We start from the raw sequence: 144,179 nt of genomic DNA on the forward strand, positions 1-144,179 counted from the left end.
CATTGTAAAAAAAAAATTCAGGACACTTTTTGGCAGCGGGCGGAGTCGTGGTATAATTAGGGGGCGGGGCATGCGTTTACAGGTGTGGCATAGGAAAAGGTAAAAATGTGGCGTGCGCAGCGGGGCGGAAAATGGGCGTGGTTTACGTAAAATGGTGGGCGTGGCTTACATGGGCGTGGCTCAAAGAGGTGTGGTTAGAGTCTGAGATGAATGCGGGATGGAGAGGGAAAGGAGGGGGATGGAGAGAGGGAAGGGGGGGGGGAGAGGGAAAGGAGGGACAGCAGCCCCCCGATCCTACACCACAATAGCAATATGTGTTTTCCAGAGTTTGACAATCAGCAGATAAATATACATTGTAATATGAAATGAAATCATTCCACTCACCATAATGCCGAATCAGTGGTAGCCCTGAGCGCGTCACTAGTCACGTTGCCTGCCACCAGATGCCATCAGGTGTCCCAAGCGGAGAATGTCCTTACATCAGGTGCCCCATCAGAGGTACCTTCCTCACATCTGTGTCCATCAGCGGAGCCCCTCCTTACATCTGGTGCCCCTCTGACATCCACAGATCGCCCCCCCACATCCTGCACAGACCTGCCCCCACATACTCCACAGACCGGCCCCCACATCTCCAGACTGGCCCCCGACATACCACTGACCCCCGACATCCACAGACTGGCCCCCAACATCCACAAACTGGCCCCCCACATCCACAGACTGGCCCCCCACATCCACAGACTGGCCCCCGACATACGACTGGCCCCCACGTCCACAGACTGGCCCCCACGTCCACAGACTGGCCCCCGACATACCACTGGCCCCCACATTCACAGACTGGCCCCCACGTCCACAGACTGGCCCCCCACATTCACAGACTGGCCCCCGACATACCACTGGCCCCCACATCCACAGACTGGCCCCCCACATTCACATACCATGACTGTCACTGGCCCCTGACATACCACTGGCCCCCACATTCACAGACTGGCCCCCGACATCCACATACCATGACTATTTTTCACTGGCCCCCAACATCCGACTGGCCCCCGCCCCGACATCCACATTGTAGACTGGCCCCCGACATGCCGTCGTTGCCGCGCGCAGATGACCGTGGCGCCGCCCATCGCCCTTTACACTTACTGACACAAACACACACTAGCAGCGGGGGTGGGCGGTGCCACAGGTGTAGACCAACTTCTGGTCTTCTTAAAAATGGCGGCCGGCGGAGACATTTTCTCCGCCGGCCGCCGACCTCTAGCGGCCGGCGGCAAAAAAACGGGAAATTCAATTTCCCGGGACAAACCGAATTTCGCGGGACATTTCCTGGGACAAAATTAATTCGGGACAAATGTCCTAATCGCGGGAATGTCCCACGAAATTCGGGACAGTTGGCAACTATGCCCTTAGCTTTGCTGGCTCCTGGACTGATACCTGTGTTTGACCCTCGGCCTGCCTCTGGATTAACCTCTGTCTGCTGCCCTTAGGTTTGCTGGCTCCCGGACTGATACCTGTGTTTGACCCTCGGCCTGCCTCTGGATTATCCTCTGTCTTCTACACTTAGCATTGCTGGCTCCCGGACTGATACCTGTGTTTGACCCTCGGCCTGCCTCTGTATTATCCTCTGCACTCAGCCTTGCTGGCTCCTGGACTGATTACTTGTGTTTGACCCTCGGCCTGTTTCTGCACTTTTCTTACCTGTTTTACAGACTTGCTCGCTACTTACCTTCTGGTCTGGTCAATCCTGCACGAGCCCTCTTCCAGACCTTCACGCACGTCAGGTATCTCGCTGGAGGCTTGTGCTTCTTGGTGCAATCCACTCCCTGTATCACCTCCCAGGGGTGGTGTGCGCTAAGTTTCGCAACAGCCACCGCTCTCTGCATCTTGGCCTCGGTGATTACCTCTTTGCTGATGAACAACTTTTAGTAAAAGGTTAAAAGTACACAGTGTTGAAATAAGTAACAGCAAAAATAGCCGGCCGGCTAAAACATGGACGCCTGTCCACTGAAACACTGGTACGCGGTGACGTCAGCATGTCATCTCCTCCCGACGTACGTTTCGTCAAACCACTGACATCGTTCCCCATAACACCCAATTTGCTGTTATCGCTCTCACTCTCTCATACTGGTCACTGGAAGTTCAACATGGCACCTCATGGCAAAGAACTCTCTGAGGATCTGAAAAAAATAATTGTTGCTCTACATAAAGATGGCCTAGGCTATGAGAAGATTGCCAAGACCCTGAAACTGAGCTGCAGCACGATGGCCAAGACCATACAGCGGTATAACAGGACAGGTTCCCCTCAGAACAGGCCTCGCCATGGTCCACCAAAGAAGTTGAGGTCACGTGCTCAGCGTCATATCCAGAGGTTGTCTTTGGGAAATAGACGTATGAGTGCTGCCAGCATTGCTGCAGAGGTTGTAGGGGTGGGGAGGAGTCAGCCTATCAGGGCTCAGACCATACGCCACACACTGCATCAAATTGGTCTGCATGGCTGTCATCCCAGAAGGAAGCCTCTTCTAAAGATGATGCACAAGAAAGACCACAAACAGTTTGCTGAAGACAAGCAGACTAAGGAGATGGATTACTGGAACCATGTCCTGTGGTCTGATGAGACCAAGATAAACGTATTTGGTGTCAGATGGTGTCAGGCGTGTGTGGGGGCAACCAGGTGAGGAGGACAAAGACAAGTGTGTCTTGTCTACAGTCAGGCATGGTGGTGGGGGTGTCATGGTCTGGGGCTGCATGAGTGCTGCCGGCACTGGGGGGCTACAGATCATTGAGGGGACCATGAATGCCAACATGTACTGTGACATACTGAAGCAGAGCATGATCCCCTCCCTTCAGAGACTGGACCGCAGGGCAGTATTCCAACATGATAACCACCCCAAACACACCTCCAACACCACCACTGCCTTACTAAAGAAGCTGAGGGTAAAGGTGATGGACTGGCCAAGCATGTCTCCAGACCTAAACCCTATTGATCATCTGTGGGACATCCTCAAATGGAAGGTGGAGGAGGGGAAGGTCTCCAACATCCACCAGCTCTGTGATGTCATCATGGGGGAGGGGAAGAGGACTCCGGTGGTGACCTGTGAAGCTCTGGTGACCTCCATGCCCAAGAGGGTGAAGGCAGTGCTGGAAAATAATGGCGGCCACACAAAATATTGACACTTTGGGCCCAATTTGGACATTTTCACTTAGGGGCGTACTGACTTTTGTTGCCAGCGGTTTAGACATTAATGGCTGTGTGTTGAGTTATTTTGAGGGGACAGGAAATTTACACTGTTATACAAGCTGTACACTCACTACTTTACATTGTAGACAAGTGTCATTTCTTCAGTGTTGTCACATGAAAAGAGAGAAGAAAAGATGTAATATATTCATATATATGAGTGTCATGCCTCTTTAAGAAATGAAGCCAGCAGTGACCCATTCCCTAAAACCAGAGCCCCCCCCCCCCCCCCTGCTTATCACATGACCCCCCCCCCCCACATTATGTCCAGATATGGTCTTCATTTTATTCTTGTAGGAAGGGAAGGTTCCCATTACAGTATACAGATGATCTTCTTGTCTTGGACACCAGGGGGAGTCACTGAGCTGTGTCTGGTTTTAATCAATGCATTAGACTTTGTATATGTCTCAGTGTGGGGTATACAGCATTCTCCACATATCATCTGTATACAAAGAGCACTGAGAACACGTGGCCGTTCCCTCTCTTTGGTTTTTAGTACATTGTTTGTGTGGATAAATGTTACTTTGTTTACTTATTATTATTACCTCCTAAAGTCAAAGATTTAAATCAAACCTCCTAAAGATATAAAAGTCACAAATGAAACCAGCTTCGGGGTTCATGAATACATCATTATATGTATTTTTATTTTATTTTCTACAAGCAGCGGAAGTACCTGCGTTTGGATCATTAGCCTTCTGAAGTCCCGGTACAGCAGAGCCCAGACTGGAAGAAGCAGTCGCGCTGACAGAAGGAGAGAGCGGAGTGGTTCGTCAGTCAGCTGCTTCTTGTTTTCACTGTCCACACATAGGCTGCGGGCGTGACAAGACCTGTATCCACTTCAATACCGGGCACTTTCACCCCCTTCCTGCCCAGGCCGATTTTCAGCTTTCGCACTTTGAATGACAATTGGGCGGTCATACAACGCTGTACACATAGGACATTTTATCTTTTTTTTTTCTCACACAAATAGAGCTTTCTTTTGGTGCTATTTAATCACTACTGGGGTTTTTTTTTTTTTTGCTAAACAAAAAAAGACCGAACGTTTTAACAAAAAAAAAAAAAAAAGTTTTTCGTTGTGTCTGTTATCAAATTTTGTAAATAAATAAATTTGTCTCCTTCACTGATGTGTGCTGATCGGGTGGCACTGATGAGGAGGCACTAATATGCAGCAGTGATGGGCACTGATAGGCGGCACTGGTACGCAGCAGTGATGGGCACTGATTGGCGGCACTGGTAGGCAGCAGTGATGGGCACTGATTGGCGGCACCAATGGGCACTTATAGGCAGCAGTGATGGGCACTGATAGGCGGAACTGATAGGCAACACTGATGGGCACTGATAGGCAGAAGTAATGGGCACTGTTAGGTGGCACGGGTGGGCACTTATAGGCAGCAGTGATGGGCAGTAATAGGCGGCACTGATAGGCAGCAGTAATGGGCACTGATAGGTGACAAAGATGGGCACTGATAGGTGGCACTGATAGGCGGCTACCATGGGGACTGATAGGCGACACTGGGCACTGATAGGCAGCAGTAATTGGCACTGATAGGCAGGACAGATGGGCACTGATAGACAGCACCGATGGGCACTTATAGGCAGCAGTGATGGGCACTGATAGGTGGCATTGATAGGCGGCACTGATAGGCAGCAGTAATGGGCACTGTTAGGCACTGATAGGTGGCACGGATGGGCACTTATAGGCAGCATTGATGGGCACCAATAGGCGGCACCGATAGGCAACACTGATGGGCACTGATAGGCAGCAGAAATGGGCACTGATAGGTGGCAAAGATGGGCACTGATAGGTGGCACTAATAGGCGGCTACAATGGGGACTGATAGGCGACACTGATGGGCACTGATAGGCAGCAGTAATTGGCACTGATAGGCAGGACAGATGGGCACTGATAGACAGCACCGATGGGCACTTATAGGCAGCAGTGATGGGCACTGATAGGTGGCATTGATAGGCGGCACTGATGGGCACTGATAGGTGGCAAAGATGGGCACTGATAGGCAGCAGTAATGGGCACTGATAGGTGGCACCGATGGGCACTTATAGGCAGCAGTGATGGGCACTGATAGGCTGCACTAATGGGCACTGATAGGTGGCAAAGATGGGCACTGATAGGCGACACTGACTGATGGGCACTGATAGGCAACGGTAATGGGCACTGATAGGCAGCACTGATAGGCGGCAGTGATGGGCACTGGTAGGGCGCTACTGATGGGCAGCAGCGATGGGCACTGATAGGCGGCAGTGATGGGCATTGGCAGGCATCACTGATGGGGCTGTACTGATAATCACTGCCCAGGACAATTTTCAGCTTTCAGCGCTGTTGCACTTTGAATGACAATTGCGCAGTCATGTGATACTGTATCTATATGAAATTTTTATCATTTGTTTGAGACAAATAGAGTTTTCTTTTTCTGGTATTTAAAGCGGGATTCCACCCTAAAGTGGAACCTCCGCTGATCGGATCCCTCCCCCCCTCCGGTGTCACAATTGGCACCTCTCAGGGGGGAGGGGGGTGGAGATACCTGTCAAAGACAGGTATTTTCACCCACTTCCGGGCATATACTCCCGTGGGAGTCTACGCCACTTCCTGCCCTGCCGCGCTGTCTACTGGGACACACACGGGTCCCAGGGACAGCGCGGAGACTTCCTATTGCGCGGAGCGACTCGCGCATGCGCAGTAGGGAACCGGGAAGTGAAGCCGATTCGCTTCACTTCCTGATTCCCTCACCTAGAATGGTGGCGGCAGCAGCCGAGAGCCGAGCGATCGATCGGCCTCGGCTGCCGGCATCGCTGGAACCCGGGACAGGTGAGTGTCCATTTATTAAAAGTCAGCAGCTGTAGTATTTATAGCTGCTGGCTTTTAATATTTTTTTTTTGGTGGAATCCCTCTTTAATCACCAGTTGGAAGTTTTGCTAAACAAACAAAAAGACTGAAAATTTTGAAAAAAAATAGTTTTTTTTTAGTGTCTATTATAAAATTTTGTAAATAGGCAATTTTTCTCCTTCACTGATGGGCACCGATAGGCGGCACTAGTGGGAACTAATAGGTGGCACTAGTGGGCACTGATTATCAGTGTGGATCTCCCCTGTGATCGGCTCTCCGCTCCTCATGCGCTGTCAGAGTGAGAAGAGGAAAGCTGATAACCGTCATTTCCTATCTTCACTGTGATTGGACACAGCTGATCACATGGTAAAGAGTCGAAGTTTTAGGCTCTTTGCCGAGATTGGAGATGCAGCGTACCTGAGGGACACCACCGATCGTCGCACTGCTCACCCCCTGGGGGGGGGGGGGGGGCGTGCACGAGCGGCTTGAGAGAGTCTTCAGAGAGACCTCATATGACGTCCAATCAGAACAATTAAACCTTTGCCCGGCCGTCATTCTGCTGTTGGCCAGGCGGGAAGTGGTTAAAGGGTAAATCCACTTTCGTGGGGAAAAAAAAGAGCAAAAAATATATAGCGTTTTCAACTGTGACACAAGTGGCTTTTGGCGTTGGCACCTCCTGGCCCTTTGAGGGGTTTCAGATGCCGGGAGACGGGGTGGGGTTCCTGATTGGCTGTCACAGCAGTCACATGACTGGAAACTAGCTCCCGATCGCAAGTGGAGATCGGGAGCTTTCTGATAGGCGTCCAGCTTCTGGGCACAGCTCTGTTTTATCTTTGGGTACACATAGATGGCTTTAAAGCCCTCCCGCCGAGAGGCCGCATACCACAGTTGTGCTCATAAGTTTACATACCCCGGGCAGAATTTATGATTTCTTGGCCGTTATTTCGAGAATATGAATGATAAGACAACAAAAACTTCTCTCTCACTCATGGTCAGTGTTTGGCTGAAGCCATTTATTATCAATCAACTGCGTTTACTCTTTTTATATCATAATCACAACAGAAACTACCCAAATGACTCTGATCAAAAGTTTACATACCCCGGTGATTTTTGGCCTGATAACATGCATACAAGTTGACACAAAGGGGTTTGAATGACTATTAAAGTTAACCATCCTCACCTGCGATCTGTTTGCTTGTAATTAGTGTGTGTGTATAAAAGGTCAATCAGTTTCTGGACTCCTGACAGACCCTTGCATCTTTCATCCCGTGCTGCACTGAGGTTTCTGGATTCTGAGTCATGGAGGAAAGCAAAAGAACCGTCAAAGGATCTGCGGGAAAAGGTAGTTGAACTGCATAAAAAAGGAAATGGACATAAAAAAATATATGCATGCTCGGGTCCCACCTGAGCTGTCACACCGGGAAGCTGTCACTGCAGACCACCAATCACAAGGGTCCCTGCAGCCAGACATTTACAAGGGGTGTGTTACTAGCAGAAATCAGGTTAAAAAAAAGGGGGGGGGGGGGGGGGAAACTTAAAAGAAATAAAAAGAGAAAGAAAACGAAAGCAGCCATCACATCTAAGGACTGGTACGCTGCAATATATTACATTTTCATTCTTGTGTTTTGAATGCCCTTTAAATGTCACATCAATTAACATGATTGTCTTGATCTGAACACTAGGTGGCGATATCGCCCAATTATATTCTGTTGCCCGGAGCGGCGGATAGCGTTTCTTTCAGGAACAATACTCTGAAAGTATGAGTTTTGCTGCAGAAAATGTTAATAGGATGCACTGAATGTCTCCGGTTACATAAGGGAAGTCACTAGGCTCCCATTTAATATGAAGGCCATTTAATAAGACAGATTATTAAAGATGAGTAGATGTTTGCACTACGCCGATAAATCATAATAATGATAAATGGCGCTCACACGGAGGACGTTCTAATGCATAGAAATATCCAGGAGATAATTGGATGATACAACCGCTAAAAAAGGAAGTCTGGGCAGCAAGTGAAAGCAAACAATTAGCTACTAATCATATTCAGAAAACACACTGTACGCAGTCCCCTGCAGAAGAGGGGCGCACGCTTCTATACTGGATCATAATTCGCCATAAATGGAGACAATCGGGAGGCAGAATTCAAGGCACTGTTGTGAGCAAACTCTGCCCAAGGTAATAGGTCAGACCAGTTGTTATGATGGTCAGAAATATAGCAATGTAAGAATTGCTCCAAGGACTGATTGGCTCGTTCTGCGGCCCCCAATAGACTGCGGGTGATACGCAGAAGAGAACGCAAGCTGGATTCCCAACTGTGCACAAAAGGCTCGCCAGAACAGGGAGACAAACTGACTACCCCCGTCCGAGACAATCACCTTGGGTAGCCCATGTAAGCGAAAGATCTCCCGAGCAAAAATGGAAGCCGGTTCCTTTAGAGGTGGGCAACTTCTTAAGTGGAATCCAATGACACATCTTTGAGAACCGGTCAACCACCATAAGGATAACAGTGTTGCCTTGGGAGTTGGGCAACTCCACAATGAAATCCATTGACAGGTGAGTCCAGGGCCTCTCTCCATTGGGTGTGGGTTGTAGGTGGCCCACTGGAAGGTGTTGTGGAGTCTTACTCTGAGCACACACGGGAAAGGCAGCTACGAAGGCAGTAACATCAGCCCGTAGACTAGGCCACCGGAATTGTTGGGAAATGGCCCAAATGAGTTGATTCTTCCCAGGATGGCCAGCAGCCTTGGGAGAATGGTAAGTCTGGAGCACGGCAGTATGGAGACTCTCTGGGACAAAGCAGCGGTCACAAGGTTTCTCAGGAGGAGCATGGACCTGAGCAGCAAGAATTTTGTCACCCAAAGAAGAAGTAAGACTGGTGCGAACCATAGCCAAGATACGATCAGGAGGAATCACAGGAACCGACTCCGACTTGGAAGTGGAGGAAAATTGTCGTGACAAGGCATCAGCCCTTACATTCTTAGTACCGGGTAAGAATGAGACAATGTAATTAAAGCTCGACAAGAAAAGAGCCCATCGCGCCCTTCTGGGAGAGAGTCGCTTAGCCTCAGACAAGAATGTAAGATTCTTGTGGTCAGTAAGAATAAGAACAGGCACAGTGGTACCTTCAAGGAGATGTCACCATTCTTTCAGGTCTAAAATGATCACCAACAGCTCTCTGTCACCAATCTCATAATTCTACTCAGCAGGTAACAATTTCTTGGAAAAGTAGTCACACGGATGCATAGCGCTCTCAGAGCTAGGACGTTGAGGCAGAAGGGCGCTAACTCCAGTCTCAAAAGGATCAACTTCTAGGATAAAAGGCAACGTAGGATCAGGATGTGCCAACACAGGAGCAGTAACAAAGGCAGCCTTGAGAGTCTCAAAGGCTTTAATGGACTCCGGAGACCAACTCTGTGGGTTACCATCCTTTCTGGTCATATCAGTCAGGGGCTAGACCAGAGACGAGAAGTTATGAATAAACTTCCGATAGTAGTTGGCAAAGCCCAGGAAACGCTGCAGAGGACGTAAACCCACGGGTCGAGGCCACTGTAAAGCCCCATACACACTATCAGATTTTCTGCTGATTTTTGTCTTCAGATTTACCAAAACCATGTAGTGCAAGGGCCTGCCTGATTGCATACAAAGTGAAACTCCTAACGTTTGACCTCATATTATATGGTTTTGGTAAATCTGAAGACAAAAACCAGCAGAAAATCTGATGTGTATGTGGCTTTAGACTGCCGAAAGTTTCTCTGGGTCCATCGAAAAACCAGCAGTGGAAATGACATAGCCCAGGAATGTAACCTGTTCACGATGAAACTCGCACTTCTCCAGTTTACAATAGAGATTTGTTCTCTCATAGTTTCTGAAGCACACGACAGACATCTGTGTGGTGGCTCTCCAGGGACTTGGAAAATATGAGGATATCATTGAGATAAACCACCACACATAACGGCAACAAATCTCAGAGGACATCGTTAATAAATTCCTGGAAAACTGACGGGCGTTACAAAGGCCAAAAGGCATTACCAAGAACTCATAATGGCCTGTTTTGGCATTAAATGCAGTTTTCCACTTGTTGCCCTCCTTAATGCGCACGAGATTGTATGCCCCTCTCAAGTCAAGCTTCGTGAAAACCGTTGCTCCCTTGAGGCAGTCAAATAACTCTGTAATCAATGGAATCGGGTAGGCATTCTTAATCGTGACAGGATTGAGAGCCCTATAATCTATACAAGGTCTCAGTTCACCGCTCTTCTTTTTCCCAAAGAAGAAACCAGCACCAGCAGGAGACGAGGACTTGCGGGTGAAACCTCGAGAAAGTGCGTCAGCAACATACTTCTCCATGGCCTTATCCTCCAAAACCAACAATGGGTAAACCCGGCCACGAGGAGGTATGGCACCAGGTTCAAGGTCAATTGTGCAATCATAAGACCGGTGTGGAGGCAAACTACCGGCTTGACCTTTTATCAAAGACATCGATAAAATCGCGGTACTCCTCCGGCAGGGAGGGGAGTGAAGAGGTGCACAGGACCTTGGATACCTTCAGGAAGCATGTCTCACTGCATTGTGGTGACCAGGAGAGAACCTCAGCACGGAGCCAATCAAAAGAGGGGTTGTGCCTCTGTAAATAAGGATAACCAATAACCAGCGGAAACCTGGGTGAGGAAATAACTTGGAATTGGATTATCTCATGTTGAAGAGCCCCTACGGCCATGGACAATGGAACCGTCTCATGAGTCACATGGGCAGGCTGTAAAGGTCTCCCGTCAAGAGCCTCAATGGCAAGTGGAGTGTCATGCAGCTGCAGCGGAATCGAGTGCTCAATGAACAGGCCTGCAGCCCCAGAATCGATTAGAGCCTGTATCTCGATGGACGACTCAACCCAAGAAAGGGTGACCAAAACCAGAGCAGCAGCAGAGACGGCCTGCGACTCAGTTTGTACCGGAGCAGCCACCGTGGGGGATTTCAGGTGAGCCCTGCGACCTGATCCATGCGGTGATCTTGCTCATCCAATCTGGAAAGAATATTACCAACAAGTGGATTGACTGCATCTTCTGAATTCATGGCCTTCGCCTACTGTCAGAAACCATGAATCAGACTGAGATAGAAGTACAATTAAATCACACTTGTTTATTAATAAAAATAAAAAGGTAAATAGAAAAAGCGTAGTCAAGGCATAGCCAGAGTCCAGTAACCGGATAGAGTAGTCAGCCAGGCCAGAGTTCAATAACCAGATCGGGTAATCAGCCAGGCCAGAAGTCAGCGATCCAAGTAGAGCAACAGCAAGCAGGATAAGGAGCCAGAAGGGATGTCAGCAAGCCAGTCTTTAAACAGAACCGCAGGAGATGGTTTCTTGTGATGTGACCAAGGTGAAGGCAGAGGTGAAGTGAGCGGGGTGGCTGTAAGTAGGCAGGTCAGATCAGGAACAGCTGGTAACTGTGGAGAGAGAGGAGAGCTGGCAATTAGCCGACAGCTGAGCAGCCAGCCCAGAGAAGGAAGGGCTAAGCCAGCCCTGACAACCTGCTGGTGATCCTGAAACATACCTGCTGGCAACCTAGAACATACCTGCTGGTGATGCTGGAGCACACCTGCTGGTGATTCTGGAATACACCTGCTGGTGATCCTAGAGCACCTCTGCTGATGATGCTGGAGCACACTTGCTGGCAATTTAGAACATACCTGCTGGTGATCCTGAAATATACCTGCCGGAAACCTATAACATACCTGCTGGTGATGCTGGAACCCACCTGCTGGTGATCCTAGAACACCTCTGCTGGAGAACTCCTGCTGGCAATCTAGAACATACCTGCAGATGATCCTCGAACATACCTGCTGGTGATCCTGGAACACCCCTGTTAGTGATGCTGGCACATCTGCTGGCAATCAAAAACATACCTGCTGGTGATCCCAAAACACACCTGCTGGTGATTCTGGACCATACCTGCTGACAATCTAGAACATGCCTACAGGTGATCGTGGAACATACCTGTTGGTGATTCTGCAACATACCTGCTAGCGATTCTGGAACACCCCTGCTGATGATGCTGGAGCACACCTGCTCGCAATCTAAAACATACCTGCAGGTGATCCTGGAACATACCTGTTGATGATCCTGGGACACACCTGCTGGGGGTGTGTGCCCTGAAACATGTGCCATTTACATTTGATCTTTAAGGCAGGGCTGAATCTGAATAGTGGCTGTAAGACACATCCTAATATTTGTGTCTTTTTTCTTTGTGATAGATACAGCATGGAGGATGTTTTTTTAAAAACATTGAAACAATTGTCCAGTGACAGGATCGCTAAAAACAACAGAGGAAATACTCTCCCGTTTCCATGGCTGGATAAGTGAGGCATCACCTGCTGATGGAAACACTGCAAAATATAAATCAGCTGCGAGGCACTAATGCCCGAGGCACTGATGCTTGACTTATCAAGTTAGCAAGGGGGCAAAACGTGGAAACAGGCAGTTTAAATAGCCAGGAGGGGCTGGCTGTGGGCTTGACTGATGAGCAGGAAATGAGCAACAGGTGAGCCACTGTGGAATGATGAGTACTGGCAATTAACCGATAGCTGAGCAACCTGAGCACAGAGAAGGAATGGCTGATAGCCCAGCCCTGACACCAGCAGGAGTGTTCCAGGATCCTTAGCAGGTGTCCTCTAGCATCACCACCATCTGTGTTCCATAAGAACCAGCAGGTGTGTTCCAGGATCCTCAGTAGGTGCCTTCCAGCATCACCAACAATTGTGTTCAAGAATAACCAGCAGGTGTGTTCCAGCATCAGCAGCAGTGGTGCTCCAGAATCCCCAGGTGTGTTGCAGAATCCCCAGCAGGTGTGTTCTTGTTCAACAGTTGTGCTCCAGATCAACAAGCAGGCGTGTTCCAGCGTCACCAGCAGGCGTGTTCCAGCGTCACCAGCCGGCATGTTCCAGCGTCACCAGCAGGCGTGTTCCAGCGTCACCAGCAGGCGTGTTCCAGCGTCACCAGCAGGCGTGTTCCAGCGTCACCAGCAGGCGTGTTCCAGCGTCACCAGCAGGCGTGTTCCAGCGTCACCAGCAGGCGTGATCCAGCGTCACCAGCCGGCGTGTTCCAGCGGCACCAGCCGGCATGTTCCAGCGGCACCAGCCGACATGTTCCAGCGTCACCAGCCGGCATGTTCCAGCGTCACCAGCCGGCATGTTCCAGCATCACCAGACGGCATGTTCCAGCATCACCAGCAGATGTGTTCCAGCATCACCAACTGGTAAACTTCAGGATCACTATCTTAGGGCCATGACTAGCAATCTTGTTCATTGAAACCATTGTCCAGTTACAGGATTGGTAAAAACAGAGGAAATACTCTCCTGTTTCCATGTACTGGCTGGATAAGTGAGGCGTCGCCTGTTGATGGAAACACTACAAAATATAAGTCACCTGCGAGGCACTAATGCCCGAGGCACTGGTGCCTCACTTATCAGGTTAGCAAGGGGGTAAAACGTGGAAACAGGTAAGTAATTATCTACCTCATTTAGTCGTAGTGTATTGTGGCCGTTACAGACAAAGCGAAACCTAGCTGGAAAAATTGAATACTGTGTAGGTAGGCTCTGCAAGGCTTGACTGTCAAATGTGACTGGGGTGTACCCCTAAAAAATAACCTCTGACCCTTGGGGTTTAGGTCCCAAGAATAACAATGCCTAATAGACAATTGTTAACGTTATCAGCAAAGCTTTTACATATAGTCCCATCCTATATTTAGGGGTTTGGTCCCTTTAAGCAAGCTTCTATCAGTAAACACTCATAGTGAAGGAAGGTGATTGTTCCTGAGTATTAGGCAATGCAGCAGCAGGTGACACAGGAGGAGGGTGGGGGGGGGATCTCCGGTACCTGGTGTTGTCACAGCTGTGGGTCACTGGCTGTGTTTGCTTACATGGCCCTGCCTACTGCATTCCTGGTGACAGAATAGGGGAGGCATTCAGGAAAAGGGAGGAACTGGTCAGCATACAGAACAGCGTACAACATACTGATGCACGCTGGGACCCCCAGTGCCATTGACTGCCCCCTGAAGACCCTCAATGTAAGGTAGGTGCCGCAGTTTTTAATACAAGGGGAGTGTATAGAAGACAGGCCAGGGTACCATGGAGCAAGAAAACACAAGCATATTACACACAGAAGGCTTTGCTTGTTTCTGGGGACCTGCAAGTCTCAGCATTTGACATCACTTTTTGGAACTTATGCTAACACTTTGGCCCCCCAATGTCAACCCCTTTTAGATGGGGCCCCTCGTGTACAGAATATAAATATAAATGTGCTCTTTATCTGTTAATAGGAAACCAGAACTGACAGTAATGGGCAGATGACCACCAATGACTATCTTCTGAAAATCCCAGCTGCCTGGCTGTCTCTGGTAGACCTGGAACAAGCATGCGGCCAGTAAAGGCTGAACTTCCAGGACCAAGTTCTTTAGCACCAGAGGCTAAAATTCATCCCCCAATCATCCATGGTCTGTGCACTACTAGCAGTATAGGTTGTAGGTCTTGTCTTGTTTGCCCCCTCCCTAGGTGGCTGCCTCTTCTGGATACCCCATGGTAAATGATCAATCTAGTTGTTACTATGGGTGACATAACATCTGTTGTTCAGCTAGGCAGTCTAGGAATGGCCATAAGGGGGCGCACCTGCAAATCCTACTGTCTGTAAAATACGGCACAGCAAATGTGGCTTTCCAGCTTTGGCAGAGCTGTCTTTATTATTGATTGCACACCGGGCAAACGTTTTCTTGGGCCCCCTCTTCCATGCAGTTTCGCTCTCCAGATGCTCTGATTCATACAATAAATAGCAGCTAGACTCAAAATCAGTTTACTGAATCAGATCAGGCTAGCGATTGAGATTGGTTGCCAGAGGTTACAGTGTATCATTACCACTCACTGACTGGTTGCTAGAGGTTAGCGCACACATGTTGGCTCACTGTCTATTTTCTAGAGGTTACAGCACATGACTTCAGCTTGTTGATTGGTTGCTAGAGATTACCCTACATCAATTCTGCTCAATTATTGATTGTTATGCCGCGCGCACACAATCGGAATCTCGGCCAGCAAAAGACCGATGAGAGCTTTTCATCGGAAAATGCGACCGTGTGTATGCTCCATCGGAATTTAGCTGGCCGAGTTCCCGCCAGCAAAAATTTGATAGCATGTCCTCAATTTTCCCGATGGAAAAACTTTCTATCGGAAATTCCGTTCGTGTGTATGCGATTCTGACGCGCAAAAACCTGCGCATGCTCAGATTCAACTAAGAGACGGAAGCTATTGGCTACTGGGTATTGAACTTCTTCCTTTTTATAGTTCCGTCGTACGTGTTGTACGTCACTGTGTTCTTGGTGATCGGAATTTGGTGTGACCGTGTGCAGGCAAGACAGCTTGAGCGGAATTCCGTAGGAGTTCCGATGGGAAAACCATCAGAGCTTTTTCCGACGAGAATTACGATCGTGTGTGCGCAGCAATACAGGTTACTGGGCATCTATATCGATCACTAATTGGTTGCTAGAGGTTAATGCACATTATTCTTGCTCACTGATTGGTTCCTAGAGGTTACTGCATATCCTTACCGCACAATGACTGTTCACAAAAAATTCAGGGTGCTGTGGCACCATGTTTTTTTAAGGGTTCCCCCTACAATTTGCTTTCCTTTCCAGAACAGGCTGATGTTTGGCTTAAGACAGTTTCAGAGGAATTCCGTCGGGAAAACCATCAGAGCTTTTTCTGATGAGAATTACGATCATGTGTACGCGGCAATACAGGTTACTGGGCATCTATATAACTCACTAATTGGTTGCTAGAGGTTACTGCACATTATTACTGCTTACTGATTGGTTTCTAGAGGTTACTGCATATCCTTACCGCACAATGACTGTTCACAAAAAATTCAGGGTGCCGCGGCCCCATGTTTTTTTTAAGGGTTCCCCCTACAATTTGCTTAACTTTCCAGAACAGGCTGATGTTTGGCTTAAGACAGTTTCAGAGGAATTCCGTCGGGAAAACCATCAGAGCTTTTTCCGACGAGAATTACGATCATGTGTGCGCAGCAATACAGGTTACTGGGCATCCATATCACTCACTAATTGGTTGCTAGAGGTTACTGCACATTATTCTTGCTCACTGATTGGTTCCTAGAGGTTACTGCATATCCTTGCCGCACAATAACTGTTCATAAAAAATTCAGGGTGCTGCGGCACCATGTTTTTTTTAAGGGTTCCCCCTCCAATTTGCTTTCCTTTCCAGAACAGGCTGATGTTTGGCTTAATGACTATAGCTGTGGGCAGGACTCTCAAGCATGCTCCTTTACTAACAGGCTGATGTTTGGCTTAAGACAGTTTCAGCAGAATTCCGTGGGAATTCTGACGGGAAAACCATCAGAGCTTTTTCCGACGAGAATTACAATTATGTGTACGCGGCAATACAGGTTACTGGGCATCTATATCACTCACTAATTGGTTGCTAGAGCTTACTGCACATTATTCTTGCTCACTGATTGGTTCCTAGAGGTTACTGCATATCCTTGCCGCACAATAACTGTTCACAAAAAATTCAGGGTGCTGTGGCACCATGTTTTTTTTTTAAGGGTTCCCCCTACAATTTGCTTACCTTTCCAGAACAGGCTGATGTTTGGCTTAAGACAGTTTCAGTGGAATTCCGTATGAATTCCGTTGGGAAAACCATCAGAGATTTTTCTGGTGAGAATTACGATCATGTGTACGCGGCAATACAGGTTACTGGGCATCTATATAACTCACTAATTGGTTGTTAGAGGTTACTGCACATTATTACTGCTCACTGATTGGTTCCTAGAGGTTACTGCATATCCTTGCCGCACAATGACTGTTCACAAAACATTCAGGGTGCTGCGGCACCATGTTTTTTTTAAGGGTTCCCCCTCCAATTTGCTTACCTTTCCAGAACAGGCTGATGTTTGGCTTAATGACTATAGCTGTGGGCAGCATTCAGCAGAAGTGATGGTAGATATGACCTCAGGGGGACATGTTATACATATGAATGTCGCCTCAGTGCCGTGGTCCACGACTATTTACATATTAATGCAGGTTAGTTACATGTAAAGACAAGGTCTGTAGATGAGTCATCTGTACATGGTAAAAGGGCAGAGTTGGGCAAAGCAGGGCAGAGCTGAGCAGCAGCAACAGAACTTTACACTGAGATCTTGGGACACAATGCGGGACTAAAACTGCAAGGGAGGAGGGAATTTAAACTAGGATAGTTGGCAAGTATGAGGCAGCTGCTTTGGAACCCACAACAATGATGGGACCCAGGGCAGCTGCCCCTTTTGCCCTGCCTTAAAAACAGTCCTGAGCATTGGAATAATAATAGAGAATCTATTAGCATAACATCAATTGCCAAACCAGTCCATCAAGTCCGGGACAGGATATCCTTAAAGGACCCCTTTTATTGCCCCCCCCCCCCCCCCGGGTCAGCCCTCTGTCATGTGTAAGTCTACTATTTGAGCACATGACCTATCATGAAGGGCAATATTGTTTATATGGTTGTTGTGTGGTTCGTTTTACTTTTTTGTGAAGAAGTATTGGTTGTGCGTTGTGTGATTTACACAGAACGCACACAATGGCACACCAGTCACTCCGAATACCTGAGATATCTCCCCCGAGCCATACAAGGTTTTTCAAAGCCTCCAGCACCAGCATTTGCCTTCTGAGTGACAAGTGGAATGTAAAAATGACAGAGAAGATATGCGGCTTTATTCAAAAGAATGTGCGGTGAACCCAAGCAACCAATCAGAAACCATCTTAAAACTGGCAGGACTTTAAAAGTATGAATTCTGATTGGTTGCATTTAAAAAACAAAACAAAAAAAAAAACATAAGCACTAAATAAAGGGGAAAAAATAAATCTTTCAAACACTATATCATCAAAAGTATTGAGACGCCTGCCTTTACACACACATGAACTCTAATGGCATCCCAGTCTTATGCCCCGTACGACAACTTTGTGCGACCGTGTGTACAGGGCATAAGTCCGTAAGGTTCAATATGGAGTTGGCCCACTGTTTGCAGCTATAACAGCTTCACCTCTTCTGGGAAGGCGTCCACAAGGTTTAGGAGGGTGTCTATGGGAATGTTTGACCATTTTTCCCGAAGAGCATTTGTGAGGTCAGGCACTGATGTGGGACGAGAAGGCCTGGCTCGCAGTCTCCGCTCTAATTTATCCCAAAGGTTATCTATTGGGTTGAGGTCAGGACTCTGTGCAGGCCAGTAATGTTCCTCCACCCCAAACTTGCTCATCTATGTCTTTATGGACCTTTCTTTGTGCACTGGTGCGCAGTCATGTTGGAACAGGAAGGGGCCGTCCCCAAACTCTTCCCAAAAAGTTGGGAGCATGAAATTGTCCAAATTGTCTTGGTATGCTGATGCCTTAAGAGTTCCCTTCACTGGAACTAAGGGGCCAAGCCCAACCCCTGAAAAACAACCCCCCACACCAGAATCCCCCCTCCACCAAATGATTTGAACCAGTGCACAAAGCAAGGTCCATAAAGACCTGGATAGTGCGAGTTTGGGGTGGAGGAACTTGACTGGCCTGCACAGAGTCCTGATCTCAACCTGATAGAAGGCTGTCCACAAGTTTTGGGAGTGTGTCTATGGGAAAGTTTGACCATTCTTCCAGAAGCAGATTTGTGAGGTCAGGCGCTGATGTTGGATGAGAAGGCCTGGCTCGCATACACCGCTCTAATTCATTCCAAAGGTGTTCTATCGGCTTGAGGTCAGGACTCGGTGCAGGCCAGTCAAGTTCCTCCACCCCAAACTCGCTCATCAATGGCTTTATGGACCTTGCTTTGTGCACTGGTGCAGAGTCATGTTGGTGGAGGGGGGGGGGGGGGGATTATGGTGTGGGGTTGTTTTTCAGGGGTTGGACTTGGCTCCTTAGTTCCATCAGCAAACCAAGAAATTTTGGATAATTTCATGTTCCCAACTTTGTGGGAACAGTTTGGGGACGTCCCCTTCCTCCTCCAACATGACCGCCCACCAGAGACAACACTTCGCAAACCGAGTCAGAATCTTTTCTAAAAAAAACAGTTGCTCGCCTTTCAAAACGTTTGTTAACCGCATTACTCGTTAACCAAGGTTCCACTGTATTATTAGGCTGACAGGAGTAGTGTCAGCCCAGTGCTAGGAGAGGAGGAGAGAGCCGGTAGGAGGTGCGGGCTGTGCTCTCTCAGCCCTCCTGGAAAATAACGCTAGGTCTTATTTTCAGGGTAGGTCTTATTTTCGGGCAAACACGGTACAATCACATTTTAGCTCAGGAAGGAAAAAGAAGCGGGTGCGTCCCCTGAAACGCGTCAGGTTGCAGACACGGTGACGCACGAGTCAGGTCACTGGATCATTATACGATATGACACATTTTAATTCCTTTCTTCTTTGGTATGGATTTCTCTTCCTTGTATACATCTTGTGGTAATGCACTAGGCGCTCGCACCCTCCTGTCTGGTTCTTTACAAAAATAAAAAATGGCCGCCCTCCGGCTAACACCTTCTGTTTTTGGCACCTTGCGGTCTCCGGTTAATAATAGATATTATATGGAATATTATTGGAAGGGAAGCTGCAGGTTGCGTGTTTTGTAGGGGGGGGGGACGTGTCTTGGCGTGTGTACCTGCACATGTTCCTGGAATGTGTCTTCCTCACTGACATTCCTCCCAGTGTGTCTGGACATGCCTTATACCTGCTCCCCCCCCCCCTCCCGTGTGATTGGTGCTCTGGTGACGTCGGCGGGGTGTGGCTTCCTCTCCGGATCTCTGACGGTTTAATGATTAAGAGCCTGACAATGGAATGTGATTGAACCAACAGGAGCTGCAGCTGCACCCACTACCTGGACAGCAACGGGCACCACGGAGCCATGGCGCACCGGACGGGCTGATGTCACTGGAGGGGACTGCTGGCGATGGTTCTCCGCGCCGCCTGACCGCATACACAAGGATCCCCGGGGGGCCGGGCGTGTCACAGGTAAGAGAATCGGGTGGGGCGCTCCGTTAGTCAGCATTTACCTGGACACTAAATGCCTATATTCTCCAACAAAAGAGACCTAAGCAGAGCAGAGTATTTCCGGAGAGGAGAGTTATAGAGGAAGGAGCAGAGTCCCCCAGCAGTGCAGAGTATTTCAGGAGAGGAGAGTTATAGAGGAAGGAGCAGAGTCCTCCAGCAGAGCAGAGTATTTCAGGAGAGGAGAGTTATAGAGGAAGGAGCAGAGTCCTCCAGCAGAGCAGAGTATTTCAGGAGAGGAGAGTTATAGAGGAAGGAGCAGAGTCCTCCAGCAGAGCAGAGTATTTCAGGAGAGGAGGGTTATAGAGGAAGGAGCAGAGTCCTCCAGCAGAGCAGAGTATTTCAGGAGAGGAGGGTTATAGAGGAAGGAGCAGAGTCCTCCAGCAGAGCAGAGTATTTCAGGAGAGGAGAGTTATAGAGGAAGGAGCAGAGTCCTCCAGCAGTGCAGAGTATTTCAGGAGAGGAGAGTTATAGAGGAAGGAGCAGAGTCCTCCAGCAGGGCAGAGTATTTCAGGAGAGGAGAGTTATAGAGGAAGGAGCAGAGTCCTCCAGCAGTGCAGAGTATTTCAGGAGAGGAGAGTTATAGAGGAAGGAGCAGAGTCCTCCAGCAGGGCAGAGTATTTCAGGAGAGGAGAGTTATAGAGGAAGGAGCAGAGTCCCCCAGCAGTGCAGAGTATTTCAGGAGAGGAGAGTTATAGAGGAAGGAGCAGAGTCCTCCAGCAGTGCAGAGTATTTCAGGAGAGTAGAGTTATAGAGGAAGGAGCAGAGTCCTCCAGCAGTGCAGAGTATTTCAGGAGAGGAGAGTTATAGAGGAAGGAGCAGAGTCCTCCAGCAGTGCAGAGTATTTCAGGAGAGGAGAGTTATAGAGGAAGGAGCAGAGTCCTCCAACTTTCTTCTAACCCTCCAAAAGTGCAGGGCCTTTGTACAATGTTTGTTGGTTGGGGTAACTGTCAGTATCTTCTCCGGGGGTAACAGGGGATGTTCTGACAGCTCTAGAAGCTCTAAATGTACCACACAGTCCATATACACATGTCGTATAGACGGAGTGCGCACAGTCCATATATACACATGTCGTATAGACGGAGTGCACACAGTCCATATATACACGTCGTATAGACGGAGTGCGCACAGTCCATATATACACGTCGTATAGACGGAGTGCGCACAGTCCATATATACACATGTCGTATAGACGGAGTGCACACAGTCCATATATACACGTCGTATAGACGGAGTGCGCACAGTCCATATATACACATGTCGTATAGACGGAGTGCGCACAGTCCATATATACACACGTCATATAGACGGAGTGCGCACAGTCCATATATACATGTCGTATAGACGGAGTGCGCACAGTCCATATATACACATGTCGTATAGACGGAGTGCGCACAGTCCATATATACACACGTCATATAGACGGAGTGCACACAGTCCATATATACACGTCGTATAGACGGAGTGCGCACAGTCCATATATACACGTCGTATAGACGGAGTGCGCACAGTCCATATATACACATGTCGTATAGACGGAGTGCACACAGTCCATATATACACGTCGTATAGACGGAGTGCGCACAGTCCATATATACACATGTCGTATAGACGGAGTGCGCACAGTCCATATATACACACGTCATATAGACGGAGTGCGCACAGTCCATATATACATGTCGTATAGACGGAGTGCACACAGTCCATATATACACATGTCGTATAGACGGAGTGCGCACAGTCCATATATACACGTCATATAGACGGAGTGCGCACAGTCCATATATACACGTCGTATAGACGGAGTGCGCACAGTCCATATATACACGTCGTATAGACGGAGTGCGCACAGTCCATATATACACGTCATATAGACGGAGTGCGCACAGTCCATATATACACATGTCGTATAGACGGAGTGCGCACAGTCCATATATACACATGTCGTATAGACGGAGTGCGCACAGTCCATATATACACGTCGTATAGACGGAGTGCGCACAGTCCATATATACACATGTCGTATAGACGGAGTGCGCACAGTCCATATATACACGTCGTATAGACGGAGTGCGCATAGTCCATATATACACATGTCGTATAGACGGAGTGCGCATAGTCCATATATACACGTCATATAGACGGAGTGCGCACAGTCCATATATACACATGTCGTATAGACGGAGTGCGCACAGTCCATATATACACATGTCGTATAGACGGAGTGCGCACAGTCCATATATACACGTCGTATAGACGGAGTGCGCACAGTCCATATATACACACGTCGTATAGACGGAGTGCGCATAGTCCATATATACACGTCGTATAGACGGAGTGCGCACAGTCCATATATACACGTCATATAGATGGAGTGCGCACAGTCCATATATACACGTCGTATAGACGGAGTGCGCACAGTCCATATATACACGTCATATAGACGGAGTGCGCACAGTCCATATATACACGTCGTATAGACGGAGTGCGCACAGTCCATATATACACGTCATATAGACGGAGTGCGCACAGTCCATATATACACGTCGTATAGACGGAGTGCGCACAGTCCATATATACACATGTCGTATAGACGGAGTGCGCACAGTCCATATATACACGTCGTATAGACGGAGTGCGCATAGTCCATATATACACATGTCGTATAGACGGAGTGCGCATAGTCCATATATACACGTCATATAGACGGAGTGCGCACAGTCCATATATACACATGTCGTATAGACGGAGTGCGCACAGTCCATATATACACATGTCGTATAGACGGAGTGCGCACAGTCCATATATACACGTCGTATAGACGGAGTGCGCACAGTCCATATATACACATGTCGTATAGACGGAGTGCGCATAGTCCATATATACACGTCATATAGATGGAGTGCGCACAGTCCATATATACACGTCGTATAGACGGAGTGCGCACAGTCCATATATACACGTCATATAGACGGAGTGCGCACAGTCCATATATACACGTCATATAGACGGAGTGCGCACAGTCCATATATACACGTCATATAGACGGAGTGCGCACAGTCCATATATACACGTCGTATAGACGGAGTGCGCACAGTCCATATATACACGTCATATAGACGGAGTGCGCACAGTCCATATATACACTTCGTATAGACGGAGTGCGCACAGTCCATATATACACATGTCGTATAGACGGAGTGCGCACAGTCCATATATACACATGTCGTATAGACGGAGTGCGCACAGTCCATATATACACATGTCGTATAGACGGAGTGCGCACAGTCCATATATACACGTCGTATAGACGGAGTGCGCACAGTCCATATATACACATGTCGTATAGACGGAGTGCGCATAGTCCATATATACACGTCATATAGATGGAGTGCGCACAGTCCATATATACACGTCGTATAGACGGAGTGCGCACAGTCCATATATACACGTCATATAGACGGAGTGCGCACAGTCCATATATACACGTCATATAGACGGAGTGCGCACAGTCCATATATACACGTCATATAGACGGAGTGCGCACAGTCCATATATACACGTCGTATAGACGGAGTGCGCACAGTCCATATATACACGTCATATAGACGGAGTGCGCACAGTCCATATATACACTTCGTATAGACGGAGTGCGCACAGTCCATATATACACATGTCGTATAGACGGAGTGCGCACAGTCCATATATACACATGTCGTATAGACGGAGTGCGCACAGTCCATATATACACGTCGTATAGACGGAGTGCGCACAGTCCATATATACACATGTCGTATAGACGGAGTGCGCACAGTCCATATATACACGTCATATAGACGGAGTGCGCACAGTCCATATATACACGTCGTATAGACGGAGTGCGCACAGTCCATATATACACATGTCGTATAGACGGAGCGCGCACAGTCCATATATACACGTCGTATAGACGGAGTGCGCACAGTCCATATATACACATGTCGTATAGACGGAGTGCGCACAGTCCATATATACACATGTCGTATAGACGGAGTGCGCACAGTCCATATATACACGTCGTATAGACGGAGTGCGCACAGTCCATATATACACGTCGTATAGACGGAGTGCGCACAGTCCATATATACACGTCGTATAGACGGAGTGCGCACAGTCCATATATACACGCCGTATAGACGGAGTGCGCACAGTCCATATATACACATGTCGTATAGACGGAGTGCGCACAGTCCATATATACACGCCGTATAGACGGAGTGCGCATAGTCCATATATACACGTCGTATAGACGGAGTGCGCACAGTCCATATATACACGTCGTATAGACGGAGTGCGCACAGTCCATATATACACATGTCGTATAGACGGAGTGCACACAGTCCATATATACACATGTCATATAGACGGAGTGCGCACAGTCCATATATACACATGTCGTATAGACGGAGTGCGCACAGTCCATATATACACGTCATATAGACGGAGTGCACACAGTCCATATATACACATGTCATATAGACGGAGTGCGCACAGTCCATATATACACATGTCGTATAGACGGAGTGCGCACAGTCCATATATACACGTCGTATAGACGGAGTGCGCACAGTCCATATATACACATGTCGTATAGACGGAGTGCGCACAGTCCATATATACACGTCATATAGACGGAGTGCGCACAGTCCATATATACACGTCATATAGACGGAGTGCACACTCCAGCTTAGATTATAACGCAGTGGAAAAAGTAATAATGCTTTGCTTTCCAGGCTACAGTGTAATTGAAGAGAAAGGCGGTTCTACAAAGTATTGACTCCGGGGGGCGCCATACAAATGCCCCTCACACACACACTTTTCTCATATTTATTTGTATCATTTAATAATTTTCCTTCCACTTCACAATTATGTGACACTTTGTGTTGGTCCATCACATAAAATCCCAATAAAATACATTTACGTTTTTGGTTGTCACATGACAAAATGTGGGGAAATTCAAGGGGTATGAATACTTTTTCAAGGCACTGTATATAAAACCATTCACAGTACATCAGTTTACAGGCCAGTGATTTGGAAAAAGAACAGAAAAGTGACTTTTCAGAGCTGCTCGCAAAAGTAGCAAAGTAGATGGAACTCATTGAACTGTTACAGAGGCAGAGCCTATTGGCAATTATGTATCGTTTTCCCAGGAAATGGTAATTAAATGCATTTTTATACTATGTTACCTTTTATTAATTAGACTTTATAGGACTGTTCTGGCTGGCGGAGTTAAAGGGAAAGCAGGAAGTAGGAGCGACTGACATAAAATAATAATATCGCAATTCGCGGACGTTGGAGGAACCGACTTGCGGTTCAGGGATTGGTCATTGTGCTTCAGGGGGTGGAGCTGGGACTCCCCAGGGAGCTGGGGTCTCAAAGCGGTGGTGCTCCAGCTGTTGTGAAACTACAAGTCCCATCATGCCTCTGCCTGTAGGAGTCATGCATGTAACGGTCAGCCTTGCAATGCCTCATGGGACTTGTAGTTTCACAACAGCTGGAGGGCCACCAGTTTGAGACCCCGTGCCTAAGAGTATGGGGGTCACACTAATTGGGGAAAAGCATCCATAAGCCATAGAAAGGAAAGATGTTCTACATAAAATGTGGGCCTTGTAACTGCTTTTTTTGTGATTGGGGTCTCCCTTTTAAAGTAAAGAAGGTCATCTTTCAGGCACAGATATGCCGTCTCCGACAGAAGTCCTAAAGAAGGAGCTGGAGGAAGAACTCAAGCTAAGCAGTGAGGATTTGAGAAGTCATGCCTGGTACCATGGGCCACTCTCCCGCCAGGTGAGTACAGCTTACAACTGCCTTCCTCAACCTTTCCAACATAGAGGAACCCTTGAAATAACTTTCCGGTCTCAAAGAACTCCTTCTAATAATGACTACACTCATCGGCCACTTTATTAGGTCCACCTTGTTAGTACCGGGTTGGACCCCCTTTATTAGGTCCACCTTTGCTAGTAGTGGGTTGGACCCCCTTTATTAGGTCCACCTTGCTAGTAGCGGGTTGGACACCCTTTATTAGGTCCACCTTGCTAGTAGCGGGTTGGACACCCTTTATTAGGTCCACCTTGCTAGTAGCGGGTTGGACACCCTTTATTAGGTCCACCTTGCTAGTAGCGGGTTGGACACCCTTTATTAGGTCCACCTTGCTAGTAGCGGGTTGGACCCCCTTTATTAGGTCCACCTTGCTAGTAGCGGGTTGGACACCCTTTATTAGGTCCACCTTGCTAGTACCGGGTTGTGCTCCCTTTATTAGGTCCACCTTGCTAGTACCGGGTTGTGCTCCCTTTATTAGGTCCACCTTGCTAGTAGCGGGTTGGGCTCCCTTTATTAGGTCCACCTTGCTAGTAGCGGGTTGGGCTCCCTTTATTAGGTCCACCTTGCTAGTAGCGGGTTGGGCCCCCTTTATTAGGTCCACCTTGCTAGTAGCGGGTTGGGCTCCCTTTATTAGGTCCACCTTGCTAGTAGCGGGTTGGGCTCCCTTTATTAGGTCCACCTTGCTAGTAGCGGGTTGGACCCCCTTTATTAGGTCCACCTTGCTAGTAGCGGGTTGGACCCCCTTTATTAGGTCCTCCTTGCTAGTAGCGGGTTGGACCCCCTTTATTAGGTCCACCTTGCTAGTACCGGGTTGTGCTCCCTTTATTAGGTCCACCTTGCTAGTACCGGGTTGTGCTCCCTTTATTAGGTCCACCTTGCTAGTAGCGGGTTGGGCTCCCTTTATTAGGTCCACCTTGCTAGTAGCGGGTTGGACCCCCTTTATTAGGTCCACCTTGCTAGTACCGGGTTGTGCTCCCTTTATTAGGTCCACCTTGCTAGTACCGGGTTGTGCTCCCTTTATTAGGTCCACCTTGCTAGTAGCGGGTTGGGCCCCCTTTATTAGGTCCACCTTGCTAGTAGCGGGTTGGGCTCCCTTTATTGGGTCCACCTTGCTAGTAGCGGGTTGGGCTCCCTTTATTAGGTCCACCTTGCTAGTAGCGGGTTGGACCCCCTTTATTAGGTCCACCTTGCTAGTAGCGGGTTGGACCCCCTTTATTAGGTCCTCCTTGCTAGTACCGGGTTGTGCTCCCTTTATTAGGTCCACCTTGCTAGTAGCGGGTTGGACCCCCTTTATTAGGTCCTCCTTGCTAGTACCGGGTTGTGCTCCCTTTATTAGGTCCTCCTTGCTAGTACAGGGTTGGACCCCCTTTATTAGGTCAACCTTGCTAGTACCGGGTTGGATCCCCTTTTATTAGGTCCACCTTGCTAGTACCGGGTTGGACCCCCATTTGCCTTCAGAACTGCCTTCATTCTTGGTGGCATAGATTCCACAAGGTGTTGGAGACGTTCCTCAGAGATTTTGGTCCATAGTGACCTGATAGCATCACAACCGTTGCTGCAGATTTGTCGGCTGCACATTCATGTCCACCACATCCCAAAGTTGTTCTATTTGATGAGATGTGGTGAGTGTGAAGGCCATTGGAGGACAGGGACCTCATTGTCCAGTGGTGAGATGATTGGAGCTTTGTGACATGGTGCATTATCCTGCTGGGAGGAGCCATCAGAAGATGGGGGACACTGTGGTCATAAAGGGATGGACATGGTCAGCGACAATACTCCGTGGTGTTTATACAATGCTCAATTGGTACTAAGGGGCCCAAAGTGTGCCAAAAAAATATGCCCCACACCATTGCACCCCCCGCCACGAGCCTGAACCGGTGACACAAGGCAGGATGGATCCATGCGCCAAATTCTGACCCCCACCATCTGAATGTCGCAGCTGAAATCCAGACTCATCAGACCAGGCAACGTTTTTCCAATCTTCGATTGTCAAATTTTGGTGATCCTGTGTGCAAATTGTAGCTTCATTTTACTGTTCTTAGCTGGCACCCGGTGTGGTCTTCTGCTGCTGTAGCCCATTTGCTCCAAGGTTGGATGTGTTGTGCATTCAGAGATGGTATTCTGCATACCTTGAGTGTAACGAGTGGTTATTTAAGTTAATGTTGCCTTTCTATACTCTGGAACCAGTCTGCCCATTCGCCTCTGACATCAACAAGGCATTTTCCTCCACACAACTGTCACTCACTGGATATTTTCTCTTTTTCGGACCATTCTCTGTAAACCCGAGATATAGTTTTGAGTGAAAATCCCAGAAATGCTCAGACCAGCCCATCTGCCACCAACAACCATGCCACGTTCACAGTCAATTAAAGAGGGATTCCACCTACAAAAAAAAATATTAAAAGCCAGCAGCTATAAATACTGCAGCTGCTGACTTTTAATAAATGGACACTCACCTGTCCCGGGGTCCAGTGATGCCGGCAGCCGAGGCCGATCGATCGCTCGGCTCTCGGCTGCTGCCGCCGCCATTCTAGGTGAGGGAATCAGGAAGTGAAGCGTTGCGGCTTCACTTCCCGGTTCCCTACTGCGCATGCGCGAGTCGCGCAGTGCACTAGGAATGGTCCGCGCTGTCTCTGGGACCCGTGTGTGTCCCAGCAGACAGCGCGGCGGGACAGGAAACGGCATAGACTCCCACGGGAGTCTATGCCCGGAAGTGAGTGCAAATACCTGTCTTAGACAGGTATCTGCACCCCCCCTCCCCCCTGAAAGGTGCCAACTGTGACACCGGAGGGGGGAGGGAGGGTTTCCGATGAGCGGAATTCCACTTTAGGGTGGAACCCCGCTTTAAATCCCTTTGGTTCCCCATTCTGATGCTCGGTATGAACTTCAGTAAGTCGTCTTCACCACGTCTAGATGCCTAAATGCATTGAGTTGCTGCCGTGTGATTGGCTGATTAGCAATTTGTGTTACCAAGCAATTGAACAGGTGTACCTAATAATAAAGTGGCCGGTGAGTGTATATCTACAACTCATGATACATCAGTGCGATGGTCGGAGGGAAGAATTACTCCCTTACAGATAGCTAAAAAGTTCATTGATGCCAGTAGGAACTTATTTAAGGGGCAGAAATTGCTCATTGCTGGAACAACCCCCGAGCAGCCTCTGGAGGAACCCAGGTGGAGAGACCCTGGTCTAAGGACTCTCCCTGATGGCCGTGGCATAAGATCTCTCCTCTGTGGGGGCTTACATTGGATTATTATTATTATTATACAGGATTTATGTAGCGCCAACAATTTACGCAGCGCTTTACAATATAAAAAGGAGACAATACAGTTACAATACAATAAAATACAAGAGGATTAAGAGGGCCCTGCTCAGAAGAGCTTACAATCTAATAGGGTGGGGCAGGTGGTACAAAAGGTTATAACTGTGGGGAATGAGCTGATGGAAGTGGTAGGAGATCAGTTGGAGACGTGATCGGCTTCCCTGAAGAGGTGAGTTTTCAGGGATAGCCAGAGTAAGGGATAGCCAGTACAATAGACAGTACAATTACAATACAATTTAATACAGGAGGAATCAGTGAGCCCTGCTCGTTTGAGCTTACAATCTAAGAGGGAGGGTAAAGGGATACAAAAGGTAATAATTGTGGGGGATGGGCTGATGGAGAAAATAAATGCGCAGTTGTTAGGTGGGGGCCAGATAGGCTTCTCTGAAGAGACGAGTTTTCAGGGATCGTCTGAAAGTGAAACAGAGTAGGAGATAGTAGGAGTAGGAGATAGTCGGACAGTTTGGAGTATGGAGTTCCAGAGGATGGGAGAGGCTCTGGAGAAGTCCTGGAGGCGAGCGCAGGATGAGGTGACAAGGGACCTAGAGAGCAGGAGGTCCTGGGAGGAATGAAGAAAACTATTTGGTTGGTATTTTGAGACCAGGTTAGGGATGTAGCTGGGGGCCAAGTTGTGGATGGCCCCCCCAGTTGTTGTGGATGGCCCCCTCAGTTGTTGTGGATGGCCCCCTCAGTTGTTGTGGATGGCCCCCTCAGTTGTTGTGGATGCCTCCCCATTTGTTGTGCATGGCCCCCAGTTGTTGTGCATGGCTCCCAGTTGTTGTGGATGGCTCCCAGTTGTTGTGGATGGCCTCCCAGTTGTTGTGGATGGCCTCCCAGTTGTTGTGGCTGGCCCCCAGTTGTTGTGGATAGCCCCCCCGATGTTGTGGATGGCCCCCGATGTTGTGGCTGGCCCCCCCAATGTTGTGGCTGGACCCCAGTTGTTGTGGATGGCCTCCCAGTTGTTGTGGCTGGCCCCCCGGATGTTGTGGCTGGCCCCCAGATGTTGTGGCTGGCCCCCAGTTGTTGTGGCTGGCCCCCAGTTGTTGTGGATGGCCTCCCAGTTGTTGTGGCTGGCCCCCAGTTGTTGTGGATGGCCCCCCAGATGTTGTGGCTGGCCCCCCGTTGTTGTGGATGGCCTCCCAGTTGTTGTGGATGGCCACCCAGTTGTTGTGGATGGCCCCCCCGATGTTGTGGATGGCCCCCAGTTGTAGTGGCTGGCCCCCAGTTGTAGTGGCTGGCCCCCAGTTGTTGTGGCTGGCCCCCAGTTGTTGTTAGTATCTTGAATTTAAATTGTTGGGTGAGGGGAAGCCAGTGGAGGGATTGGTAGGGAGGAGTAGCAGACACTGAACGGTTGGTAAAGTGGACAAGCCTGGCAGCAGCATTCATGATAGACTGGGGAGGGGGGGGGGGGGATAGGATGTAAAGTTAATCCAATAAGAAGGGAGTTCCAGTAGTCGAGGTGAGAGATGACCAGGGAGTGCACTATGAGCTTTGTGGTGTCATTGGAAAGGAAGGGGCGTATCTTAGAGATGGTGATGGAGGCAGCAAGCTCTGCACAGTGGTTGGACATGGGGGCCAAAAGGAGAGTTTAGAGTTCAGGATTACACCTTGGCATGGGTGGGGGTGGGTTGATAGCTGAGCCGTTGATTTTGACAGAAATCAGGGGAAGGGGTACATGGGGGAGGAAATAATATGGGCTCCATTATGGATAGATTGAGTTTTAGGAAGTGGTATGACTTCCAGTCAGATATGTCGGTCAGTAATTAGAGATGAGGAGACTGATGGAATGACGGCTCATCATACTATAAATATGCGATAGAGCTTGGGTTTGTTTTTGTCTACTGATGGAATGAGGTGAGGAGTAGAGAGATAGATTTGGATGTCATCGGTATTGAAAGCCATGGGAGGCAAGCAACTGACCCAGGGAGGAGGTGTAGATTGAGAATAGACAACTGGGGGCCATCCACAACTTGGCCCCCATCTATATCACTAACCTAGTCTCAAAATCCATCCAAATCGTTTTTGTTTCCTCCCAAGTTCTCCCCAAGAGGAGAGGCGGAAGGACAGTTGTAAGTGACGGTGTGGTGGGATAGTTAGGATAAAGAGTGCAATCACGGAGACCAAAGGCGTGGAGTTATTTGAGGAGGAAGAGGATGCGATCAACTGTGTCAAAGGCAACGGAGAGGTCCAGGAGTAGGAGTACAGAATAGTTATAGTAAACAACTTTCTTAACCTTTTTATTATGGAGGAACCCTTGAAATTAACATTCTGATCTCAGAGAACCCTTGGCAATAGTCACTGTATCTACAGCTCACAGTTCATTATTGTGGTGGTCACAGAGAAGAAGGCTTCCTATCGTAGTGGTCATTGGGAAGAATTCCCCTCTTTACAGATAACTAAACCATTGGTGTCAGGGGCAACATATCTGAGAGGCAGGAATTTCTCATTACTCAAGGAACCCCTGTCAACCTCTGCAAGGACCCCAGGCTACCATGGAACCCTGTTTGAGAAAGGATCTACCTGTGTAGAGGAAAATCCAACTTGTGGACGGTATCGAAGGTCAGGGCCGTTTTTAAGGCAGGGCAAAAGGGGCAGCTGCCCTGGGCCCTGTCACTGTTTTTGGGGCCAAAAGTGGCTTCCTCATACTTGCCAACTATCCTGGTTTAAATTCCCTCCTCCCTTAAGGTTTTAGTCCTGTGCTGTGTCCCGATATCTCAATGTGAAGTGCTGCAATTAATGCTGCCCAGCTCTGCCTTATTGTTGTGTACAGATGACTCACCTGCAGACCCTGCATTTACATGTAAATTACCGGCATTCATATGTAAATAGGGGATATCATGCCCCCCTGAGGTCATATCCACATTTATCTCTAGAAACCAATCAACAAGCAGAAATCCTGTGCTGTAACCTCTAGCAACTAATCAGTGAGCTGTAATGTGTGCTGTAACCTCTAGCAACCAGTCAGTGAGCGGTAATGATACACTGTAACCTGTGGCAACCAATCGCAATAGCTGCCTCTGATTCGGTAAACAGATTTTGAGTCTAGCTGCTAGCTGGGGCCCGAAGAAAAGTTTTGCCCAGGGTCCAATCAATATTAAAGACGGCCCTGTCGAAGGTGCCACACCCTATTAGTTACAGTCACCAAAACACGTAAAGTGTTTCTAAAGGAAATTTATTTAAAAAAAAATAACAAACATGTTATACAAACCTGCTCTGTGTAATGGTTTTGCGTAGAGCAGCCCCGACCCTCTTCTTTTTGGGTCCCCCACCACCACTTTTAAAGGCATTTTCCCAAGGACCACTAATTGACTAATCTAAGCTGGGTTCCCTGAAACCTGAAAATTATTGCAAGGGTTCCTTTGCGGTAAAAAGGTTGAGAGAGGCTGTATTATGCATTGTTGTATGCATCTAATGTCTTGATGTTTTATATACTTTCACAGGAGGCAGAGAAGCTCTTACAAAAAGATGGCAATTTTCTCATTCGTGACTCGCTCTCCTCTCCTGGAGACTATGTCTTAAGCTGTGTAAGCTCCAAGCAGGTCCTGCACTTCAAGATCATTGCTGTCAACTTGCGTCCCCGACGAGGGGTCTCGCGCACTCTCTACCAGCTGGAACAGGACCGGTTTGACAACATTCCCGCCCTTGTTCGGTCCTACGTCGGCGATAAGCGGACGGTGTCTGAATCCTCAGGGGCCGTCATAGAGAATCCCGTCAATAGGACAGTGCCTCTGAGTGTGGTGGGGGAGAGCCATGAATCCCAGAAGGCAAACAAGGAAAACAGACGGAGTCTTTATGCGACAGATAACAGCTTGCTCAGGTACAAACCCATCAAAATTCCCTTTAATTTATAAGTTCAAAATGCGACTCTTCCATACCCACTGCAATGTTCAATGTTCAGTGGGGCTCACCAGGTCCTTCGGCTAGGAAAGGTTCTCACTCAATGCACCAGTCCTCACGCTACAACACAACTGTCAAAAAACTTTTCCAACACAATGCCTCACAGCCTACATTTGGTGTCTGAATCCTCGTGGGCGGGCAAACTTTTCCAACGCAATGCCTCACCTCCTACATTTGGTGTCTGAATCCTTGTGGGCAGGCAAACTTTTCCAACACAATGCCTCACATCCTACATTTGGTGTCTGAATCCTCGTGAGCGGGCAAACTTTTCCAACGCAATGCCTCACATCCTACATTTGGTGTCTGAATCCTCGTGGGCGGGCAAACTTTTCCAACACAAGGCCTCACATCCTACATTTGCTGTCTGAATCCTCGTGGGCGGGCAAACTTATGCAATGCCTCACCTCCTACATTTGGTGTCTGAATCCTTGTGGGCGGGCAAACTTTTCCAACACAATGCCTCACATCCTACATTTGGTGTCTGAATCCTCGTGGGCGGGCATACTTTTCCCACACAATGCCTCACCTCCTACATTTGGTGTCTGAATCCTCGTGGGCGGGCAAAATTTTCCAACACAATGCCTCACATCCTACATTTGGTGTGTGAATCCTCGTGGGCGGGCACCCTGTCAATAGGACTGTCCCTATAATTCTGGTGCAAGAAAGGCTTTGCTTCCACAAGCCAAAAAAGAAAAAAGAAAAATGGCTTCATGTGGCAGATAACAGCTTGCTTAGATACAAAAACATGAATATGCCCTCCAAACCATGTTCAACAGCAAAGTTTCTTACTCAATGCACCAGTCCTCACCCAACGCTCTAAATGTTCCCATACCACCAGTCCTCACCCAACGCTCTAAATGTTCCCATACCACCAGTCCTCACCCAACGCTCTAAATGTTCCCATACCACAACGCACCTTTTGCATACCTCCCTACTTTAAGTGTCAGAATCTTCATGGGCGGGCATAGTGCATTTCATCAACAGGACACTCCCCCTAATGCTGCGTACACACGATCGGACTATCTGGCGGACAATCCGACGGACTTTGCAGCTGAGGTCCGCCGGACTTTCAAGCAAACAGACTTGGCCACACACGATCACTCCAAAAGTCCGGCAGATTCGAACGTGATGACGTAGAATAAGGAAGTTCATAGCCAGTAGCCAATAGGTGCCCTAGCGTTGGTTTTAGTCCGCCGGACTAGCACACAAGACAAACAGATTGTCCTCTAAAAGCCGAGTCCAGACGAAAATTTTGAAGCAAGTCTTATTTCTAAGTTCGCCGGATTTTTGGGAAGAAAAAGTCCACTGGAGCCCACACACGATCGAATTGTCCAGCGGACTCTGGTCCGCCAGACTAAGTCCGGCGGATAGTCTGATCGTGTGTACGCGGCATTAGTCTTGACTTTACAAGGAAAAAGGGAAAACAGACTTCACGTGGCATATATGAACTTTCCCAGCTAAAAACTCATCAAGACATTTAATTTTCAAGATGAAACTCAAGACTCCTTCAGTATATGGGTTCTGATGTCCCTCAAAGAACCTCTTGTAATGTTCTTTATTAGAGGTCGACCGACATATCGGCCGGCCGATATTTGCCGTTTTTTAAATAATCGGCATCGGCCGATTGTGTTAATAAAAAGCCGATTCTACAGCGGGACTTTGAAATGACTTCTGTAAGAAGTCAGTGTGAATTGTCTGAGTTGTCATAGCAACACTTTCCTCCTCTCTGGGCAGACTGCCAGGAAAAGAACTAAATGATACAATGTTTACACTTCTGAATGAATGAAATCATCTCTGTGTGTAGAAGTTCTCAGTTTAACCATTTAAAGACTAAATCTTTTCTGACACTTGTTGCTTACAAGTAAAAATCCTGTATTTTCTGCCAGAAAATCACTTAGACCCCCCAAAAATTATATATATATTTTTAGCAGAGATCCTAGGGAATAAAATAGCGGTTGTTGCAATATTTTATGTCACACGCCATTTGCACAGAGGTGTTTCAAATGCATTTTTTTGGGAAAAAAATACACCATTTAAAAAATAAAAATAAAATAAAAACAGTAAAGTTAGCCCTTTTTTTTTTTTTGTCCAAAAGTTTTGACTACCTGTTTTTATTTAATATATAGTTTTTTTTTTATCTAGATCATACATACAAGTAAACTGATTGGAGGTTTGTTTTGTTTAATAAATGTTTAAAGCGGGACTCCGCGTTTTTTTTTTTTTTTTTAAAAGCCAGCAGCTACAAATACTGCAGCTGCTGACTTTTAAAATAATAACACTTACCTGTCCAGCGCGCCCGCGATGTCGGCACCCGAAGCCGATCTCTAGATCGTCACTCGAGTGCTGCCGCCGCCGCCATCTTGGGTATGGGAATCAGGAAATGGAGCCTTTTGGCTTAATTTCCCGGTTCCCTACTGCGCATGCGCGAGCCTCGCTGCGCAATGAGGACGGTCCCCGCTGCCTCTGGGATCTGTGTGTTTCCCAGCAGGCAGCGGGGCACTTGCGGAAGGGGGCGGGCACTTGCGGAAAGGGGCGTAATGTACGCCCCTTTCCGCAGAGAGCTAGCCCGGAAGCACCCCCCTCCCCCCTGAAAGGTGCCAATTGTGGCACCGGAGGGGGGGAGGGTTCCGATGAGCGGAAGGTCCATTTTAGGGTGGACCTCCGCTTTAAGTGTAAGAAATTTTCTGTATCACTTATGAAGGCTGCTTTCACACTGGAGCGGGCAGACGTTGATGGTAAAACGCAAGTTTTAGCGGCTCTTTACCATCATTTTAGCGGTGCTATTTGGCTGCTAGTGGGGCACATATAACCCAGCTAGCGGCCAAGGAAGAGGTTAAATGCGCCCATGAAGCATTGCTGCCAAATCGCATTGCATGCGCTTCGGCAGTGGTGCCCATTCATATCAATGGGCAGGAGTGGTGGAGGAGCGGTATACACCACTCCAAACGTGCTGCTTGCAGGACTTTTTTTTAAAGATCCTGCCAGCGCATCGCCTCAGTGTGAAAGCACTTTATCTTTCACACAGACTGCAGGGGAGACATTTTGCAGGCACTTTACAGGCGCTATTTTTAGCCCAAAAGCGCCTGAAAAATGCCCCAGTGGGAAAGGTGTGTTAGATCAAGGGGGATTAAAAATAAATAAATAAAATAAAATCGGCCTAACATATCGGCCCAAAAAAATCGGCATCATATATCGGCTATCGGCCGCCATGATTTCTAAATATCGGCATCGGCATCGGCCAGAGAAAAACCCATATCGGTCGACCTCTATTCTTTATCCATGTACTCTTTTTTTTTTTCCTACTCAAGACATCCATTACAACTCATCCCACCTTCTGCACACTTTTCATACACCAATCAATACCAAACCCTACCTCAGTGATGGCGAACCTTGGCACCCCAGATGTTTTGGAACTACATTTCCCATGATGCTCAACCACATTGAAGAGTGCATGAGCATCATGGGAAATGTAGTTCCAAAACATCTGGGGTGCCAAGGTTCGCCATCACTGCCCTACCTGATCATCCAAACCTTTGGCATATTTCAGCCAAGCCATGTCCCCACACAACCTGTCCATTTTTTGGGTCCAAAATACAGGGTTGTCCCTCAAAACCTTGGTGGCATAAGGGGTTAATTAAAGTTTTCTTTGACAATAATACATCCCTGTCATGTTGCCTTCATCATATTTCACCTTTTGCAATAGATCACATTGACAACATGTCAAGAACTGACAATGACTTACCACTGGTGCACTTCTTTAGCAACATCTCTCACCCAGAATGCACTTTGCTTTAATTTTTCTTCCACAATTCATCTTGCTGGCCATTTCCTCCCATTCATTGCACGTAGCTGAAAAATTATTCTTAATTAAATGGAGTTTTTTTTTGTTTTTTTTTGTTTTTTGCGATTATATCTACCAGGACCAAAGACAGGTTTGGGAGCCAACCTGGCAATCTGGACATCTTGAAGGAGATACCGTTACAGAGCGCTCAGTCTGACAGCAACCTCTTCTCAGGTAAATTAAAAAACATGTGGATAGTCAAAACTCCTGAGAATCCCTTTTTAATTTTAGCCATTATAGCATCACTCCTCTCTTTGAATCAGTTGGGGTGTAAACAATATGATTGCTTCTCTTCCCCATAACCTCTCTTCTGGTAAGAGGTTGCAACATGCAAGGATGGCAATTGTTGCTTTCCAATCATCTGGCAATCCATGGTGGTGCTGCCAACCCTCTCAAGGGGGTGGACTATCGGAGGTCCAGAAGGATGGTCAGACATGTAGTTGTCCTAAAAAGGTTTAAGCCCTTGTACACACGGTTGGAGAATCCGTCGGAATGTGTCCGATCGGACCGTTTTGTCGGATAATCCGACTGTGTGTGGTCTCCATCGGACTGTTTCCGTCGGAATATCCGACGGACCAAGTTTTCCAACTTGTCCGTAAAATTTTCCGACAAAATGCTCCAATCGGACATACTCCGATCATGTGTAGCCTACTCCGACGGACAAAGAGCCACGCATGCTCAGATCAAATTCCTAGACCAAAGCTATTGCCTACTAGCCTGAACGTAGTCCCATCGTAACTAAATAACGTCATCACGTTATGTACAATCGGATTTTCCGACAACTTTGTCCAACCGTGTGTATGCAACAGTTTCGGACAAAATCCGTCTGACAAAATCCAACGGATTTGGTTGTCAGAATGTCCGACCGTGTGTACAAGGGCTTATATCTATCTTGGGGATTTGTAAAAAGTCCTGCCAAATTTCAAATAAAAAAAATACAAAACCGTTATGCCGCGTACGCACGACCGGTTTTCCCGTCGGAATAAACGCTGAAGGCTTTCCCGACGGAGTTCCGACGGAATTCCGCTGAAACTGTCTTGCATACACACGATCACACCAAAGTCCGATCGTCAAGAACGCGGTGACTTACAGCATGTATGACGGGACTAAAAAAAGGAAGTTCACTAACCAGTAGCTTCCATCTAGTACTTGCTTCAGAGCATGCATAGTTTTTGGTCCGTCGGAACAGCATACAGACGATAGGAATTGGTTCCGTCGGAAATATTTAGAACTTGTTCTATTTCTAGGTCCGTCAGAATTTTCGAAAAAAAAAAAAAGTCCGATGGGGCATACACACGATTGGAATATACGATGAAAAGCTTCTGTCTGACTTTTTCTGTCGGACATTTCGCTTGGGTGTATGCGGCATTAGAGGAGCTGTGACGGACTATATAAGAAAATATTGGTGTGGCTTTGCAAATAGTCAGTCTTCTACAGTATAGTAGAATAGCACAGGATTTTGGATGCTCTGGAAAGTTGTTACTGAACTAAACCTCTACATTTATGGAATCTAAATATATAGATGTTTAGTTCCTTCCACCACTGTCTTCATGTAATTTTCTAATACCAGTCTAATGCCGCGTACACACGTAGCCGTCTATCCGACGGACTTAGTCTGGCGGACTTCCCACCAGACTGTCCGTCGGACTTTCCGAACGGGCTACTTGCCCACACACGGCACTTTTTCAGCGGACTAATACGGCGTACTATCCACCCTACTTTAGAAATGAACGGACTCGCCCACGCACGCGGAGGAAAGTCCGCTCATTTCGAGCGCGTCTCCAGGTAGGCGGGGCCCGCAAAGGAGACGTCGCTGGCCCCGCCGCCTGGTATGGACTTAAAGGGGAACCCCAACGCCGAAAAAAATCGCCGAAAAAACCCTTGTCCGAGCACGCTACCCGGCCGGCCAGGAAAGGGGGGGAACGAGCGAGCGCCCCCCCCTCCTGAGCCGTACCAGGCCGTGTGCCCTCAACATGGGGGGTGCCTTGGGGAAGGGGGGGCCGCGCGGCCCCCCCACCCCAAAGCACCTTATCCCCATGTTGATGAGGACAAGGGCCTCTTCCCGACAACCGTGGCCGTTGGTTGTCGGGGTCCGCGGGCGAGGGGCTTATCGGAATCCGGGAGCCCCCTTTAATAAGGACTGTGACAACGGCCAGGATTGTCGGGAAGAGGCCCTTGTCCCCCCCTTTCCTGGCCGGCCGGGTAGCGTGCTCGGACAAGGGTCTGATGTGGACCTGGGGGGAACCCCACGCCAATTTTTTTCGGCGTTGGGGTTCCCCTTTAGGTCCATACCAGGTGGCGGGGCCAGCGACGTCTCCTTCGTGGGCCCCACCTACCTGGAGACCCGCTCGAAATGAGCGGACTTTTCTCCGGGCGGGAAAAGTCTGTTCATTTCAAAAGTACGGCGGACTGGCACACACACGGCCGGATTGTGCGCCGAAATGCGAGTTCGGCGGGAAGATTGGAGTGCAAAACTACTTTCTAAGTCCGCCGTACTTTTGGGTCAAAAAAGTATGCCGGAGGCTACACACGGGGGGATTGTCCGGCGGACTTCAGTTTGCCGGACTTTTCCACCCGCTTGTTTGATCGTGTGTACGCGGCATTACACTGCTAAATAATGTTCACATTATTTTTCTTCCAGCTGTTACAGCAGAAACATCGGTGTCTCCAGAGGACACATCCGCCATCCCATTATCGCCTATTTTCCGAACGGGCAGCGACCCAGTCCTCAGAGCCAAGCTTCAATCAATCCAGCCTCTGGACTGTGGTGGCAACAATGCCTTGAGGGGTTCAGACAGCCAGCTACACTCCAAGGCTCCACCCAAGCCCATACGAGCTCCTTCACTGCTGCTTCCAGACCCTCCTGATGGGATGAGCACCTATTGGGAGTTGGTCCCTCGTGTCCCAGAGGCACCTCGAAGACTTGTGGACACCATGAAAGTCGAGGAACGGTGGAAGAACCGTGCCCGAGCTACAGAGACCACCTTTGGTTTCTTGGACAAGTCCCCAGATGTGATTCAGTCAAAGGGTCATTTTGAACTAGACAACCCTAGAAACTCGAAACCAGTCTACTCCGAAGTTGCCAAAACAAAACTGGTTCATAAAGAGGTGGATAAATCTAGGACAGTATTTTCTGAAAGCAACAAATCCAAACAGGTCCATTCGCCGGAGGAAAGGCCTAAAACAGAACAATCTAGAACTGAACATCTCAGCCAACCACACCATAAGCCAAGACTTTCCAAGATGGAACATGTAACATTGGAGACTGCTGAAGATGAGGACGATTTCATCAGGCCGCAGATTCAGACCATAACATCTTACAATCCAAAAACCTTTCCATCTATTTTGCTGTCACCGGAAAACAAGCCTCTGGAGCCAAACGCTCTGCGAAAGCTGAAAGAGATTGTTAGTCAACGAGACTGCAAGGAGAGTGCCCTCCATATTCTCCGGGAAAACTGCCAAGTAAGTAAAATCTATGTCCTCTTCCGAGAGCTGTCCATGCACCACATGATGGTTTCCAACGTATAAAACAAACTTGATCATCACTGGTGGGTTTACTTGAAACTGTGTGAGAATGAGCAAAAATGATTGTTGAGTAAAGATTGTAGCATTGGGTATGGGATTTGTTCTAGATGCTGTGAAATTTCTGATTGCAATCAATGCAGAAATATAGAAAAAATAGAGCTATAGCGCCAAAAAAAAAAATGAATACCAGTGAAAAATAAGACTAAAGTAATATTCCACCTATTCTAATGTGAATGCAATTCTAAAAACTGCGATCCTCTGTGATCTTTTAGTATTATTTTTAGAGGTCCTACCACTTTAAAGTTCAAATCGGGGGCAAAACAAATATTTACTAAAATTTTATAGGCAAATGTATTCTTACTTGAATCTTAGATCCCTTATGCCGCGTGCACACACGATCAGACTTTCCGGCGGACCAGAGTGCGTCAGACAATTCCATCGTGTGTGGGCTCCAGCGGACCTAGGCCACGTACACACGAGCGGACTGTATGGCCTACTTAGTCCGTCATACAATCCGACGGACAGTCCGTCATACTTTCGAATAAACGGACTTGACCACACACGGATGCACAAACAGTCCGTCGAAAGCTTGCGCGATGACGTGTACAGCACGTACGACGGGACTAGAAATAGGAAGTCCAATACACAGCAATGCAACCTTTCGCCGTGTAAATCCTTTCTGAGCATGCGCCATACTTAGCCCGTCGAACTAGCCTACTCACGAGCGGATTGTCCGCTGAAACCAAAGTATGACGGACAGTATTACGGAAATTCCGAAATACTTAGTACGCCAGACTGCACGCTGAAAAAGTCAGCTGAAGCCCACACACGAGCGGACTGTCCGCTGAAATGTGTTTCGACGGACTAAGTAGGCCATACAGTCCGCCCGTGTGTACGCGGCTTTATTCTTCCCAAAAGTCCGGCAGACCTAGAAATAAGACTGGCTTCAAATTTGTCCGCCGGACTCGGCTTTTAGCAGACAATCCGTTCGTCTGTGTGCTAGTCTGATGAACTAAAACTGATGCTAGGGCAGCTATTGGCTACTGGCTATGAACTTCCTTATTCTACGTCATCACGTTAGAATCAGTCAGACTTTTGGAGTGATCGTGTGTGTGGCCAAGTCCGTTGGTTTGAAAGTCTGGCGGACCTCCGCTGCAAAGTCCGCCAGACCAAGTCCGTCGAAAAGTTTGGTTGTGTGTATGCGGCATAAGTGTATTTATACCTGATCTGTGCACTAATTCAGCAGGACACAACTCCTGCACTTTAACTCTGTGCAGGAGCTTCCTGTAATACCGGCAATAAAGACCGGTCACTGCTGCTCCGTCTCCCTGTGCAAGGTGACCGGTCTTTTCTCGGCTTTCCTTTCCTTTTGGTCCTTTGTTGCATTGGTGTTGTTTTCTGGGGCTTGGGCCAGGGCCTGGGGTGTCAACTCGGCGTGTCGGGTACCTGCAAATAACTAAGCCAGGGGGGACCACATTTTTTCAAAACACGATTGCTTGTCCCGTAAGACACTCCCAATCTTTTCATTCAGCATGATCCAGTTGAGTATGCGTTTCATCCAGGCGAGATCTATGACTGGACTTTTCCATGCTGATGCGATATCGGTTTTGGCCACTAAAAACAAAAAAGTAGATTAATGTCTGTGTAAGTCCTGCAACATTCTCAACCAGCTTATTTAACAGGGCTATGTTAAAGGGGTTGTAAAGGTTTGTTTTGTTTTTTTCTAAATAGGTTCCTTTAAGCTAGTGCATTGTTGGTTCACTCATCTTTTCGATTTCCCTTCTAAATGTTTTTTTTTCTTTGTTTTCTTTGTCTGAATTTCTCACTTCCTGCTCCTCCTCAGTAAGCTGTTCTGGCTGACTAACCACCGCTCGGATGATGGTGTGAAGTTTACTGAGGAGAAACAGGAAGTGAGATATTCAGACAAAGAAAATAAACATTTAGAAGGGAAATCGAAGGAAAAGGTTAACTAGCTTAAATGAACCTATTTAGAAAATAAAAAACAAACCTTTACAACCCCTTTAATATTTACCATAGTTCCCAATACCAACCTTCTACTTCACTGATAGACCTGCTTAGGGCATGAGCCCCTAAGGCAGGACTCGACAAACCTCAGACGCCAGGTCGCCATTGCAACCAGAAGTTTCAACCCAGTGCATGGGCTGCCGTCCGAATTCTGTATACACTCCGCGTGCGTGCCCCCCCCCCCCCCGCTATGTATCCTGGTCTCCACTTTCCCGTCTGCGGGCCGGAACCAGCATAGCGGGTGCCACTGGCTAGAGAAGCGGGGGGAGGAGAGCGGAACAAACGTCATTTTGACAGTTTAGAGTTTGCCCACCCATCAAGGCTGGGAAAGAATGTAATGCAGTGCAATGTGCTTTACATTACATTTTAATTTACATTGACCCTGGATGTCTCATTAAAGTGAACCTGTCACCCAAAAAAAAAACATCACGTTGCTTTTTGTCCTCTGTGATGAAAAAACTATATATATTTTTTTTTAATTTAAAAAAAATTAAGTTACACCCAAGCACAAAAAAATCCGCTCCTCCAAAAAAATAAAAATTCCGCCCCCCTATATATATATATACACGCATGTGCAAACGCCTACGCCTGAAACCGTTGACTGCGATACACATTTTGCCCATTCTTCTTTGAAGAATATCTCAAGCTCTGTCAGATTGGATGGAGAGTGTCTGTGAGCAGCAATTTTCAAGTCTCGCCACCGATTCTCAATTGGATTTAGGTCTGGACTGTGACTGGGCCATTCTAAGCCCTTGTACACACGGTCGGAGATTCCGACGGAATATGTCCTATCGGACCGTTTTGTCGGATAATCCGACTGTGTGTGGTATGCATCGGACTGATTCTGTCGGAATATCCGTCCGACCCAATTTTCCAACATGTTGGAAATATTTCCCGACCAACTGGTTCGATTGGACATACTCCGATCATGTGCAGAGAATTCCGATCGGACAAAGTGCCACGCATGCTCAGATCAAATTTCTACACCAAAGCTATTGGCTACTAGCCTGAACGTAGTCCCGTCGTAACGAAATAACGTCACCACGTTCTGAACGATCGGATTTTCCGACAACTTGGTCCGACCGTGTGTATGCAACAGTTTCGGACAAAATCCGACGGACAAAATCCAACGGATTTGGTTGGCAGAATGTCCGACCGTGTGTACAAGGGCTAATACATGAATATGCTTTGATGTAAACCATTCCATTGTAGCTCTGGCTGGATGTTTCGGGTCGTTGTCCTGCTGGAAGGTGAACCTCCGCCCCGGTCTCAAGTCTTTTGCCGACTCTAACAGGTTTTCTCGTAGATTGTCCTGTAATTGTCTCCATCCATCTTCCCAGTAACTTTGACCAGCTTCCCTGTGCCTGCTGAAGAAAACCATCCCCACCACATGATGCTGCCACCACCATGTCTCACGGTGGGGATGGTGTGTTCAGGGTGATGTGCAGTGTTAGTTTTCCCCCCACACAAAACGTTTTGCTTTTAAGCCAAAAAGTTGAATTTTGGTCTCCTCTGACCAGATCACCTTCTTCCACATGTTTGCTGCCCCCTCCCCCACATGGCTTCTCACAAACTACAAACAGGACTTCTTATGACTTTCTTTCCCCAATGTCTTTCTTCTTGTCACTCTTCCATAAAGGGCAGATTTGTGGAGAGACGACTAATACACATGATCAGAATTTCAGCCAGCAAAAGACCGATGAGAGCTTTTTATTGGAAAATGCGACCGTGTGTATGCTCCATCGGAATTTACCTTGGCGAATTCCGGCCAGCAAAAATTTGAGAGAGTGTTCTCAATTTTTCAGACGGAAAAATTCCGATTGTGTGTATGCAATTCCGATGCGCAAAAACTCACGCATGCTCAGATTCAACTACAAGATGGAAGCTATTGGCTACTGGGTATTGAACTTCCTTTTTCTAGTCCCATTGTACGTGTTGTACGTCACCGCGTTCTTGACGGTCCGAATTTGGTGTGATCGTGTGTAGGCAAGACAGCTTGAGCGAAATCCCGTCGGAATAACCATCAGAGCTTTTTCGGACCAAAATTTCGATTGTGTTGTTCGCGGCATTATAGTTGTCCTGAGGAGAGATTCTCCCCCCTGAGCTGTGGATCTCTGCAGCTCCTCCAGAGTCACCATGAACCTCTTGGCTCTTCTCTGATGAATGTTCTCCTTGCCCGGCCGGTCAGTTTAGGCGGACGGCCATGTCTTGGTAGGTTTGCAGTTGTGCCCATACTCTTTCCATTTTCCGTTGATGGATTGAAACAGAGCTCCGTGAGATGTTCAAAGCTTGGAAATTGTATTTATAACCTAACCGTGCTTTATACTTCTCCACAACTTTATCTCTGACCTGTCGGGTGTGTTCCTTGGCCTTCATGGTGCTGTTTGTTCACTAATGTTCTCTAACAAACCTCTGAGGGCTCCACAGAACAGCTGTATTTATACTGAGATTAAATGGCACACAGGTGGACTCTATTTACTAAGTAGGTGACTTTTGAAGACAATTGGTTCCACTAGATTTTAGTTAGGGGTAATCAGAGTAAAGGGGGCTGAATACAAATGTCCCCCCCCCCCCCCCACACACACACACACACACACAATTTTCACATATTTATTTGTAAAAAAAATGTGAAAACCATTTATCATTTTCCTTCCACTTCACAATTATGTGCCACTTTGTGTTGGTCTATCACGGTGATGGAGAACCTCGGCACCCCAGATGTTTTGGAACTACATTTCCCATGATGCTCAGGCACTCTACATTGTAGTTCAGCATCATGGGAAATGTAGTTCCAAAATATCTGGGGTGCCCAGGTTCGCCATCACTGGGATAGACCAACACATAAAATCCCCCCAAAAAATTTACGTTTTTGGTTCAAAATGTGGAAAATGTCGAGGGGTATGAATACTTTTTCAAGGCACTGTAACCCTTTCAGTACTTTGGGTGGTGGGATTCCCTCTAATTCCCAGAGTTCATCTTTAATGTTTTAAGGCCATTTTTTTTTTATCACAAAAAGTAAATAAAAACCTAAAATTAGACGAAGAGGTCATTGCACAGAAGTAGGAATCTGAAGCACGCACACTAAAAACACGACAATACTCCAATATGTGAAATGAGAGGCCTCGCCAATGGAAACGTTGTGTCCTCCTCTAACGAACATCTGTTAGTAAAAATTGTATTTTCCACTTTCGCAGCAAATTCGGATCTGGGGGACGAGCAAGGAGCAGCAGAGGAGTATGGGGGTCAAGTCGGGCCTCGAACTGCTGACGTTACCCTACGGACAGCAGCTGAGACGAGATCTGCTGGAGAGGTCAGTGATAATTCCATGGGGGACAAATGAGTCACATCTTCTCCTCCCTCCAATGGAATGAGGAATGAAGGGAACGGACGGGGCAGTAGAAAAGAGTCATGGAGGCCCGTTAATAACGAGTGGCCGATTTTTTTTTTTTTTGATTTTGTTTTTGTGGCCACAATGCCTTTTTTGCTGCTCATGTTGCAGAGGAGGCCCATTCTGACGTCCTAAACTAGAGATACAAAAATCACATGAATTCTAATTCTTCTGCAAGGTAGAGTTATATGTGTCTGTGCCTACACCACCCTATTAAGCCAAATTCCAGCCAGAGGACTAAATACATCATTGAAACGCATAAAGGGAAATACGCGCATAAAGGGAAATGGCGTGGGGGTTCCCCCAAAGTCCACAACAGACCCTTGTCCGAGCACGCTACCCGGCCGGCCAGGAAAGGGGGGCGAGCGAGCGCCCCCCCTCCTGAGCCGTACCAGGCCACGTGCCCTCAACATGGGGGGTGCCTTGGGGAAGGGGGGGCCGCGCGGCCCCCCCACCCCAAAGCACCTTGTCCCCATGTTGATGAGGACAAGGGCCTCTTCCCGACAACCCTGGCCGTTGGTTGTCGGGGTCTGCGGGCGGGGGGCTTATCGGAATCCGGGAGCCCCCTTTAAGAAGGGGGCCCCCGGATACCGGCCCCCCACCCTATGTGAATGAGTATGGGGTACAATGTACCCCTACCCATTCACCTGTGAAATAAAGTACAAAAAAAAACACAACACAGAGAAAAAATATTTTATTGCACAGCTCCGGGGGTCTTCCGTCTTCGGGGGTCTTCTCGCCGGACTCCTCCGCTATCTTCGTGTAGCTCTTTTACTAGCGGAGGAGTCCGGCTTTCTTCCTCCCCGCCGCCGGCCTCTTCTCCCGACTTCGGGGGTCTTGTCCCCCTCTTCGGTTCTTCTGCCGGGCCACCGCGCCTTCTTGTAGCTCTTTTACAGGCGGTGGCCCGGTCTTCTGTCGCCGCTGCCTTCCGTTCTTCTGTCGCCGCCTTCGGTTCTTCTGCCGGGCCACCGCGCCTTCTTGTAGCTCTTTTACAGGCGGTGGCCCGGTCTTCTGTCGCCGCCGTCACCGCCGCCGCCTTCCGTTCTTCTGTCGCCGCCTTCCGTTCTTGTTCTTCTTCTTGTTCTTCTTCTTCTTCTCCAGGAGATGTTGACGCGTCGCTCTCTCTGGCCGGAATGCCAGAGCCGCGCTGTGCGGTCACTTATATAGTGACAATGGGGCGGTGTCACATGGTATATGTCACATGGGTTGGTCACATGGTGACCCCGCCCCCTTACGATGTCATAGTCCCCATGTGACATCAACCCATGTGACCAACCCATGTGACATATACCATGTGACACCGCCCCATTGTCACTATATAAGTGACCGCACAGCGCGGCTCTGGCATTCCGGCCGGAGAGAGCGACGTGTCAACATCTCCTGGGGAAGAAGAAGAAGAACAAGAAGAAGAACAAGAAGAAGAACAAGAACGGAAGGCGGCGACAGCGACAGCGGCGACAGAAGACCGGGCCACCGCCTGTAAAAGAGCTACAAGAAGGCGCGGTGGCCCGGCAGAAGAACCGAAGGCGGCGACAGAAGAACGGAAGGCAGCGGCGACAGAAGACCGGGCCACCGCCTGTAAAAGAGCTACAAGAAGGCGCGGTGGCCCGGCAGAAGAACCGAAGAGGGGGACAAGACCCCCGAAGTCGGGAGAAGAGGCCGGCGGCGGGGAGGAAGAAAGCCGGACTCCTCCGCTAGTAAAAGAGCTACACGAAGATAGCGGAGGAGTCCGGCGAGAAGACCCCCGAAGACGGAAGACCCCCGGAGCTGTGCAATAAAATATTTTTTCTCTGTGTTGTGTTTTTTTTTGTACTTTATTTTACAGGTGAATGGGTAGGGGTACATTGTACCCCATACTCATTCACATAGGGTGGGGGGCCGGTATCCGGGGGCCCCCTTCTTAAAGGGGGCTCCCGGATTCCGATAAGCCCCCCGCCCGCAGACCCCGACAACCAACGGCCAGGGTTGTCGGGAAGAGGCCCTTGTCCTCATCAACATGGGGACAAGGTGCTTTGGGGTGGGGGGCCGCGCGGCCCCCCCTTCCCCAAGGCACCCCCCATGTTGAGGGCACGAGGCCTGGTACGGCTCAGGAGGGGGGGCGCGCTCGCTCGCCCCCCTTTCCTGGCCGGCCGGGTAGCGTGCTCGGACAAGGGTCTGTTGTGGACTTTGGGGGAACCCCCACGCCGATTTTTTTCGGCGTTGGGGTTCCCCTTTAAGCCAATTCCAGGCGGCGGAGCCCGCAACGTCTCCCTCGCGGGCCCCGCCTACCTGTACACGCGCTCGAAATGGGCGGATTTGCCTCCGCCTTACGTGGGCGAGTCCATTCATTTCAAAAGTTGAGCGAACTGTTTGGCAAACAGTTCGCTGAAACAGTCCGCTCGTGTGTGGGCAAGTCCGCTCATGCAAATTTTGAGCGGACTGTTTGCCGAAACTGTTTGACAAACAAAGTTGGGCAAACAGTCCGCCCGTGTGTACGCGGCCTAAAGGGAAATACACACATAAAGGGAAATACGCGCATAAAGGGAAATACGCGCATAAAGGGCGCATAAAGGGAAATGCGCGCATGAAGGGAAATACGCGCATAAAGGGAAATACACGCATAAAGGGAAATACGCGCATAAAGGGAAATACGCGCATAAAGGGAAATACACGCATAAAGGGAAATACACACATAAAGGGAAATACGCGCATAAAGGGAAATACGCGCATAAAGGGCGCATAAAGGGAAATGCGCGCATAAAGGGAAATACGCGCATAAAGGGAAATACACGCATAAAGGGAAATACACACATAAAGGGAAATACGCGCATAAAGGGAAATACACGCATAAAGGGCGCATAAAGGGAAATGCGCGCATAAAGGGAAATGCACGCATAAAGGGAAATACGCGCATAAAGGGAAATACACGCATAAAGGGATTGTAGTTGCGTTGAGCCAGTCTTGGGATTCAGACACCCCTGCCAGATAGCATAGACAGGCCCTTAACACACCCCTAGCCTGTGACTGCTTAAATCGGAGGTCCGCCATTTTTTTTTTCAAAGTCAGCAGCTACAATACTTCAGCTGCTGTAAAATATGGACACTTACCTGCCCGTGAAGTCGGCACCCAAAGCCGACCTGTCCCTCAGCTGTCGGGTGCCGCCGCCGCCATCCTCGGTAAGGCAATCAGGAAGTGAAGCCTTGCAACTTCTCTTCCTGGTTCCCTCGCGCCGCCGCTATCCCACTGGTCCCTGCTGTTTTTTGGGACCCGTGTGTCTCCCAGAATACAGCGGGGGGAGGGGGTAAGTGGCGTAGATTCCCGCGGGTATCTACGCCCAGAAGTGGGAGGAACATACTTGTATTAGACAGGTATCTACTCCCCCCTGAAAGGTGCTAAATGTGACACCGGGGGGACCGGAAAAGCGTAAGTTAAATTTTTTGGGTGGAAATCCGCTTTAACTGCTTGCCGACCAGCGCATGGCAATGTACGTCGGCACAATGGCACGGCTGGGCAAATGGGCGTATCTGTACGTCCCCTTTAAGTCCCCTTTAAGATGCAGCTCAGTGGGCACGCACGTGCCCGGCGTGTACTCCGTGAGCGTGCCAGCAGACTCGATGTCCGCCGGGGGCCCGCAATCGTGACACGGAGCGGCAGATCGGGGAGGTGTCTATGTAAACAAGGCATTTTCCTGTTCTGCCTAGCAACATGACAGATCTACTGTTCCCTGTCAACGGGAGCAGTGGTCTCTGTCATGTTGTAGTGATCCCATCCCCCCCACAGTTAGAATCACTCCCTAGGACACACTTAACCCCTTTATCGCCCCCCTAGTGTTTAACCCCTTCCCTGCCAGTGCCATTTACACAGGAATCACTGCATTTGTATAGCAGTGATTGCTGTATAAATGTGAATGGTCGCAAAATAGTGTCAAAAGTGCTTGATGTGTCCGCCGCAATGTCGCAGTCACAATAAAAATCGCAGATCGCCGCCATTGCTAATAAAAAACAAAAAATTATAATAAAAATGCCATAAAACTATCCCCTATTTTGTAGACGCTATAAGACCCCTTTCACACTGGGGCTTTTTTCAAGCGTTTTAGCGTTAAAAAAAAGCGCCTGTAAAACGCTTGAAAGAAGCTTCATCTGCAATCCCAATGTGAAAGCCCAAGTGCTTCAAGAGCCCTTTCACACTGCCAGCGCTCGAAGTGGCCAAATTAAGGGTTAAAAGCGCCCACAAAGCCAAAATCGCTTTGCAAGCGTTTCCCATTGATTTCAATTGGAAGGGGCGCTTTAGGAGCGGTGTATTCACGGCTCCTAAAGCGCTGCAAAGAAGCTGCTTGCAGGTCTTCTTTTTTTTTTTTTTGATGCCCCGCCAGCGCAGCGCCTCAGTGTGAAAGCACTCGGGCTTTCACATTGGGATTGCAGATGAGGCTTCTTTCAGGCGCTTTTTTTTTTTTTAATGCTAAAGCGCCTGAAAAACGCCCCAGTGTGAAAGGGGTCTAACTTTTGCGCAAACCAAATTCATACTTATTGCGATTTTTTTATTTATTTATTTTTACCAAAAATATGTAGAAGAATACGTATCAGCCTAAACTGAGGAAAAAAAAAAAATGTTTTTTTAATATATTTTTTGGGGATATTTATTATAGCAAAAAAGTAAAAAATATTGCTTTTTTCTCAAAATTGCCGCTCTTTGTTTGCTTATAGCGCAAAAAATAAAAAACCGCAGTGGCGATCGAATACCACCAAAAGAAAGCTCTATTTGTAGGGGGGAAAAAAACGACATCAATTTTATTTGGGCACAGCGTCGCACGACCGCGCAATTGTCAGTTAAAGTGGTGTTGCACAGAAAAAAAAATCATTAAAATTCCTAAAAAAAAAATAAAAAAAAATAAAAAAATGTGGATTTTTTTTTAACTCACCTCTAAATGGCTGTTGCTAGGGGGCCCCTCGTAGTCTGCCTCCTTCAGTGCCTGGGCTGGTGACATCACTTCCCCTCGGCGCCGGAAGAGCTCAGCTCCGCCCCCTCCCCCCTGTCAGTCATCTGGGACGCGTGACAGGTCCCAGGTGATTGCACGGCCAATCACGGCATGCGCAGTGGGTGCCCGGCTGCCCACAGTTGCAATGACGGTGCCGCCGAGCGGAGGGGGGGGGGGGGGGGGCGGGGGATGAGACGAGCGGGGCTTCGATCCCCCGCATCGCCGGACCCCTGGGACAGGTAAGTGTCCGATTATTAAAAATCAGCAGCCGCAGTATTTGTAGCTGCTGACTTTTAATTTTTAAAGTAAGGCAAAGAATGGCCTGGTCATGAAGGGGGGGGGGGGGTAAACCTTCCGGAGCTGAAGTGGTTAAAGTATAACCTAACTTTCACTTCCTGCTGTGGCTACGGGAACAGGAAGTGAAGGGAAATCTCCCAAAAAGAACAAAGAGGGCAAAAGAAGAAAAGCTGACGTGACGTGGGATGGGGTGGTGGGGGGGGTGGGAAGGGGGGCACTCGATCCCAAAAAAAAAGTTTTGCTTTTAGTTGTACTTTTATAGAGGGCGGTGCGGGAAATGTGCGTCTTTGGCTCTGCCGCTTCCACAGCTGTTATGAAAGGTTTCCCGAGCGATAGGAAAAGCCTTTCTTGGCAGTGAAGGGTTGCAGATCACAGGACTATTGTGAACCGGCTTTTTTCTGTAACCGGAGTAACTAAACACAACAAAGAGCGCTAAATCCGGGGCCGGCGTGGAATGCCATCGCCTTGGAATTTCCTACCGCATTGTACAAACAGGGATCTGCCCCCAAGCCCCCCCCCCCCACCATCAGCCTTAAAGTGTACGGAAACCCCTGAAAGGTGGCCAACCGTACACAGAGCAAATTGGGATCCTGCTGGCTACAGTCCGGCCCTCCTACAGTCCAGCGCCCAGCCCGGCCCTCCTACAGTCCAGCGCCCAGCCCGGCCCTCCTACAGTCCAGCGCCCAGTCCGGCCCTCCTACAGTCCAGCGCCCAGTCCGGCCCTCCTACAGTCCAGCGCCCAGTCCGGCCCTCCTACAGTCCAGCGCCCAGTCCGGCCCTCCTACAGTCCAGCGCCCAGCCCGACCCTCCTACAGTCCAGCGCCCAGCCCGGCCCTCCTACAGTCCAGCGCCCAGCCCGGCCCTCCTACAGTCCAGCGCCCAGTCCGGCCCTCCTACAGTCCAGCGCCCAGTCCGGCCCTCCTACAGTCCAGCGCCCAGTCCGGCCCTCCTACAGTCCAGCGCCCAGTCCGGCCCTCCTACAGTCCAGCGCCCAGCCCGACCCTCCTACAGTCCAGCGCCCAGCCCGGCCCTCCTACAGTCCAGCGCCCAGTCCGGCCCTCCTACAGTCCAGCGCCCAGTCCGGCCCTCCTACAGTCCAGCGCCCAGTCCGGCCCTCCTACAGTCCAGCGCCCAGTCCGGCCCTCCTACAGTCCAGCGCCCAATCCGGCCCTCCTGCAGTCCAGCGCCCAGTCTGGCCCTCCTGCAGTCCAGCGCCCAGTCCGGCCCTCCTACAGTCCAGCGCCCAGTCCGGCCCTCCTACAGTCCAACGCCCAGTCCGGCCCTCCTACAGTCCAGCGCCCAGTCCGGCCCTCCTACAGTCCAGCGCCCAGTCCGGCCCTCCTACAGTCCAGCGCCCAGTCCGGCCCTCCTACAGTCCAGCGCCCAGTCCGGCCCTCCTACAGTCCAGCGCCCAGCCCGGCCCTCCTACAGTCCAGCGCCCAGCCCGGCCCTCCTACAGTCCAGCGCCCAGCCCGGCCCTCCTACAGTCCAGCGCCCAGCCCGGCCCTCCTACAGTCCAGCGCCCAGTCCGGCCCTCCTACAGTCCAGCGCCCAGCCCGGCCCTCCTACAGTCCAGCGCCCAGCCCAGCCCTCCTACAGTCCAGCGCCCAGCCCGGCCCTCCTACAGTCCAGCGCCCAGTCTGGCCCTCCTATAGTCCAGAGCCCAGTCTGGCCCTCCTACAGTCCAGCGCCCAGTCTGGCCCTCCTATAGTCCAGAGCCCAGTCTGGCCCTCCTACAGTCCAGAGCCCAGTCTGGCCCTCCTACAGTCCAGCTCCCAGCCCGGCCCTCCTACAGTCCAGCGCCCAGCCCGGCCCTCCTACAGTCCAGCTCCCAGCCCGGCCCTCCTACAGTCCAGCTCCCAGCCCGGCCCTCCTACAGTCCAGCGCCCAGCCCGGCCCTCCTACAGTCCGGCCCTCCTACAGTCCAGCGCCCAGTCCGGCCCTCCTACAGTCCAGTGGATCGACCATCGATAGGAACGTCGTACGATGCAACAACAATGGAGCTTCACCAAAACTGCACAGTGCAAAATCTGGCGCAGCTGTGCATGGCAGCCAATCAGCATTCAGGTATTTATTTATTTTTTTGGCAAAGCTTAACTGAACAATCCGAAGTTAGAAGCCGATTGGCTACCATCACGCACGGCTGCACCAGGTTCTTCAGTTTGAGCAAATCAACCCCAATCAAAAGTATCGTTCCCACATTTTGAAAACATTGACCAAAAGTACGATCTATATATAATGTAAAGGATCTATTCAAATTCATTCTATTTCCTATCATTTTATTGGTCCGATTACAATCAGTTCACCAACGCACCTATACCCTATATTACCAAAAGTATTGGGACACCTGCCTTTACACACACATGAACTTTAATGGCCTCCCAGTCTTAGTCCGTAGGGTTCAATATTGAGTTGGCTCCGCCCCTTGCAGCTATAACAGCTTCACCTCTTCTGGGAAGGCCGTCCACAAGGTTTAGGAGGGTGTCTATGGGGATGTTTGACCGTTCTTGCAGAAGAGCATTTGTGAGGTCGGGCACTGATGTTGGACGAGAAGGCCTGGCTCGCAGTCTCTACTCTAATTCATCCCAAAGGTGTTCTATCAGGTTGAAGTCTGGACTCTGTGCAGGCCAGTCAAGTTCCTCCACCCCAAACTCGCTCATCCATGTCTTTATGGACCTTGCTTTGTGGACTGGTCCACATCATTTGGTGGAGGGGGGGATTATGGTGGGGGGTTGTTTTTCAGGGGTTTGGCTTGGCCCCTTAGTTCCAGTGAAGGGAAATCTTAAGGCATCAGCATACCAAGACATTTTGGACAATTTCATGCTCCCAACTTTGTGGGAACAGTTTGGGGACGGCCCCTTTCTGTTCCAACATGACTGCGCACCAGTGCACAAAGCAAGGTCCATAAAGACATGGATGAGCGAGTTTGGGGTGGAGGAACTTGACTGGCCAGCACAGAGTCCTGACCTCAACCTGATAGAACACCTTTGGGATGAATTTGAGCCGAGACTGCAAGCCAGGCCTTCTCATCCAACATCAGTACCTGACCTCACAAATGTGCTTCTGGAAGAATGGTCAAACATTCCCATAGACACACTCCTAAACCGTGTGGACAGTCAGGACTCTGTACAGGCTAATCAACTTCCTCCACCCCAAACTCGCTCATCCATGTCTTTATGGTCCTTGCTTTGTACACTGGTGCGCAGTCATGTTGAACTTTAGGAGGGTCAGACTGGGCATTGGAGTTTAGGGGGGCCGGACTGGGCATTGGACTGTAGGAGGGCCAGACTGGGCATTGGATTGTAGGAGGGCCAGACTGGGCATTGGACTGTAGGAGGGCCAGACTGGGCATTCGAATGTCGGAGGGCCAGACTGGGCATTCGAATGTCGGAGGGTCGGACTGGGCATTCGAATGTCGGAGGGTCGGACTGGGCATTCGAATGTCGGAGGGTCGGACTGGGCATTCGAATGTCGGAGGGCCGGACTGGGCATTCGAATGCCGGAGGGTCGGACTGGGCATTGGACTGTAGGAGGGCTGGACTGAGCATTGGACTCTAGGGGGGCCAGACTGGGCATTGGACTTGAAGAGGGCCGGACTGGGCACTGGACTTTAGGAGGGCCGGACTGGGCACTGGACTTTAGGAGGGCCGGACTGGGCACTGGACTTTAGGAGGGCCGGACTGGGCACTGGACAATAGGAGGGCCGGACTGTAGCCAGCAGGAGTAGAAAATGACCCAATCTTAGTAGGAGTAACAATGTCTCAGGCTTGGTTGTCAGCGGGAGGAAAACATTTATACAGCACCTGTGGTCAGCAGGAGAAGGCAAATGGTCAAAATCAAGAGTGCCGGGTATGTAGAATGTGAATGTTTATTCTGCCTTCTCCCCCGCCCCTAGGCACCACCTGTTGTCTCTGGGGATAGCTGTGGATATCCTGGGCTGCACCGGAGCGGTGACCGAGAGAGCGCACACCCTGCACCGTATTATCCATCTAGCCATGGAGTTGAAGGACTTTGCTGGAGATCTTTTTGGCTTTTCTGCTGTTATGAAGGCCCTGACAATGCCCCAGGTAAGGACCAGGCTCACATGTTGGGAACCCCATTTGTGTTTAAGGGAGAGGGGATGCTGGGAACATAATTTTAGGGGGAAAAGGATGCTGGGAACATCATTTTAAGGGGACAGGGGACCTTGGGAACCCAATTTTTAAGGGCGAAGGAATGCTGGGGACACACTTTTAGGGGTAGAGGCATGCTGGGAACATAATTTTATAGACACGGGGGCGCTAGGAAAAATATTTTAAGAGGAAGGTGATGCTAGGAACACAGAGGGTTTAAGGGAGAGGGTATGCTGGGACAGGGCCGTAAATAAAGGGGTACCACCAGTCCTGTACGGGGCCCGGGCCGGCAGGGGTGCCCAGGCAGCAGAGTGAATCAGATGTGGGCAGGGAGGGTGATCGGTGCAGCAGGGGGGCACTTACTGGAACCAATCCCCTGTATGGCTCTCTGCCGCAGCTGAAAGCGTGCTTCTCCTCCTCTACCTCATGTTGGCTTTCAGCTGCTGCAGAGAGAGCCATACAGGAGATCGGCTCTAGTGATTGCCACCCACACTGGTCACTTTTCCTTGTGCACCATACATTTCTCCCTGCTGCCTAGGCCCCCCCTGTGTGCTCCCCCTACCTCCGCAGTGCTGCTGCCTTCCCTCCTCTTATTCCCATCAGCACCTGCAAGCACACAACAGGATCCTTCAGGATTGAGAGTGGGGGAAGGGTTAGGTAAATATGTCATTTACCAGCCCCTTCCTTTCCTAAATTAACATAATGAATGAGCTGTACCGATCACTCACTGTGTTCATTCATAACTGAAGAATCGTCTGTATGGGGCCGCCGTGTCATGTTGTCTGTATGGGGCCCTGTGTCAGGTGGTCTGTATGGGGCCCTGTGTCAGGTGGTCTGTATGGGGTCCCGTGTCAAGTTGTCTGTATGGGGCCCCGTGTCATGTTGTCTGTATGGGGCCCCGTGCCAGGTTGTCTGTATGGGGCCCTGTGTCAGGTTGTTTGTATGGAGCCCCATGTAAGGATGTCTGTATGGGGCCCCGTGTCAGGTTGTCTGTATGGGGCCCCGTGTCAGGTTGTCTGTATGAAGCCTCGAGTCATGTTGTCTGTATGGGGCCCCCGAGTCATGTTGTCTGTATGGGGCCCCGAGTCATGTTGTCTGTATGAAGCTCCGAGTCATGTTGTCTGTAAAGGGCCCCAAGTCATGTTGTCTGTATAGGGCCCCGTGTCAGGTCGTCTGTATGGGGCACCGTGTCAGGTCGTCTGTATGGGGCACCGTGTCAGGTCGTCTGTATGGGGCACCGTGTCAGGTGGTCTGTATGGGGCACCGTGTCAGGTGGTCTGTATGGGGCCCCGTGTCAGGTTGTCTGTATGGGGCCCCGTGTCAGGTTGTCTGTATGGGGCACTGTGTCAGGTCGTCTGTATGGGGCACTGTGTCAGGTCGTCTGTATGAGGCCCCATGTCAGGTCGTCTGTATGGGGCCCGTGTCATGTTGTCTGTATGGGGCACCGTGTCAGGTCGTCTGTATGGGGCCCTGTGTCAGGTCATCTGTATGGGGCCCCGTGTCAGGTCGTCTGTATGGGGCCCCGTGTCAGGTCGTCTGTATGGGGCCCCGTGTCAGGTCGTCTGTATGGGGCCCCGTGTCAGGTCGTCTGTATGGGGCCCCGTGTCAGGTCGTCTGTATGGGGCCCCGTGTCAGGTCGTCTGTATGGGGCCCCGTGTCAGGTCGTCTGTATGGGGCCCCGTGTCAGGTCATCTGTATGGGGCCCCGTGTCAGGTCGTCTGTATGGGGCCCTGTGTCATGTTGTCTGTATGGGGCCCCCGTGGTTTCTAACAACATCCCTGTGCTGGAACACCCATTTAGGGGGTGAGGGGATGTTGGAAACACAATTTGTAAGAGACAGGGTGTACTGGGAACACAGTTTTATGACAGGAGAATATTAAAATAGGATATAATCTATTCACAGAGTTTCCAATTCATCCATACATGCCAAGTAGGGATGAGCTTTGAGTTCGAGTCAAACATTGCCTATTCAGTGAACAATTTGGGCTGTTCGCGGCAAATTCGAAAAGCCAGAACACCCTATACAAGTCTATGGGAGAAATCTAAAGTGCTAATTTTAAAGACTAATATGCAAGTTACTGTCCTAAAGTGTTTGGGGACCCGGGTCCTGCCCCAGGGGACATGGATCAATGCAAAAAAAAGTTTTAAAAACTGAAGTTTTTTCAGGAGCAGTGATTTTAATAATGATTAAAGTGAAACAATGAAAGTGAAATATTCCTTTAAATGTCATAACTGGGGGGTGTCTATAGTATGCCTGTGAAGGGGCGCATGTTTCCCGTGCTTAGAACTGTCCCTGCACAAAGTGTCATTTCGCAAGGAAAAAAAGTCTTTTAAAATCACTTTCCATTGTCGGCTCCCCGTAATACAGAGAACACTCAATGAATGTTCTTTGTATTTGCCGACAATTCATTCATTGATAAAAAATTTTTTTAAAAAAATTCAAAAAAGAGTGGGGGTACTCCTAAATTCAATTACCAGGCCCTTTAGGTCTGGTATGGATATTAAGGAGAACCCCGCATCAAATTTAAAAGAAAATTGACGTGGGGGTCCCCCTAAAAATCCATACCAAAAATTTGACACGGGGTTCCCCTTAATATCCATACCAGACCTGAAGGGCCTGGTAATTGAATTTAGGGGAACCCCCACGCTTTTTTTTTTTTTAATCAATGAATGAATTGTCGGCAAATACAGAGAACACTCATTGAGTGTTCTCTGTATTACGGGAGCCGACAATGCAAAGTGATTTTAAAAGACTTTTTTTCCTTGGGAAATGACACTTTGTGCAGGGACAGTTCTAAGCACCAGAAACATGCGCCCCTTCACAGGCATACTATAGACACCCCCCAGGTACGACATTTAAAGGAATATTACACTTTTATTGTTTCACTTTAATCATTATTAAAATCACTGCTCCTGAAAAAACTTCCGTTTTTAAAACTTTTTTTTGCATTGATCCATGTCCCCTGGGGCAGGACCCGGGTCCCCAAACACTTTTTAGGACAATAACTTGCATATTAGCCTTTAAAATTAGCACTTTAGATTTTGAACGTTCGAGTCCCATAGACTTCAATGGGGTTCTAAAGCTCACAGGAAGTTTAGGTCTGTTCGCAGGTTCTGGTGCGAACCGAACAGGGGGGTGTTCGGCTCATCCTTAATTCCAAGTTTCTGGGGTAGTAAAAAGGAACAATATTTTTGGCCGGGCATTTAGCTGTTTAAGGCAAGAATGGGCTTCTTGTGCTTATCTACCAATCAGAAGCAATCTCTGAGACAGCTACATTTTTTTTTTATTCCAGGTTGCCCGCCTGGAACAAACATGGCAATCGCTCCGGCAAACGCACACCGACAGCGCCATCGCCTTCCACAAACAGCTGAAACCGGCTTTACGGGAAATGGAGGAATGTAAGTTATTCTTCTCCTGCCACGTAAACTTTAGAATTGTCCTCATGCCCTCGGTGACCTTCACCACCAATGCCACCCACCTTCCTCATCAATCCCAGAGCACGATCAATACTTTATTTATTACCTGTGTTGCTTTTGTGTGAAAAGTACACGGAATGCAAACATTCCATAGACAGCTGTACATAACTCAGCAGCTATATATCAACTTTCTCTATGAGAGCCACTTAGGAAATAAATACCAACAAAGATCACGTGGAAGTTTATTTCCCTACTTTAAAAGGACAGATTTGTCATAGAGGAAGAGTTATGGTGCCCATGGGCAACTGAATGTTCATTATCAACCAGGATTCCATGGGGGTTCTCCAAAGATTGCCAAGGGTTTCTTGAGCTCTGGAGGATTGGCTTTCCATCTGATGGTTCTTCATCATTCAAGGGGTATCACTCATGTGATACCTGGATCTTTCAGCCGGTTCGGCGATACCCACAAGGTTGGATTCACTTAGGTACTTCAGCCTTACCAGGCTCTCACTAAGAAGCCAACCCGTATGTGGCCTTCTTCTGAAGAGTCCTCCCCTGGATAGCTATAAAGTTGCTGGTCCTTTCCACAACCGGAGACGGCACCGGACCACCTCTGAATCCTTTCCTTAGTTTCCTTGCCTTGGGCTAGCCAACCCCCGAGACATAAAGTCGGGTGGATCCGCACCCCAGGCCATAGCCTTCCTAGGGGGGGGGGCTGGTCAGGAGGAACAGGACCATGGAAGTCAGTACATACTTCTGGACCGGAACCTCGAACCACGTGACATCCACATCTTATGTACCCTCTCCCAGAAAGCACAGCAAGAGTGACCCTCCCACTGGGCTGGCTCCGAGAGAAAGTAACCTTAAAGCACCCAACCAGACTGTTTCCATGCCTGCCAGAAGAGACAGCGCCCCCCCATGGCCAGGCTGAACACCCTATAGTCCAGTCAGACTGATGCTGAGGTCAAAATTTGGAATAATTATACCCAAACCAAACTGCAGTTCAGGGGTAACATTAACTTTAACCACTTCAATACCGGGGGGCACTTAAACACCTTCCTGCCCAGACCAATTTTGAGCTTTCAGCGCTGTCGCACTTTGAATGACAATTGCGCGGTCATGCTACACTGTACCCAAATGAAATTTTTATCATTTTTTCCCCACAAATAGAGCTTTCTTTTGGTGGTATTTGATCACCTCTACGGTTTTTATTTTTTGCGCTACAAATAAAAAAATACCGGAAATTTTGAAAAAAAAAAAATGTTTTTTTTTTGTTTCAGTTTCAAAACTTTGTAAATAAGTACATTTTCTCCTTCACTGATGGGCACTGATGGGGCTACACTGATGGGCACTGATAAGGCGGCACTGATGGGCACCAATGTGGCACCAATGAAGTGGCACGGATGGGCGGCACGGATGGGCGACACGGACGGACACTGATAGGTGGCACAAATTGGCACTGATAGCTGGCATGGATGGGCGGCACGGATGGGCGGCACAGATGGGCATGGATAGGCGGCACAGATGGGCATGGATAGGCGGCACAGATGGGCATGGATGGGCACTGATAGGCGGCACAGGTGGGCACTGATAGGCGGCACAGGTGGGCACTGATAGGTGGCACAGGTGGGCACTCATAGGCGGCACAGGTGGGCACTCATAGGCGGCATTGGTGTTATACTATAGTAATGGATGCCAATCAGTGCCAAACAATAATGCATGCCAATCAGTGATGCCCATTGTGGGCACTGATTGGCATCCATTATGGGCACTGATTGGCACCCATTGTGCTGACTGGCGTCCCTGGTGGTCTAGGGAGGATTACCTTTTCCCTGGTGGTCTGGTGGCGTCCCTGGTGGTCCAGTGTGGGCATCCTCGGGGGGGCTGTGCTGATAATCGATCAGCACAGACCCCCCCTGTCAGAAGAGCAGCCGATCGGCTCTCCTCTACTCGTGTCTGACAGACGCAAGGGAGGGAAAGCCGATCACCGGCTCTTCCCATTTACACTGTGATCAGCCGTGATTGGACACGGCTGATCACGTGGTAAAGAGTCTCCGTCTGAGACTCTTTACCGAGATCGTAGTTGCCGGGTGTCAGACTGACACCCGCAACAACGATCACCGCGATGCGCGCCCCCGGGGGCGCGCAGCGGCTCATAATCCTGATCACGTCATGTGACGTCCGGTCAGGATTATGAAACCACTTTGCCGCCGTCAATTGCCTATAGGGCGGGCGGCAAGTGGTTAAAAACATATAGCGCCTGCTCTTCAGGAGCCGGCGCTACATATATACACACCGGAGTATATATATAATATATATAAATGGCAGCAGAGAATACAATCCACCTTTGTACTGCCACAAGCATGATGGGGTGCCAAGTAACAGACGATCCTCTCATCATCAAGTGAAAGAATCCTCTGTTTTCGGTCGCTCTTTCATACTTCCTCAAGTTGCTTATGAGCATACGGCGGGCAGGAAAGGGTTAACATTTGCGCAATATTTGTCAGCTACCATTCCTGTACCTGCCGTAACGTTTTCTTGCATGGTCGGTCTAAAATGAAAGGCATGTCTGTATAATTCTCAACCCACAGCTGGAAGCCCTTCTCCATCCAATCTGGTAGAAGAAGGCCTAAGCCCCGGTCCACACTGAGCTGCGGGAATGAAGCCGTCTCACTCCCGCGCGTCCGTCCCGATTTCGGGCGCCATTTCAGAGACATCTGTGCGGATTTCGCAGCCCGAAATCGCAAAAAGGAACACAGCAATGATTTTTTTAAATCCGTGCGTCACTGCGAATGCAGCTGCGCACCGATTAGGACAGTGCGATTGCTGGTGCAACGTCATATTCGGCGACCCATCGCATTTTGCTACGGAAGTGACGTTCCGTCGCCGCCATCTTGCTACACCCCACACTTGTAAGGATGCACTGAGAAGGGGGAAAGCGGACATGTTGTTACACCCACCGGAGTTCCGCGTTTTACACGTATTTATAACAGTAAAGTATATAGTGAAATGATTTGTAACTCTGTGTGACTACTTAAGATGTTGCATTTTTAAAAGCAGAGGCATCCCCGCTCATCTCACAGGTTTACGAATCCCACAGAAGTTCGCTGCTTTTCAAATTCAACAGCTAAGCAGTCAGACGGAGTTCTAAGTCCTGTATTATAAATAAGTGTAAAATGCAAAACAGCGGTGGGTGTAACAACATGTCCGCTTTCCCCCTTCTCAGTGTATCCTTACCGTGGACGAGTGTGGGGTGTAGCAAGATGGCGGCAACTAAAAGTCACTTCCGTAGCAAACTGCGATGGATCGCCGAATATGTCGTTACACCGGCAATTTGACATGTCAAATCGTACCAGTGTGGACCAGGGCTCAATGTACACTATATTACCAAAGTATTGGGACACCCGCCCTTACACACACATGAAGTTTAATGACATCCCAGTCTTAGTCCGGAGGGTGCAATATTGAGTTGGCTCCGTCTTTGCAGCTATAACAGCTTCACCTCTTCTGGGAAGGCCGTCCACAAGGTTTAGGAGTGTGTTTATGGGGATGTTTGACCGTTCTAGAATTTGTGAGGTCAGACACCATGGATGAGCGAGTTTGGGGTGGAGGAACTTGACTGGCCTGCACAAAGTCCTGACTTCAATCCGATAGAATACCTTAGAAATAAATTAGAGCGGAGAATACAAGCCAGGCCTTCTCGTCCAACATCAGTGTCTGACCTCACAAATGCTCTTCTGGAAGAATGGTCAAACATTCCCATAGACACCCTCCTAAACCTTGTGGACGGCCTTCCCCAGAAGAGGTGAAGCTGTTATAGCTGCAAAGGGCGGGGGTTTAAACATCTCCATACTCTGTAAACAGAAAATGTTTTTTTTTCCGATGCCATTTCAGGTTTTCAATAGAAGACAATTTTCTTGTGTCCCCCTTACCAGGCCTGTCATTGCCATCATTAACCAATATAGTGGTGCCATACATCCTGCCCATTCTCAAGGCCTTGGAAGGAGAAGATGACTGGGGTGGCCCAGTGGAGGAGAGCTGCGGGCGGCTCCTGCGGGTACTGCAAGCAGCGCGGACATACGTCGCTAATGAGAAGATTTACCGAAACAATGCAGAGAACAAACTAGCAGGTGAGAATATGACCGGCTGATTGGTAGATGACAAAGAGAAGAACAGCGTTCCAGAAATGGTGACGTCACAGGGACACTCTATAGCAAATGTGTCAAACACAAGACCCACGGGCCCAACCCCGTCCGCCAGGCCATTTCATGTGACCCTCGCACCTCTCTGGCCACACCCCCCGCATCTCCGAGGTGTGGGGGCACTGGTGTATGCAGTAATGTATGTGGCCAGAGGTGCGGGGGTGCTGGTGTATGCAGTAATGTATGTGGCCAGAGGTGCGGGGGCGCTGGTGTATGCAGTAATGTATGTGGCCAGAGGTGCGGGGGTATTGGTGCATGCAGTACTGTATGTGGCCAGAGGTGTGGGGGCTCTGGTGCATGCAGTACTGTATGTGGCCAGAGGTGCGGGGGCGCTGGTGTATGCAGTACTGTATGTGGCCAGAGGTGCGGGGGCTCTGGTGCATGCAGCACTGTATGTGGCCAGAGGTGCGGGGGTGCTGGTGTATGCAGTAATGTATGTGGCCAGAGGTGCGGGGGCGCTGGTGTATGCAGTAATGTATGTGGTCAGAGGTGCGGAGGCACTGGTGCATGCAGTACTGTATGTGGCCAGAGGTGTGGGGGCTCTGGTGCATGCAGTACTGTATGTGGCCAGAGGTGCGGGGGTGCTGGTGTATGCAGTACTGTATGTGGCCAGAGGTGCGGGGCGCTGGTGTATGCAGTACTGTATGTGGCCAGAGGTGCGGGGGCACTGGTGTATGCAGTAATGTATGTGGCCAGAGGTGCGGAGCGCTGGTGTATGCAGTAATGTATGTGGTCAGAGGTGCGGGGGCACTGGTGTATGCAGTAATGTATGTGGCCAGAGGTGCGGAGCGCTGGTGTATGCAGTACTGTATGTGGCCAGAGGTGCGGGGGCTCTGGTGTATGCAGTACTGTATGTGGCCAGAGGTGCGGGGGCGCTGGTGTATGCAGTAATGTATGTGGCCAGAGGTGCGGGGCTCTGGTGCATGCAGTACTGTATGTGGCCAGAGGTGCGGGGGCTCTGGTGCATGCAGTACTGTATGTGGCCAGAGGTGCGGGGGCGCTGGTGTGTGCAGTACTGTATGTGGCCAGAGGTGCGGGGGCTCTGGTGCATGCAGTACTGTATGTGGCCAGAGGTGCGGGGGCGCTGGTGTATGTAGTACTGTATGTGCCAGAGGTGCGGGGGCACTGGTGCATGCAGTACTGTATGTGGCCAGAGGTGCGGGGGCTCTGGTGCATGCAGTAGTGTATGTGGCCAGAGGTGCGGGGGTGCTGGTGTATGCAGTAATGTATGTGGCCAGAGGTGCGGGGGCGCTGGTGTATGCAGTAATGTATGTGGCCAGAGGTGCGGGGGTACTGGTGCATGCAGTACTGTATGTGGCCAGAGGTGTGGGGGCTCTGGTGCATGCAGTACTGTATGTGGCCAGTGGTGCGGGGGCGCTGGTGTATGCAGTACTGTATGTGGCCAGAGGTGCGGGGGCTCTGGTGCATGCAGTACTGTATGTGGCCAGAGGTGCGGGGGCTCTGGTGCATGCAGTAGTGTATGTGGCCAGAGGTGCGGGGGCTCTGGTGCATGCAGTAGTGTATGTGGCCAGAGGTGCGGGGGGCTCTGGTGCATGCAGTAGTGTATGTGGCCAGAGGTGCGGGGGCTCTGGTGCATGCAGTACTGTATGTGGCCAGAGGTGGGGGGGTGCTGGTGTATGCAGTACTGTATGTGGCCAGAGGTGCGGGGGCTCTGGTGCATGCAGTACTGTATGTGGCCAGAGGTGCAGGGGCACTGGTGTATGCAGTAATGTATGTGGCCAGAGGTGCGGGGGCTCTGGTGTATGGGGGCTCTGGTGCATGCAGTACTGTATGTGGCCAGAGGTGCGGGGGCTCTGGTGTATGCAGTACTGTATGTGGCCAGAGGTGCGGGGCGTGCTGGTGTATGCAGTACTGTATGTGGCCAGAGGTGTGGGGGCGCTAGTTTGGGCATTGAGGCCCCAAATCTGTATCTGGGTTCTTCAGGTCACAGAGTCTGCATGTTTCGGGGAGAGTCCGAAGTAAGACTACTTCAAAGATCCCCCAAACACCTCCCAAAAAATAGAGCCCCCTCAAAAGCCAGGGCCCATAATCAGTAGGCAAAAGGCTAGCCGGCAGTCCCCTGTCCCGGTGTGAGACATCAGGGGTTTGTTTAGACCCCTGATATATCACCAAAAGCCCCCCAAACGGGGCTCCTTGTAAAAAAAAATATATATATTGTAAAAAAAAGCCCCTGTCCTGGGTGGGCCGGCCACAACCCCTTTAACCACCTCAATACCGGGGCACTTAAACACCTTCCTGCCCAGACCAATTTTGAGCTTTCAGCGCTGTCGTCCTTTGAATGACAATTGCGCGGTCATGCTACACTGTACCCAAATGAAATTTTTATCATTTTTTCCCACAAACAGAGCTTTCTTTTGGTGGTATTTGATCACCTCTACGGTGTTTATTTTTTGCGCTACAAATAAAAAAATACCGAAAATTTTGAAAAAAAAAATGTTTTTTTTTGTTTCAGTTTTAAAACTTTGTAAATAAGTACGTTTTCTCCTTCACTGATGGGCACTGATGGGCACTGATGAGCTGGCACCAATGAAGTGACACTGATGAGGTGGCATTGATATGTGGCACTGATAGGCGGCACTGACGGGCAGTGATAGGTGGCACTTATGGGTGACACGAATGGACACTGATAGGTGGCACAAAATGGCACTGATAGCTGGCACGGATTGGCATGGATAGGCGGCATGAATGGGCATGGATAGACGGCACAGGTGGCCATGGATGGACACTGATAGTTGGCACGTATGGACACTGATAGGTGGCACGGATGGGCACTGATAGGTGGCACGGATGGGCACTGAAAGGCGACATTGTATGGTTTTGTGGTGATGGATGCCAATCAGTGCCAAACAATAATGCATGCCAATCAATGATGCCCATTGTGGGCACTGATTAGCATTCATTGTGGGCACTGATTGGCATCTATCGTGGACACTGACTGGCATCCCAGGTGGTCTAGGGTGGTCAGCACAGACCCCCCGTCAGAGGAGCAGCCGATCGGCTCTCCTCTACTAGCGTCTGACAGACGCGAGTGAGGAAAAGCTGATCACCGGCTCTTCCTATTTACACTGTGATCAGCCGTGATTGGACACGGCTGATCACATAGTAAAGAGTCTCCGCCAGAGACTCTTTACCGAGATCGTAGTTGCGGGGGGTCAGACTGACACCCCACAACAACGATCGCCGCGATGCCCGGGGGGGTGCGCAGCGGCTCAAAATCCTGAGGACGGTCTATGACGTCCAGTCAGGATTTTGAAACCACTTTGCCGCCGTCATTTGACAATTGGCGGGCGGCAAGGGGTTAAATATACGTGAGAAGAAGGACAGCAAACTACTTTAGTTAAACGGATGAAGGTTAAGAGATGGGTTGGGAAGAAAACATTGGAAGAATGGAAGGTAATAGACGGAGGTGATCACAGAGTAAAATTCCGCTAAGTAGGTTCCTGTGAGAGAAGGCGATTTGTATTCATGCCGTTTATCGGTCTTTATTCTACAGGATTCGTTCCTCAGCCCGAACTACGAGAAGCCTTCCAGACGGAGTTCTCCCTCAGGATTTTCTGGGGGAGTAAAGGAGCCGCGGTTGAACAGAGCGAAAGACACAAGAAGTTTGACCAGATCTTGAGCGTTTTATCCCAGAAACTGGAGCCAGAGACTCAAAGAAGTAGGTTGGCGAGTTCTGTGTATGGAGCCGCCTACTAGATCGATATCTGATAGTCAAAGTAGGTCGACTATAATCAAGACAAACTCAACAATAAGATTCTGAGCCATTTATCTAAATCCATTACAATTCTCTAGGAGGCGCATATTTCACCTCTACCGGATACAAGACGCTCAGCTACTCTGTATATCTACTCGACCGAAATGTATTCACCTTTTAAACCCACACCTTTTTTTTTCTGTTGTTTATAGCTTGGCACTTTTATATCTATGTATACCAGCCGTTCTCAACCTTTTCAACCCAGAGGAACCCTTGAAATAGTTCTCCGGTCTCGGGGAACCCCTGCTACAAATTAGAAGTCTACAACTCATGATACATATTAGTGTGATGGTCAGTGGGAAGAATGGTCCTCACACTTGTGGTCAGTGGGAGGAATGGTCCTCACACTTGTGGTCATTGGGAAGAATGATCCTTACACTTGTGGTCATTGGGAAGAATGGTCCTCACACTTGTGGTCAGTGGGAGGAATGGTCCTCACACTTGTGGTCAGTGGGAAGAACGGTCCTTACACTTGTGGTCAGTGGGAAGAACGGTCCTTACACTTGTGGTCATTGGGAAGAATGATCCTTACACTTGTGGTCATTGGGAAGAATGGTCCTCACACTTGTGGTCATTGGGAAGAATGATCCTTACACTTGTGGTCAGTGGGAAGAATGGTCCTTACACTTGTGGTCATTGGGAAGAATGGTCCTTACACTTGTGGTCATTGGGAAGAATGGTCCTTACACTTGTGGTCATTGGGAAGAATGGTCCTCACACTTGTGGTCAGTGGGAAGAATGGTCCTTACACTTGTGGTCATTGGGAAGAATGGTCCTTAGACTTGTGGTCAGTGGGAAGAATGGTCCTTACACTTGTGGTCATTGGGAAGAATGGTCCTTAGACTTGTGGTCATTGGGAAGAATGGTCCTTACACTTGTGGTCATTGGGAGGAATGGTCCTTACACTTGTGGTCAGTGGGAAGAATGGTCCTTAGACTTGTGGTCAGTGGGAAGAATGGTCCTCACATTTTTGGTCATTGGGAAGAATGGTCCTTACATTTTTGGTCATTGGGAAGAATGGTCCTTACATTTTTGGTCATTGGGAAGAATGGTCCTCACATTTTTGGTCATTGGGAAGAATGGTCCTTACATTTTTGGTCATTGGGAAGAATGGTCCTTACACTTGTGGTCATTGGGAGGAATGGTCCTTACACTTGTGGTCATTAGGAAGAATGGTCCTTACACTTGTGGTCATTGGGAAGAATGGTCCTCACACTTGTGGTCAGTGGGAAGAATGGTCCTTACACTTGTGGTCATTGGGAAGAATGGTCCTTAGACTTGTGGTCATTAGGAAGAATGGTCCTTAGACTTGTGGTCAGTGGGAAGAATGGTCCTTACACTTGTGGTCAGTGTGAAGAATGGTCCTTACACTTGTGGTCATTGGGAAGAATGGTCCTTACACTTGTGGTCAGTGGGAAGAATGGTCCTTACACTTGTGGTCATTGGGAGGAATGGTCCTTACACTTGTGATCAGTGAGAAGAATGGTCCTTACACTTGTGGTCATTGGGAAGAATGGTCCTTACACTTGTGGTCATTGGGAAGAATGGTCCTTACACTTGTGGTCATTGGGAGGAATGGTCCTTACACTTGTGGTCATTGGGAAGAATGGTCCTTACACTTGTGGTCAGTGGGAAGAATGGTTCTTACACTTGTGGTCAGTGGGAAGAATGGTCCTCACACTTGTGGTCAGTGGGAGGAATGGTCCTCACACTTGTGGTCATTGGGAAGAATGATCCTTACACTTGTGGTCATTGGGAAGAATGGTCCTCACACTTGTGGTCAGTGGGAGGAATGGTCCTCACACTTGTGGTCAGTGGGAAGAACGGTCCTTACACTTGTGGTCAGTGGGAAGAACGGTCCTTACACTTGTGGTCATTGGGAAGAATGATCCTTACACTTGTGGTCATTGGGAAGAATGGTCCTCACACTTGTGGTCATTGGGAAGAATGATCCTTACACTTGTGGTCAGTGGGAAGAATGGTCCTTACACTTGTGGTCATTGGGAAGAATGGTCCTTACACTTGTGGTCATTGGGAAGAATGGTCCTTACACTTGTGGTCATTGGGAAGAATGGTCCTCACACTTGTGGTCAGTGGGAAGAATGGTCCTTACACTTGTGGTCATTGGGAAGAATGGTCCTTAGACTTGTGGTCAGTGGGAAGAATGGTCCTTACACTTGTGGTCATTGGGAAGAATGGTCCTTAGACTTGTGGTCATTGGGAAGAATGGTCCTTACACTTGTGGTCATTGGGAGGAATGGTCCTTACACTTGTGGTCAGTGGGAAGAATGGTCCTTAGACTTGTGGTCAGTGGGAAGAATGGTCCTCACATTTTTGGTCATTGGGAAGAATGGTCCTTACATTTTTGGTCATTGGGAAGAATGGTCCTTACATTTTTGGTCATTGGGAAGAATGGTCCTCACATTTTTGGTCATTGGGAAGAATGGTCCTTACATTTTTGGTCATTGGGAAGAATGGTCCTTACACTTGTGGTCATTGGGAGGAATGGTCCTTACACTTGTGGTCATTAGGAAGAATGGTCCTTACACTTGTGGTCATTGGGAAGAATGGTCCTCACACTTGTGGTCAGTGGGAAGAATGGTCCTTACACTTGTGGTCATTGGGAAGAATGGTCCTTAGACTTGTGGTCATTAGGAAGAATGGTCCTTAGACTTGTGGTCAGTGGGAAGAATGGTCCTTACACTTGTGGTCAGTGTGAAGAATGGTCCTTACACTTGTGGTCATTGGGAAGAATGGTCCTTACACTTGTGGTCAGTGGGAAGAATGGTCCTTACACTTGTGGTCATTGGGAGGAATGGTCCTTACACTTGTGATCAGTGAGAAGAATGGTCCTTACACTTGTGGTCATTGGGAAGAATGGTCCTTACACTTGTGGTCATTGGGAAGAATGGTCCTTACACTTGTGGTCATTGGGAGGAATGGTCCTTACACTTGTGGTCATTGGGAAGAATGGTCCTTACACTTGTGGTCAGTGGGAAGAATGGTTCTTACACTTGTGGTCATTGGGAAGAATGGTCCTTACACTTGTGGTCAGTGGGAAGAATGGTCCTTACACTTGTGGTCATTGGGAAGAATGGTCCTTACACTTGTAGTCATTGGGAAGAATGGTCCTTACACTTGTGGTCAGTGGGAAGAATGGTCCTTACACTTGTGGTCAGTGGGAAGAATGGTCCTTACACTTGTGGTCATTTGGAAGAATTACCTCCTTACAGATTGCTAAAAAGATCAATGGTGTCAGTGGGAACTTATTGCCCAATGCTGAAGGAACCCCTAGCAACCTTTGGAGGAACCCTGGTTGAGAATCGCTGTATTAGACTATAAGTCCACCTATTGTATTTAACCAGCTAGACCCACCACAGAATGTTCTTCAAATGTACATCATCGAGCTATTTCAAGGTGGCCACCTATTGTGTACCGGTAGTAGTTCATTTAATAGTAGGACTACCACAAAATGCTCTAAAATGGACATCTTACCCTTTACCATGTGTCCGTTGCCTAGTCGGCTAGACCAGGGGTCTCCAAACTTTCTAAACAAAGGGCCGGTTTGCTGCCCTTCAGACTTTAGCGGGGGGCCGAACTGTGGCCAGTGGGAGTAGAAAATGTCCTGACATCAGTGGGAATAAACAATGCTCCGTTACTGGTGTCAGTGGGAGGAATTTTACCCCATATTTGGTGTCATAAGGAGAAATTGCATCCCGTTGTACAATTGGGAGGAATGTGCCCTGGGTACAATTGGGAGGACCATCATTGGTGTCCTTGAAAGGAATTGTGCCCCATCATTGGTGTCATAGGGAGGAATTGTGCCCCATCGTTGGTGTCCTTGGGAGGAATTGTGCCCCATCGTTGGTGTCCTTGGGAGGAATTGTGCCCCAACGTTGGTGTCCTTGGGAGGAATTGTGCCCCATCGTTGGTGTCCTTGGGAGGAATAGTGCCCCATCGTTGGTGTCCTTGGGAGGAATAGTGCCCCATCGTTGGTGTCCTTGGGAGGAATTGTGCCCCAACGTTGGTGTGCTTGGGAGGAATTGTGCCCCATCGTTGGTGTCCTTGGGAGGAATAGTGCCCCATCGTTGGTGTCCTTGGGAGGAATTGTGCCCCAACGTTGGTGTCCTTGGGAGGAATTGTGCCCCAGCGTTGGTGTCCTCGGGAGGAATTGTGCCCCAACGTTGGTGTCCTTGGGAGGAATTGTGCCCCAGCGTTGGTGTCCTTGGAAGGAATTGTGCCCCAGCGTTGGTGTCCTTGGGAGGAATTGTGCCCCAGCATTGGTGTCCCTGGGAGGAATTGTGCCCCATCATTGGTGTCATTGGGAAGAATTGTTCACCTTTATTTTTGTAGGGGGGGGGGAAATTGTGCCCCATTGTTGGAATCTGTGGACAAAAAAAGTGCCCCAAGGGTCAAATAAAGGCAATTAAAGAGCCGCAGTTTGGAGTCCACTGGGCTAGACCATCCAACAATGTCTGGCCACCTTGCATCACCTGTGACAGCCAATCACATCAGTCCCATGACCTGAATGACCGTCTCGCCTCCCAGCTTTTAAAGGGCCAGGAGGCGGGAGGCTCAAAAGGGATTAACCCAATGCGCCTCTGACACACATGCATTGCAGAGCACCACAATGCACGGTAAAGCAAGTTATTATTATTATACAGGATTTATATAGCGCTGATAGTTTGCGCAGTGCTTTACAACAGTAAGTTGAGCTGTGCTCCATTGGAAAAGAAACTGCCTGTTAAATTTTCAAGTGAGATCTGATGTGCGCTGGCAGCCCCATTCATTTCAACAGGCTGCCTTTAACGCAACAAACGTCCACATTGCATCCATTAACCCGCTTCAGCCCCGGAAGATTTTACCCCCTTCCTAACCAGAGCACTTTTTTTTTTTGTGATCCGGCGCTGCGTCGCTTTAACTGACTGCATTTACTATATCCCGTCTCCCACAGTACACAGAAATTATTTTAGTAAATATTAACTGCTAAATACCTTTTCTCATCAGTATATAGCAGTCTTGTGACTTCTATCAATGTCTGGTCAAAGCTTGTAGGAGGAGTTTTCATTCTCTTCTGATTGTCCTATGAGGCTGTGTGACTCCTGACCCTCTGTCTAAACAGTGCTGGTTGGCCCTGTGTCGATCACATGCACTCTCGCAGCAATACACATCAAACTGAGCATGTGATTGCCCCTCCCCCTGGAACTGTCACTTTTGCATTTGATTCAATCTTTGGCTGCAATGTGGATATATATACGAAGACTATAGGAAGAGACTATTCCTTAGTGTTTCCTCAACTCCAGTCCTCAAGGCACCCGACAGGTCATGTTTTCAGGCTTTCCATCAGGGGCATTGCTGGGTCTACAAAAGATCTGGGGCTAGAGCCCATAGCAGCGTAGTGAAGAAAGTCATACACTTGGGCGGGCATACACATGTATATGCAGTAATATATCTGTGTGTGTGTATATATCACCAGAGAGCCCCCCACTTACATCAGGGTCCCCAGAGAGCCTCCCCCTTACATTAGGGCCCCTAGAGAGCACCCCACTTACATCAGGGTTCCTAGAGAGCCCCCCCTAACATCAGGGTCCCCGGAGAGCCTCCACCTTGAATCAGGGTCCCCAGAGAGCCTCCTCCTTGCATCAGGGTCCCCAGAGAGCCCCCCACTTACATCAGGGTCCCCAGAGAGTACCCCATAATTGCGGTCCCCAGAGAGCTTCCCCCTTGCATTAGGGTCCTTAGAGAGCCCCCCCACTTACATTAGGGTTCCCAGAAAGCCCCCCTTACATTAGGGTCCCCAGGGAGCCTCCCCCTTGCATCAGGATCCCCAGAGAGCCCCCCACTTACATCAGGTTTCCCAGAGAGCCTCCCCTTTAAAATTAGGGTCCCCAGAGAGCCTCCCCTTTAAAATCAGGGTCCCCAGAGAGCCTCCCCCTTGCATCAGGATCCCCAGAGAGCCCCCCACTTACCTCAGGGTCCCCAGAGAGCCTCCCCTCCCCTTGGGGACCCCTGCAGATACTCGGGGGGGGGGCTATGGGCCCCAGATTCGTGACTGTAGCCCCAAAAGCCACCCCCTAGCGACGCCACTGTTTTCCATTATTTTGCACAGGTGATTTGATCAGTTTTACTGCCTTGGTAATTACCACAGCTGTTTAACCTGAGGGAAATCTTTAAAACATGACCTGTTTGGGGCGCCTTGAGGACTGGAGTTGAGAAACACTGCATTAAGGCATAATGGGAATAAAATGCTTTACAGCATATCGGTATACAGTAGTACCTTGGATTACGAGCGTAATCCGTTCCAGGAGAATGCTTGTAATCCAGAGCGCTCGTATATCAAAGCGAGTTTCCCCATAGGAATCAATGGAAACTCAGATAATTGGTTCCACAGTCGCTGCTGGTGTATGCAGTGCTGTATGTGGCCAGAGGAGTGGGGGGCGCTCTGAGGCACTCGGGAACGAAGTGTCTCTGAGCTTCAACGGTGCCACCGCACCTCTGGCCACATGCGGTACTGCACAGCCCAGCAGCTTGAATCCTGCTCTTCTTGCAAGACAAAGCTCGCAAACCGAGTCAGGAATTTATTAATTTATTTTACTTTTAAAACTCGTATAGTCGAAACGCTCATATACCGCGTTACTCGATATCCGAGGTTTCACTGTATCAGTGAAAATCCTTACCTGATTGGAACTGATGATGCCCCCCCCCCCCCCCCCGTGCATGGATACTTTATATCCTTTCACCTTTTGTATCACTCAGTTGAACCTTACACTTTATATAGTATACGGTACCGTACCTTCCCATTGGTCAGTGCAGTGCCCGGTACAACTGGCCCTTCACTTTAAATCGCCCGGTTATATTGGTAAAACCTTGGCAGACTGATTATTGCTGTTTATTTTTTTATTTTTATTTTTTTTTATTAAAGAATTTGCATACTATATATGTAACTATATGTAAAAAATAAAAAAATAAAGCTTATTTTTACACAATTGCAGACCCTTTTCCTTATTGATGTACTGCAGGTAAACTAAGCTCACTTCATTATCGGTATTGGGGGTAAGTATATGCTACCAGGGGGTGCCATGGTAATTACAATGAGAAAATCTGCTGAGCCCGCACCACACCTTTTTTTTTTTCTCCCAACCAGCGACTAGTATAATAACGAGCTTTTTAGGCGCTTTACAGGCGCAATTTCTAAAATAAGTATAATAACGAGTTGTTATTCATCTGTGAAAATCACACACTTTTTTTTTTATTTATTTTTTAGCTTGTGTTAATTTGCTTTACTGGTGTCTAGCTAGCTTAAAGTGAATCTAATCTGTTCTTTATTTTTATCTATTAACTGGTAAGCAGACATCACATGTGTCAAAAACAAGGCCTGCGGGCCAAATCAGCAATCAGCCCCCGCCAGACTATTTTATGTGACCTTTCCTGCAGCTGCGGCACCCCCCGCTCACCTCCGCACCTCACCTTGTCTCAGCAGCTGTCAGCAGAGAAGAGGACAGAACCCCTCCTCCAGATCCTGCACTTCTCTGTTCCGCCGCAGAGAGGCTCGTCTCTGCCCCCAACTCCAACCCCCCCCACCCCTCATCTCAGCAGTCAGCAGCAGAGAGAAAGACAGATCTCCTCCAGATCCTGTTCTTCTCTGTTCCACTGCAGAGAGGCTCGTCTCTGCCCCCCACTCCAACACCCCCCCCCCTCATCTCAGCAGTCAGCAGCAGAGAGAAAGACAGCTCTCCTCCAGATTCTGTGCTTCTCTGTTCCACTGCAGAGGGGCTCGTCTCTGCCCCCCACTCCAACACACCCCCCCCCTCATCTCAGCAGTCAGCAGCAGAGAGAAAGGCAGATCCTGCACTTCTCTGTTCCACCACAGAGAGGCTCGTCTCTGCCCCCCACTCCAACACCCCCCCCCCCCCTCATCTCAGCAGTCAGCAGCAGAGAGAAAGGCAGATCCTGCACTTCTCTGTTCCACCACAGAGAGGCTCGTCTCTTGCCCCCCACTCCACCCCCCCCCCCCCCCCATCTCAGCAGTCAGCAGCAGAGAGAAAGACAGATCTCCTCCAGATCCTGCACTTCTCTGTTCCACCACAGAGAGGCTCGTCTCTTGCCCCCCACTCCACCCCCCCCCCCCCATCTCAGCAGTCAGCAGCAGAGAGAAAGACAGATCTCCTCCAGATCCTGCACTTCTCTGTTCCACCACAGAGAGGCTCGTCTCTTGCCCCCCACTCCACCCCCCCCCCCCCCCATCTCAGCAGTCAGCAGCAGAGAGAAAGACAGATCTCCTCCAGATCCTGCACTTCTCTGTTCCGCCGCAGAGAGGCTCGTCTCTGCCCCCCACTCCAACCCCCCCCCCCCCTCATCTCTGCAGTCGGCAGCAGAGAGAAAGACAGATCTCCTCCAGATCCTGCTCTTCTCTGTGCAACCACGACACCCCTGGTCTCCGTAGACTCCGGCAGCTGACTCCAGGGATGGGCGGTGAGGTGAGTGGCTGGTGAGGTGAGTGGCTGGTGAGGTGAGTGGCTGGCGAGGTGAGTGGCTGGCGAGGTGAGTGGCTGGCGAGGTGAGTGGCTGGCGAGGTGAGTGGCTGGCGAGGTGAGTGGCTGGCGAGGTGAGTGGTTGGCGAGGTGAGTGGCTGGTGAGGTGAGTGGCTGGCGAGGTGAGTGGCTGGCGAGGTGAGTGGCTGGCGAGGTGAGTGGCTGGTGAGGTGAGTGGTTGGCGAGGTGAGTGGCTGGTGAGGTGAGTGGCTGGTGAGGTGAGTGGCTGGCGAGGTGAGTGGCTGGCGAGGTGAGTGGCTGGTGAGGTGAGTGGTTGGCGAGGTGAGTGGCTGGTGAGGTGAGTGGCTGGTGAGGTGAGTGGTTGGCGAGGTGAGTGGTTGGCGAGGTGAGTGGCTGGCGAGGTGAGTGGCTGGCATCAGAGCCGGATATGCACAGGTTACATACGCCGCGATCGTTAGAGCGAGAGCAATAATTCCAGCACAAGATCTCCTCTGCAACTCTAAACATGGAACCAGTAAATTTGTCTAAAGTGTCGCCAATGGAGATTTTAAAGTACCGAAGTTTGGCGCCGTTCCACGAGCATGCGCAATTTTAAAGTGTGACATGTTAGGTATCTATTTACTTGGCGTCACTTCATCTTTCACAGTATAAAAATTTGTATACCATACCCAGGGGCATCGGGAGGGGGTGGCCAGGGGGGGTGCTGAAGCCCCGAATGTGACCTAGAAAAGCCCCGAGTCTCAGGAAGGCACCGTCCAATTGTTAACCCCAAGCACCACCGACCGCTGCCGAGCGGGGACCAATCTGATCCACCGAGTCCGGCCCGAGTGACATGGTTCCGCCTTCTGGAGCTATGATGGACATCCCACTGGTCCAATGCCGGGACCGCGGGACGTGTGATGTCCATCATAGGCACTGCAGGCTGCTGAAGGTGGTAATTACAATGCTGCCGTGCCACATCACTGAGATCCCCGCTTCCCACTGAGAGATCAGGGTAGCGGAGGAGCGATTGGGTGAGATCTGCCAGTGACTGTCTGCACCGATGATTGTAGAGGAGGGGATGAGGATAACCGGAAGAGGAGCCTTCAGCGGTGTGTTGATGACCTGAGCTGTGTTGGGGGGCGGATGGCAGAGTGACTTCTGTGACATATGATGGGTGGTCAGTGTATGTATGTCAGGTAGGTCAGTGTATGTAGGTCAGGTAGGTGAGGTCAGTGTAATGGTCAGTGTTAGGTAGATGAGATCAGTGATCAAAATTGATGGGCACTGGTAAGCCCCAGTCAGCAACCAGTAAATGAGCTTACCCCCCCCCCCGCCATATAACCCTACTGCCCAGCCAACATGAGAAACAAAACCCCAAAAACTCCCAAAAGAAACAAAAAACAGTCCTTGAAAATGTTCATCCACAAAATTCCGTCTTATTGTATTTATCAAACGTCATCCCATCCCCCATGCTTTTATCCTTAAAATTCAATAGAAAAAGTGCCCCTCCCCCACCAGTGATGGTGCTAATGCCCCACCCCCCAGAACCCTGAGGAGCTCTGGGCCAATCACACGTTATTCTATCACCAAAAACCACCAAATCAGCGTTTCTTCATCCAATAGATATATTCTCCCCTCAATGGATTTCCACCAATCAACCAAAAAAAAAAGGAAATGACAAGGTCACGGTACAACGCGCTTTTATGAATAAGCCCCTCCCACAATCTATATACTTCCACATGCCCAGACCGGCACCGGCTCCATCAGCGGATTTCTATCCCATAATATCCTCCAAGCACCGCCCCTCCCCCCACCATCTTCCCTCTCTATACAAACTCTTCTCTTTTCACTCTCATTTCTCTCTTTGTAATAAAAGGACATTTAAATATAAAAACGGCCCGATGAGTAACTGCTTGTCTTTGGCAGACTAAGATCTTCCTACGAGTCCCCCAGCTTCATCCACATGCAGTGCAGCACAGAAGCTGTTACATTGTACAGAAACATACAACAAGAAGCTGCAGTCCCACCACAAGTCAGAGGAATTAAGTGGTTAGCTTTTCTGCCTGGCAGCACCGGGGTCGTCGCTTAAATGCCCAACCACAGCGCCACCTGCTGCCTGGAGTTTGCATGTTCTCCTTGCACCTGCGTGGGTTTCCTCCGGGCACTCCGGTTTCCTCCTACACTACAAAGACATGCTGGGAGGTACATAGGCCCTAGTATGTGTATGAATGTGAGTTAGGGAGATTAGATTGCAAGCTCCTTGGGGGCAGGGACTGGTGTGACTGTACAATATACAGGATGGAAATAGATGACTGATCATTATCACATGGCCTACCTGTTGGATGGGCTCTGCAGAATCCTTTTCTCCGTTGCCGATACCTGCAGGTTTCCTGCCAATCCCCTGGACAGGTTTGTTGGTGGCGGGGGTCCTCTGGGCTTGTACGGCCTTCTGTAGAGACACCAATTACACAGTGAGACCCTTTATCTCCATAACAACAGTGAGACCCCTCCCCCATAACCCAGAAATTGTGGGGAGCCCCCTCTAAGAAAATGTGCCCCCCTCCTCCACTCTCTCTCCCAATCTCCGCCATTTTCCCTCCGTCTTCTGCAGCTTTGGGAAGGTTGGTGGTTTGCGGGGACTCATCTTAGGAAGGTCCGGTATTCATTGGTCAGAGCCATAGACATTCCCTGTCTGCTCACATTCACAGCACATTTTACAGCTCTTCATTCTCCGGAGACAAAGAACTTTCCTCCAACATTTCCATCCAAAGAAAACAGGCGCACTTTACACATCTGCCCGCTTCTAAAAAATAAAGGTTTTGTATGGTGGTCACCGATACAAAATAGAAATGTGCCGAAACGTGGCGTGCCGCGGTGACAACTTTCCACCATATCAGTCTCCGGTCACATCTGCGCACAGAAATGAACGTTTCCACGCAATCACGGAAAACACGCAAAAATATGTGCCTCACGCTTGTAGTGCCATTTATTTTAAATGCCCCCCCCCCCCCCAAAACGTAAGACCCCAATACAAGAAATGTGGCAAAATGCGTGGGAAATAAAACAAAGCGGAACGCGTCATGGGCTACTTTGTCACGCTTGTGGGGCACAGAGAAACGCACTGAAATCAATGGGGGGGCGCTATGCTTGTTGGGTGTTTGCCATCCAGGTGTATGTCAGAGGTGTGACTGGGGCCTTCATCCTTTCACAATCTATGGAATGCTGGGAGAGCCGAAATCAGCAAAAATCTCCAGCAGTGAAAGGGTTCAAATGTCTATCTGAGCGCTCACCCCTCCCCCCACACCCCATAGCCCCCATGTATAATATGCTGCACCCTCTTTTATACTGAGTCCCCACCATCCCCCGCATACCAGATAAAAGATAAAACAAGAATAAAGACAAACATTTTTTTTCCCCATTTACAATATAATAAGGGGGGACTACAACCCCTGTCAAGTTTTATTTGTTATCTGTGTTCCCATTGGGGGGGGGATTTCCCTTCACTTCCATTCCCATAGCTAAAACAGGAAGTGAGAGAAATCCTCCCAAAGTGACATCATCCCGGGGCGTCACCAGAACTAGTGTCCCCATTGGAAGATTTCCCCTCTAATTCCTGTTCTGGTGACAACCCAAAATCTGGAATTTTTCTTTCACTTTTGTTGGCAATGTTAACTAGAGAGAACGAATCTCCCTAAAGGGGGCGCAGACCGCAATAAAAACCTGGCAGGGGGTTCTAATCCCTCTCCACTCCATCCAACACTAACAATAAAAATATTTTCCTTTATTTATAATGTAACATATGAGGGAGAAATAAAAAATTATTTGCCATCAATTGCCGCCGCTGGTGCCGGCAGCTTTTCTTACATCAGTTTTGGACCCTTTAGTAGTGTGCATTAGCTTGATTACAGTCTATATACATGGTGAGTTTTATGTTCATGTTGTGTGCCCCTCTGTATAGTGATCAGACCCTCATGGATATTCATTGAACATATTATTCATGTTATATCTTTTTGATACACATTTAATTTGATAACAGAAATGTTTATTTACAGTCATGCATACCGTATATACTCGAGTATAGGCCGACCCGAATATAAGCCGAGGCCCCCAATTTACCCCCAAAAAACTGGGAAACTTATTGACTCATGTATAAGCCGAGGGTGAGACATGCCTGTCCATCCCTGTGTGTCCATCCATCCCTGTGTGTCCGTCCATCCCTGTGTGTCCGTCCATCCCTGTGTGTCCGTCCATCCCTGTGTGTCCATCCATCCCTGTGTGTCCGTCCATCCCTGTGTGTCCGTCCATCCCTGTGTGTCCATCCATCCCTGTGTGTCCGTCCATCCCTGTGTGTCCGTCCATCCCTGTGTGTCCGTCCATCCCTGTGTGTCCATCCATCCCTGTGTGTCCGTCCATCCCTGTGTGTCCGTCCATCCCTGTGTGTCCGTCCATCCCTGTGTGTCCATCCATCCCTGTGTGTGTGTCCGTCCATCCCTGTGTGTGTGTCCGTCCATCCCTGTGTGTGTGTCCATCCATCCATCCCTGTGTGTGTGTCCATCCATCCATCCCTGTGTGTGTGTCCATCCATCCATCCCTGTGTGTGTGTCCGTCCATCCCTGTGTGTGTGTGTCCATCCATCCCTGTGTGTGTGTCCGTCCATCCCTGTGTGTGTGTCCGTCCATCCCTGTGTGTGTGTCCATCCATCCCTGTGTGTGTGTCCGTCCATCCCTGTGTGTGTGTCCGTCCATCCCTGTGTGTGTGTCCATCCATCCATCCCTGTGTGTGTGTCCATCCATCCATCCCTGTGTGTGTGTCCATCCATCCATCCATCCCTGTGTGTGTGTCCATCCATCCCTGTGTGTGTGTCCATCCATCCCTGTGTGTGTGTCCATCCATCCATCCATCCCTGTGTGTGTGTTCATCCATCCATCCATCCATCCCTGTGTGTGTGTCCATCCATCCCTGTGTGTGTGTCCATCCATCCCTGTGTGTGTGTCCATCCATCCCTGTGTGTGTCCATCCATCCCTGTGTGTGTGTCCGTGCAGCCTTGTGTGTCCAGCCTACCTGTGTCCCGAGCCTCCGTCCCGTGCCTCCGTCGTTCCGTGCCTCCGTCGTCCCGTGCCTCCGTCCCGTGCCTCCGTCGTCCCGTGCCTCCGTCCCGTGCCTCCGTCCCGTGCCTCCGTCCTTCTGCCATGCCAGGATCGCCGCTCTTCGTCGGCGCCTCGGCGGCCATTCCTCTGTTCAAAAGCCGCGCCTCCGTCTGTGATAGGCGGAACACTCAATTTCCCAGCCGTCTGTGTTCCGCCTATCACGGACATCCTCTCATCCTCGTCCGTAGTATGAGGATGAGCGGATGTCCGTGATAGGCGGACCACTGACTGCTGGGAAATTGAGTGTTCCGCCTATCACAGACAGGGAGGCGCGGCTTTTGAATAGTAGAATGTCCGCCGTCTGTCTGCTCGACACGCTGATCGGGCAGGCAGACGGCGATGACTCGAGTATAAGCCGAGGGGGGCACTTTCAGCCTCAAAAAAGAGGCTGAAAATCTCGGCTTATACTCGAGTATATACGGTACTTATTAATAATTGTTTATGCTCATTTTTTGCATTATTGTTGGTATTTTTTATTTTAATTTTGTCTTTTTGTAGCTACATATTGCTTTATAAGCTCCTGAAGAAGCTGAAAATTGAAACATGTTGAGCAACAAGCATCACGCTGGTTACAGTAGCTACTTTATGTGTATGTTGTACATGTGCACTGAATTGTTTTTATGAAATGTGGACAACATTCATTGTCCCCCCCATTTCTTTTAAAACTTTGGACTCCAATAAAAATGTTTTTATAACAAAATATTTTTTTTGTGTGTTATGGCACCTTCTGTTCTAAAATTCTTTAAAAACTTTTGATAGAGACAAGATAACTAAAACCCTTGCATTGGATCCTTCTTTACCACTGATCAGGGGTTACTCCCCCCCTATATTTACACATGTATAGGAATTGCCACGACCATTGATAAGGGGCCACCCCCTCCATATGTACACATGTATAGGGAGTGCCACGAACATTGATAAGGGGCCACCCCCCCATATGTACACATGTATAGTGAGTGCCACGAACATTGATAAGAGGCCACCCCCCCATATGTACACATGTATAGGGAGTGCCACGAACATTGATAAGGGGCCACCCCCCCATATGTACACATGTATAGGGACTGCCACGACCATTGATAAGGGGCCACCCCCTCCATATGTACACATGTATAGGGAGTGCCACAAACATTGATAAGGGGCCACCCCCCCATATGTACACATGTATAGGGAGTGCCACGAACATTGATAAGGGGCCACCCCCTCCATATGTACACATGTATAGGGAGTGCCACGAACATTGATAAGGGGCCACCCCCCTCCATATGTACACATGTATAGGGAGTGCCACGAACATTGATAAGGGGCCACCCCCCTCCATATGTACACATGTATAGGGAGTGCCACGACCATTGATAAGGGGCCACCCCCCCTCCATATGTACACATGTATAGGGAGTGCCACGAACATTGATGAGGGGGGTCACCCCTATTTCTTCACTTTGGGGTGCGGCAGATTAATCTGTAATGCAGCGGTTCCTGGTCCCGGCTTCTATATCAATCCACTGCCACAATTCAAGGGATTACAATAAAAGAGGCCGGGTGTTTAATAATAAGAAACAGAAGCACTGCAGATTACTCCACTGCACCGGAAAGTGAAGAATCAGTCCCCTTTTTTACTCAATTCATTTTAGTGGGTCGGCATAACTGCCAGGGAACCAAATTTTTTATATGAAGGCCAACATTAGTCATCTCTGTGTCCCTGTCATGTTGCGATTAGGTATTGTCCCTTGCACTGGAATTTTGAACTTTTCTGTCTATAATTTGATGTTGTATACAAATTATATATATATAAATAATGTAGGTGAAGGTGCTAAATAGTATTCTTCTTTTTTTATTGCAGATGTACGCAGTATTTACTGCAGACATACAGTGCCTTGCGAAAGTATTCGGCCCCCTTGAACTTTTCAACCTTTTGCCACATTTCAGGCTTCAAACATAAAGATATAAAATTGAAATTTTTTTGTGAAGAATCACCAACAAGTGGGACACAATTGTGAAGTGGAACGAAATCTATTGGATATTTTAAACTTTTTTAGCAAATAAAAAACTGAAAAGTGGTGCGTGCAAAATTATTCGGCCCCCTTTACTTTCAGTGCAGCAAACTCACTCCAGAAGTTCAGCGAGGATCTCTGAATGATCCAATGTTGTCCTAAATGACTGATGGTGATAAATAGAATCCACCTGTGTGTAATCAAGTCTCTGTATAAATGCACCTGCTCTGTGATAGGCTCAGGGTTCTGTTGAAAGTGCAGAGAGCATCATGAAGACCAAGGAACACACCAGGCAGGTCCGTAATACTGTTGTGGAGAAGTTTAAAGCCGGCTTTGGATACAAAAAGATTTCCCAAGCTTTAAACATCCCAAGGAGTACTGTGCAAGCGATCATTTTGAAATGGAAGGAGTATCAGACCACTGCAAATCTACCAAGACCTGGCCGTCCCTCTAAACTTTCAGCTCAGACAAGGAGAAGACTGATCAGAGATGCAGCCAAGAGGCCCATGATCACTCTGGATGAACTGCAGAGAACTACAGCTGAGGTGGGAGAGTCTGTCCATAGGACAGCAATCAGTCGTACACTGCACAAATCTGCCCTTTATGGAAGAGTGGCAAGAAGAAAGCCATTTCTCAAAGATATCCATAAAAAGTCTCGTCTAAAGTTTGCCACAAGCCACCTGGGAGACACACCAAACATGTGGAAGAAGGTGCTCTGGTCAGATGAAACCAAAATCCAACTTTTTGCCCACAATGCAAAACGATATGTTTGGCGTAAAAGCAACACAGCTCATCACCCTCAACACACCATCCCCACTGTCACACATGGTGGTGGCAGCATCATGGTTTGGGCCTGCTTTTCTTCAGCAGGGACAGGGAAGATGGTTAAAATTTAGGGGAAGATGGATGCAGCCAAATACAGGACCATCTGCAAAAGACCTGAAACTGGGACGGAGATTTATCTTCCAACAAGACAATGATCCCAAACATACAGCAAAATCTACAAAGGAATGGTTCACAAATAAACATATCCAGGTGTTAGAATGGCCAAGTCAAAGTCCAGACCTGAATCCAATCGAGAATCTGTGGAAAGAGCTGAAAACTGCTGTTCACAAACGCTCTCCATCCAACCTCACTGAGCTCGAGCTGTTTTGCAAGGAAGAATGGGCAAGAATTTCAGTCTCTCGATGTGCAAAACTGATAGAGACATACCCCAAGCGACTTGCAGCTGTAATCGCAGCAAAAGGTGGCTCTACAAAGTATTAACGCAAGGGGGCCGAATAATTTTGCATGCCCCACTTTTCATTTTTTTATTAGTTAAAAAAGTTTCAAAAATCCAATAGATTTCGTTCCACTTCACAATTGTGTCCCACTTGTTGGTGATTCTTCACAAAAAATAAAATTTTTATATCCTTTATGTTTGAAGCCTCAAATGTGGCAAAAGGTTGAAAAGTTCAAGGGGGCCGAATACTTTCGCAAGGCACTGTAGCTCACAAGGCAGGACTACCCCAGTGAGCGAGACAGAATATGAAAGCTACATTGAGACTCCACCAGCATGTGACGTTCACACGGAGACACCACCAGCATGCGACGTTCACAAGGAGTCTCCACCAGCATGTGTATTTCACACAGAGACTCCACCAGCATGTGACGTTCATGTTGAGAACCCACCAAAATACCAGGGCAGCCATTTGAATATCTCCTCCCGTGAAGATGAGAGCAAGCTTAAAGAAAAGGATAGGCAGATCCTGGTGGTAGGGGATTCTGTTATTACAGGGACAGAGAGGGCAATCTGTCAGAATGACCGCAATCGACGAACAGTACATTGTTTCCCGGTTGCACGAGTTCGGGACATTGCAGATCGGATGGATGGACTGTTGGATGGGGCTGGGGAAGACCCAGCTGTCATGATACATATTGGAACCAACGACAACATTAGAAGAAAATGGAGCGCCCTACTAAATGATTTCAGGGACTTAGGGGCTATATTAAAGAAAAGGTCCTCCAAGGCAGCATTCTCAGAAATACTGCCTGTACCTCGAGCCACACCAAGGAGGCAGCAGGAGCTTAGGGAGCTTAGCAGGTGGCTGAAGGACTGGTGCAGGAAGGAGGGGTTTGGCTTCATGGAGACTTGGAATGACTTTTCAATTGGTAACTTGCTCTACAGCAAGGATGGACTGCACTTAAATGAGCAGGGTGCAGCTCTGCTGGCAAAGAAAATAACCAAAAAGTTGGAAAAAATGCCAAATCAACCACGTGTCATTCCCATCGAGACCCCTCCAGCATGCAACAATTCTGTAGAAACTCTTGCAGAATGTAACTTGCCCACTAAGACACCGGCAGATTGTGGCGTTACCACTGAGACTACTCCAGAATTTCACGATCACAATAAGTCTCCTCCAGAATGTGACATTCATGATGAGACTCCTCCAGAATGTGGCGTTCACAATGAGACTACTTCAGAATGTGATGTTCATAATGAGACCCCTCCAGAATGTGATGTTCACAATGAGACTACTCCAGAATTTCAAGATCACAATGAGTCTCCTCCAGAATATGACATTCATAAGGAGACTCCTCCAGAATGTGTGTCAGGAAGATCCTCCTCACGGACGTCCGAGCGGCGAAAGTCGCAGAAGATCTTTTACCCAGTTTCAGGAGCGTTACCGCGATCAGCGGTGCGCGCGTGCGCGTGCACGTGCGAGCGCGCACGCGGGTGCGGGCGCGGTCGTTTGACGCAAATTGGCGCCAATAGCGCTATTTAAACTGGAGCCATGCTTCAGTGTTTTGCTGCCTGATCAACAGCGTTCCTGTGCTTCCTGGTGATCCGTATCTGAACCTGAACCTGTACCTGTACCTGTATCCTGATCCGTATCGAACCCGGCTTGTTCCCGACTCTGCTGTTTGCTGCCTGCCCCCCGACTTTGGCTTTGTACCCGACTACTCTTCTGGATTCCGTTTCTGTACCTGATCTGCCCGCCTGTGCCTGACCTGGACTGTTACACCATCCGTCAACTGTAAGTTGCTTGCTGTTGTACTACAGGACACCTCCCAGTCCTCCGCAATATTTGGCTGTACTCCTTCTGCGTTTGTAGCCTTCTACCTCTGGCTGCAGACTACTGGACTCTTCCACTTCCGCTTATCCATTGCACCTGCATCCGTTGTTGGACTACAATACCCCTCCGTTGTTTGTCACTTCCTGCAATCACTTGTATGCCGTTGCTGGACTACAGGAACCCTTCTGCTGTCTGCTGAACCTTATCTCACCGTTGCCTGCATTCTGACACCGGACTACAATACACCTCCTCCTTCAACGGTCTTCTGCCTCTACCACCTGCTATCCAGTCAGGCACTTGTGCCCCTCTGTGCTCCTGAGCCCCTGTCACCACTACCAGGGTCTCTCGAGTCAGAGGTCTACGAGAGGCCACTCCCTGCACTCCGGGCTCTGCTTAAAGGTACGTGACAGTATCAGGCAGCCATGTCTGAGCCCACGCAGGGAGATTCGGCCATGGATGATTTATGCCGTCATCTTGCTGGACTTACCCAGGCTGTTAAATCTCTACAAGAAGGCTATTCTCGGTTGGAAGAGCGTGTCCAGGTCTTATCTACCACAGGCCCTACCGTGTCGGGAACTTCTTCTGCGCCATCAGTGGTTATGTTGCCCCCTGAACCCAAGGTCCCAACCCCGGAGAGGTTTTCGGGAAATCGCAGCAAGTATAGAGCTTTTCGCAATGCCTGTGAACTGTTTTTTGCACTTCAACCCAGAACTTTCTCTCTAGAATCCACTAAGGTGGGTTTTGTTATCTCCCTCCTACTGGATGAGCCCCAGGCTTGGGCCCACCGCCTTTTGGAGCAAAAAGAAACCTGCCTTAATAACCTGAATACCTTTTTTCAAGCCATGGGTTTGCTCTATGAGGATCCTCAACAGGCGGCCACAGCGGAAGCAGCTTTATATTCTCTTCAGCAAGGCCGCAGAGCGGCAGAGGACTATGCGTCTGAATTTCGGCGCTGGAGTTCCGATACTACCTGGAACGATGCTGCTCTGCGATACCAGTTTCGCATGGGACTCTCTGAACCTCTAAAGGATGAATTGGCCCGGGTGGGTGTCCCAGCAACTCTTGAAGCCCTTATTAACCTCTCCATCCAGATAGACAGACGCTTGAGAGAACGGAGAGCAGAACGTACTGCCGGGCCGTCCCGACCAGTCTGGATGTTACCCCGTGTACCTAATCCCCCTGCACATCCTGCTGCTGACACGCCTGAACCCATGCAACTGGGCTTACTTAGACCAACGCTCACCACCGAGGAACGACAACGCCGGCAGCTCAACAATCTGTGTCTTTACTGTGGGGAACCCGGACATTACGTGAGATCCTGTCCTGCCAAATTCCGTAAGCATTCTTCTGTATTTTCTCCTGTTTTACCTGCTGTGCCTAGTAATGCTACTCACCTGGCTGTTCCCATCTCTCTTCAGCTACCCAGGGGGAACATTCAAGTCCCCGCAATAGTTGATTCTGGAGCGTGCAGTGGATTTATGGACTTATCGTTTGCCCAAAAATTCCAAGTGCCCTTACGGCCCAGGGTGAAGGGGTTGTCTGTACACCTTGCCAATGGGTCAGCTATCAAATCAGGACCGGTGACACAGGAGACATGTCCTTTGACTGCTACTATTTCCGGTAACCATCAGGAACAACTCTGCCTGGACATTATTGAATCTCCCCTTTTCCCTATCATACTGGGTATGCCCTGGCTCCGGGCACACAACCCGCAAATAGACTGGTCCACCGGAAACATTTACTTTTTCTCTCCCTACTGTCGTCAACACTGCTTCCAAGAATCAATTAAGGTCTCACCCCATTTAATGTGTATGGAGACCGACGTTGAGACGCGCCAGCACGTTCCTGAGGCTTACCATGACTTCTTGGACGTGTTCAGCAAGAAGGGGGCAGAAACACTTCCCCCTCATAGACCCTACGATTGCCCAATTGAGATCCTTCCCGGAGCTGAAATCCCTTTCGGGAGAATATTTCCCTTAACAGAAGTGGAATTGGAGACTCTCAGGACTTACATTGATGACAATTTGAAAAAGGGGTTCATACGTCCTTCTACGTCCCCAGCTGGGGCAGGAATCTTTTTTGTAGAAAAGAAGGACCATTCTCTCCGCCCTTGTGTTGACTACCGGGACTTAAATAAAGTTACAGTCAAGAACCGGTACCCATTGCCTTTGGTACCCGAATTATTCCAGCGCCTTGGATCAGCTAGTATCTTCACAAAACTGGATCTGCGCGGAGCCTATAATTTGGTCCGTATCCGAAGTGGGGACGAATGGAAGACTGCCTTCCGCACCCGCTTCGGACACTTTGAATATCTCGTAATGCCCTTTGGGCTGTGCAACGCTCCTGCGACTTTCCAGCATTTTGTGAATGATATCTTTAGAGATTTTCTCGACCTGTTTGTCATAGTATACCTGGACGACATCTTAATGTTCTCCCCCTCTCTGCCAGCTCACAGGGAACACGTTAAGAAGGTTCTCACTCGGCTTCGCCAACACGGCTTGTACGCAAAACCTGAGAAGTGCGAGTTTGAACGTCGCAGCATTCAGTTTTTGGGGCTGATTATTTCGGTGGATGGAATCAAGATGGATCCGCAAAAAGTTTCGGCCATCCTGGATTGGCCAGCCCCTACTGATAAGAGAGGAATTCAACGCTTTGTGGGGTTTGCGAATTTTTATCGAAAATTCATCAAGGGATTTTCTACAATCATCGCTCCAATCACCAGATTAACGAGACAAGGTATCAAGTTCCAGTGGACTCCGGAGGCACAAGCCGCAATTTGTGTCAGCATCTGTCCTGAAGCATCCTAATTCTGCGCTACCCTACATCCTTGAGGTGGATGCATCCGAAGTTGCAGTGGGAGCAGTCCTTTCTCAGAGACAGGGCCCCAAGGCCTTATTGCATCCGGTGGCGTTCTTCTCACGTAAGTTGTCTGAAGCGGAAAGGAATTATGATGTCGGGGACAGGGAACTACTTGCTATCAAAGCTGCACTGGAGGAATGGCGCTATCTCCTGGAGGGAGCAGCCCATCCCATTCTGGTATACACTGACCACAAGAACTTAGAGTATTTAAAGACTGCTAAGAGGCTGAAGCCGCGTCAGGCCAGATGGGCACTTTTCTTTACAAGATTTTCCTTCCACATTACCTATAGGCCCGGATCGAAAAACACCAAACCCGACGCGCTATCCCGGATGTTCAGCGAACCCGAAGTTCTTCAACCCACAGACACCATCCTTGCGCCCGGAAATTTCCTTATGCTCCAGGAAGATCTTCTATCCCAACTTAAGCAGGCTTCATCTTCAGCTTCACATCCCTCAAACACCACCTTACTCTCTAGCAATGACTTGTTATGGCATGAAAATAAGATCTACGTGCCCCAACAACTACGGGTTGCTGTTCTCAAGTCTTGCTACGACCACAAATTGGCCGGTCATTTTGGGGTACACAAGACCGCCGAACTTCTCCAACGCACCTTCTGGTGGCCTCAGCTGCTAAGAGACTGTAAACTTTATGTTGAATCTTGCATTACCTGTACCCAGAACAAGAGTAGCAAGACCAAAGCCTGGGGATTGCTGAAACCACTCCCCATCCCGGAAAGGCCTTGGAAAATGATTTCCATAGACTTTATTGTAGAATTACCACCGTCAGAAGGCTTCACCACTATCCTTGTGGTGGTCGACAGATTGTCCAAAATGGCTCACTTTCTGCCCATGAAGGGTACACCCTCTGCCCCTGAGACCGCAAGGATCTTCATTAAGGAGATTGTAAGACTCCACGGTATACCTGCGAACATTGTTTCCGATCGTGGAGTACAATTTACATCAAAATTTTGGAGAGCTTTATGTAAGTCCTTGAAAATTGGTCTTTCATTCTCGTCTGCCTATCATCCCCAGACCAACGGCCAGACCGAACGAACGAACCAGACCCTTGAGCAATATTTGCGGTGTTATTCTTCTTTTTCGCAAAATGATTGGGTATCCCTTTTACCACTTGCCGAGTTTTCCTACAATAACTCTGTTCATTCTGCAACTAATCAATCTCCCTTCTTTGCGAACTATGGCTTTCACCCTCAGTTCTTATCAGCCAATATCCCAGAATGCACGGTTCCAGCAGCTCAAGAAACTTTGAACTTTTTCTGCACCAATAACAAGTTGCTTCAAGAAACGATGGCAAGAACCCAAGAGCGCAACAAAGCAGTTTTTGACAGAAAGAGGAGAGGGGAGCTCGATCTAAAACCCGGAGATTTGGTTTGGTTATCTACTCTGAATCTAAAATTAACATGCCCATCTAGAAAACTGGGCCCAAAATTTGTGGGTCCTTTCCCAATTTCCAGGAAAATTAATAATGTGGCTTATGAACTGAAATTACCAGAATCGCTGCGTATTCACCCGGTGTTTCATGTGTCCCTCTTAAGACCTTCAATCCAGGATCCCTTCACCGATCGGAACGTGGGCCCTCCTGAACCTGTGCTTATTAATGGTGAAGAAGAGTTTGAAGTAGAAGCAATTTTGGATTGCAGAAAGAGACGCAACCAGGTCCAGTATCTGGTAAAGTGGAAGGGGTATGGTCCTGAAGAGAACTCCTGGGAACCAGAGACTGGCATCCACGCCAAGAGGTTGGTTCTGGCATTTAAAAGATCTCACCCAGGTAGGATGTCCCAGTTGGGCATCCGGAGGCTGCCCATTGGGGGGGGCAATGTCAGGAAGATCCTCCTCACGGACGTCCGAGCGGCGAAAGTCGCAGAAGATCTTTTACCCAGTTTCAGGAGCGTTACCGCGATCAGCGGTGCGCGCGTGCGCGGTCGTTTGACGCAAATTGGCGCCAATAGCGCTATTTAAACTGGAGCCATGCTTCAGTGTTTTGCTGCCTGATCAACAGCGTTCCTGTGCTTCCTGGTGATCCGTATCTGAACCTGAACCTGTACCTGTACCTGTATCCTGATCCGTATCGAACCCGGCTTGTTCCCGACTCTGCTGTTTGCTGCCTGCCCCCCGACTTTGGCTTTGTACCCGACTACTCTTCTGGATTCCGTTTCTGTACCTGATCTGCCCGCCTGTGCCTGACCTGGACTGTTACACCATCCGTCAACTGTAAGTTGCTTGCTGTTGTACTACAGGACACCTCCCAGTCCTCCGCAATATTTGGCTGTACTCCTTCTGCGTTTGTAGCCTTCTACCTCTGGCTGCAGACTACTGGACTCTTCCACTTCCGCTTATCCATTGCACCTGCATCTGTTGTTGGACTACAATACCCCTCCGTTGTTTGTCACTTCCTGCAATCACTTGTATGCCGTTGCTGGACTACAGGAACCCTTCTGCTGTCTGCTGAACCTTATCTCACCGTTGCCTGCATTCTGACACCGGACTACAATACACCTCCTCCTTCAACGGTCTTCTGCCTCTACCACCTGCTATCCAGTCAGGCACTTGTGCCCCTCTGTGCTCCTGAGCCCCTGTCACCACTACCAGGGTCTCTCGAGTCAGAGGTCTACGAGAGGCCACTCCCTGCACTCCGGGCTCTGCTTAAAGGTACGTGACAATGTGATATTCACAAAGAGATTCCTCCAGAATGTGACATTCATATAAAGAATTCACCAGCATGTGAAGTTCACACGGAGACTCCACCAGCATGCGACGTTCACACGGAGACTCCACCAGCATGTGACAACGATGGGGGCGAGATTACAAGAAAGGAAAAGCACATACTAGTGGTAGGGGATTCAGTTATTGGAAAGATACAGAGGGCAATCTGTCACAAAGACCGTTATCGCCAAACAGTATGTTGTTTACCGGGCGCTCGGGTTCGGAACATTGCAGATTGCATGGACAGATTGTTGGATGGCACTGGAGAGGACCCAGCTGTCATGGTATATAACGGTACCAATGACAAAGTTAGAGAAAGCTGGACCACCCTACAAAACGATTTCAGGGACTTAGGGGCTATATTAAAGAAAAGGTCCCCCAAGGCAATATTTTCTGAAATACTGCCGGTACCTCGAGCCACACCAGAGAGGCAACAGGAGCTTAGGATACTTAACAAGTGGCTGAGGAACTGGTGCATGGAGGAGGGGTTTGGCTTCATGGCGAACTGGGCTGACTTTTCAGGCAGTTACCATCTTTATAGTAGTGACGGATTGCACTTAAATGGGAGGGGTGCAGCTTTTTTGGGATTAAAGATGGCCAAAATGTTGGAAGAAAATTTTAACTAGGTGATGAGGAGGATGGATTAGAGGATGATTTGCTAGTGAATATGAGGGAGAGAATCTTCAATTAAGAGCCATCACCGGAATCCACTATGTCATCAATCTCTTGAAAGATTCTCATCAGCAGCTTCTGAATCACAAACTATCAATGTAGTTGGACAAACAAGACAAAGACAATTGGCTTTTTCCTAGAAGAAGACTCAACCAAAAGTCTGAGGAACCTCCCCAGGGATCAGGTACCAACACAGGTCCCTACACTGGTGGCGGCTGTCACTCCAGTAACCGGAAGGTCTTCCCATCAGCCCTCTATTTACCTTTTTGCAGCTTTTAAATCACCAACTATCAATGTAGTTGGACAAACAAAACAATTGGCCGTTCCTAGAAGACAACTCAACAAAAAGTCTGAGGAACCTCTCAGGGACCAGGGACCAGGTATGGCTGTACCAACACAGGTCCCTACACTGGTGGCGGCTGCCACTCCAGTAACCAGAGGGTCTTCCCATCAGCCCTCTATTTTCATTTTTGGAGCTTCTGAATCACCAACTATGAATGTAAATGGACAAACAAGACGATTGACTGTTCCTAGAAGACTCAACAAAGTCTGAGCAACCCTCTCAGGGACCAGGTACGGCTGTACCAACACAGATCCCTACACTAGTGGCGGCTGCCACTCCAGTAACCGGAAGGTCTTCCCGGCAGACCTCCATTTACCTTTCTGCAGCTTCTAAATCACCAACAGGGGGAGAATGGAAGAGGCAGAGAGGGAGGAAAGGGGGGGGGAGGTTGGAGGAAGAAGGGGGTGAGGGTTGGGGGGAACCCTCACACCCCTTCCTTAACCCAACCTCCCCTCCCCCCTCCTTTCCTCCCTTTCTCCCTCTTCTATACTCCCCCTCCCCCTTGTTATACTTTTCCCTTTATTTGGGGAGTTTGGGGGCTTGTATGTTTTTGAGGCGTGTGCTGGACCAGTTATGAGGGGAGATTGGAGACTGGTATGTTTTTAAGGCGTGTGTTGGACCGGCATGTTTTTGAGGCGTGTGTTGGACCGGCTATAAGGGGAGGTTGGAGGCCGGTATGTTTTTGAGGCATGTGTCCTCCCACTTCTGGTACTCTTTTTGTCTTCAGAGGTGGGAGGAGTCTTTACAGCTTTATTTAGGCTTTCTCTGCTGGAGAAATGAGAACTCTTCCCGCCAGCGAGGTCCTTTATGGAGAAGTCCAAGGCCTCACTCACACAGGGTGTATGAATCTGTACCCTGTGTGGGGGCTGTGTTTACCCCAAAAAGGACCTCCATGTGGGTGCAGTTGAGCGGACGCACCCTGGGTGCGTTCGGGCCGTGCACCGGCATCCACACAGATGTCACATTAGGTACAACTGCTGGACCCCAATTGACAGCAATGGGACTATCTACAAGGGATGCTGGGAACACCTGTGCATCCCCATTCCGGTAAACGCGGCCCTCCAATGGGGTACAGATTCATACTCTCCATGTGAATAAGACCTAAGTGTGAATGGAATAAGTAGCTCCATTGTGTTGCTAAATTGGGGACCGCTGTACCCCTCTTTATTGTTATTTGGGTGCATTTTATTATAGGAGTGTTATACATTGTATTTGTACTCCACTCAGTGGGGACGGGCCTTAGAGAACAGAGGCCACATATAGGCAGCACAGAGGCTTAGGGGTTAGCCTTTCAGCACTGGGGTCCATGGTTCAAATCCTGACCAGGACACTATCTGCATGGAGTTTGCATGTTCTCCCTGTGCTTGCGTGGGGTTTCCTCCGGGTACTCCAGTTTCCTCCCACACTACAAAGACATGCTACCTTGCGTTGGTGCTGCAGTGGTGAGCATAGCTGCCTTTCAAGCAGCTGACCCGGGTTCGATTCCCGGCCAATGCCATCTCCAATACTTGGAGTCCTCAGAGAGAAAAGCGCCATACAATGCGGAGTATATATTAACGGTGAAAAGAAGAATGAAGCGAATTTGTTAAGGTTTGAGGAAGAAAAATGTTCCCCCAGAAACTATAGAAGGTGAACCCCGCAACTGATAGACGACGCTAAGGCTGCGATCAAACCTAGGCGTTCCGGATCGCAGGCGGAATTACTGCAATTCCAGATTGTGTTCTCTTTACTTTCAATGGCACCTCAATCACGGGACAATATTGTCACCTGACAAATCGCGCAAACAAAATCGCAGGACGCCTGTTTCCAAAAAGCAGTCCTGCTATTTGTCAAGTGACAATCGCAGCAAAATCACACCTCAATTGAGTTGATATTGAACGAAAAGGTATTGCAAGCATGTGACATGTTTTGCGGCCATTCGGGAATCTGGAACACCTAGGTGTGAACAGATCCTCGCCGTGTCCATCACACGACAAGAACTTCCTGCAAGGACGTCCCCCCAACATGAATATTGCACCCATACCCCCCCAGCAGGAATATTACCCCAATACTCCCCCCTCAGCAGGAATATTACACCAATAGTACACCCATACCCCCCCCCCAGCAGGAATATTACCCCAATACTCCCCCCCAGCAGGAATATTACACCCATACTCCCCCCAGCAGGAATATTACACCCATACTCCCTCCAGCAGGAATATACACCCATACTTCCCCCAGCAGGAATATTACACCCATACTCCCCCCCCCCAGCAGGAATATTACACCCATACTCCCCCCAGCAGGAATATACACCCATACTTCCCCCAGCAGGAATATTACACCCATACTCCCCCCCCCCCAGCAGGAATATTACACCCATACTCCCTCCAGCAGGAATATACACCCATACTTCCCCCAGCAGGAATATTACACCCATACTCCCCCCCCCCCAGCAGGAATATTACACCCATACTCCCCCCAGCAGGAATATTACCCCAATACTCCCCCCCAGCAGGAATATTACACCCATACTTCCCCCAGCAGGAATATTACCCCAATACCCCCCCCCCCCAGCAGGAATATTACACCCATACTCCCCCCAGCAGGAATATTACACCCATACTCCCCCCAGCAGGAATATTACACCCATACTTCCCCCAGCAGGAATATTACCCCAATACTCCCCCCCAGCAGGAATATTACACCCATACTCCCCCCCAGCAGGAATATTACACCCATACTTCCCCCAGCAGGAATATTACACCCATACTTCCCCCAGCAGGAATATTACACCCATACTCCCCCCTTAGCAGGAATATTATACCCATACCCCCCATCAGGAATATTACACCAATACTCCCACCAATATGAATATTACATCCATACTCCCCCAAGCAGTAATATTACACCCATACCCCCCCAGCAGGAATATAACACCCATACCCCCCCAGCAGGAATATTGCACCCATACTCCCCCCCCAGGAGGAATATTACACCCATACTCCCCCCCAGAAGGAATATTAGGGGGGATATAGTATATAAAGATATATTAGGACAGTGGATATATAGTATATACAAAGAGTACACATGTCACACGTCTATATCTGGGTATATACAGGGGATATAGTATATAGAGATATATAAGACAGTGGATATATAGTATATACAGAGAGTACACATGTCACACCTCTATATCTGGGTATATACGGGGGATATAATATATAGAGATATATTAGGACAGTGGATAAATAATATATACAGAGAGTACACATCACACCTCTATATCTGGGTATATACAGGGAATATAGTATATAGAAACATATAGTACAGTATATATAAAGTATATACAGAGAGTACACATCACACCTCTATATCTGGGTATATACGGGATATGGTATATAGAGATATATAGGACAGCAGATATATAGTATATACAGAGAGTACACATGTCACACCTCTATATCCGGGTATATACGGGGGATATAGTTTATAGCGATATATATATAGGACAGCGATTCCTTCCTGCCTATGTGCTGTTCGGAGATCACTATGAACCTACCATAGGGTCCAAGTGATCCCTTCCAGGCTATGTTCTGGTCGGAGATCACTATGGACCTACCATAGGGGACATGTGATCCCATCCTGGTCAGAGATCACTATGGATCTACCATAGGGGACATGTGATCCCATCCTGGTCAGAGATCACTATGGACCTACCATAGGGGACATGTGATCCCATCCTGGTCAGAGATCACTATGGACCTACCATAGGGGACATGTGATCCCACCCTGGTCAGAGATCACTATGGACCTACCATAGGGGACATGTGATCCCATCCTGGTCAAAGATCACTATGGACCTACCATAGGGGACATGTGATCCCATCCTGGTCAGAGATCACTATGGACCTACCATAGGGGACATGTGATCCCACCCTGGTCAGAGATCACTATGGACCTACCATAGGGGACATGTGATCCCATCCTGGTCAGAGATCACTATGGACCTAACATAGGGACCATATGAACCCTGGAAATCAAAAGACAAGTAGAAGTGGCGCTGACCCCTATTATCTCAAGGTAAAAGGTGTGCTATATAAAAGGCAATTTTTTGAGATAAATACAAAAATGAGTATATGAAAAAAATATTAATAAAAATAATAATAATAAAAAAATAGTAAAAGCGAAAAAAAAAAATTGAAAAATAATGAACCTTGTGTTGGATCCTCTGCCAGGTATTGGTAGTATTGGTATCGGTAATGATGTTTGCGTATATTAATCACTTTAGTGAATTAGACCAACAAGATATCTAAGTATTTCCAAACACCTTATGTACCATAACCAGTGAAGTGATTATTTTCATAAAGTGAAAAGTAAACTAACGCCTTACACAGGTTCATTTTATTTTGATTTTTATCTGTTAAATACAAGACACACCGCCAACTTAACACCGAAAGCCACATGATTAAACTTTAGATACACACTTTATAGGTCTCTTCAACACCCAACAGGGGGTATAGCACATAAATATTCCTTTAAAATATTAACATTTTCAATTTCTCAATCACATTTAAATTTGGAAAATTGGTGACGATTTTTTTTTTACTTTAAACTTTAGGTATCCACCACACAGTGCTTTACAACACCCAACAGAGGGTATAGCACATAAATATTCCTTTAAAATATAAATGTTTCAATTCTTCGATCGCCTGTATTTCGAAAAAGCTGGTGATGCACTTTTCACCTCAAATTTACTAAAGGGAAGCACTACCTTCGACCTCACACGTCATTTAACCTTTATTCGTTTGAATTTTTACATTTTTTTTCTTTGTGTAAAAACGTTTCACTTTATGAAAATAATCACTTCACTGGTTATTGGAAGTACTTAGATATCTTGTTGGTCTAATTCACTAGAGTGTTTAATAAACACAAACATCATTGTCTACCAATACCCGGCAGACGATCCAACACAAGGTTCATTATTTTTCCCCAAAAATTTTTTCACTATTACTATTTTTTATTATTATTTTTATTATTATTTTTTTTTTTTTTTCATGTACTCATTTTTGTATTTATCTCAAAAAAATTGCCTTTGTATAGCACACCTTTTACCTTGAGATAATAGGGGTCAGCGCCACTTCTACTTGTCTTTTCATTTCCACACTCATCCTGCCGGCGGGGGGGGGGAGGGGAATAAATTGTAGAGGCAGCTCCCCACCCCACAGCACATAAAAGGGCACTTTTTGGATCAGTTAAAGCCGTAGCGCAGCCTCACCTCTTCTCTTCCTACCATATGAACCCTGCCTGGCTATGTCCTGGATATAAATCTCTATTGCCCTAACACGGGGTCCATGTGATCCCTTCCTGGTCAGAGATCACTATGTAAACAAAGAAAATGCGGCGCACAAAGCAAAAAATATAAACGCATTTAACCACTTACAGACCGGACCATTTTGCTGGTCCAAAGACCAGACCACTTTTTTGCGATTCGGCGCTGCGTCGCTTTAACTGACAATTGCGCGGTCGTGCGACGTGGCTCCCAAACAAAATTGATGTCCTTTTTTTCCCCACAAATAGAGCTTTCTTTTGGTGGTACTTGATCACCTCTGCGGTTTTTATTTTTTGTGATATAAACATAAATAGAGCGACAATTCTGAAAAAAAAAAAAACGCATTATTTTTTACTTTTTGTTATAATAAATATCCCCCCAAAAATATATAAAAAAACATTTTTTTCCCTCAGTTTAGGCCGATACGTATTCTTCTACATATTTTTGGTACAAAAAAATCGCAATAAGCGATTATTGATTGGTTTGCGCAAAAGTTATAGCGTTTACAAAATAGGGGATGGTTTTATGGCATTTTTATTAATAATTTTTTTTTTTAACTAGTAATGGCGGCGATCAGCGATTTTTATTGTGACTGCGACATTGTGGGGTACCTGTACGCCAATATGCCTGCCCGTGCCATTCTGCCAACGTACATCGGCGTGCACCGGTCGGGAACCGGTTAAAAAAGGATGCCCAATTTATTAGGAAAAAACAATTCCACTCACATTTAAAGAGGAAGTAAACCCTGATGAGGTTACCTTCTCTTTCATTCTCTGCAAAGGTAAAGCATAATGGACTACTATGCATCGCATCGCATCGCATTGCATAGTAGTCCATTATGTGTCACTTACCTGACACAGGAGCCAGCGATGTCACCGTTGTTCCCTGTAGTCCGGAGCGTCCATCTTCTCGGTGGGTCTCGCTGCTCCACCGCTGTCATTCAGCGAAGCCGCGATGACGTCACTCCCGCGCATGCTACTACTACTATCCTTATCTCTGCTGAATGAGGTGGAGGGAGATCTGTTGTGGATTCACTGAACTTTCAGTACCTGTTTTGGACTTTTACACATGAATGCATTACTTTAAATGCGTTTATATTTTTTGCTTTGCATTTTCTTTGTTTATATTGTGCATATTGTTCCCTGCAATATAGTGCGAGCTGCCATTTTATTTATTTTCTTTTTTATTTATATTTTTTTGAGTTAGCGCAACAATCTTTATTTGTACAGAGATCACTATGATCCTACCATAGGGGCCATGTGATCCCTTCCTGGTCGGAGATCACTATGGATCTAACATAGGGGCCATATGAATGAATGAATGAAATACTTGTATAGCGCACAATTCAAACTGAATCGCCTCTATGATCCCTGCCTGGCTATGTCCTGGATATAAATCCCTATTGCCCTAACATAGGAGGGTCCATGTGATCCTTTCCTGGTCAGAGATCATTATGAATCTACCATATGGGCCATGTGATACCTTCCTGTCCATTTCCTGGTCTTAGATTACTATGATCCTATCATAGGGGCCATGTGATCCCTTCCTGGCTATGTCCTGGTCAGAGATCAGAGGCTGTGAGTACAGGATATGAGAGATAGTCAGAGACTGTGTGGACATGATACAAGAGATGGTCAGAGATTATAGACATGATAGACGAGATGGTCAGAGACTGCAGACATAATACAGAAGATCGTCAGAGACTGCAGACATGATACTGGAGCTGGTCAGAGACTGCAGACATAGTACAGGAGACGGTCAGAGACTGCAGACATAGTACAGGAGACGGTCAGAGACTGCAGACATGGTACAGGAGATGGTCAGAGACTGCAGACATAGTACAGGAGATGGACAGAGACTGCAGACATAGTACAGGAGATGGTCAGAGACTGCAGACATACTACAGGAGACGGTCAGAGACTGCAGACATGCTACAGGAGATGGTCAGAGACTGCAGACATAGTACAGGAGATGGTCAGAGACTGCAGACATACTACAGGAGACGGTCAGAGACTGCAGACATACTACAGGAGACGGTCAGAGACTGCAGACATGCTACAGGAGATGGTCAGAGACTGCAGACATACTACAGGAGACGGTCAGAGACTGCAGACATGCTACAGGAGATGGTCAGAGACTGCAGACATAGTACAGGAGATGGTCAGAGGCTGCAGACATACTACAGGAGACGGTCAGAGACTGCAGACATACTACAGGAGACGGTCAGAGACTGCAGACATGCTACAGGAGATGGTCAGAGACTGCAGACATACTACAGGAGATGGTCAGAGACTGCAGACATACTACAGGAGATGGTCAGAGACTGCAGACATGCTACAGGAGATGGTCAGAGACTGCAGACATGCTACAGGAGATGGTCAGAGACTGCAGACATACTACAGGAGATGGTCAGAGACTGCAGACATGCTACAGGAGATGGTCAGAGACTGCAGACATGCTACAGGACATGGTCAGAGACTGCAGACATACTACAGGAGATGGTCAGAGACTGCAGACATGCTACAGGAGATGGTCAGAGACTGCAGACATACTACAGGAGATGGTCAGACTGCAGACATGCTACAGGAGATGGTCAGAGACTGCAGACATGCTACAGGAGACGGTCAGAGACTGCAGACATAGTACAGGAGATGGTCAGAGACTGCAGACATAGTACAGGAGATGGTCAGGGACTGCAGACATAGTACAGGAGATGATCAGAGACTGCAGACATAGTACAGGAGATGGTCAGAGACTGCAGACATGGTACAGGAGATGGTCAGAGACTGCAGACATGGTACAGGAGACAGTCAGAGACTGCAGACATAGTACAGGAGATGATCAGAGACTGCAGACATTCTACAGGAGAAATGTATGTGTTCCAACCTGAGTAACCATATAGCATCGGGTACTTCCTTCCAAAGAGTCAAATATATTGGAAGGAAGATTGGGGTGGGATTATAATGGTGCCAACAGATAATAATGAAAGAAAGAAGAAGTAATTAAAGCATCACATTTATTGTAGACATGATTAAAATACGATCAAATAAAATTATTTATTATACATCTCAAATTTGGTGGTGAAACAAGTGAGATTCCGGTTATATGGTGGCTAAGGGTTCCTGTGTTATCCCAACATGTTTCGCCAGTGTAGGCTTCATCGGGGGATTTGAGAACCACCAGAAAGGATGTAAAACTATACAGAAACATATAAGAATACAATATCAAAAAATATAAGAAAGTAAGGATATATACAGGGATAGGGACAATTGTAGACACTCACTCAGGTTGAACTGGATGGACTGGTGTCTTTATTCAACCTTACTAACTATGAAACTATACATAAATTACAAATACAAAAAGTATGTACATCGCTTTGCCATTGTCCACTCATCCCGAAGCTCACCCCGGCAAGCTCCCCAGGCGATCACCACTAGGATCAGCACCACCGAAGAGAGGAGGCACTATGTGACCACAGAGGACAACACAACGACCAGGCTAACAACAAAAAGGAATGGTTTAGGAAGGCAGGAAGTTGCTGTATAGATTTATATAGAAAAGGACAGGGTACAACAGCACCATCATGCATATAGCATTGGTGCATAGAAAGCAACCCTGGTGGTCCATTTGTAATTATCCATAGGATTTACTTACTCAGAGAACAATATACAGAGTAAGCACAAGAGGGCGCCTGTATATAGGAAAACACGTATCCAGACTAGATAGGTTGGTTTTGCCGAGACACAAAAAAAAAAAAAGACTAAAAAAAGAAACAAAACAACGATCTCTCTCTCTCTCTCTCTCTCTCTCTCTCTTTTTTTTTTTTCTCCTTTTTTTTTGTGTCTCGGCAAAACCAACCTTTCCAGTCGGTGGTGCTGATCCTAGTGGTGATCGCCTGGGGGGCTTGCCGGGGTGAGCTTTGGGATGGGTGGACAATGGCAAAGTGATGTACATACTTTTTATATTTATAATTAATGTATATAACCTTATATATTTATTGATATTGCATTCTTATAGATTTCTATATAGTTTTACATGCTTTGCGGAGGTTTTCAAATCGCCCGATGAAGTCAACACTGACGAAACATGTCGGGATAACGCAGGAAACCTTAGCCGCTATACAACTGGAACCTCACTTGTTTCACCACCAAAATGAAAATGTATAATGAATGATTTTATTTGATTGTATTTTAATCATGTCTACAATAAATGTGATGTTTTATTTACTTCTTGTTTCTATTATTATCTGTTGGCAACGTTATAATCCCAACCTACATAATACATTATACTACAGGAGACGGTCAGAGACTGCAGACATAGTACAGGGGATGGTCAGAGACTGCAGACATACTACAAGAGCTGATCAGAGACTGCAGACATACTACAAGAGCTGATCAGAGACTGCAGACACAGTACAGGAGATGATCAGACTGCAGACATACTACAGGAGATGGTCAGAGACTGCAGATATACTACAGGAGACGGTCAGAGACTGCAGACATAGTACAGGAGATGATCAGAGACTGCAGACATAGTACAGGAGTTGGTCAGAGACTGCAGACATAGTACAGGAGACGATCAGAGACTGCAGACATAGTACAGGAGTTGGTCAGAGACTGCAGACATACTACAGGAGATGATCAGAGACTGCAGACATAGTACAGGAGATGGTCAGAGACTGCAGACATAGTACAGGAGATGGTCAGAGACTGCAGACATAGTACAGGAGATGGTCAGAGACTGCAGACATAGTACAGGAGATGATCAGAGACTGCAGACATACTACAGGAGATGGTCAGAGACTGCAGATATACTACAGGAGACGGTCAGAGACTGCAGACATAGTACAGGAGTTGGTCAGAGACTGCAGACATAGTACGGGAGACGATCAGAGACTGCAGACATAGTACAGGAGATGGTCAGAGACTGCAGACATAGTACAGGAGACGGTCAGAGACTGCAGACATACTACAGGAGACGGTCAGAGACTGCAGACATAGTACAGGAGATGGTCAGAGACTGCAGACATACTACAGGAGACGGTCAGAGACTGCAGACATAGTACAGGAGATGGTCAGAGACTGCAGACATAGTACAGGAGATGGTCAGAGACTGCAGACATAGTACAGGAGATGATCAGAGACTGCAGACATAGTACAGGAGATGATCAGAGACTGCAGACATAGTACAGGAGATGATCAAAGACTGCAGACATAGTACAGGAGATGATCAGAGACTGCAGACATAGTAAAGGAGATGGTCAGAGACTGCAGACATAGTACAGGAGATGGTCAGAGACTGCAGACATAGTACAGGAGATGATCAGAGACTGCAGACATAGTACAGGAGATGATCAGAGACTGCAGACATAGTACAGGAGATGATCAGAGACTGCAGACATAGTACAGGAGATGATCAGAGACTGCAGACATAGTAAAGGAGATGATCAGAGACTGCAGACATAGTACAGGAGATGTTCAGAGACTGCAGACATAGTACAGGAGATGATCAGAGACTGCAGACATAGTAAAGGAGATGATCAGAGACTGCAGACACAGTACAGGAGATAATCAGAGACTGCAGACATAGTAAAGGAGATGATCAGAGACTGCAGACATAGTACAGGAGATGATCAGAGACTGCAGACTTAGTACAGGAGATGGTCAGAGACTGCAGACACAGTACAGGAGATGATCAGAGACTGCAGACATAGTGCAGGAGATGATCAGAGACTGCAGACATAGTACAGGAGATGATCAGAGACTGCAGACACGGTACAGGAGATGATCAGAGACTGCAGACATAGTACAGGAGATGATCAGAGACTGCATACATACTACAGGAGATGGTCAGAGACTGCAGATATGGTACAAGAGCTGATCAGAGACTGCAGACACAGTACAGGAGATGATCAGACTGCAGACATAGTACAGGAGATGATCAGAGACTGCAGACACAGTACAGGAGATGATCAGAGACTGCAGACATACTACAAGAGCTGATCAGAGACTGCAGACATACTACAAGAGCTGATCAGAGACTGCAGACACAGTACAGGAGATGATCAGACTGCAGACATAGTACAGGAGATGATCAGAGACTGCAGACATAGTACAGGAGATGGTCAGAGACTGCAGACATAGTACAGGAGATGATCAGAGACTGCAGACACAGTACAGGAGATGATCAGAGACTGCAGACATACTACAGGAGATGATCAGAGACTGCAGACATAGTACAGGAGATGGTCAGAGACTGCAGACATAGTACAGGAGACGGTCAGAGACTGCAGACATAGTACAGGAGATGGTCAGAGACTGCAGACATAGTACAGGAGATGGTCAGAGACTGCAGACATAGTACAGGAGATGATCAGAGACTGCAGACATACTACAGGAGATGGTCAGAGACTGCAGATATACTACAGGAGACGGTCAGAGACTGCAGACATAGTACAGGAGTTGGTCAGAGACTGCAGACATAGTACAGGAGACGATCAGAGACTGCAGACATAGTACAGGAGATGGTCAGAGACTGCAGACATAGTACAGGAGACGGTCAGAGACTGCAGACATACTACAGGAGACGGTCAGAGACTGCAGACATAGTACAGGAGATGGTCAGAGACTGCAGACATACTACAGGAGACGGTCAGAGACTGCAGACATAGTACAGGAGATGGTCAGAGACTGCAGACATAGTACAGGAGATGATCAGAGACTGCAGACATAGTACAGGAGATGGTCAGAGACTGCAGACATACTACAGGAGACGGTCAGAGACTGCAGACATAGTACAGGAGATGGTCAGAGACTGCAGACATGGTACAGGAGATGATCAGAGACTGCAGACATAGTACAGGAGATGGTCAGAGACTGCAGACATAGTACAGGAGATGATCAGAGACTGCAGACATAGTACAGGAGATGATCAGAGACTGCAGACATAGTACAGGAGATGATCAAAGACTGCAGACATAGTACAGGAGATGATCAGAGACTGCAGACATAGTAAAGGAGATGGTCAGAGACTGCAGACATAGTACAGGAGATGGTCAGAGACTGCAGACATAGTACAGGAGATGATCAGAGACTGCAGACATAGTACAGGAGATGATCAGAGACTGCAGACATAGTACAGGAGATGATCAGAGACTGCAGACATAGTACAGGAGATGATCAGAGACTGCAGACATAGTACAGGAGATGATCAGAGACTGCAGACTTAGTACAGGAGATGGTCAGAGACTGCAGACACAGTACAGGAGATGATCAGAGACTGCAGACATAGTGCAGGAGATGATCAGAGACTGCAGACACAGTACAGGAGATGATCAGAGACTGCAGACACGGTACAGGAGATGATCAGAGACTGCAGACATAGTACAGGAGATGATCAGAGACTGCATACATACTACAGGAGATGGTCAGAGACTGCAGATATGGTACAGGAGATGATCAGAGACTGCATACATACTACAGGAGATGGTCAGAGACTGCAGATATGGTACAGGAGATGATCAGAGACTGCAGACATACTACAGGAGATGATCAGAGACTGCAGACATAGTACAGGAGATGGTCAGAGACTGCAGACATACTACAGGAGATGATCAGAGACTGCAGACATAGTACAGGAGATGGTCAGAGACTGCAGACATAGTACAGGAGACGGTCAGAGACTGCAGACATAGTACAGGACATGGTCAGAGACTGCAGACATAGTACAGGAGATGATCAGAGACTGCAGACATAGTACAGGAGATGGTCAGAGACTGCAGACATAGTACAGGAGATGATCAGAGACTGCAGACATAGTACAGGAGATGGTCAGAGACTGCAGACATAGTACAGGAGACGGTCAGAGACTGCAGACATAGTACAGGAGATGGTCAGAGACTGCAGACATAGTACAGGAGATGGTCAGAGACTGCAGACATAGTACAGGAGATGATCAGAGACTGCAGACATACTACAGGAGATGGTCAGAGACTGCAGATATACTACAGGAGACGGTCAGAGACTGCAGACATAGTACAGGAGTTGGTCAGAGACTGCAGACATAGTACAGGAGACGATCAGAGACTGCAGACATAGTACAGGAGATGGTCAGAGACTGCAGACATACTACAGGAGACGGTCAGAGACTGCAGACATAGTACAGGAGATGGTCAGAGACTGCAGACATACTACAGGAGACGGTCAGAGACTGCAGACATAGTACAGGAGATGGTCAGAGACTGCAGACATAGTACAGGAGATGATCAGAGACTGCAGACATAGTACAGGAGATGATCAGAGACTGCAGACATAGTACAGGAGATGATCAGAGACTGCAGACATAGTAAAGGAGATGGTCAGAGACTGCAGACATAGTACAGGAGATGGTCAGAGACTGCAGACATAGTACAGGAGATGATCAGAGACTGCAGACATAGTACAGGAGATGATCAGAGACTGCAGACATAGTACAGGAGATGATCAGAGACTGCAGACATAGTACAGGAGATGATCAGAGACTGCAGACATAGTAAAGGAGATGATCAGAGACTGCAGACATACTACAGGAGACGGTCAGAGACTGCAGACATAGTACAGGAGATGATCAGAGACTGCAGACATAGTAAAGGAGATGGTCAGAGACTGCAGACATACTACAGGAGACGGTCAGAGACTGCAGACATAGTACAGGAGATGATCAGAGACTGCAGACATAGTACAGGAGATGATCAGAGACTGCAGACTTAGTACAGGAGATGGTCAGAGACTGCAGACACAGTACAGGAGATGATCAGAGACTGCAGACATAGTGCAGGAGATGATCAGAGACTGCAGACATAGTACAGGAGATGATCAGAGACTGCAGACACGGTACAGGAGATGATCAGAGACTGCAGACATAGTACAGGAGATGATCAGAGACTGCATACATACTACAGAAGATGGTCAGAGACTGCAGATATGGTACAGGAGATGATCAGAGACTGCATACATACTACAGGAGATGGTCAGAGACTGCAGATATGGTACAGGAGATGATCAGAGACTGCAGACATACTACAGGAGATGATCAGAGACTGCAGACATAGTACAGGAGATGGTCAGAGACTGCAGACATACTACAGGAGATGATCAGAGACTGCAGACATAGTACAGGAGATGGTCAGAGACTGCAGACATAGTACAGGAGACGGTCAGAGACTGCAGACATAGTACAGGACATGGTCAGAGACTGCAGACATAGTACAGGAGATGGTCAGAGACTGCAGACATAGTACAGGAGATGATCAGAGACTGCAGACATAGTACAGGAGATGGTCAGAGACTGCAGACATAGTACAGGAGATGATCAGAGACTGCAGACATAGTACAGGAGATGGTCAGAGACTGCAGACATAGTACAGGAGACGGTCAGAGAGTGCAGACATAGTACAGGAGATGGTCAGAGACTGCAGACATAGTACAGGAGATGGTCAGAGACTGCAGACATAGTACAGGAGATGATCAGAGACTGCAGACATACTACAGGAGATGGTCAGAGACTGCAGATATACTACAGGAGACGGTCAGAGACTGCAGACATAGTACAGGAGTTGGTCAGAGACTGCAGACATAGTACAGGAGACGATCAGAGACTGCAGACATAGTACAGGAGATGGTCAGAGACTGCAGACATACTACAGGAGACGGTCAGAGACTGCAGACATAGTACAGGAGATGGTCAGAGACTGCAGACATACTACAGGAGACGGTCAGAGACTGCAGACATAGTACAGGAGATGGTCAGAGACTGCAGACATACTACAGGAGACGGTCAGAGACTGCAGACATAGTACAGGAGATGGTCAAAGACTGCAGACATAGTACAGGAGATGATCAGAGACTGCAGACATAGTACAGGAGATGATCAGAGACTGCAGACATAGTACAGGAGATGATCAGAGACTGCAGACATAGTAAAGGAGATGGTCAGAGACTGCAGACATAGTACAGGAGATGGTCAGAGACTGCAGACATAGTACAGGAGATGATCAGAGACTGCAGACATAGTACAGGAGATGATCAGAGACTGCAGACATAGTACAGGAGATGATCAGAGACTGCAGACATAGTACAGGAGATGATCAGAGACTGCAGACATAGTAAAGGAGATGATCAGAGACTGCAGACATACTACAGGAGACGGTCAGAGACTGCAAACATAGTACAGGAGATGATCAGAGACTGCAGACATAGTAAAGGAGATGGTCAGAGACTGCAGACATACTACAGGAGACGGTCAGAGACTGCAGACATAGTACAGGAGATGATCAGAGACTGCAGACATAGTACAGGAGATGGTCAGAGACTGCAGACATACTACAGGAGACGGTCAGAGACTGCAGACATAGTACAGGAGATGATCAGAGACTGCAGACACAGTACAGGAGATAATCAGAGACTGCAGACATAGTAAAGGAGATGATCAGAGACTGCAGACATAGTACAGGAGATGATCAGAGACTGCAGACTTAGTACAGGAGATGGTCAGAGACTGCAGACATAGTACAGGAGATGGTCAGAGACTGCAGACATAGTGCAGGAGATGATCAGAGACTGCAGACATAGTACAGGAGATGATCAGAGACTGCAGACACGGTACAGGAGATGATCAGAGACTGCAGACATGGTACAGGAGATGATCAGAGACTGCAGACATAGTACAGGAGATGATCAGTGACTGCATACATACTACAGGAGATGGTCAGAGACTGCAGATATGGTACAGGAGATGATCAGAGACTGCATACATACTACAGGAGATGGTCAGAGACTGCAGATATGGTACAGGAGATGATCAGAGACTGCATACATACTACAGGAGATGGTCAGAGACTGCAGATATGGTACAGGAGATGATCAGAGACTGCATACATACTACAGGAGATGGTCAGAGACTGCAGATATGGTACAGGAGATGATCAGAGACTGCATACATACTACAGGAGATGGTCAGAGACTGCAGATATGGTACAGCAGATGATCAGAGACTGCAGACATACTACAGGAGATGGTCAGAGACTGCAGATATGGTACAGGAGATGATCAGAGACTGCAGACATACTACAGGAGATGATCAGAGACTGCAGACATAGTACAGGAGACGGTCAGAGACTGCAGACATGGTACAGGAGACGGTCAGAGACTGCAGACATAGTACAGGACATGGTCAGAGACTGCAGACATAGTACAGGAGATGGTCAGAGACTGCAGACATGGTACAGGAGACGGTCAGAGACTGCAGACATAGTACAGGAGATGGTCAGAGACTGCAGATATAGTACAGGAGACGGTCAGAGACTGCAGACATAGTACAGGACATGGTCAGAGACTGCAGACATAGTACAGGAGATGGTCAGAGACTGCAGACATAGTACAGGAGATGATCAGAGACTGCAGACATAGTACAGGACATGGTCAGAGACTGCAGACATAGTACAGGAGATGGTCAGAGACTGCAGACATAGTACAGGAGATGATCAGAGACTGCAGACATAGTACAGGAGATGGTCAGAGACTGCAGACATGGTACAGGAGACGGTCAGAGACTGCAGACATAGTACAGGAGATGGTCAGAGACTGCAGATATAGTACAGGAGACGGTCAGAGACTGCAGACATAGTACAGGAGATGGTCAGAGACTGCAGACATGGTACAGGAGATGGTCAGATACGTGTATGTGTCCCCATTGGGTAGATCTGCTGTTATTTCCTGTCAGGACAGGAAGTGAGGGGAATTATCTCCAGTGGGGTTATTGGAGAATGACGCCATTTCTGTGGTGGGGGAGGGGTGTGGCCTGGACCCCCGGTGAGGGGAATTCTGGGAGAATTGTGTGGGGCGACTCTCTGGATTGTCACTCTCCAATATTCTTATCACTTCCTGTCCCGGTGACAACTATTCTCAGCCCCCCTTCCTGTTGTCACACAGACAGGAAGCGAGGAAAAATCTCCACAGGAGGGATCACACAAATAAAAAAACAAAAACTGGAACAAATACAAAAACAATGACATGTGTCTGTGTCGCCTCCATCGTGTGGTAAACTAAGCAACACAAAATCAACCAACCCACCTCTGAGGTGACCGCTGTTCCGTCAGATTATGAGACCCGTTAGAGTTTGTAACGGAAGTGACGTTCTGCGACGGCCATCTTGGTACACCAAACACACGGCTGTAGTAAGCATGCAGTCAGAAGGCGTCAGCGGACATCTTTGTACACCCACACAAGTCTTGCATTTCTCAATTATTTCTAGTGGAATCTGAACCTTTATTGTGAAGTGCAGTATTTTGAAATTGACTTGTAAAAGCTGCGGATCTCGTAGTTCTGGTAATGTGACAGAACACCGATGCTTTCAAAATTCAACATCAAAACAGGCGGACTGATTTTAAAATACTGTTTTTCACTATAAAAGCTCAGACTACTGTTGAAAAATTGTTTGTAATTCTAAACTTGTATGGGTCTACAAAGATGTCCGCTGAAGCCTTCAGACTGTATCCTTACAGCAGCCGGGTGTAGGGTGTGCAAAGATGGCCGCCTCGGAAAAGGCAAGTCTGCAAAACCATCTACAATCTAGCCAATCAACGCCCAGCAACGCGTGACTGACGTCTGCCTGGGCCTATCTCTGCAAAGCAGGCTGTGAAGGGAAAAAGTATGGGAAGCGCGACCGCAAGATCGATAAAATAGAGCGAGGGCGGGGCCGAATCTCCGCGATTGGTGGAGAGGCGAGTGGGGTGCGAAGGCGCGCCGTGGGCGTGTGGCGAGGGGGCGTGTCCAATCGGCCATGATTGACAGGTGATGTCAGGAGCCGTGTTCCTGTCAGGAAGAGCGTCAGAGGAAGGTAGAATGGCGGGAGAGGCGTGTGGAGGAGGGGAGGTGTGATATGGGGGTGTGAGGGGGAGGAATGGAGGATTGTGGGAGGCCAAAGACACAGCCAATAAATGCCACTTCATGATTATTCTACTATATACATGTATAGACACATGACAGGTCCCCTATATACTCCTATATACATGTATAGACACATGACAGGTCCTCTATATACATGTATAGACACATGACAGGTCCCCTATATACATGTATAGACACATGACAGGTCCCCTATATACATGTATAGACACATGACAGGTCCCCTATATACATGTATAGACACATGACAGGTCCTCTTTATGCATGTATAGACATGGCAGGTCCTCTATATACATGTATAAACATGACAGGTCCTCTATATACTCCTATATACATGTATAGGCATGACTGGTCCTTTTATATACATGTATAGACATAACAGGTCCTCTATATACATGTATAGAGACATGACAGGTCCTCTATATACTCCTATATACATGTATAGACATAACAGGTCCTCTATATACATGTATAGACATAACAGGTCCTCTATATACATGTATAGAGACATGACAGGTCCTCTATATACTCCTATATACATGTATAGACATAACAGGTCCTCTATATACATGTATAGAGACATGACAGGTCCTCCATATACTCCTATATACATGTATAGACATAACAGGTCCTCTATATACATGTATAGAGACATGACAGGTCCTCTATATACTCCTATATACATGTATAGACATAACAGGTCCTCTATATACATGTATAGAGACATGACAGGTCCTCTATATACTCCTATATACATGTATAGACATAACAGGTCCTCTATATACATGTATAGACATAACAGGTCCTCTATATACATGTATAGAGACATGACAGGTCCTCTATATACTCCTATATACATGTATAGACATAACAGGTCCTCTATATACATGTATAGACATAACAGGTCCTCTATATACATGTATAGAGACATGACAGGTCCTCTATATACATGTATAGAGACATGACAGGTCCTCTATATACATGTATAGAGACATGACAGGTCCTCCATATACTCCTATATACATGTATAGACATGACAGGGCCTCTATATACATGTATAGAGACATGACAGGTCCTCTATATACTCCTATATACATGTATAGACATGACAGGTCCTCTATATACATGTATAGAGACATGACAGGTCCTCTATATACTCCTATATACATGTATAGACATGACAGGTCCTCTATATACATGTATAGAGACACGACAGGTCCTCCATATACTCCTATATACATGTATAGACATGACAGGTCCTCTATATACATGTATAGAGACATGACAGGTCCTCTATATACTCCTATATACATGTATAGACATGACAGGTCCTCTATATACTCCTTTATACATGTATAGACATAACAGGTCCTCTATATACATGTATAGAGACATGACAGGTCCTCCATATACTCCTATATACATGTATAGACATGACAGGGCCTCTATATACATGTATAGAGACATGACAGGTCCTCTATATACTCCTTTATACATGTATAGAGACATGACAAGTCCTTCTTTCATTCCCATACATGACGGGTCCTCCTTGTACCCCTGTACATGGTCAGTTGTATTATGGATTCCCCCCGCCCCCAGTGTAGTGATATTCCTGATTGTAGATTTTATATGGTCTGGTAGAGATCACATGACTGGATATTGGGGTGATGACCGCCTATACCACAGTGTGAGACCCCCTCTATCCTCTGGTAGAGATCACATGACTGGATATTGGGGTGATGACCGCCTATACCACAGTGTGAGACCCCCTCTATCCTCTGGTAGAGATCACATGACTGGATATTGGGGTGATGACCGCCTATACCACAGTGTGAGACCCCCTCTATCCTCTGGTAGAGATCACATGACTGGATATTGGGGTGATGACCGCCTATACCACAGTGTGAGACCCCCTCTATCCTCTGGTAGAGATCACATGACTGGATATTGGGGTGATGACCGCCTATACCACAGTGTGAGACCACCTCTATCCTCTAGTAGAGATCACATGACTGGATATTGGGGTGATGACCACCTATACCACAGTGTGAGACCCCCTCTATCCTCTGGTAGAGATCACATGACTGGATATTGGGGTGATGACCGTCTATATCACAGTATGAGACCCCCTCTATCCTCTGGTAGAGATCACATGAATGGATAATGGGGTGATGACCGTCTATACCACAGTGTGAGACCCCCTCTATCCTCTGGTAGAGATCACATGACTGGATATTGGGGTGATGACCGCCTATACCACAGTATGAGACCCCCTCTATCCTCTGGTAGAGATCACATGACCGGATATTGGGGTGATGACCGTCTATATTACAATATGAGACCCCCTCTATCCTCTGGTAGAGATCACATGAATGGATATTGGGGCGATGACCGCCTATACCACAGTATGAGACCCCCTCTATCCTCTGGTAGAGATCACATGACTGGATATTGGGGTGATGACCGTCTATACCACAGTATGAGACCCCCTCTATCCTCTGGTAGAGATAACATGAATGGATATTGGGGTGATGACCACCTATACCACAGTATGAGACCCCCTCTATCCTCTGGTAGAGATAACATGAATGGATATTGGGGTGATGACCACCTATACCACAATATGAGACCCCCTCTATCCTCTGGTAGAGATCACATGACTGGATATTGGGGTGATGACCGCCTATACCACAGTATGAGACCCCCTCTATCCTCTGGTAGAGATCACATGACTGGATATTGGGGTGATGACCGTCTATACCACAGTATGAGACCCCCTCTATCCTCTGGTAGAGATAACATGAATGGATATTGGGGTGATGACCACCTATACCACAGTATGAGACCCCCTCTATCCTCTGGTAGAGATCACATGACTGGATATTGGGGTGATGACCGTCTATACCACAGTATGAGACCCCCTCTATCCTCTAGAGATCACATGACTGGATATTGGGGTGATGACCATCTATACCACAGTATGAGACCCCCCTCTATCCTCTGGTAGAGATCACATGACTGGATATTGGGGTGATGACCGTCTATACCACAGTATGAGACCCCCTCTATCCTCTAGAGATCACATGACTGGATATTGGGGTGATGACCGTCTATACCACAGTATGAGACCCCCTCTATCCTCTAGTAGAGATCACATGACTGGATATTGGGGCGATGACCATCTATACCACAGTATGAGACCCCCTCTATCCTCTGGTAGAGATCACATGACTGGATATTGGGGTGATGACCGCCTATACCACAGTGTGAGACCCCTTCTATCCTCTGGTAGAGATCACATGAATGGATATTGGGGTGATGACCGTCTATACCACAGTATGAGACCACCTCTATCCTCTGGTAGAGATCACATGAATGGATATTGGGGTGATGACCGTCTATACCACAGTATGAGACCTCCTCTATCCTCTGGTAGAGATCACATGAATGGATATTGGGGTGATGACCGTCTATACCACAGTATGAGACCCCCTCTATCCTCTGGTAGAGATCACATGACTGGATATTGGGGCGATGACCGTCTATACCACAGTATGAGACCCCCCTCTATCCTCTGGTAGAGATCACATGAATGGATATTGGGGTGATGACCGTCTATACCACAGTATGAGACCTCCTCTATCCTCTGGTAGAGATCACATGAATGGATATTGGGACGATGACCATCTATACCACAGTATGAGACCCCCTCTATCCTCTGGTAGAGATCACATGAATGGATATTGGGACGATGACCATCTATACCACAGTATGAGACCTCCTCTATCCTCTGGTAGAGATCACATGAATGGATATTGGGGTGATGACCGTCTATACCACAGTATGAGACCCCCTCTATCCTCTGGTAGAGATCACATGACTGGATATTGGGGCGATGACCGTCTATACCACAGTATGAGACCCCCTCTATCCTATGGTAGAGATCACATGACTGGATATTGGGGTGATGACTGTCTATACCACAGTATGAGACCCCCTCTATCCTCTGGTAGAGATCACATGAATGGATATTGGGGCGATGACCGTCTATACCACAGTATGAGACCCCCTCTATCCTCTGGTAGAGATCACATGACTGGATATTGGGGTGATGACCGCCTATACCACAGTATGAGACCCCCTCTATCCTCTGGTAGAGATCACATGAATGGATATTGGGGTGATGACCGTCTATATTACAATATGAGACCCCCTCTATCCTCTGGTAGAGATCACATGAATGGATATTGGGGCGATGACCGCCTATACCACAGTATGAGACCCCCTCTATCCTCTGGTAGAGATCACATGACTGGATATTGGGGTGATGACCATCTATACCACAGTATGAGACCCCCTCTATCCTCTGGTAGAGATAACATGAATGGATATTGGGGTGATGACCACCTATACCACAGTATGAGACCCCCTCTATCCTCTGGTAGAGATCACATGACTGGATATTGGGGTGATGACCGCCTATACCACAGTATGAGACCCCCTCTATCCTCTGGTAGAGATCACATGAATGGATATTGGGGTGATGACCGTCTATACCACAGTATGAGACCCCCTCTATCCTCTAGAGATCACATGACTGGATATTGGGGTGATGACCGTCTATGTTACAGTATGAGACCCCCTCTATCCTCTGGTAGAGATCACATGACTGGATATTGGGGTGATGACCACCTATACCACAGTATGAGACCACCTCTATCCTCTAGTAGAGATCACATGACTGGATATTGGGGTGATGACCATCTATACCACAGTGTGAGACCCCCTCTATCCTCTGGTAGAGATCACATGACTGGATATTGGGGTGATGACCGTCTATACCACAGTGTGAGACCCCTTCTATCCTCTGGTAGAGATCACATGAATGGATATTGGGGTGATGACCGTCTATACCACAGTATGAGACCACCTCTATCCTCTGGTAGAGATCACATGACTGGATATTGGGGTGATGACCGTCTATACCACAGTATGAGACCTCCTCTATCCTCTGGTAGAGATCACATGAATGGATATTGGGGTGATGACCGTCTATACCACAGTATGAGACCCCCTCTATCCTCTGGTAGAGATCACATGAATGGATATTGGGGCGATGACCGTCTATACCACAGTATGAGACCCCCTCTATCCTCTGGTAGAGATCACATGAATGGATATTGGGGTGATGACCGTCTATACCACAGTATGAGACCCCCTCTATCCTCTGGTAGAGATCACATGACTGGATATTGGGGCGATGACCGTCTATACCACAGTATGAGACCCCCTCTATCCTCTGGTAGAGATCACATGAATGGATAATGGGGTGATGACCGTCTATACCACAGTATGAGACCCCCTCTATCCTCTGGTAGAGATCACATGAATGGATATTGGGGCGATGACCGTCTATACCACAGTATGAGACCCCCTCTATCCTCTGGTAGAGATAACATGAATGGATATTGGGGTGATGACCGTCTATACCACAGTATGAGACCCCCTCTATCCTCTGGTAGAGATAACATGAATGGATATTGGGGTGATGACCACCTATACCACAGTATGAGACCCCCTCTATCCTCTGGTAGAGATCACATGACTGGATATTGGGGTGATGACCGTCTATACCACAGTATGAGACCCCCTCTATCCTCTGGTAGAGATAACATGAATGGATATTGGGGCGATGACCGTCTATACCACAGTATGAGACCCCCTCTATCCTCTGGTAGAGATCACATGACTGGATATTGGGGTGATGACCATCTATACCACAGTATGAGACCTCCTCTATCCTCTGGTAGAGATAACATGAATGGATATTGGGGTGATGACCACCTATACCACAGTATGAGACCCCCTCTATCCTCTGGTAGAGATCACATGACTGGATATTGGGGTGATGACCGTCTATACCACAGTATGAGACCCCCTCTATCCTCTAGTAGAGATCACATGACTGGATATTGGGGCGATGACCATCTATACCACAGTATGAGACCCCCTCTATCCTCTGGTAGAGATCACATGACTGGATATTGGGGTGATGACCGCCTATACCACAGTATGAGACCCCCTCTATCCTCTGGTAGAGATCACATGACTGGATATTGGGGTGATGACCGCCTATACCACAGTATGAGACCCCCTCTATCCTCTAGAGATCACATGACTGGATATTGGGGTGATGACCGCCTATACCACAGTGTGAGACCCCCTCTATCCTCTGGTAGAGATCACATGAATGGATATTGGGGTGATGACCGTCTATACCACAGTATGAGACCCCCTCTATTTTCTGGTAGAGATCACATGACTGGATATTGGGGTGATGACCGTCTATACCACAGTATGAGACCTCCTCTATCCTCTGGTGGAGATCACATGAATGGATATTGGGGTGATGACCGTCTATACCACAGTATGAGACCCCCTCTATCCTCTGGTAGAGATCACATGACTGGATATTGGGGTGATGACCGTCTATACCACAGTATGAGACCTCCTCTATCCTCTGGTAGAGATCACATGACTGGATATTGGGGCGATGACCGTCTATACCACAGTATGAGACCCCCTCTATCCTCTGGTAGAGATCACATGAATGGATATTGGGACGATGACCATCTATGTTACAGTATGAGACCCCCTCTATCCTCTGGTAGAGATGACATGAATGGATATTGGGGCGATGACCGTCTATACCACAGTATGAGACCTCCTCTATCCTCTGGTAGAGATCACATGACTGGATATTGGGGCGATGACCGTCTATACCACAGTATGAGACCCCCTCTATCCTCTGGTAGAGATCACATGACTGGATATTGGGGTGATGACCGTCTATACCACAGTATGAGACCCCCTCTATCCTCTGGTAGAGATCACATGACCGGATATTGGGGTGATGGTTAATTTAGCACCCAAAGTGAAAAGAGCGAAGTGGTTCCTCCTCTCCCCTCAATGAGTTGTGAACAACCTCAGCAGGTCCTCGGATTTGTTTTCATCCCTCTTCTAAGGTCCCCAGGCAGCTGCTTCTCCTGCCCACCACCTCTTGGCCCGGCCCTGGTTTCCTGGCATTGAATGGGGACACAGGGGGTGTATCACGAAGGAAAGCCCCCTCCAAGTGGCCACGGATGAATCTGTCGCAGGCCACACGCACTCGTTCTGAGTCGGGGACACTCGGCCTTTTCCACAGTTGATGAATACCGTCTTTGAACCCGTCACAAAACTTTTGGGCTTCAAGCTGAGCGTGGAGTGAAGAAACGCATAAGGAGATGCGTGGATCCAAAGGAGCAGGCTGGGGAAGTGACATCCGAATCCTGTAATGTTCAGACATGGCCCACCTCCTCCCTTCCTCCCTAGCCCCACCACATGAGGGGACCAATATGGAGGCGAAGTGTGGTATCTTCTCTTTTATAGTAGTAGGAATCGGCTTCTACGCTACTTTTCAAACACAAGACCTGAGGGACGAATGTGAGCTGCCAGGCCTTGTCATGTGGCCCTCACACCCAGTTTTGTAGACAGAACGTGGCGGGACTCCATTACCACCACCTCCGACTCTCACCTTCCTCTGTCACTTATTAACACAGCAGTCTTCTGTTTTTTCAAGGGACAGTCTGCTTCCAGCGTCTCCCGCAACTAATAAATCCCTGCACACATGGCGGGAACAGATCTCCAAAATTCCAGGGGGAGAGCGATCTCCCCGCAAGGTGCGGTAGAGCCGCCTACACAAGGAGGTACTAGAGCCGGGCCAGGTAGGAGAGAGAGTTGTGAGGAAGTGTATCATTCTCCAGAGCTCTGCGCTGTGTGCGTAGCGCACTCCTGAACTCAGGCACTGTGTACGTAGCGCACTCCTGAACTCAGGCACTGTGTACGTAGCGCACTCCTGAGCTCTGCGCCGTGTACGTAGCGCACTCCTGAGCTCTGCGCCGTGTACGTAGCGCACTCCTGAGCTCTGCGCCGTGTACGTAGCGCACTCCTGAGCTCTGCGCCGTGTACGTAGCGCACTCCTGAGCTCTGCGCCGTGTACGTAGCGCACTCCTGAGCTCTGCGCCGTGTACGTAGCGCACTCCTGAGCTCTGCGCCGTGTACGTAGCGCACTCCTGAGCTCTGCGCCGTGTACGTAGCGCACCCCTGAGCTCTGCGCCGTGTACGTAGCGCACCCCTGAGCTCTGCGCCGTGTACGTAGCGCACCCCTGAGCTCTGCGCCGTGTACGTAGCGCACCCCTGAGCTCTGCGCCGTGTACGTAGCGCACTCCTGAGCTCTGCGCCGTGTACGTAGCGCACTCCTGAACTCTGCGCCGTGTAGGTAGCGCACTCCTGTGCACTGGTGAGCTCTGCGCCGCGTACGTAGCGCACTGGTGAGCTCTGCGCCGCGTACGTAGCGCACTGGTGAGCTCTGCGCCGCGTACGTAGCGCACTGGTGAGCTCTGTGCCGTGTACGTAGCGCACTCGTGAGGTCTGTGCTCTGCGCGCGGTGTTGAGACCTCTGTCCGCGGCGTTCAGACCCCTGCGCGTGGCCTTCAGACCCCTGCGCTCTGCGCGCGGCGTTCAGGCCCCTGCACTGCGTTTCAACCCCTGCGCGTGGCCTTCAGACCCCTGCGCTCTGCGCGTGGCCTTCAGACCCCTGCGCTCTGCGCACGCCGTTCAGACCCCTGCGCTCTGCGCGTGCCGTTCAGACCCCCGCGCTCTGTGCACGCTCTACCAATCAACATCCGCCTGGAAGAAAATCACCTGGCTTTTAGGAAAAAACTCAAGACCTTCCTCTTTTAGCAGATGATCAAAGCTCGCCACAGCGCCTAGAGGCGATTCAGTTCGCATCGTGCGCTATACAAGTATTTCATTCATTCATTCATTCACGCCGTTCAGACCTCTGCGCTCTGTGCTCGCCGTTCAGACCCCTGCGCTCTGTGCTCGCCGTTCAGACCCCTGCGCTCTGTGCTCGCCGTTCAGACCCCTGCGCTCTGTGCTCGCCGTTCAGACCCCTGCGCTCTGTGCTCGCCGTTCAGACCCCTGCGCTCTGTGCTCGCCGTTCAGACCCCTGCGCTCTGTGCTCGCCGTTCAGACCCCTGCGCTCTGTGCTCGCCGTTCAGACCCCTGCGCTCTGTGCTCGCCGTTCAGACCCCTGCGCTCTGTGCTCGCCGTTCAGACCCCTGCGCTCTGTGCTCGCCGTTCAGACCCCTGCGCTCTGTGCTCGCCGTTGAGACCCCTGCGCTCTGTGCTCGCCGTTGAGACCCCTGCGCTCTGTGCTCGCCGTTGAGACCCCTGCGCTCTGTGCTCGCCGTTGAGACCCCTGCGCTCTGTGCTCGCCGTTGAGACCCCTGCGCTCTGTGCTCGCCGTTGAGACCCCTGCGATCTGTGCGCGCCGTTCAGACCCCTGCGCTCTGTGCGCGCCGTTGAGACCCCTGCGCTCTGTGCGCGCCGTTGAGACCCCTGCGCTCTGTGCGCGCCGTTGAGACCCCTGCGCTCTGTGCGCGCCGTTGAGACCCCTGCGCTCTGTGCGCGCCGTTGAGACCCCTGCGCTCTGTGCTCGCCGTTCAGACCCCTGCGCTCTGTGCGCGCCGTTCAGACCCCTGCGCTCTGTGCGCGCCGTTCAGACCCCTGCGCTCTGTGCGCGCCGTTCAGACCCCTGCGCTCTGTGCGCGCCGTTCAGACCCCTGCGCTCTGTGCGCGCCGTTCAGACCCCTGCGCTCTGTGCGCGCCGTTCAGACCCCTGCGCTCTGTGCGCGCCGTTCAGACCCCTGCGCTCTGTGCGCGCCGTTCAGACCCCTGCGCTCTGTGCGCGCCGTTCAGACCCCTGCGCTCTGTGCGCGCCGTTCAGACCCCTGCGCTCTGTGCGCGCCGTTCTCCTGACCCCTGCGCTCTGTACACGGCACACTTCTGCACTCCAGCCCTTTGAGGGGCACCTATACTGATGATGCGGCCTATGATGAAATTGAGTTCGACACCCCATAAATGAAGCTGCCCTTGTCTGAATCTAATAATTTTTTTCATAAATATTTATCAGGTGAAAGGTCATCTCTGCTCATGTTTAGTACAGATTGGGGGGGGGGGAGGGGAGGGGGCGCATTTGAGGTCCCCTTTACCTTGAAAGATGAAAACCGCTGCCTTTATAGGCTTTATGGAGAGCTGTGAATATGGCTTTGGCCAGAAGGGGGCAGAGTTGTATTTCTATTTTATTTTTCTGTGGAGGGTTTTGGTTGTGCGGGTGACTGAACACAAGGTATGATGATGAAATGAGGACAAATAAAATAATTCATATTATTTCCTGACAGAATGAAACATTTGGGGGCCTTTTGCTTTAATCCCGGATCAGTTTTTTTGGCATTGCAGAGTTTCCTCAAATCGATCAGTTATTGTAATCGTAGCAAATCTCGGGTTTGCTTGGAATGAGAAGTGCGCTCTTCTTTCCTGTAGGCCTCATTCACACCGGTTTTGCTAAGACCCTTCGGTCAGGGGTTGGCCCTTGGCTGGCGGCGGTCTCCCACTCATCTGCAATGTCGACTTGTGAATTGGTAGTTTTATATTGCAATGCCCAGCGAATAATTGAACTTGGCCTGAAGGAGACAACCACATGGCGAGGCAGAAGAGGCACCTGCCCGGGGCGTTTCAGCAGGAGACAAAAACAGGGCAGAAGTTTCTCATCGTGAGGGGGGGGGGCACTCACTTTGTTTTTTATTTTGTTTTTTTTGGCCTTTGGGTGCCGAAGGACCTTCTCCCGGCATTGGGGGCAACGCTCCGTTCTGATTTCAGTACATTAAAATCTGCTGTGTTCAGCTACAGAATCCAAGGCAGCTGTGGGGTCTCCCAGTCTTATGCCGGCCATACACGGGTCAAATTTCGAAAGAATTTTCTTTTGAAAATCAGAAAATTTGTGCGTTTTGTGATCCGATGGCGCCAACATTGATTGATTTAGAAAATTTAGCCATCCAGGCCTTCAATTTCACCTCCATGTTGCTACAGAGAAGAATTTTTGCGGCTGGGAATCTTCTTTTCTTTCCAGGAATATGTCTTTCCTTTCCGGGAGTCTTCTTTCCTTTCCGGGAGTCTTCTTTCCTTTCCGGGAGTCTTCTTTCCTTTCCGGGAGTCTTCTTTTGAGTCTTCTTTTCTTTCCGGGAATTTGTCTTTTCTTTCCGGGAGTCTTCTTTTGAGTCTTCTTTTCTTTCCGGGAATTTGTCTTTTCTTTCCGGGAGTCTTCTTTTTTTTCCGGGAATTTGTCTTTCCTTTCCGGGAGTCTTCTTTTGAGTCTTCTTTTCTTTCCGGGTAATCTTTTTTTCTTTCCGGGAGTCTTCTTTTCTTTCCGGGAGTCTTTTGAGTCTTCTTTTCTTTCCGGGAGTCTTCTTTTGAGTCTTCTTTTCTTTCCGGGAGTCTTCTTTTCTTTCCGGGAATTTGTCTTTCCTTTCCGGGAGTCTTCTTTTGAGTCTTCTTTTCTTTCCGGGAGTCTTCTTTTCTTTCCGGGTAATCCTTTTTTTCTTTCCGGGTAATCTTTTTTTTCTTTCCGGGAGTGTTTTGAGTCTTCTTTCCTTTCTGGGAGTCTTCTTTTGAGTCTTGCCTTCAATTTCACCTCCATGTTGCTACAGAGAAGAATTTTTGCGGCTGGGAATCTTTTCTTTCCAGGAATATGTCTTTCCTTTCCGGGAGTCTTCTTTTGAGTCTTCTTTTCTTTCCGGGAATTTGCCTTTTCTTTCCGGGAGTCTTCTTTTGAGTCTTCTTTTCTTTCTGGGTAATCTTTTTTTCTTTCCGGGAGTCTTCTTTTCTTTCCGGGAGTCTTTTGAGTCTTCTTTTCTTTCCGGGAGTCTTCTTTTCTTTCTGGGTAATCTTTTTTCCTTTCCGGGAGTCTTCTTTTGAGTCTTCTTTTCTTTCCGGGAATTTGTCTTATCTTTCCGGGGGTCTTCTTTTGAGTCTTCTTTTCTTTCCGGGAGTCTTCTTTTCTTTCCGGGAATTTGTCTTTCCTTTCCGGGAGTCTTCTTTTGAGTCTTCTTTTCTTTCCGGGAGTCTTCTTTTCTTTCCGGGTAATCCTTTTTTTCTTTCCGGGTAATCTTTTTTTCTTTCCGGGAGTGTTTTGAGTCTTCTTTCCTTTCTGGGAGTCTTCTTTTGAGTCTTGCCTTCAATTTCACCTCCATGTTGCTACAGAGAAGAATTTTTGCGGCTGGGAATCTTTTCTTTCCAGGAATATGTCTTTCCTTTCCGGGAGTCTTCTTTTGAGTCTTCTTTTCTTTCCGGGAATTTGCCTTTTCTTTCCGGGAGTCTTCTTTTGAGTCTTCTTTTCTTTCTGGGTAATCTTTTTTTCTTTCCGGGAGTCTTCTTTTCTTTCCGGGAGTCTTTTGAGTCTTCTTTTCTTTCCGGGAGTCTTCTTTTCTTTCTGGGTAATCTTTTTTCCTTTCCGGGAGTCTTCTTTTGAGTCTTCTTTTCTTTCCGGGAATTTGTCTTATCTTTCCGGGGGTCTTCTTTTGAGTCTTCTTTTCTTTCCGGGAGTCTTCTTTTCTTTCCGGGAATTTTGTCTTTTCTTTCCGGGAGTCGTCTTTTCTTTCCGGGAATTTTGTCTTTTCTTTCCGGGAGTCTTCTTTTTTTTACGGGTAAACTTCTTTCCGGGAGTCGTCTTTTCTTTCCGGGAATTTGTCTTATCTTTCCGGGGGTCTTCTTTTGAGTCTTCTTTTCTTTCCGGGAGTCTTCTTTTCTTTCCGGGAATTTTGTCTTTTCTTTCCGGGAGTCGTCTTTTCTTTCCGGGAATTTTGTCTTTTCTTTCCGGGAGTCTTCTTTTTTTTACGGGTAATCTTTTCTTTCCGGGAGTCGTCTTTTCTTTCCGGGAATTTGTCTTTTCTTGCACATGCGCATTTCTTTTTTCGATTTACATTTCTCGCGCGATTCTCCCATCCATTGATTAGAAAATCGTTTGTTTTTTCCCTAAAATTTCCAACATGTCCGATTTACTCAAATTCGATGGCCGCGCGAAAATCGGGCTGTTGCTGCAGCCCCACGAATGGTGCGAATTACGAACGAAAAATTCTTCAGGTTTTCGAAAAAGAAAATTCTTTCGAAAATTCGAGCCACGTGTATGGCCTTGCCCAAGGCCGTGTCAGGGGAACTTCAAGTTTTACAAATTGCCGTACAATTTTCTAGAAAAAGATTGACGGAAAATACGACAAAAACAAAGCCAGACGAGAAGGCTAAAGAGACCCGCGTACAGCATAGGAGTTTATTAACAATACAGGTATTGTGTAGTGCTGACAATATACGCAGCACTTTACATATACAGTATATTGTACATTTTACATCAGTCCCTGCCCTCAAGGAGCTTACAATCTAAGGGCCCCATCGCACATTCATACATACACATGGGAGGGCCAATTAACCACTTCCTGCCCGTCACATGACGTCCTTGACTCTGAATGACAGGGACAGCTGCAGGCATCATTCAGATATATCGGCTTTTTTCAGCCGCCGATTCCCTTCACCATCAGAACAATCATAGTGGCTGTTCTGCCGCTTGATTGTTCTTATGGGCAGCGAGAGGGAACGTCCCCCCCCCCCCGCCTCCCCCCCCCGATGCTTCTACCAACTCACCGCTTCCATCGGTGAGTCGGAGAAAGGATCTGCCGGCCCCCAGATGTTTACCATAGAGATTTCCGGCGGACCAGATGGTCGCCAGAGTCTCTATGAAGGTTCAGAGGCCGGGCGCAATGTTATGACGTCACTCCCTGGCCTGTGCATTCAAACAAACGGTGCCGCCTCGGGAAGGCGACGTCGTTTTTTTTTATTTTTATTTTTTTTCCCAGCCTAGAGGCGAGATTATTTATTATTATTATTATTATTAAAATATATATATATAATTATAATATATATATATATAATATATATAAAAATATATATTTTTTTATTTCAGGCACTTGTATAGCGCCGTCAATTTGCGCAGTGCTTTACATATAGATTGTGCATTCACATCAGTCCTTACTAGGGTTGCACTGATACTAGTGCCGAGTATCTGCACAAGTATTGGTACTCATGCAAATGCACGATACCTGAAACCGATACTTTCCGGCTCCGTTCTTTGAGCCGTCAATGGGTCCTCCCCTATTAGATTGTAAGCTCTTATGAGCAGGGCCCTCCTAACCCTCCTTGTTTTTTATTTTATTGTATTGTGACTGTACTGTCTCCCTTTTTTATCTTTAAAGAGCTGTGCAACTTGTTGGCGCTCTAAAAATAATAATCCTATATAAATCGTGTATAATAATATACAGTATATTAGATTGTAAGCTCTAAAAAACAGGGCCCAACCTGGTAGTTTGCCCCTCAGGGGCCATTAATACTGGCGTAACATATTCTTCTCTTCTTCTTCCCCCCCCCCTCCACACATTTTCCTTCTTTCCTCCCCTGGCACCTCCCTTGGTGCAATGTGAAGATACCCTTTTGGGATATTTAGCGAGACGGCAGCCATGATATGGGCAAGTTGATCACTTAAAGCGGAGGTCCACCCTAAAGTGGAGCTTCCGCTCATTGGAATCCTCCCCCCCCCCCTCCGGCGCCACAATTGCCACCTTTCAGGGGGGAGGGGGGGTGCAGATACCTGTACAGTACAGGTATCTGCACCCACTTCTGGGATAGCTCTCTGCGGAAAGGGGCGTAGATTACGCCCCTTTCCGAAAGTCCCCCGCTGCCTGCTGGGAAACACACGGATCCCAGAGGCAGCGGGGTCCATCCTTATTGCGCAGCGCGACTCACGCATGCGCAGTAGGGAACCGGGAAATGAAGCCGAAAGGCTCCACTTCCTGATTCCCATACCCAAGATGGCGGCGGCAGCACCCGAGAGACGATCGAGAGATCGGCTTCGGGTGCCGACATTGCGGGCGCGCTGGACAGGTAAGTGTCCTTATTTTATAAGTCAGCAGCTGCAGTATTTGTAGCTGCTGGCTTTTAAAAAAAAAAAAAACGCGGAGTCCCGGCGGACTCCCGCTTTAAGTTATTTCTCAACGTCTCAGGCTGTGTGACCCTAGTAGGTTCCCTGGTTGGAGTGGGCGGGCCCAACCCTTGGACAGCAGCGTGATCCCATTTGGGGCGCCAGGGGTCTGGGGGCCCGTGTACTTCAGCCGGACGTAACCCGATTAGAGGAATAGACCGGTTGATATGGGCTCATGACAGTTCGTTTGGTTTACCGACCTAGTTGTCGTATGTTTTAATAATATGCTCTGAGATGTCCTCGACTAGGTCTGTGTTTGCCTTATTTGCCTATATGTACGGAAAGGTGGATGATCTTTCTTTGTTTAATTGAATGTTCATGTTATTTGTTATGATGAAAATCTTCTAATAAAAATGATTGAAAATAAAAAACAGGGCCCTCCCATTCCTTCTGTATTGTAACTGTACTGTCTGCCCTCATTGTAAAGTGCAGTGCAACTTGCTGGCGCTACATAAATCCTGTATTATTATTTATTATTATTATACAGGATTTATATGGCGCCAACAGTTTGCGCAGTGCTTTACAATATGCGAGCAAACCGTACACTTACAATACAATTCAATACAGGAGGGATCAGAGCCCTGATCATTAGAGCTTACATTCTAATATACTGTACATTTTATTATATACAATTTATATATGATTATTATTATTACACAGGATTTATATAGCACCAACAGTTTGCTCAGCGCTTTACAACATGAGAGCAGACGGTACAGGTACAATACAATTTTAATACAGGAGGAATCAGAAGGCCCTGTTTGTCAGAGCTTACAATCTAATATACTGTATACTATTATTATTATTATTATTATACAGGGTTTATATAGCTATTTATTATTATTATTATTATTATTATACAGGGTTTATATAGCTATTTATTATTATTATTATTATTATTATTATTATTATACAGGGTTTATATAGCTATTATTATTATTATTATTATACAGGGTTTATATAGCGCTAACAGTTTGTGCAGCGCTTTACAATGTAGGGGGGGGGGGGGGGAATACAATTACATTACAGTTCAATACAGAAGGAATCAGAGGGCCCTGATCATTAGAGCTTACAATCTAATATACTGTACATGTATTATATACGCTTTATATATGATTATTATTATACAGGGTTTATATAGTGCCAACAGTTTGCGCAGCACTTTAAAATGAGGGCAGACAGTACAGTTACAATACAGTTCAATACAGGAGGGATCGTTAGAGCTTAATATATATATATATATATATATATATATATATATATATATATATATATATATATCTATCTATATCTCTCTCTCTCTCTCTCTCTCTCTCTCTCTCTATATATATATCTATATCTATATATATATATATATATATATATATATATATATATATATATATATATATATATATATATATATATATATATATATATATATATATTGGAATAATCATATATAAATCCTGTATAATAAAAAAATATTTATAATAATCATATATAAATCCTGTATAATAATAATAAAAAAAAATGATATATAATATATATATATTTTTTTTATTATACAGGATTTATATATGATTATTATAAATATTTTTTTATTATACAGGATTTATATATGATTATTATAAATATTTATTTTTTATTATACAGGATTTATATATGATTATTCCAAAATATATATATAGATAGATAGATAGATATAGAGAGAGAGAGAGAGAGAGAGAGAGAGATAGATAGATAGATAGATAGATAGATATATATATATATTAAGCTCTAACGATCCCTCCTGTATTGAACTGTATTGTAACTGTACTGTCTACCCTCATTGTAAAGTGCTGCGCAAACTGTTGGCACCATAGAAATCCTGTATAATAATATATATAATATTATTATTATCATTGTACAGGATTTATATAGCGCCAACAACGCTTTACAACATGAGTGCAGACATTACAGAGCTTACAATCTAATATACTGTATACTATTATTATTATAATATATAATTTATATATGATTATTATTATACAGGATTTATATGGCGCCAACAGTTTGCGCAGTGCAGTGCAAAATTGAATACGGGAGGAATCCGAGAGCCCTGATCATTAGAGCTTACATTCTAATATACTGTATACTATTATTATATGATTATTATTATACAGTATTTATATGGCGCCAACAGTCTGCGCAGCGCTTTACACTGTAGAGGGCCGTCAGTGCAGTTACAATACAATTTAATACAGGAGGAATCACAGGGCTCTGATCATCAGAGCTTACAATCTAATATTATTATTATTGTGTGCCCCTGAATGGTTCCCCTAGTGCTGTACCTGACACAGCGTCTCCTGCAATTAAAGGAAACTCTGTCTAATATTTACATAAGAATAGGTAGTAGTAGGACCAGCATTGGGGCCGAGGCCTCTTCCTCCTTTTGTTTTAGGGCTGCACACATAAGCAGGCCTTCCTCCGCACAGAGCAGGAGACGCGGGGTTAATGCTCTGCAATTTGCAGCTTGCCAGAGCGGAAGCTTCAGGTTTTCTCTCTCTCTCTCTCTCTCTCTCTCTCTCTCTCTCTCTCTCTCTCTCTCTCTCTCTCTCTCTCTCTCTCTCTCTCTCTCTCTCTCTCTCTCTCTCTCTCTCTCTCTCTCTGTCTTTCTGTTGCTTTAAGGACAGTTTCAGTCGGCCTTGGAGGATGGGAAATAAAAGGTTTGTGGATCAGGGTTGGCATTTCTTAAATTCTGCCCCCCCCCCCATCCGGGGGTCATGGCATCATCGCCTATGTTAGATTTTTGTATTATGAATCTCTGCCTGTTTTGCTGCTCCAACTTCTTCCCTGGATAAATGATACTCAGGTTTGAATGTTGTGCTGTCTTGTCATTTTGTATCTTCATATGGTAACATTGTTTCTTTTTTTTTTCATTTTTTTTCTTTTTTTTTTTTTTTTCTTTTCTTTTTTTGCTGTTTAGATTTCTGTGCTGTATTCACCCATGTAAAGCTTGCATCCCATGGAAAGCGGGCGCCCCTCCGGTGACACCCCACCGGTGACACCCCAGCGCCTTGTTTTTCTGTGTGACACAAGGAAAATCCTGTGTAGCGTTTTTTTTTGTTTTGTATTTTGTTTTTTGCAGATCAACATTTGTAAATAATATTCACTTTTTCAATCGCCTTTATATAAAAATCAGAGCTGTAATGTGTGCAGTAAAAGGCCTGACTCTCAGCCTGTCTCTCTCTCTCTCTCTCTCTCTCTCTCTCTCTCTCTCTCTCTCTTTTTTTTTTTCCAGTGCACAGGATGGCTCCTGCCTGCTGCTAAGTGCTGTACAAAGCTAATCTCTCAGGAAGTGCTTCAGCCAATGGCCTCCAGCGTGACATCCGGATCCCAGCCAGCAGCCAATCCGACCTCGCCTTGCATCGGAGGAGCCTGATCATCAAGGCTTTCGGGTGCCAAGCCCTTTCTGTCTGAGAACTGAGAGGACTGTCCTCCATGTTTTATAAGTAGTGACATAACACAGTGTTAACAATGCATCCACAGAGGTAAGCCATACTTCTTTTTTTTGTTATACATATATAAACTTTATTTTTTTTTCCATCTGGACATACAAATTTGTGCTTTTTGCAGGTTGTATCTCCATGACTTAGCACACCACAAAAAAGAGAGAACCAAACTCCCCCAAGAAAAACAGCAGGGGGGGGAGGAGGGGGGAGTCACATGGTTGGGGTGACATTAGCCCCACTGACTGCTGAATGTTAAGGTGCAGAAAAGGTCACCCTTCCTACTTTCCTTACCCCCTTCTTTCTTTTTTTGGAGTGTGGAGGGGTTGTGCACAAGGCCTCCCCCTTCCACAAGGAGTATCTTTTTGCATTATTGTCTGTGTCACATGCTGCTTGCTGTGTGTGTCTGGGGGGGTTGGTGGGATTGAACATGGAGGCTCACACAGTCCAGGCATTGAGACAAGCAGAGGAATCTGGCAAAATCAGCTGCAGGCAACGTTACCTTCCCTGCCACTAGAAGACAAGAGCCACACAAACACACAGGAATAACACGCACACACACCCCCACACCCCCCCCCCCCTCCTCCCTTCCTCGGCTGCAGGAACTCCACCACCACCACCACCACCAATGCCTGGCAGACATTTTGGGCCTAGCTTGCATCTGTGGACTGCACTTTCCTGGAGGGGGGAAGCCTCTGCTGGCCCTTAAGGTGGCACATTGCTAGCTAAACGCCGCCGACGGTGGTTATTCTTTTTTTATTTTTTGTTGTTGCTTTTTTTTGTTTTTATTTTTCTGTGCTGGGATCTATGCTTCACTGTGGCCCCGAACACAACTAGTATGGATGTCAAACTGTAAGTAGATGACATGTTCTTCTTCTTTTTTTTTTTTATTCTCATGTGTGATCTTTTTATTTATGTATGTATTTTTATTTTATTTTTTTGGGAACGTTTAGTGTTTTATTTTATATTCCCCTTTTTTGTGTGTGTGTGTAGACTGTTGCTTAACACCATCCCCCTTAGCAATCCAAGGCTGTAGGCCTCTCTCTCAGCACACAAAGGGTTAAACAATCGTGGGGTTTTTTTTGTTTTTGTTTTTTTACACGTTCCATTTTCCAGGTAAGTTCTGAGGATTGTAGGAGAAGATGGACCTTTTTTGTTTTTTACTCTCTTTATTATTTTATTTTATATTAGCAGTCCCCCCCCCCCCCCCCCAATGCCTGTGTACCCTGTGTATACGTGCTGCTGCCTAATTGATCTGCGTGTCGAGCTGCTGCTGTGACTTTGACTCAACTTCCTGTCGTTTTGCAAAAAAGTTAATTATTTCTATTTTTGTTTTGTTTTTTTGTTTTTCTTTTGTGATCTCGTTGCAGGTTTTGTGTTTCTTTTTTTTTTTTTTTTCTTAAAGAGACCTCATTTCTGTAGTGCGGTGACATCAGACCTGCAAACGGTCTCTCCAGGCTTTGCAGTATATAGGAGAGGATGTGGTTTGCCCCCTTTCTTTTTTTTTTTTTCTTTTTTTTTACATCTTCCAGATTTTTATCAGCCGTACAAGGTTTAATTTTAGCTGACAATTTTTTTTGTAAATGGTGTGGTGTGTTCCCTGCAGCTGGATTGAACAGTTTTTCGGATAAGAGCTATTAATGGCATGCCATTAACCCTCTCCCATCCCCCGCCCCCCCACACTGCCTGTCACAGGCTCCCCCTGGGGGGTAAACGGAGGCCCCCATTGTATATAAGCTGTGATATGTAAACAACTGATTTATCCTCCTTTTTTTATTTTTTTTATCTGGATGGAATCGTATTGTTTTTTTTTGCCTTTCTAGGAAGGTGGTGTTAATCAGCATACAAACAGTCGTGCTGCAATATACTCTTCTCCTGTCCATGCTGCAGCAAAACAGGCCTGAGCGGTGGTGAGACTGAAAATACAGAATGTGCAAAATGGAGGCCACTGGCCTCCTCCCTGAGGTTGCTGGCTAAGAAGTATTGCCTCAAATGCTTCCTGTTTATTTAAAATGCACAACAGTAAGGAAGGATAGTAAGGAAGGGCAGTATCTCGTCTGGGTTTCTGTTGAAGTGTGGCCATTAGCAATAGATGAGAGGTCGGGATGTTTGCATGTGAGTAATCAGTGCTTTAGACGTTGTCGGCCCAGGCTATGGCGTGTCTCACAATAAAACCCATATGAGGGTCCACTATGAGGACAAAAACAATGTATCTGATCTGAAACTAATGTTATGCCCCCGTGCATTTAAAGGGGACCTCTACTGCAAAAACTCTGCCCGATAAAGGCAAGTAGAGAGCAGACAACTACTAACCGGTATTGCCTTTGGGGCTCTCTATGAACCAGCACCTGCGAATGCACTCTGATTAGATGAGGGAACCTCAGCGAGTGTTCCCTCGATTAGCTGCCCCATTGAAAGCAATAAGAAGGCTGCCGGCTCCTGCAGCTAATCGTGGTCGCTCATGCAGCTATCACATGATCAGCCTTGGGCAAAGAAGGCTTGCACCCAGGGCTGTTCTCTCGCCTGTGATTGGCCATAATTAGCTCTGGGAAGCAGCTCCAATGAAAGCAATAAGAAGGCTGCCGGCTCCCGCAGCTAATCGTGGCTGCTCATGCAGCTATTGCATGATCCGCCTTGGGCAAAGAAGGCTTGCACCCAGGGCTAATCTCTATCGCATGTGAGTGGCTGTGATTAGCTGCGGGAGACAGCCTAGTTCAAAGCAATAAGGCTGCCGCTTCCCGCAGCTAATCGTGGCCGCTCATGCAGCTATCACATGATCATCCTTGGGCAAAGAAGGCTTGCACCCAGGGCTAATCTCTATTGAATGTGAGCGGCAGTGATTTGCTGTGGGAGGCAGCCCCATTGAAAGCACTTGGGTGGGCTAAACAGACACTCACCTGTTCCACTTTTGGGTGGAACTCCACTTTAATTAATATTTTTAAAGTGATTGTAAACAAGCATTTTTTTTTTTTTTTTCTTAACTTGTTACATTATACTTACCTGCTTCATGCAATGGTTTTGCACAGAATGCAGGCTCCTTCTCTCCTTTGTGTGCCCCCACAGCAAGCCGTATGCTATGAGGACACACCTGCAGGCTCGATCCCGAGCCAGGCTTTTTTTTAAATAACAACAAACATATCATACTCACCTCCTCTGTGCAGTTGGTTTTGCACAGAGTGGCCCCCCACCGATTCTCCTCTTCTGGGGTCCCTCAGGGGCGCTGATGGCTCCTCCCTCTTCTCAAGTGCCCCGTCGGAAAACTCCTTCGTGGACACCCATGTGGGCTCGCTCCCGAGTCCTGCTGCTGCGTCCATTGACACAGACAGCAGGACTCGGCCCCCGGCGCCCGTGTCATTGGATTTATTTGACAGCAGCAGGAGCCAATGTCTGTGCTGCTATCAATCTATCCAATCGGGACACAAGACGGCAGCCGGAGCTGGTGTGCCCGTTCCCGTTGCGGGAATTACAGGGCTCAGGTAAGTAAAAGGGGGGGGGGGGGGCTGCTGCTGCATGACAGAAGGTTTTTCACCTTAATGCATAGAATGCAAACCTCGAGGGTTTACAACCCCTTTAATGCAGAGAACCTTTTAGCCTTTACAACCACTTTAGGCGCCAATTCACGTTGAGCAGAGCAGTCAGAGCGATTCAGCGCCACCCAGCCGCTCTGCGTTCTGGGGTGGGGGGCAGCGTGGTGCACGATTCAGCGCACCGCCGCATCACCCCCCCCCCCCTTTTTATTTTTATTTTTTATTTTTGTGTTGTTTTGAACAAACTTTATGTGAAGTGTACAAAACGTACACTTCATACACTGCAGTGATGGGTGGCACGATGCGCTGTCTGGCATTGCAGTGCGATTCAGGCCAGTGCGCTGCGATAAAATGCAGCTTTTATCCCGTGTGTCCCCCTGCACTGATGTTTTATATTGCAGTAAAACGTTTGTCACCTCACATGGTGTGAATTGGCTCTTAAAACCGTAGAGTGTTTCGCTTTTGTCTTGTAGCCTTGGCCTGATCTTTTTTTTTTGGTTGCGTAAGAAACCTATTGAGGCCTTTTCTTGGTTGAGTTGTTCTCCTTTAACATGGACAACCCCTGGACAGTCTAAATGGCACAAATTGCTGAGAACAGTGCTGGTTATATCTGCATTCTCAGCCTATAGACCAGGGATATGCAATTAGCGGACCTCCAGCTATTGCCTCATGGGACTTGTAGTTTTGCAACAGCTGGAAGTCCGCTAATTGAATATCCTTGATATATACGTTGCACCTTTTGCAGTTGGTTTACCGAGGTTATGGGTGAAGCTAAACCGTAACCTCGTGTTTTTTCAAAAAAAAAATGTATGTCTTTTTTTTTTCAGCCGGCGTTTGTCTTTCTCATGAAAGCAGTCCGAGCTGTTAATTTGCCGCTGGATCTCTTTCACAAGCAGTGGAAGGGGTTTGCCCTCGCCACTCGCCGGTATGTTTCTCGGGCTTACCGCTTTTATCGGCGTGCCCCGGAAACATTCCGATGGTTTGCGTGGCTGGTCACAGAGGTGAACAGAGACGAGATCTTCTTGGATCGCCTCTATGATCTAGGACGGGGGTAGGCAGCTGTTGTGGAACTACATTTCCCACGAGGCATTGCAAGGCTGGCAAGTTACAATTACTCCCAGAGGCATGATGGGACTTGTAGTTCTCCAGCAGCTTGAGGGGCCCCAGGTTGCCTACAAAAACAATCCCAATAAGCATATATATTGATTGGTGTGCACAAAAGTTATAGCGTCTACAAACTATGGGTCATTTATTTTTATTTTTTTACTAGTTATGGCGGTGATCAGCGACTTGTAGTGGGACTGCGATATTGCGGTGGACAGTCGGACACTAACTGACACTTTGACACTTTTTCGGGACCAGTGATACTAACACAGTGATCAGTGCTAACAATATGCACTGTCACTGTACTCATGACACTGCTTGGGAAGGGGTTAACATCAGGGGATGATCAAAGGGTTAAATCAAGTGCTCTACTACTACTACTGTAGGGGAGGTGCTTGTAATGGCAGGTACACAGAATTAATGCCTTCTGTACTGACAGAACTGCGATCTGCCTTGTTTACATGTTCCGAAGCATCGGCAGGTGCAGCGGGTAGTACTTGGCTCAACAAAAGTCCATTTAGAAATCGGCTGAGCCTGGTGGAAAATTGCCAGTTGGACAGTGACTGCATCCTGTCTGCTGTGCCAATCTATCAGTCACGGGGGGGGAGTGGGGGATTTGCTAAAACTGGAGCACACAGAATCTGGTACAGCATTGCATAGTAACCAATCCCAGTGGCGGTGCATCCATTAAGGGCCCCTCTGTAAAATGGATAGATGCATGCATAGCCGCTGTAGCCACACTCCTTTCGGCGTCCAGCCCGTTTTCAGACGCCGGACGCCTGCATTCTAGCCGTGAGGGTATTTTTTTTATTTTGTTTTGACACGCCTGATTAGAGCCATAGGCTTTAATATGCTTCAAAAAAGGTGACTGCGAGCGCAGAGCATTGCGCTCGCAGTCCACCCAGGTGTGTGAATGAATGAATATTTGCTTTGCTAATACTGAACTGCCTCTCAGCCAATCGGGAGGCACGGATCTAATACTCGTCACCTGATTGGCTGAAGGCACAGGCGCCCTGATTGGATGCCGAACGGAAGAAGACGGGCACGGGAGGACAGAGAACCATGGTGGACGCAGAAGCTTGCCACTGTCGCCCGCTGCCTGACCCGCCACCAGGATGGGGTACGTGTGTGCTGGTCAGACGGCGAGCGGGGGTCACAGAAGCTGCGTATGATGGGTGCACAGTGAGGCTGCGTATGATGGGCACAGTGAGGTTGCAGATGATAGGGGCACAGTGAGGCTGCATGTGATGGGCACAGTGAGGCTGCATATGATGGGCACGGGCGCTGCATTTGATGATGATTTTTTTTTTTTTTTTTTTTTTACTTTTTTTCAGTATTTTTCAGAGCTTTCCAGTTTGTTTGCACCCCCCCCACCCCCCCCCCCCCTCCCAAAAAAAATTTTGATCACCAGCTGCCACTGACCAATCGTCTTCCAGGTTTTATTGTCTAAGCTTAATTGAATAAGCTAGATGCTGATTGATTGATTAATATGCACAACTGGGCACGGGGGCTGCATTTGATGGGCACAGGGGCTGCATTTGATGGGGGTTTTTTTTTTCCCCCAGTTTTATTTTTTTTTTGAGTTTTTCAGTTTGTTTGTGTCCCCCCCCCCCCCCCCCCCCCCCAAAATTTTCAGCACCAGCCACCACTGACCAATCGGCTTCCAGGTTTTATTGTCTAAGCTTAATTAAATAAGCTAGAAGCTGATTGGTTACTATGCACAGCTGCACTGGATTCTGTGTGCACAAGTTTTAGTAAATCAACCCTTAGCCTGGATTCACACCTTTGGCAGTTTTAGTGCTTTTTGCATTTTGCAGGTTTGCAATACAGAACGTGTTCCATAGGAAACCATGTTATATGGACTGAAGTGCAGATCTGCAAAATGCAAAAAGTACTAAAACTGCCATAGGTGTGAATCCAGCCTTAGACCCCTTTTACACTGAGGCAGTTTTAAGGCATTTTAGCACTAAAAATAGCGTTTGTAAGGCTCCTGAAAACTGCCTCTCAAGTCACCCCAGGGTGAGAGCCCGGGTGCTTTCGCACTGGGGCGATGCGCTTGCAAGACAGGAAAAAAAGTCCTGCCAGCAGCATCTTTGGAGTGGTGGGGGAATGAATAGGCACCGCATCTTGGGCGCATTTAAGCCCCTTTTTAACCCCTTCTTGGGGGGGGGGGGTAAAAGTGCCCAGCTACCACCCAAAAAGCGGTGCCAAATGAGCAGTGCTTTACTGCTAACGCTGGCACTGCCCCAGTGTGAAAGTAGCCTCACTGTGTGGGTATATAGGTAGTCATGGGTGTTGTGACCCCCTGAATATAAAAACTAGCAGTGGACAATCCTCCACTGAGGCTTCTTAGTTTGGGGGGGGTGGGGGGTGTAATTTTCTTTCCTTTGGCTGGCATGGCTGAGGGAAAGAAATCCCGCTCTGGCCAGCTTTGCATGCAGAAACCCACCGCAGCCAATCCGCAGACAGACCAGTACAAGATGAATTCCAAATGTGATCGATGCACATAAGAAATTGGAAATTGTGGCGCCCAAACCCCCTCCCCTCCCCCCACCCCACCCCACCTTTAGGCTCCAATGGCCTTGGGGTGTTTACATACCGCGGTCACAATGCTTTGCTATATATTCTACCATGATTAGCGTGCAGCCAGGGAATGGGGAAGTGCCCCAAAGGCCCCGCAATCGTAATTGCCCTGTGTTTGTTCAGCAAAAACGAGGTTAAAACAGGCGGTGAAGAGGCTTCGCGTCACCTCCTCACCGCCTGTCAGTCGCCTCCACCAGAGTAGCTGTCTGAATGCAGGTCGATTTTTATTTTCAGAGGAGCAGTGGGTTAGGCGCACGTCTAAATGTAGCCTTAATTGATTAACCACTTCAGTGCCGGGCACTGTCACCCCCCTTCCTGCCCAGGACAATTTTCAGCTTTCAGCGCTCTCACGCTTTGAATGACAATTGCGCGGTCATGCTACACTGTACACATATGACATTTTGTATCATTTTTTTTGGAGACGGATAGATAGGGCTTTCTTTGGTGGTAGTTTATATATCTAAATAATCGAAAAAGACAGAAAATTTTTAAAATATTAGATTTTTCTTCTTCACTGTTGAGACTACACTGATAGGGGACACTAATAGACTGCACTGATGGGCCCTGATAGGCTACACTGATAGGGGACACTAATAAGCGGCAGTGATGAGGCTGCACTGATAGGGGACACTAATGAGGGGCACTGATGAGGTTACACTGATGGTCACTGATGAGGCTACACTGATGGTCACTGATGAGGCGGCACTGATGAGGTGGCACTGATAAGCTACACTAATAAGCGACGCTGATGGGCACTGATAGGCTACAGTAATAAGCAATGCTGATGGACACTGATGAGGTTACACTGATGGACACTGATGAGGTTACACTGATGGGCGCTGATGAGGTTACACTGATGGGCGCTGATGAGGTTACACTGATGGACACTGATGAGGTTACACTGATGGGCGCTGATGAGGTTACACTGATGGGCGCTGATGAGGTTACACTGATGGGCGCTGATGAGGTTACACTGATGGGCGCTGATGAGGTTACACTGATGGGCGCTGATGAGGTTACACTGATGGGCGCTGATGAGGTTACACTGATGGGCGCTGATGAGGTTACACTGATGGGCGCTGATGAGGTTACACTGATGGGCGCTGATGAGGTTACACTGATGGGCGCTGATGAGGTTACACTGATGGGCGCTGATGAGGTTACACTGATGGACACTGATGAGGTTACACTGATGGGCGCTGATGAGGTTACACTGATGGGCATTGATGAGGTTACACTGATGGGCGCTGATGAGGTTACACTGATGGGCGCTGATGAGGTTACACTGATGGGCGCTGATGAGGTTACACTGATGGGCGCTGATGAGGTTACACTGATGGGCGCTGATGAGGTTACACTGATGGGCGCTGATGAGGCGGCACTGATAAGCGACACTGGGCACTGAGGCTACACTGATGGACACTGATGAGGCTACACTGAAGTGCATTTCTAGTTTTGGAGTGGAGAAGCATGAGAACCCCTGTCAAGTTTTTATTGCTGTCTGGTGACAGGGGAGAGATCTCATGCACATGGCCTGTGATTGACACCCTTAGCCTCTGTTCCTGTGTGCTGTGTGAAGGGGGGGGGGGGGGGGTGTCCCTTCCCTCCAATCGGCTCTCACTGACTGCTGCAGTGTGTAACTTCAGCTCAGGTGACAGGAGAGGGAGCTCCAGCACACAACCTGTGATTGACAGCCTTAGCCTTTGGTGCTGTGTGAAGAGGGGGTGTCCCTTGTCCCTTATCTCTTCTCTCCAATCAGCTCTCACTAAGTGCTGAGGTGTGTAACTTCAGCTCAGGTGACAGGAGAGGGAGCTCTAGCACACAGACTGTGATTGACAGCCTCTGGTGCTGTGTGAGGGGGGGGAGGGTGTCCGTCCCTCCAATCACACACTGCAGAGCTCAGTGAGAACTATCTTCAGCTCCCCGCCCCCCCCTTTTTTATCTGTGGGCTCAGACAAGCTTTGAATGGCTGTATAAGAAGACTGCAGACAAACAGGTACAATGTATGTATAGAGGATTTGTTTTATCTCTGTTACCCCCTGAGGCCAGTCGCTGCATTGGGTATATGGAAGGGATTACAGACACTTTCGGCCGTGGTGTCCAGTCATTTTAATCTGTTGGCCCCCTTTTTAGATGAGGAAGAGATCTTCTCATTTAGGTTCTTGTGGCCCATTACAGGGATAAGGACCTCCTGGGATCCGGCGGGCCGCTGGGACCGGCCTTTTGTCTGGACCTATCCCGCTATGGAAGGCTTCAGGGCCCAAAGGGGTTAATCTGGCCCTGCTGGGCTCTGTCATCTTCCTTTACACTAACATACGATCGTCCCTTTCCTTATATAGCTTCGTCTTTTACTCCTCTATACTGAATCCTGGGCAGGGGGCTTTCCAGGCCAAACTCGTCACCGAACCCTTTTCTCCGACATGCAAACCGTCCGAGGAAAGAAAAAAAGAAAAATATGTCTGCATTGCACCAAGATGTCAGAGAGGAGAGGAGAGGGAAGAGAGAGGAGAGAGAGAGAGGAGAGGAGAGGAGAGGAGAGGGGAGAGAGAGAGAGAGAGAGGAGAGAACCCTTCAATCCCATCTCTTTATAAACCAATCCAGTGTCCTCAATCACTGCAACCCAGATCTGCTGAACGGCTGATATTGGAGAAAGGCGTTCTGGAACATTCTTCATGTCCCCGTCATGTGGATGTGGGTTTCACTGCCAGGAAGCTGGGAAGGGGGCGGGGATGATTATTAATGCATGCGAGTGGACAGCTGTGCGTTTTCTTCATAAGTTAAATAAAATACGCAATTCATTGACATTGTGGCAACCGTCTCACTTTGTCGAGGACTCACACGAAGGAGATGTTTGGCTGGAGATTCCCAAACTGGGACAAGGTTGTCCTTTTTTATGTTTCAGTAGTGCGGGAGGAGGGGGGGGCGGGGGGGGTCACCTTATTTACAAATGCCGGAGAATGCAACTGTGCTTCAAGGGTCCTGTCCCCAATCACAGATCATCTCCAGGACTTCCCCCGAGTCTCTCCCATCCTCTGGAACTCCCTACCTCAATCTGTTCCGGCTATCTCCTACTCTGTCCACTGTTAGGCTATCACTGAAAACTCATCTCTTCAGAGAGGCCTACCTTGTCACCCACCCCCCTCCCCCGCCTAACAACTGTACTTTTATTTTCTCCTTCAGCCCACCCCCCCACAGTAATTGCATTTTGTATCGCTTGACCCTCCCTATTGGATTGTAAGCTCTAATGACCAGGGCCCTCTAAATCCTCCTGTATTGAGTTGTATTGTATCTGTAATGTCTGCCCTCATGTTGCAAAGCGCTGAGCAAACTGTTGGTGCTATATAAATCCTGTATAATAATAATAAAATATAAATCCTGTATAGGAAAAAAATAAAATATAAATCCTGTATAATATAAATCCTGAATAATAATAATAATAATAAATTTAAATCCTGTATAATAATAATAAAATATAAATCCTGTATAGGAAAAAAATAAAATATAAATCCTGTATAATAATTAATATAAATCCTGTATAATATAAATCCTGAATAATAATAATAATAATAATAAATTTAAATCCTGTATAATAATAATAAAAAATATAAATCCTGTATAATAATAATAATAAAAAATATAAATCCTGTATAATAATAAAATATAAATCCTGAATAATAATAATAAAATATAAATACTGAATAATAATAATAAAATATAAATCCTATATAATAATATTATAAATCCTGTATAGGAAAAAAATAATATAAATCCTGTATATTAATAATATAATCTATAAATCCTGTATAATTATAATATATATATATATATATATATAGATAGATATTTATTATTATTTTACAGGATTTAAACATTTATTATTAGTATACAGGTGTTAAACATTAATAAAAAATAAAAAAATAAAAATATATACACACAGTATCTAACAAAAGTAAGTACACCCATCACATGTTTGTAAATCTTTTTTCTTCTCTCTTTTCATGTGACAACACTGAAGAAATGACACTTGTCTACAATGTAAAGTAGTGAGTGTACAGCTTGTATAACAGTGTACATTTCCTGTCCCCTCAAAATAACTCAACACACAGCCATTAATGTCTAAACCGCTGGCAACAAAAGTCAGTACACCCCTAACTGAAAATGTCCAAATTGGGCCCCAAAGTGTCAATATTTTGTGTGGCCACCATTATCTTCCAGCACTGCCTTAACCTTCTTGGGCATGGAGGTCACCAGAGCTTCACAGGTCACCACTGGAGTCCTCTTCCCCTCCCCCATGATGACATCACAGAGCTGGTGGATGTTGGAGACCTTGCGCTCCTCCACCTTCCGTCTGAGGATGTCCCACAGATGATGAATAGGGTTTAGGTCTGGAGACATGCTTGGCCAGTCCATCACCTTTACCCTCAGCTTCTTTAGCAAGGCAGTGGTGGTCTTGGAGGTGTGTTTGGGGTGGTTATCATGTTGGAATACTGCCCTGCGGCCCAGTCTCTGAAGGGAGGGGATCATGCTCTGCTTCCGAACCTCTGGCCACTTATACACCAGCCGCTTTACGCAGATGAGCACCAGACTCCTTAATGCCGGATATTGTTTTTAACATTGTGAGTGTCATTCCACTTTTTTTTTTTTTTTTTTTTTTTTACATTAAAACTGTTATAGTACACTTAGATGGCGCTGCTCTTTTTGTTCTTTGTGTCACCTGATTAGGACTTTTTAACAGAAACACAACCCCAGATGGAGTGCGCCATTAACCTGTGTTTTATTTTTTATTTTTTTTGCCTCTAAGTGTAGCAATATGGTTACAAATGGTTGTGGAACGAGTGTGTTTCCATTACTTCTTATGGAGAAATTCTCTTTGATATACGAGTGCTTTGAATTACAGGCACTTTTCCTGAATTAATTCTGCTCACAATCCAAGGTTTTACTGTATATAAATCCTGTATAATAATAATATATAAATCCTGTATAATAATAATATATAAATCCTGTATAATAATATATAAATCCTGTATAATAACAACAATAATAATAATTTATAAATCCTGTATACTTAGTATTATTCTTATACAGGATTTATATATTATTATGATAATCCTATATAGGAAAAATAATAATATATAAATCCTGTATAATGGACATGAAAAATAAATCCCTAACAGAAAAAAACTAAGTAGTATTTTTAAGGTACCACACCAAAATGATGTAAAAGAATATGCATTTTAATTATACAAATCTTTAAAAAAAAATCACACAACAAATAACTGGAGATAGAGAGGGTGCAATTGCATATATTGCCAATATTTGTAGACATTGGTAAGTCCAGATAGTTTTTCCGACACGTTTCGCGGGACTGCGCCCGCTTCCTCATGTTAGAATCTGCAATTGTAAACAAATAAGACAAGTTGAGCTTCTAGCAGGATCAATTACATATATAAGATTACAGACCACAAGCTGATCGCATTTACAACCATTAAGAATTACCTTCAACGGAAGCTTATACTCAATGTGGGTCCACTGGTACACAGAGTATTTCCAAATGAACGGGGACAAAAAAAATAATCTCCTGTGTAATAATAATAATAATAAATAATATAAATCCTGTCTCTTGACTCCTAGCTGGGGCTCCTCTGACCTCCTTGTATCGGACCCCACAAGAGTCCCAATAAAAGTCCATCCCTACATCAGGGTCCTCCTTTACATCTCCACCCTTACATTGGAGTACCCATCAGAGCCCCCCCCCTCCCCACATCAGCATTCCAGTGAGAGTCTCCCCCCCCCCCTACGTGATAGTTCCCATCAGAGTCCCTACCTTGCATTAGAGTCCACCCTTACCTCAAACACTTAGAGCGTGGCTTGGAGAGTCCGACAGAGTGATTATAGCAGCAGGCGGAGCAGGTCAGGGAGGAGGAAATGCTGTCCTGTAAAAGCTGGTGCAAGTACATGACTGGTTTTTAGGAGGCTGTCGGTCCCATCAACCAACAGCAATACAATGACAGCAACAGCCCGGGAAACATTTGCTAGAGACCAGGGAACAAGGGGGGAAGTTGTTGGAAAATTGTAGGTGGACTTGAAGACCTCTGTGAGAGGCGGCTGACTCTAGCTGCAGGGCACATATAATCTTGCTGTAGGCCTGATTTTGGAGACTCTGGTCTAGACCAAAGAACTCATTGTGTAGGTTTCAGAGGACCCTCAAGTCAACATGATTGTGGGGCAATGGTGGTTCCTGAGGTTCCCCTGATCGTGCATGTCTGTCCAACTCCAGCCTTTGGACACTCCTTAGGCATATGGGCATTTTAAGGAAAGCATCAAGTCGTTTTTAAAATTCCACAATTGAATTTGCCAATGCAGTAGGGCATTTCACTGCTTAGCCACTCAGAAAACCTTGTTCACTGTTGTCCTGTGTGCAGTCCATGGAATAGAATGAATGAGTGAAGTTAGCAGATCTTTATGTTGACTTAAAATAATACTGGAAATGCACTCAGGAAAACGTCAGCCAGCTTAATAGCAAAAATTACCATCCTCCCTTACAGTGTTGGTCAGAATCTCAGACCCCCCAACCCCCCCCCCTCCGACTGTGCCAAGTGGTGTTAGTCCCAGAATTATGCACTAACAAATAGGAGGTCCATCAGCCACTGCTCAAGGAACCCCTACCAACCCCTGGAGGAACCCTGCTTGCAGACTAAAGGCAATCTGCCATTAACAGTTTTGAATTGTATTGCATTGTCAGTGAAAAATGTTGGCAGTAGGCTAATTTGTTTAGCCATTTTTGTGTTTGGTATTGTTGCAGAAATAACTAGCACTTCCTGAACAAAAAAAATATTTATATATATCCCTCTTTGCTGCCCAGCTCTTCTGGTTCACTTGGCTCTCCTAATGTTAAGTCGCAGTGCCCTGCAGCACAATCCACTCCTGGCCTACAAGAATCCCTGTCTCCCGGCTGCTAGCTGGGACTCTTCTGAACCCTTAGTGAGACCTCCTGTCTCATGACTCCCAGCTAGAGCTTCTCTGACCCCTCAGTGAGACCTCCTGTCTCTCGACTCCTGGCTGGGCATCCTCTGACCCCTTAGTAAGACCTCCTGTCTCATGACTCCCAGCTAGAGCTTCTCTGACCCTTAGGTGAGACCTCATGTCTCTCGAATCCTGGCTGGAGCTCCTCTGACCCCTTGGTGAGACCTCATGACTTCCAGCTAGAGCTTCTCTGACCCCTCAGTGAGACCAACTGTCTCTCGACTCCTGGCTGGAGCTCCTCTGACCCTTAGGTGAGACCTCATGTCTCTTGACTCCTGGCTGGGGCTCCTCTGACCCCCTTGGTGAGACCTCCTGTCTCTTGGCTCCTGGCTGGAGCTCCTCTGACCCTTAGGTGAGACCTCATGTCTCTCAACTCCTGGCTGTGGCTGCTCTGACACCTTAGTGAGACCTCCTGTCTCATGACTCCCAACTAGAGCTTCTCTGACCCCTCAGTGAGACAGACTGTCTCTCGACTCCTGGCTGGAGCTCCTCTGACCCCTTGGTGAGACCTCATGACTTCCAGCTAGAGCTTCTCTGACCCCTCAGTGAGACCAACTGTCTCTCGACTCCTGGCTGGAGCTCCTCTGACCCTTAGGTGAGACCTCATGTCTCTTGACTCCTGGCTGGGGCTCCTCTGACCCCCTTGGTGAGACCTCCTGTCTCTTGGCTCCTGGCTGGAGCTCCTCTGACCCTTAGGTGAGACCTCATGTCTCTCAACTCCTGGCTGTGGCTGCTCTGACACCTTAGTGAGACCTCCTGTCTCATGACTCCCAACTAGAGCTTCTCTGACCCCTCAGTGAGACAGACTGTCTCTCGACTCCTGGCTGGAGCTCCTCTGACCCTTAGGTGAGACCTCCCTGTCTCTTGACTCCTGGCTGGGACTCCTCTGACCCCTTAGTGAAACCTCATGACTCCCAACTAGAGCTTCTCTGACCCCTCAGTGAGTCCTGCCTCTTGACTCCTGGCTGGGACTCTGATCCCTTAGTGAAACCTCATGACTCCCAACTAGAGCTTCTCTGACCCCTCAGTGAGACCTGCCTCTTGACTCCTGGCTGGGGCTCCTCTGAACCCTTGGTGAGACCTCCTGGCTCTTGACTCTTGGCTGGAGCTCCTCTGACCCTTTGGTGAGACCTCATGTCTCTCAACTTCTGGCTGGTGCTCCTCTGACCCCTCGGTGAGACCTCCTGTCTCTTGTCTTCTAGCTGGGGCTCCTCTGACTACTTGTTAAGACCCCCTGTCTCCAAACTGGGAGCTATAAGCTGTTCTCAGGCATGAG

The 144,179-nt window shown here is 48.0% G+C and overlaps 2 protein-coding genes across 15 annotated transcripts in view; both read left to right on the forward strand.

Moving 5' to 3' along the window:
- Positions 1 to 14,008: 14,008 nt before the first annotated feature.
- On the forward strand, positions 14,009 to 73,702 carry LOC143936194 (breast cancer anti-estrogen resistance protein 3 homolog). 3 transcript variants are annotated; one of them, XM_077460586.1, is made up of 11 exons: positions 14,009 to 14,133; positions 19,912 to 20,067; positions 25,799 to 25,926; positions 32,724 to 33,100; positions 37,101 to 37,195; positions 39,663 to 40,483; positions 45,766 to 45,881; positions 55,106 to 55,277; positions 58,616 to 58,721; positions 62,675 to 62,869; positions 66,456 to 73,702. In XM_077460586.1, the coding sequence occupies exons 3-11, from the start codon at positions 25,819 to 25,821 to the stop codon at positions 66,656 to 66,658; spliced, it is 2,193 nt and encodes a 730-aa protein (XP_077316712.1). In that variant the 5' UTR covers positions 14,009 to 14,133; positions 19,912 to 20,067; positions 25,799 to 25,818; the 3' UTR covers positions 66,659 to 73,702. The 3 variants fall into 3 exon arrangements, with proteins under 3 accessions (XP_077316712.1, XP_077316711.1, XP_077316713.1); XM_077460585.1 differs by having other exon boundaries at positions 25,811 to 25,926; XM_077460587.1 differs by lacking the exon at positions 14,009 to 14,133 and having other exon boundaries at positions 19,890 to 20,067.
- Positions 73,703 to 110,063: 36,361 nt separating this feature from the next.
- The window catches only part of ZMYND8 (zinc finger MYND-type containing 8), a 181,627-nt gene continuing 147,511 nt past the window's right edge, over positions 110,064 to 144,179 (forward strand). For 6 of the 12 annotated variants that reach the window (XR_013263630.1, XM_077460597.1, XM_077460595.1 and 3 more), the window contains exons 1-2: positions 127,742 to 127,883; positions 128,459 to 128,708. Coding sequence is in view for 11 of the 12 variants with exons in the window: in XM_077460597.1 (XP_077316723.1) it covers positions 128,695 to 128,708 (14 nt within the window). In the remaining variant the exon portion in view is untranslated. Of the gene's footprint in view, positions 110,167 to 127,740; positions 127,884 to 128,458; positions 128,709 to 129,072; positions 129,519 to 144,179 lie in introns of those variants that run through there. The other 6 variants (XM_077460589.1, XM_077460601.1, XM_077460592.1 and 3 more) reach the window with 3 other exon arrangements.

Source organism: Lithobates pipiens, unplaced genomic scaffold (genome assembly GCF_037356315.1).
Source record: "Lithobates pipiens isolate NorthernLeopardFrog02 unplaced genomic scaffold, aLitPip1_a1.2 Scaffold_28, whole genome shotgun sequence".
Lineage (NCBI taxonomy): Eukaryota > Metazoa > Chordata > Amphibia > Anura > Ranidae > Lithobates > Lithobates pipiens.

Coding starts and splice junctions, on each gene's coding strand:
- LOC143936194 (XM_077460586.1), top strand. CDS start 25,819: ATGCCGTCTCCGACAGAAGTCCTAAAGAAGGAGCTGGAGGAAGAACTC. Junction 37,196..39,662: donor TGACAGCAACCTCTTCTCAG/GTAAATTAAAAA, acceptor TTTTTCTTCCAG/CTGTTACAGCAGAAACATCG. Junction 62,870..66,455: donor TGCAGAGAACAAACTAGCAG/GTGAGAATATGA, acceptor TTTATTCTACAG/GATTCGTTCCTCAGCCCGAA.